General features: G+C 43.6%; 1 protein-coding gene across 1 annotated transcript; it reads left to right on the forward strand.

The window, feature by feature from the left end:
* The first annotated feature begins 23,052 nt into the window (after window positions 1-23,052).
* ERMP1 (endoplasmic reticulum metallopeptidase 1) lies at window positions 23,053-118,474 on the forward strand. The gene is made up of 15 exons (XM_075827345.1): window positions 23,053-23,351; window positions 49,254-49,555; window positions 67,407-67,534; window positions 78,400-78,505; window positions 80,339-80,485; window positions 86,444-86,536; window positions 89,506-89,718; window positions 89,885-90,105; window positions 91,492-91,666; window positions 98,324-98,514; window positions 109,498-109,650; window positions 110,109-110,308; window positions 110,389-110,504; window positions 110,828-110,991; window positions 117,278-118,474. The coding sequence occupies exons 1-15, from the start codon at window positions 23,083-23,085 to the stop codon at window positions 117,440-117,442; spliced, it is 2,643 nt and encodes an 880-aa protein (XP_075683460.1). The 5' UTR covers window positions 23,053-23,082; the 3' UTR covers window positions 117,443-118,474.
* Window positions 118,475-121,896: the final 3,422 nt, after the last annotated feature.

Consider the following 121,896-nt stretch of genomic DNA (forward strand, 5'->3'; position numbering starts at 1 on the left):
GAGACAGACTGGGATAGACTAACAACGCTCAGGCAAGGATCAGAAGGCCTAGGGCCTTCTTATAGACCAGGAAATTAGGGCAGTTGATGATGATGACGATTTCCTGTTTAAGGCCGGGCGCGAGCGTGCGCGCGCACCCTACGGGGCACCGCCGAACGGAGCGGAAGTGAGCGCTGGCGTCTCCTAGGAGGGAGACTGGGACCAGCGCTCACGGATCCATGGCTGCGGGTGTCGGGAGGTGAGTGAACCCGACGACCCGCGGCCATGGACGCTACAGTCAGGTTCTTGTGGTCCGTGAAGACCAGGATAGGATGAGCTGCGCCTTCCAGTAGGTGTCTCCACTCCTGCAGGGTCAGCTTGATGGCCAGTAACCCCCGATCTCCAATCAAGTAGTTGCGCTCTGCGGGAGAAAACAGCTTATAGTAGTAACCACATACCACCGTCTTGCCTTTCGAACCTCTCTGGAACAAAAGTGCACCAGCACCAACAGAGAAGGCGTCCACCTCTAACGAAAACTGTAGGGATACATCAGGATGATGAAGAATAGAGGCTGACGTGAAGGCCTTTTTTAAGGTTTTAAATGCGACTTCCGCCTCTGGAGTCCATACCTTGGCATTCATACCCTTTTTAGTGAGGGTAGAGATGGGGGCTGTCAAAGAAGAGAAGTTGGGAATGAACAGTCTGTTGAAGTTGGCGAATCCCAGGAAGGGTTGTATGGCCCTTAAGCCTTGGGTACGTGGCCACTCCAGAACAGCCTTGAAATACTCAGGGTCCATTTTGAGACCTTGATCAGAGATTATATAGCCCAGGAAGGGTAGAGACTTCTCTTGGAATACGCACTTCTCCAACTTGGCGTAAAGATGATTCTCCCTTAATCGAAGCAACACCTGGCGGACATGTCCCTGATGAGTCACAAGATCTGGAGAAAAAATCAAGATATCATCGAGATACACCACAACACAGACATAGAGGAGATCACGAAAAATGTCATTGACAAATTCTTGAAACATTGCGGGGGCGTCGCACTGGCCGAAGGGCATGACCAAATATTCGTAGTGTCCATCACGTGTGTTAAATGCAGTCCTCCACTCGTCACCCTGACGGATCCGGATTAGATTGTAAGTCCCCCGCAAGCCTAGTTTGGAATTTTTTTTAGCCCCCCCCCCCCCTGTATGCTATCAAAGAGTTCCGAAATCAACGGCAATGGGTACCTGTTCTTCACCGTGATGTAGTTGAGACCTTGGTAGTCAATGCAGGGTCGAAGGGATCCATCCTTCTTTCTAAAAAAGAAAAACCCGGTTCCGGCCGGGGATGAAGACTTTTGTATGAAGCCCCTCTCCAGATTCTCCTTAATGTAGGCCAACATAGACTGGGTCTCTGGCAAGGAGAAAGGTATACTCTACCGCGAGGAGGGGACGAATCAGGAACCAGGTCAATAGGACAATCGTATGCTCGATGTGGTGGCAATGTCTCTGCTTCCTTCTTGTTGAAGACATCATCGAACTGAGAGTAACAAGGAGGCCACCCTGCCAATGACTGATGCGGAGAAGGCTCGGACGGATGGACATGCACCAGACAGCAGTCGAGACACTTGGGGCCCAACTGGAGAACCTCTCCGGAATTCCAATCCAGGACTGGGGCGTGTAGACGGAGCCAAGGCAAACCCAGCAGCACAGGGTTGACGGCCTTGGACAGGACATACAGGGAGATGAGCTCAGAATGAAGAGCTTCCACTTGAAGTCTTAATGGCTTGGTCACAGACAACACTGTGTCAGGCAAAGGCAGTCCATTTACCGAGGCAACGATCAACGGTCCATCCAGCAAAACAGTGGGCAATTGAAGAAGGGAATGCTCGGGCATGCAGTGTGAAGTGGATATGGCATTGATTCAGAAACCCCCTGCACGAACTTGCGTCTCCATGGAACCGAGGTGGCAATATCAGAGAGAACCGAGGGTCCGAACTGGGGCTGCCAGGAGATGTAGCAGGAGGGTCGATCGGAGGAGCTTGAATAGGAGCAGTGGAGAAAATAGCTAGTGCCCCTAGCTGCTGTGCCATGGAGTCTACTGCCCCAAGGAGTTGATCCTGTCGTGCTTGCAGATCTTGCAGGTCCGCCTACATGGCTTGGGAAAATGACAGGCCCTTGACTTGGCAAGCGGGGTCCATGGCCTGAGCATACTGTCACGGCGGGGGGTGTGGACCTACTGGGTCGTACCGCGTGGCGTTGTAGCAGCTAGCCAACAAGGTACAAAAAAATGTCTATAGTTCAGAACGGGTACCTGAGGCAATGTAGACAGTAGCGGGAGCACGACTTGACTTTCACAGCAGGTGACACCGTGGATGCAGCGGAAGACACAAATTGACTTTCACAGCAGGTGGCACCGTGGATGCAGTGGAAGCCACGACTTGACTTTCTCAGCAGGTAGCACCGTGGATGCAGAGGAAGACACGACATGACTTTCACAGCAGGTGGCACCGTGGATGCAGCGGAAGACATGACTTGACTTTCTCAGCAGATACGATAGCACGGGATACAGGGTACAGGCAGCAGGAACGGGTAACACTGGGAATTAGGAAACACTGGGAGACCATTTGCATGACAAACTTAGGTATACAACAACGCTCAGGCGAGGAACAAGTGGGAAGAGCCCCTTTTTATAGTCCAGCAGCCATTTGGGCTGATTATTGGTTGGTGACAGATGGACGTGTACTGGCCCTTTAAGGCCGTGCACGCGCGTGGGCCCTGCGGGAAACTGTCCGTGGACCCGGAAGTGAGTGCCGTCGTCTCCCTGGAGGGAGCTGATGCAGAGAAGACAGATGTCCATGGCCGGGGCCATCAGAGAGTAAGTCTGAACGGCGGCCCCCAGCCACAGACGTTACATTTAGTTACAGTTGAAGCAGTCAGACACCCCTCCCGCTTGCAGTATAATAACTACTGAGGGTGTTATGGGGTAATTATACTGCAAGCGGGGTCTGAGTGTCTGACTCTGATGGGTTTGTGGGGGGAGTTATCCCCCCATAGAGTTCTCAGCAGTGTCAGATGCTCTGGCCCCCTCCCTTAACAGTATAATAACTACTGAGGGCTCTATGGTGGGGATTATACTGCAGGGGCTGAGCTTCTGACTGTGACTAAATGCTGAGGGTTCTGTGGGGGGGGGGGGATAATCCTCCCTATAGAGCCCTCAGTAGCTAATATACTGCAATATCTGACTGACTGCAGTGGGCATTATGGGGGCACCCCCCGTGCTCCCATAATGCCCACTGCAGTCTGTCAGATGCTTAGACCCTCCCTTTCAATATGGTAGCTACTGAGGACTCTCCCTGAGCCTTATGTCCACTCGTGTAGCCAGTAGAATCAGGTCATCCAAGGCAGTTGGGAGATCTCGAGCAGCCAGTTCGTCCTTGATCTCGGACAATAGGCGATCCTGGCTCCGTCCGAAGGGAATGCTCGGGCATGCAGAGTGAAGTGGATATGGCATTGATTCAGAAACCCCCTGCACGAACTTGCGTCTCCATGGAACCGAGGTGGCAATATCAGAGAGAACAGAGGGTCCGAACTGGGGCTGCCAGGAGGTGTAGCAGGAGGGTCGATCGGAGGAGCTTGAATAGGAGCAGTGGAGAAAATAGCTAGCGCCCCTAGCTGCTGTGCCATGGAGTCTACTGCCACAAGGAGTTGATCCTGTCGTGCTTGCAGATCCGCCTGCATGGCTTGGGAAAATGACAGGCCCTTGACTTGGCAAGCGGGGTCCATGAGGTAGCTACAATATGGTAGTTACTGAGGACTCTTTGGAGGGATCATTACCCCCACAGAGCCCTCTGCTGTCAGTAATAGAGTTCCACTATTACTCTTCCAACCTACATGTATTCGGTCTGGTTTTGTTTTAGAAAGTTTTCCGGTTCTATCTATCTATCTATCTATCTATCTATCTATCTATCATCGATCGATCTATCTATCTCATATACACTACCGTTCAAAAGTTTAGGGTTACAATTTTTGAAAGAAAAGCACAGTTTTTTTCAATGAAGATAACATTAAATTAATCAGAAATACACTCTATACATTGTTAATGTGCTAAATGACTATTTTAGCTGCAAACGTCTGGGTTTTAATGCAATATCTACATAGGTGTATAGAGGGCCATTTCCAGCAACCATCACTCCTGTGTTCTAATGGTACATTGTGTTTGCTAACTGTGTTAGAAGGCTAATGGATGATTAGAAAACACTTGAAAACCCTTGTGCAATTATGTTAGCACCGCTGTAAACAGTTTTTCTGTTTAGAGGAGCCATAAAACTGACCTTCCTTTGAGCTAGTTGAAAATCTGGAGCATTACATTTGTGGGTTCGATTAAACTCTCAAAATGGCTAGAAAAAGAGATCTTTCAAGTGAAACTCGATAGTCTATTCTTGTTCTTAGAAATTAAGGCTATTCCATGCGAGAAATTGCCAAGAAACTGAAGATTTCCTACAACGGTGTGTACTACTCCCTTCAGAGGACAGCACACACAGGCTCTAAACAGAGTAGAAAGAGAAGTGGGAGACCCCGCTGCACAACTGAGCAACAAGACAAGTACATTAGAGTCTCAAGTTTGAGAAATAGACGCCTCACAGGTCCTCAACTGGCAGCTTCATTAAATAGTACCCGCAAAACGCCAGTGTCAACGTCTACAGTGAAGAGGCGACTCCGGGATGCTGGCCTTCAGGGCAGAGTGGCAAAGAAAAAGCCATATCTGAGACTGGCTAATAAAAGGAAAAGATTAATATGGGCAAAAGCACACAGACTGTAATGGCAGGAAGGAGGTGAAGGGAAAGTGAGCCCTAATCTACCCACCGCCCTGTCCCTGCCTACTTGCAACGACCCGCCCTAGGCGACGAGGTACAACTGGGCGGCGGTCCCTACGCTGTCTAAGTGCACAGGAAAACAAACAGGGAACACGCAAGGGAAGGGGCAGTAGCCACGGAACGCCACGAGGAAACGGAGCGGCGAACGGACAGTCAGGACCAGGACGAAGTGAGTACACCCAAGCGGGCAAGGAGACAGAAGCAAGCCAGGGGCAAAGCAAGCAGGTCAAGCAGAACTGCAGCAAGGCAGAAGCACGGCAGAAGCAGGCTGGAGCAAGCAGCAGTGGGGCCAGGAATCCAAAAGAATTACAAGCACTGAGGGAGAGAACAGGGCAGGTAATAAAGGACAGGGGGCGGAGCTAACTCCGACAGACCAGGCCGCGATAGGCTCTCCCACTCCTGAGCCTGCCACCCTGGTTGGTGGGAGATGGTGTCAGTCGAACAGGTCTGGCCTCAGGTGTGGATTGATTAATCCCAGGAGTATACCTAGATGAAGTACCTGGCAGATCCCTAACACAGACATTGGACAGAGGAAGATTGGAAAAAAGTGTTATGGACAGACGAATCGAAGTTTGAGGTGTTTGGATCACACAGAAGAACATTTGTGAGACGCAGAACAACTGAAAAGATGCTGGAAGAGTGCCTGACGCCATCTGTCAAGCATGGTGGAGCTAATGTGATGGTCTGGGGTTGCTTTGGTGCTGGTAAAGTGGGAGATTTGTACAAGGTAAAAGGGATTTTGAATAAGGAAGGCTATCACTCCATTTTGCAACGCCATGCCATACCCTGTGGACAGCGCTTGATTGGAGCCAATTTCATCCTACAACAGGACAATGACCCAAAGCACACTTCCAAATTATGCAAGAACTATTTAGGGAAGAAGCAGGCAGCTGGTATTCTATCTGTAATGGAGTGGCCAGCGCAGTCACCAGATCTCAACCCCATAGAGCTGTTGTGTGAGCAGCTTGACCGTATGGTACGCAAAAAGTGCCCATCAAGCCAATCCAACTTGTGGGAGGGGCTTCTGGAAGCATGGGGTGAAATTTCTCCCGATTACCTCAGCAAATTAACAGCTAGAATGCCAAAGGTTTGCAATGCTGTAATTGCTGCAAATGGAGCATTCTTTGACGAAAGCAAAGTTTGAAGGAGAAAATTATTATTTCAAATAAAAATCATTATTTCTAACCTTGTCAATGTCTTGACTATATTTTCTATTCATTTTGCAACTCATTTGATAAATATAAGTGTGAGTTTTCATGGAAAACACAAAATTGTCTGGGTGACCCAAACTTTTGAACGGTAGTGTATATTGATATATAGTATAGTTTTAGGCTGGTGCTACATGGCGACTTTGGCCGCAACATAGGTCGCACAGCCAAAAGTGAATGTGGTAGCAATCATTAACTTGTGATGTAGGCTACTGGACAAAGCGATTTTTGTCCATGGGACCCGTGCGAGCGAGGCTGGGGGAACCAACACACACACACACACTCACAGCGTCTGCCCATTACTTAGTGAGGGCTGGAGGCTGAGCGCAGTAAGTGGCACTCTGCCTCTCTAGTCTTTAACAACGACTCAGCCTCCTGCCCTCACCTCATTACTTACCAGCCGCTCTCTTTTCTTCAGGGGAGAGAGTTCGACCGCTCCTCCAGCAGACTTCCATCTTCTCTATGCTCCTCTCTGGCGGCGCGTGCAGCGTCAGAGAGGGGAAGTGTACTAGCAGATGTGCGCCTGTCGTGCCGAACGTCTGCTAGGTAAAGTACTCTCCCCTGCAATCCCCACGCGTCCCCCTGGCCCTGCTCGTATCCACAAGATGCCGTCCCCTGTTTTTATCTCTGTGATGCGACCTGAGGCGGCAGCCTCACCTCGCCTCATGGCAGGTGCGGCCCTGAATGTAGGCTCCTGCATTAATATTCAAGAGAGAATTAAACCACATACCCTCCCCGGACCACCTGCTGGATTATCAAGTACTAGCATAGGACTCATTTCTGTCCCATGAGATGACTAAGGGGGGACGTGATTAATTTGTATAAATATATATATATATATATATATAGCCCATACAAAAAAAATATGGTAAAAACATGCTCCATGTAAAATCCCCTCAAAAGACAAGGGGGCACTCCCTCTATCTAGAGGAAAAAAAAGTTCAATCTCCAGAGACGGCAAGCCTACCGCAGGAGCTGGTCACAGCAGGATCAGTAGATGGCTTCAAGAAGATTTTTCCCTGCTAGGGCAGAGTGTCTTATGCCTTATGGGCTGTTTTTTTTCTCTTGCTTTCCTCTAGATCAAAAGGGGGAAGAAAAGTAATAAAATGTACCCCTAGCCCTTCCCCTCATGCGCATCCGCTCCCCGCCACACAGCCAGTTATATGTTAAAATTCTGTCTGTCTGCAGCCACCACTAGAGGGAGTATAAGAGCTTATTACATACTCATTTTGGGAGATGTACATGTGCAGTGAGCTCCTCTTAGGGTGTATTCAGACATTGCAGTTGAGATGTGGTTAAAACCGCATCTAAAAATGTTATTAATTTTTACTGTGATTTAATACATTTTTCAATGCGGTTGCATTTTTTTAACCATACCTCAACCACAATGTCTAAATACACCCTTATTGTGTTATATTTAGCTTTATTTTAACACCTTAATGGCAGTCCAGTTTAGGGTTCATGCACACGACGACTGTACAGCAGTACTGTCAGGGATCATTACCATGTATATTGTTTGCAAAAATATTATCCTTACATATATATATATATATATATATATATATATATATATATATATATCAGTATATTCCACAAAGAACTGGAATGTAACAAAATGGACCATGTATCAGGAACACGCCTATGGAAGACACCGCCCCTGGAATGCAAGTGGAGTGTACAGAAGAACTTACAGCTGAGGAGCCATTGGGGCTTAAGCACGTCCCACCTTCCTACAGGGAAGTTTTTTTGTGTTTCTTTGTTCATTAAAAAAAGTTCAGTTCACTTCCTACCTGTCTAACACCATTCGTCTGTTTGGTACATATCTTCCATGCATGCCCTCAGTTCCAATTTACAGAGGTGGCTATTCGGTGTGGAATAACAGGGAGAAGGAAGTTTGCCCTGACAGTACAAGGAGGCCATATCGCTCCCTGGTATAGAGACGCATGGCCTGTCTGTGCTTACATACAGGCCTGGTTGGGTGCTGTACATATGGAGATGTTCATACATACACATGAAGCAGGGGCGTATCTAGAGGGGGGCAGGCGGGACATGTGCCCCGGGTGCAACTTAGAGGGGGGCGCCAGGCCCGCACTATCCATGACGCAGCAGTCTGGAGAGAGGGAGCAGACACACCGGAGCGGAGAACTGCAGAGCAAAATAAGCCACAGGACAGTGGTGAGTACACAGTTTAAACAATCTAGTGCCTTGGAACACTAGCGTTTCTAAAATCATAAAATAAATGACATTATTTTATGATTTTAGAAACTCTTGTGTCTCCAGGCACATTCTTTTTGCGGCTCCAAGTAACCCCCCCCCCCCCCACCCTGTAACTTCTGGCAGGAGAGGGAGAAATAGTAATAGTGGTCATAAAAAAACACATCTATCTATCTATCTATCTATCTATCTATCTATCTATCTATCTATCATCTATCTATCTATCTATCTATCTATCTATCTATCTATCTATCTATCTATCTATCTATCTATCTATCTATCTATCTATCTATCTATCTATCTATCTATCATCATCATCATCTATCTATCTATCTATCTCTCTCTATCTATTCTGAAGCAGGGATCTGATAGTTCCCTGCTTCAGAATTTGTGGCTACTCCTTGAGCGGAATCCCCGTTGCCGATGATCTGGCCGGGGATTCCACTCCTAGAGGAAACCCCTGAGGTCACTGCCCATATATGGACAGTGACATCAGGGCTTCACTCTAGGAACGGAATCCCCGGCCAATGCCCTGGCTGGGGATTCTGCTCCTAGAGGGAGTCCCAATGACGCTATCTACAGGGTGGGGGTAGCGCTATTTACAGGGGGGGTGGCACTATCAACATGGAAACTGTGGCACTATATAGGGGCTCTATCTACATGGGCACTGTGGCACTATTGAGAGGGCATTGGCACTTATATGGGCACTGGCACTACGGGCAGCTTTGGGGGTATTATACTGTATAAGGGCAGCTAGGGGGGGCATTATACTGTATGGTGGCAGCTATGGAGGCATTATACTGTATGGTGGCAGCTAGAGGTCATTATACTTTATCTACAGGGGGGCTTTATCTACGGGGGGTGGTTTTATCTACAGGGAGGGCTTTATCTATGGGGGGCTCTATCTACAGGGGGCTATATACTAGGGTGGGCTATATGTGGAGCATTATTTACACAGGTGGGCTATATGTAGAGCACTATATACAGGGGTGGGCTATATCTATGGGGGCTATATACAAGGGTGGGTTATCTGTGGAGCACTATATACAGGGGTGGGCTATATATGGAGCACTATATACAGGGATGGGCTATATCTACAGGGGGGCTATATACAGGGGTGGGCTATCTGTGGAGCTGTAAAGGATCTGCCAGACACAGCTTCTGTGTCGACGCCCGTGGGTAATTTGTCTGCACCTGCTCCTAAGTCTGAGAGAGTGACTCCATCTTCTACCACTCAGGCTGGCAGGCTTAGGAGTGGGAGAGCCTATCACAGCCTGGCCAGACGGAGCTAGCTCCCGCCCTCTGTCTATTTATACCTGCATTTCCTGCTCCTGCTTTGCCTGTGATTCTCCTGTTTGCTGGCTCTGCTGCTGCTGCTGCTTGAACTATTTGTCCCTGCTTCATATTGACTCTGGCTTACTGACTACTCTCCTGCTCTGTGTTTGGTACCTCGTACACTCCTGGTTTGACTCGGCTCGTTCACTACTCTCCTGTACTGCGTTTGGTACCTCGTACACTCCTGGTTTGACTCAGCTCGTTCACTACTTGTAAAGGATCTGCCAGGCACTATGTCTGGGTATACTCCCAGGATTAATCAGTCGACACCTGAGGCCAGACCTCTGAGACTGACACCTGCTCCCACCAATCAGGGTGGCAGGCTCAGGAGTGGGAGAGCCTATCGCGGCCTGGTCAGTCAGAGTTAGCTCCGCCCCCTGTCCATTTATACCTGCCGTTTTCTCTTCCTCCTTGCTTGTTATTCTCTTGGATTCCTGGACCCACTGCTGCCTTGCTCCAGCCTGCTTCTGCCGTGCTTCTGCCTTGCTTCAGTTCCGTTTATCCTGCGTTGCTCTGACCCTGGCTTGCTTCTGCTCCGTGCTCCCGTTTGTATACTCCACTACTTCCTGATCCTGACTGGCTCTTTCCCGCTCCGTTTCCTCGCGGCGTTCCGTGGGCTACTGTATTCCCTTGCGTGTTCCCTGTTTGTACCCCCTTGCACTTAGACAGCGTAGGGACCGCCGCCCAGTTGTACCCCGTCGCCTAGGGCGGGTCGTTGCAAGTAGGCAGGGACAGGGCGGTGGGTAGATTAGGGCTCACTTGTTCCCTTCACCTCCTTCCGCCATTACATAATAACAAGCCTTTACCTAGTCTACCATTTCTTCTACGCTGACGCTATAATGGACCCCCTTGAGACCCTAACCCAGCAGATGCAGGGCCTCTCCCTACAGGTCCAGGCCCTGGCTCAGAGGGTCAATCAGTCTGACGCTGCCTTTGTAGTACCCCTCACCTCACCTTTAGAACCCAACCTCCAGTTACCTGACCGGTTCTCAGGGGACCGTAAGACTTTTCTCTCCTTCCGGGAGAGTTGCAGACTTTATTTCCGCCTAAGACCTCACTCCTCAGGTTCCGAGAACCAGCGGGTGGGTATCATTATATCCCGACTCCAGGAAGGGCCCCAAGAGTGGGCCTTCTCCTTGGCTCCTGACGCCCCTGAACTTTCCTCCGTTGATCGGTTTTTCTCTGCCCTCGGTCTCATTTACGACGAGACTGACAGGACTGCCTTAGCCGAGAGTCAGCTGGTGACCTTACGTCAGGGTAGGAGACCTGTTGAGGAATACTGTGCTGATTTTAGAAAGTGGTGCGTAGCTTCCCGGTGGAACGACCCGGCCCTAAAGTGCCAGTTTAGGTTAGGATTATCTGACGCCCTGAAGGATCTGCTGGTTAGCTACCCCTCTTCTGACTCCCTAGACCAGATTATGGCCCTAGCAGTACGACTTGACCGACGTCTCAGGGAACGTCAGCTTGAACGTTTCAATGTTTTCCCCTCTGACTGCCCTGCGATTCCCCCCGAGGTCCCGTCTCCTCGCTCTTCCACGGAGGACTCGGAGGTACCTATGCAACTCGGGGCCTCCATGTCCCCTCGACAACGTAGAGAGTTTCGCAGGAAGAATGGTCTCTGCTTCTATTGTGGGGACGACAAGCATCTACTGAACACCTGTCCCAGGCGCAAGAATAAGCAGCCGGAAAACTTCCGCGCCTAAGTGATCATCGGGGAGGTCACTTGGGCGCACAGGTATTTCCCGTTAATACTAAACGCAATAAGATTTTGCTTCCCTTTCAGGTCTCGTTTGCTGGCCGGTCTGCCACTGGCAGTGCCTTCGTGGATTCGGGCTCATCTGCTAATATCATGTCTGTGGAATTTGCTATGTCTCTAGAGATGCCTTTTATTGATTTACCTTATCCTATCCCGGTAGTGGGTATCGACTCCACTCCTCTTGCTAATGGTTATTTTACTCAGCATACTCCTGTTTTTGAACTCCGTGTTGGCTCCATGCATTTGGAGCAGTGCTCTGTACTGGTGATGCAGGGATTATCGTCCGATCTGGTATTAGGTCTTCCCTGGTTGCAGCTGCATAATCCCACGTTTGATTGGAATACTGGGGATCTCACCAAATGGGGTAGTGAATGCCTGATGTCATGTCTTTCGGTTAACTCTATTTCTCCCCGGGAGGAGGTAAACACGCTTCCTGAGTTTGTTCAGGACTTCGCTGATGTGTTTTCTAAGGAGGCCTCCGAGGTGTTGCCCCCTCATAGAGATTACGATTGCGCCATCGATTTGGTGCCTGATGCCAAGCTTCCTAAGGGGAGGATATTTAATCTTTCATGTCCTGAACGTAAAGCTATGAGGGAGTATATCCAAGAATGCCTGGCCAAGGGTTTCATTCGCCCCTCGACTTCTCCTGTAGGTGCTGGCTTCTTCTTCGTGGGGAAGAAGGATGGTGGTCTTAGGCCGTGCATTGATTATCGGAACTTGAATAAGGTCACAGTAAGGAACCAGTATCCCCTGCCTTTGATTCCGGATCTTTTTAATCAGGTTCAGGGGGCCCAATGGTTCTCTAAGTTCGATCTACGGGGGGCGTATAACCTTATCCGCATCAAAGAGGGGGATGAGTGGAAAACTGCGTTCAACACGCCCGAAGGTCATTTCGAATACCTAGTCATGCCCTTTGGGTTGTGTAATGCCCCTGCCGTCTTCCAGAATTTTATTAATGAAATCCTGAGAGATTACCTGGGTAATTTTCTTGTAGTGTACCTTGATGACATACTGGTGTTTTCCAAGGACTGGTCCTCGCACGTGGAGCATGTCAGGAAGGTCCTCCAGGTCCTTCGGGAAAATAATCTGTTTGCGAAGACCGAAAAATGTGTGTTTGGGGTACAGGAAATACCATTTTTAGGTCAAATCCTCACTCCTCATGAATTCCGCATGGACCCTGCCAAGGTTCAGGCTGTGGCGGAATGGGTCCAACCTGCCTCCCTGAAGGCGCTACAGTGTTTTTTGGGATTCGCTAACTATTACAGGAGATTTATTGCCAACTTCTCGGTCGTCGCTAAGCCTCTTACGGACCTCACTCGCAAGGGTGCTGATGTCCTCCATTGGCCCCCTGAGGCCGTCCAGGCTTTTGAGACCCTCAAGAAGTGCTTTATCTCGGCCCCCGTGCTGGTTCAGCCCAACCAAAGGGAGCCATTTATTGTGGAGGTTGACGCGTCCGAGGTGGGAGTGGGTGCCGTCTTGTCCCAGGGTACCAGCTCCCTCACCCATCTCCGCCCCTGTGCTTACTTCTCTAGGAAGTTTTCGTCCACGGAGTGTAACTATGATATTGGCAACCGCGAACTTTTAGCCATTAAATGGGCTTTTGAAGAGTGGCGTCACTTCTTGGAGGGGGCCAGACACCAGGTAACGGTCCTTACTGACCACAAGAATCTGGTTTTCCTAGAATCTGCCCGGAGGCTTAATCCTAGACAAGCTCGTTGGGCACTATTCTTTACCAGATTTAATTTCTTGGTTACCTATAGGGCTGGGTCCAAAAATATTAAGGCTGATGCACTGTCACGTAGTTTCATGGCTAATCCTCCTTCTGAGAAGGATCCTGCTTGTATTTTACCCCCTGGTATAATTGTTTCTGCCACTGATTCTGACTTAGCCTCTGACATCGCGGCTGATCAAGGTTCAGCTCCCGGGAACCTCCCTGGGGACAAACTGTTTGTCCCCCTGCAATACCGGCTAAGGGTGCTCAGGGAAAACCATGACTCCGCTCTATCTGGTCATCCTGGCATCTTGGGTACCAAACTCCTCATTACCAGAAACTATTGGTGGCCTGGGTTGCCTAAAGACGTTAGGGCTTACGTCGCCGCTTGTGAGGTCTGTGCTAGGTCCAAGAGCCCTAGGTCCCGACCTGCGGGCTTACTACGTTCCTTGCCCATTCCCCAGAGACCTTGGACCCATATCTCCATGGATTTTATCACCGATTTGCCTCCATCTCAGGGCAAGTCGGTGGTGTGGGTGGTAGTAGACCGCTTCAGCAAGATGTGCCACTTTGTGCCCCTTAAGAAACTACCTAACGCCAAGACGTTAGCTTCTTTGTTTGTGAAACACATTTTGCGTCTCCATGGGGCCCCAGTCAATATCGTTTCGGACAGAGGGGTACAATTTGTTTCCTTATTTTGGAGAGCTTTTTGTAAAAAATTGGAGATTGATCTGTCCTTCTCCTCCGCCTTCCATCCCGAAACTAATGGCCAAACGGAAAGGACTAACCAATCCCTGGAACAATATTTAAGGTGTTTCATTTCTGACTGTCAATTTGATTGGGTCTCATTCCTTCCCCTCGCCGAATTTTCCCTGAATAACCGGGTCAGTAACTCGTCAGGGGTCTCCCCGTTTTTCTGTAATTTCGGGTTTAATCCTAGGTTCTCCTCCGTTTCCCCTGGTGGTTCCAATAATCCCGAGGTAGAGGACGTTCATCGGGAACTGTGCACAGTCTGGGCCCAGGTTCAGAAGAACCTAGAGGCGTCCCAGAGCGTACAAAAGATTCAGGCTGATTGTAGACGTTCTGCTAACCCCCGGTTTGTCGTCGGGGATCTTGTGTGGTTGTCGTCGAGGAACTTGCGCCTTAAGGTCCCGTCCAGGAAGTTTGCTCCCCGATTTATTGGACCTTATAAGGTCATTGAAGTCCTCAACCCTGTATCCTTCCGTCTGGAGCTGCCCCCATCCTTTCGTATACACGACGTCTTCCATGCCTCCCTCCTGAAACGCTGCTCCCCGTCCTGGTCCCCCTCGAGGAAACCTCCTGTTCCCGTTCTCACCCCTGAGGGGGTGGAATTCGAGGTGGCCAAGATTGTGGACAGTAGGATGATCCAGGGCTCCCTCCAGTACCTGGTCCATTGGAGAGGATACGGGCCGGAGGAGAGGACTTGGGTTCCTGCTCGAGATGTTCACGCTGGGGTATTGATCAGGAGGTTCCACCTTCTCTTCCCCACTAAACCGGGTCCTCTTAGTAAGGGTCCGGTGGCCCCTCATAAAGGGGGGAGTACTGTAAAGGATCTGCCAGGCACTATGTCTGGGTATACTCCCAGGATTAATCAGTCGACACCTGAGGCCAGACCTCTGAGACTGACACCTGCTCCCACCAATCAGGGTGGCAGGCTCAGGAGTGGGAGAGCCTATCGCGGCCTGGTCAGTCAGAGTTAGCTCCGCCCCCTGTCCATTTATACCTGCCGTTTTCTCTTCCTCCTTGCTTGTTATTCTCTTGGATTCCTGGCCCCACTGCTGCCTTGCTCCAGCCTGCTTCTGCCGTGCTTCTGCCTTGCTTCAGTTCCGTTTATCCTGCGTTGCTCTGACCCTGGCTTGCTTCTGCTCCGTGCTCCCGTTTGTATACTCCACTACTTCCTGATCCTGACTGGCTCTTTCCCGCTCCGTTTCCTCGCGGCGTTCCGTGGGCTACTGTATTCCCTTGCGTGTTCCCTGTTTGTACCCCCTTGCACTTAGACAGCGTAGGGACCGCCGCCCAGTTGTACCCCGTCGCCTAGGGCGGGTCGTTGCAAGTAGGCAGGGACAGGGCGGTGGGTAGATTAGGGCTCACTTGTTCCCTTCACCTCCTTCCGCCATTACACTACTCTTGTTGCTCACGGTGTTGCCGTGGGCAACTGCCCCATTTCCCTTAGCTTCTGTGTACCCTTGTCTGTTTGTCTGTCGTGCACTTATTGAGCGTAGGGACCGTCGCCCAGTTGTACGCCGTCGCCTAGGATGGGCCGTTGCAAGTAGGCAGGGACTGAGTGGCGGGTAGATTAGGGCTCACCTGTCTGTCTCCCTTCCCCGTCATTACATAATCACAGGCCCATATACCTTTTCTACCCTGGTCCCTGACACAACTATGGACCCCCTTGAGACCCTGGCTCAGCAAATGCAGGGCCTTTCCCTACAGGTCCAAGCCCTGGCTCATGATGCTACCCTGGTAGTGCCCCCCACCTCACCTCTTGAACCCCACCTCAAGTTGCCTGACCGGTTCTCAGGGGACCGGAAGACCTTTTTCTCCTTTCGGGAGAGTTGTAGGCTCTATTTCCGTTTAAAGCCCCACTCCTCAGGTTCTGAGAGCCAGCGAGTGGGTATAATTATGTCCCGGCTCCAGGACGGGCCCCAAGAATGGGCCTTCTCCTTGGCTCCTGACGCCCCTGAACTTTCCTCTGTTGATCTTTTTTTTTCTGCTCTCGGGCTCATATATGACGAGACTGACAAGACTGCCTTTGCCGCGAGTCAGCTGGTGACCTTACGTCAGGGTAAGAGACCCGTTGAGGAGTACTGTTCTGATTTTAGGAAGTGGTGTGTAGCTTCTCGGTGGAATGACCCTGCCTTGAGGTGCCAGTTTAGATTGGGTCTGTCAAACGACCTGAAAGACCTGTTAGTTAGCTATCCCTCTTCTGACTCCCTAAATCAGGTTATGGCTTTAGCGGTACGTCTTGGCCGACGTCTCAGGGAACGACGACTTGAACGTTTGGTGCCTTCTCCTCTGACCCCCCCATGATGGCTCCCGAGGTTCCGTTGCTTCGTTCTTCCACGGAAAACTCGGATGAACCTATGCAACTCGGGGCCTCCGTGTCTCCCCAACAACGTAGAGAGTTCTGCAGGAAGAATGGTCTCTGCTTCTACTGTGGGGATGACAAGCATCAAGTGAACAACTGTCCTAGGCGTAAGAATAAGCAGCCGGAAAACTTCCGCGCCTAAGTGATCATCATATGTCTGTGGAATTTGCTATGTCTCTAGCTATGCCATTGATTGACTTGCCTAAACCTGTCCCGGTAGTGGGTATCGACTCCACTCCTCTTGCTAATGGTTATTTTACGCAGCATACCCCTGTTTTTGAACTCCTTGTTGGCTCCATGCATTTGTCCGATTTGGTTTTAGGCCTTCCCTGGTTGCAGATGAATAATCCCTCGTTTAATTGGAATACTGGGGATCTTACCAAATGGGGTAATGAATGCATTACATCATGTTTTTCTGTTAATTTAATTTCTCTCCCTGAGGAGGTGAACACTCTACCTGAGTTTATTCAGGACTTCGCTGATGTTTTTTCTAAAAAGGCCTCCGAAGTGTTACCTCCTCATAGAGAATACGATTGCGCAATCGATTTGGTACCAGGAGCTAAGCTCCCTAAAGGTAGGATATTTAATCTCTCTTGTCCCAAACGTGAGGCCATGAGAGAGTATATCCAGGAATGCCTGGCCAAGGGTTACATTCGCCCCTCTACTTCTCATGTAGGTGCTGGCTTCTTCTTCGTAGGGAAGAAGGATGGTGGTCTTAGGCCGTGCATTGACTACCGAAACTTGAATAAGGTCACTGTAAGGAACCAGTATCCCCTTCCTTTGATTCCTGATCTCTTCAATCAGGTTCAGGGGGCCCAATGGTTCTCTAAGTTTGATTTACGGGGGGCTTATAACCTTATCCGCATCAAAGAGGGGGGTGAGTGGAAGACTGCGTTTAACACGCCCGAAGGTCATTTCGAATACCTCGTCATGCCCTTTTGGTTGTGTAATGCTTCCGCGGTCTTCCAGAATTTTATAAATTAGATTTTAAGAGACTACCTGGGGGTATTTCTTGTAGTGTACCTTGATGACATACTTGTGTTTTCCAAGGACTGGTCCTCCCACATTGAGCATGTCAGGAAGGTGCTCCAGGCCCTTCGGGAAAACAAACTGTTTGCTAAAACCGAAAAATGTGTGTTTGGGGTGCAGGAGATACCATTTTTGGGTCAAATCCTCACTCCTCATGAATTCCGCATGCACCCTGCCAAGGTTCAGGCTGTGGCTAAATGGGTCCAACCTGCCTCCCTGAAGGCGTTACAGTGCTTCCTGGGGTTTGCTAATTATTACAGGAGATTTATTGCTAACTTCTCGGTCATCGCTAAGCCTCTTACGGATCTTACTCGCAAAGGTGCTGATCTCCTCCACTGGCCTCCAGAGGCGGTCCAGGCTTTTGAGGTCCTTAAGAAGTGCTTTATCTCAGCCCCAGTGCTGATTCAGCCTAACCAAATGGAGCCATTCATCGTGGAGGTTGATGCCTCCGAGGTGGGAGTGGGGGCTGTCTTGTCCCAGGGTACCAGGTCCCTCACCCATCTCCGTCCCTGTGCCTACTTCTCTAGGAAGTTCTCGCCCACTGAGAGTAACTATGATATTGGCAACCGCGAACTCTTAGCCATTAAATGGGCATTTGAAGAGTGGTGCCACTTCATGGAGGGGGCTAGACACCAGGTAACGGTCCTTACCGACCACAAGAATCTGGTTTTCCTAGAATCTGCCCGGAGGCTTAACCCGAGACAAGCTCGATGGGCGTTATTTTTTACTAGATTCAACTTTTTGGTCACCTATAGGGCTGGGTCTAAACATAGTCGCGTAGCTTCATGGCCAGCCCTCCTTCAGAGAAAGATCCTGCTTGTGTTTTGCCCCCATGTATAATCATTTCCTCTGTTGATTCTGACCTAGTCTCCGAAATTGCGGCTGATCAAGGTTCAGCTCCCGGGAACCTTCCTGAGAACAAGCTGTTTGTTCCCCTGCAATTTCGGCTTAGGGTACTCAGGGAAAATCATGACTCTGCACTATCTGGCCATCCAGGCATCCTGGGTACCAAGCATCTCATTGCCAGAAACTATTGGTGGCCTGGGTTGCTTAGAGACGTTAAGGCCTACGTCGCCGCTTGTGAAATTTGTGCTAGGTCCAAGATTCCCAGGTCCCGACCAGCGGGCTTACTATGTTCTTTGCCCATTCCTCAGAGACCTTGGACCCATATCTCCATGGATTTTATCACCGATTTTCCTCCATCTTAAGGCAAGTCGGTGGTGTGGGTTGTAGTAGACCGCTTCAGTAAGATGTGCCATTTTGTGCCCCTCAAGAAACTACCCAATGCTAAGACGTTAGCTACCTTGTTTGTCAAACACATCCTGCGTCTCCATGGGGTTCCTGTCAATATTGTTTCTGACAGAGGGGTACAATTTGTTTCATTGTTTTGGAGAGCCTTCTGTAAAAAGTTGAAGATTGATCTCTCCTTCTCCTCAGCCTTCCATCCTGAAACTAATGGCCAAACGGAGAGGACTAATCAGTCTCTAGAACAATATTTAAGGTGTTTTATCTCTGACTGTCAATATGATTGGGTCTCCTTCATTTTCGAATTTTACCTTAATAACCGGGTCAGTAACTCGTCAGTGGTCTCCCCCTTTTTCTGCAATTTTGGGTTTAATCCACGGTTCTCCTCCGTTTCACCTGGTGGTTCCAACAATCCCGAGGTAGATGTCGTTCATCGGGAACTGTGCACAGTCTGGGCCCAGGTTCAGAAGAACCTAGAGGCGTCCCAGAGCATACAAAAAACTCAGGCAGATAGAAGACGTTCTGCTAACCTCTTGTTTGTGGTCGGGGATCTGGTGTGGCTATCTTCAAAAAATTTGTGCCTTAAAGTCCCGTCAAAAAAATTTGCTCCCCGGTATATAGGGCCGTACAAGGTCATTGAAGTCCTTAACCCTGTCTCCTTCCATCTGGAGTTACCCCCGTCGTTTTGAATACACAACGTGTTTCATACCTCCCTCCTTAAATGCTGCTCCCCGTCCTTGGCTCCCTCGAGGAAACCTCCGGTCCCTGTTCTCACCCCTGAAGGGGTAGAATTCGAGGTGGCCAAGATTGTTGACAGCAGGATGGTCCAAGGCTCCCTCCAGTACCTGGTCCATTGGAGAGGATACGGGCATGAGGAGAGGACTTGGGTACCCATCCGGGATGTTCACGCTGGGGTATTGCTCAGGAGGTTCCATCTTCGGTTCCCCAATAAGCCAGGTCCACCTAGAAAGGGTCCAGGGGCCCCTCATAAAAGGGGGGGTACTGTAAAGGATCTGCCAGACACAGCTTCTGTGTCGACGCCCGTGGGTAATTTGTCTGCACCTGCTCCTAAGTCTGAGAGAGTGACTCCATCTTCTACCACTCAGGCTGGCAGGCTTAGGAGTGGGAGAGCCTATCACAGCCTGGCCAGACGGAGCTAGCTCCCGCCCTCTGTCTATTTATACCTGCATTTCCTGCTCCTCCTTTGCCTGTGATTCTCCTGTTTCCTGGCTCTGCTGCTGCTGCTTGAACTATTTGTCCCTGCTTCATATTGACCCTGGCTTACTGACTACTCTCCTGCTCTGCGTTTGGTACCTCGTACACTCCTGGTTTGACTCGGCTCATTCACTACTCTCCTGCTCTGCGTTTGATACCTCGTACACTCCTGGTTTGACTCGGCTCGTTTACTACTCTTGTTGCTCACGGTGTTGCCGTGGGCAACTGCCCCATTTCCCTTAGCTTCTGTGTACCCTTGTCTGTTTGTCTGTCGTGCACTTATTGAGCGTAGGGACCGTCGCCCAGTTGTACGCCGTCGCCTAGGACGGGCCGTTGCAAGTAGGCGGGGACAGTGTTGGGTAGATTAGGGCTCACCTGTCTGTCTTCCGTCACCGTCATTACAGGAGCACAATAGGGGGAGCTATATGTGGGACACTATATACAGGGGTGGGCTATATGGGGGGCACTATCTACAGGGGGCTCTATGTGGGCACTATCTACAGGGGGCTCTATGGCAGGCACTATCTACAGGGGGCACGGTGTGTGTGGGACACAGTGTATGGTGCTATTATAATTAGAGGTGCAGTGTATGGTGCTATTATATTTAGGGGCGTAGTGTGTGGTATAATGAGAACTTTATCTTTGTTTATATGTGTAGAAATGTTTGAAAAGTGAGAAGCTGAAGACATCTGAGCGGCAAACTGCAGAAATGGGCTGTGACCGGGGAAGTCATCATAAAGGTCTGGACCAGATGCAGAAAAAGAACTAGAATCTGAGACGTCACCAGTGAGTCACTTAATGTAAATGTTTATTCTGCCTCTAATCAGTACTGTAGTCACTGTATGATCTACAGCGAGATGATGGGTGGTATGATTATGATATGATTTTTTTGTGTGAAAAAGCAACTTCCAGCATATCCTTATCAGTGTTCGGGCCATGTTGGGAGCTGGAAACAATTTAGTGCAAATCTATACGGCAGGGGTTGCACTAAATTGAGCCATATTTGTGCTGGTGTTGTATATATGTAATGAACTGGGTTCTGGTGCTGTATATATGTACTGAGCTTGGTTTTGGTACTATATATATGTACTGAGCCTGGTTCTGGGGCTGTATTTATGTACTGAGCTTGGTTCTGGAGCTTTATTTATGTACTGAGTTTTGTTCTGGTACTGTATATATGTAATGAGCTGGGTTCTGGTGCTGTATATATATAATGAGTTTTGTTCTAGTGCTGTATATATGTACAGAGCTTGGTACTGGAGCTGTATATATGCACTGAGCTTTGTTCTGGGGATGTATATATGTATTGAGCTCGGTTCTGATGCTGTATTTATGTACTGAGCTTTGTTCTGGTGCTGTATATATGTAATGAGCTTTGTTCTGGTGCTGTATATATGTATTGAGCTTGGTTCTGATGCTGTATTTATGTACTGAGCTTGGTTCTGGTGCTGTATATATATGTAATGAGCTTTGTTCTGGTGCTGTATATATGTAATGAGCTTGGTTCTGGTGTTGTGTATAGAACTACACTACCGTTCAAAAGTTTGGGGTCACCCAGACAATTTTGTGTTTTCCATGAAAACTCACACTTATATTTATCAAATGAGTTGCAAAATGACTAGAAAATATAGTCAAGACATTGACAAGGTTAGAAATAATGATTTTTATTTGAAATAATAATTTTCTCCTTCAAACTTTGCTTTCGTCAAAGAATGCTCCATTTGCAGCAATTACAGCATTGCAGACCTTTGGCATTCTAGCTGTTAATTTGCTTAGGTAATCGGGAGAAATTTCACCCCATGCTTCCAGAAGCCCCTCCCACAAGTTGGATTGGCTTGATGGGCACTTCTTGCGTACCATACGGTCAAGCTGCTCCCACAACAGCTCTATGGGGTTGAGATCTGGTGACTGCGCTGGCCACTCCATTACAGATAGAATACCAGCTGCCTGCTTCTTCCCTAAATAGTTCTTGCATAATTTGGAGGTGTGCTTTGGGTCATTGTCCTGTTGTAGGATGAAATTGGCTCCAATCAAGCGCTGTCCACAGGGTATGGCATGGCGTTGCAAAATGGAGTGATAGCCTTCCTTATTCAAAAGCCCTTTTACCTTGTACAAATCTCCCACTTTACCAGTACCAAAGCAACCCCAGACCATCACATTACCTCCACCATGCTTGACAGATGGCGTCAGGCACTCTTCCAGCATCTTTTCAGTTGTTCTGCGTCTCACAAATGTTCTTCTGTGTGATCCAAACACCTCAAACTTCGATTCGTCTGTCCATAACACTTTTTTCCAATCTTTCTCTGTCCAATGTCTGTGTGCTTTTGCCCATATTAATCTTTTCCTTTTATTAGCCAGTCTCAGATATTGCTCTTTCTTTGCCACTCTGCCCTGAAGGCCAGCATCCCGGAGTCGCCTCTTCACTGTAGACGTTGACACTGGCGTTTTGCGGGTACTATTTAATGAAGCTGCCAGTTGAGGACCTGTGAGGCGTCTATTTCTCAAACTAGGGACTCTAATGTACTTGTCTTGTTGCTCAGTTGTGCAGCGGGGCCTCCCACTTCTCTTTCTACTCTGGTTAGAGCCTGTTTGTGCTGTCCTCTGAAGGGAGTAGTACACACCGTTGTAGGAAATCTTCAGTTTCTTGGCAATTTCTCGCATGGAATAGCCTTCATTTCTAAGAACAAGAATAGACTGTCGAGTTTCACATGAAAGCTCTCTTTTTCTAGCCATTTTGAGAGTTTAATCGAACCCACAAATGTAATGCTCCAGATTCTCAACTAGCTCAAAGGAAGGTCAGTTTTATAGCTCCTTTATACAGCAAAACTGTTTACAGCGGTGCTAACATAATTGCACAAGGGTTTTCAAGTGTTTTCTAATCATCCATTAGCCTTCTAACACAGTTAGCAAACACAATGTACCATTAGAACACTGGAGTGATGGTTGCTGGAAATGGGCCTCTATACACCTATGTAGATATTGCATTAAAAACCAGACGTTTGCAGCTAGAATAGTCATTTAGCACATTAAGAATGTATAGAGTGCATTTATGATTAATTTAATGTTATCTTCATTGAAAAAAACAGTGCTTTTCTTGCAAAATCTGACAGAAAAAAATGTATTAATGTCATTGCATGCATGAGCCCTAAAAAGGAAACAGTGGATTTTCTACTTGCACTTTGGCCATAAATGAAGAAAATCTATATTAGTAAAGTATTATAAAAGTCTTAATTTTTTACATAGATTTTAGCAATGTGAAGGCAGTTTGACCCTCTGCGCCCCCTGTTATTTGCCGGCAAGGACAACCTGCCTGTCAGCTGTTTCCCGCTGCACAGTGATTGGACGAATCATTGACAGCGCGTTCTATGATTGGCTGAAGGTTACCATGGCAACGGCAGGTGGAGCTACAGTTTTTCAATAATGGAGAGGACAGCATGTACGGGGCTGCCGGTCCGTAGGTCCCGGCACAATGCGGTCAGCTCAGGGGCAGGATCCGGTCACGGGAACCGGCGGGAAGATAACGGTGGCAATGATCGGAAGTCACGAAGCCGTAGTTTGGTGTTCGGTGCTGGCGTCCCGGCTGTACTGCTGCTCTATGTGCTCGGGATGAGAGGTCTAGTTCACTTGTCGTTGCGGCAACTAGTGACACCTGGTACCCGCAGCACCGGCTTTAATGCCACCACTGCCAGGTAACGGCAATGCAATTGTGTGTGTGTATATTTTATATATAATGTGTCTGGGATCCACTATGTATAGACCTTCCATTGTACCATCTATAGCATTGGAAGTCTACATGATGTATGACCAGCCAGGGGGCATGCGATGACGGTGCGGCATGTGTATATAGTGTCGGCATGTGCGATAATGTGACTGTCATGTGAAGTATAATATCTCAGGAGTCACAGGCTGAATATTCATAGATTTCTGTGTATACTGAAGACTTTTCTAGCCTGTCCTGTGTATACCAGTATAAGCCGTGTTATTACCTAGCCACACACAAACATCTACATAAACTGCTGGAGCGATCTGTGTTTGCCAGAAAAAAAATGTAGCGGTGTGTCAAAGATCGTGCCCACTTTCATATTTCCAGATGTGACATTTTTGACACAACCCCCATAAATGTGGCACTGTGTTTTGAGGGCAAAAGCGACAATTTGGAGGCTCCCCAATCAAAGAGCATTGACTAAATAACACTGATATTATTATTGCTGGTAATGGAAACCTTCACCCGAGCATCCACTTTGTCCACTTTAGGAATTGGGGGAATTAGCAAGTAAATCCCTGCTCATTCTGGGATTAGGTGTCCAGTGGGCGGTCCTACTCAGTGATTGACAGCCGCCTCTGTGTGGGTGTGCATGGAGATTGATGTCAATCACTGATTAGGACCGCCCACTGGACACCTGATCTAAGAATGAGCAGGGATTTTCTCTGAAAATGATATATCCGTCTGCTCCGCTCCTCCTGCTCTATAACATGCTGCCTGCAGATCAGACTTCACATACCACGTGACCGCTTCTGTTTACGCTTCTGATGTTTATGTAGCCGCTAGAGCCGAGTCTGCAACATTTTTTTTTAAAAAAGTCTCCTAACTGAAGGTAACGGTTTCTAAATTCAGGTGACATAATACGGTTTCATTCTGGAGCTGCATATTTAGTGCCAAGAACAGGATTGAATCCAATAGACAGAAAATTTTGGAAAGACTTTTCTGAATGTACATGACGATACAGTGTTGTAATACGGCCATGTGCCTTAGCCCTAAGTCTCTATTCCCATCACCCTCAGGCCGGATTCACACGAGCGTGTGCGTTTTGTGAGCGCAAAAGGCACTTAACAGCTCCGTGTGTCAACCCTGTATGATGCGCGGCTGCGTGCTTTTTGCGCAGCCGCCATCATTATGACACTCTGTTTGGATTTTTGTAAACAGAAAAGCACGTGGTGCTTTTCTGTTTACATTCATAGTTTTACAGCTGTTGCGCGAATCACGCGCGTCCCCCGGAAGTGCTTCCGTGTGGTGTGTGGGATTTTCACGCACCCATTGACTTCAATGGGTGCGTGATGCGCGAAATACGCACAAAGAGCGGACATGTCGTGACTTTTTCGCAGCGGACTCGCGCTGCGTAAAAATCACGCAACAGTCTGCACGGCCCCATAGACTAACATAGGTCTGTGCGACGCGCGTGAAAATCACGCGCGTTGCACGGACGTATATCCCGTGCGTCTGAATAAGCCCTCAGATGTATATGGGAAAAAGATGTATATGGGAAAACCTGATTACAGTACGGGACAGTTGTCCCGCAGCGAGGCAGGGACTCCTAGCGTCGTACATAACTGTGATTCTAGGAGCCCGGCTCCCTGCAGTGTGTTCGGTCCGGGACTTGCGGCCAAAATACGTTCCGTCCATTACGGACGTAACATGCTTGTGTGAACCCAGCCTCAGGCTGAATGCATATTACGTGCAGTTTTGCCTCTTGGATTTGCATGTGGCAAATCCACAGCGTAATACAGTACCAGTATAGTCAATGAGATTCCAGGAAATCTCATGTACACACTGCTGCATTATTTGGGACAGAAAATGACCTGTGGTGTGTTTTTTTTTGTATTTTTATTTTTATTTTTTTTAATCCGCAGCATCTCCATTTATCTTGCGTTTCCGCTTGTGAATTCTATCTTCCTAGCGCTGTGGAAAATCGCACCAAAACCCGCAGCATGGAAACGCGTTGAAAAAGCATGAAAGCTCGAAAAACGCACAATTGTTTGGTTTTTACACGTGAATTTTCTGCAGTTTTGGTGCATGTTTTCCGCAGCAAAATACGCAACGTGGTCACGTAGCCTAATTTGTATAGTTTAGATTGCAGTCGTTTTTACAATGATCGTGCCGCAGACTGCTCTATTCTTGCTGTCCAAAAAAACGGAAGGCCTGCCAGAACCTCCAAAGGAGGAGGAACTGAGCCGAACATTTCCATAGACTTCAATTGATTGTGCAGACTTATGCCATACGTGTCATTTTAGCATGTTTGACAGGTTTGGCTGCACACCGTTTTTTTGGGTACAGGAAAGCATTTTTAGAAAAAAAGTGTTAACATTTAATTTTTTAATTTTAGGGTCCGTTCACACACCGTTCTCTGATGCGGAAATCGCGTTGGAATCGGCGCCAAAAAAGTGCAAAACCGCACCCCATGGATTTCAATGGGAGGCAGAGGCGTTTTTTTTTTCCTCGGTGGCTTTTCGCTGCTCGTGGGGAAAAAGAAGCTGCATGTTCTTTCTTGCGGTTTCCGCCTCTGACCTCCGACCTCCCATTGAAATCAATGAGAGGCAGAAAATACCCGTGATATTCGTTTCTGAGTGTTTTTCGCCCACGGTACTTGCATTAGATTCAATGGCCGTTCAAACTCTGTGTGAACTACCCCTTAGAATGGAAGTCAGTGGCTGATGGATCTAACCATAGGAATATATACTTGAATATGTATACATTTCACAGTATGCATCTGTTACCATTAAAAAAAAAAAATGGATGCTGCATATTCACAGGTGGCAGGTTTTTTGCAGAGAAATCTATGAATTCCCTATTCATCTATATGGGGTTTGCAGGAATCCACATACGCGGATAAGCTGCATAAAAGTACACCGTGTATCCGCCCTGGACGCCGTGTGGAATTCCGGTGCAGTTTTTCGGCCGGAATGTGCGCTGCACAGACCGGCAGGTAAATAATTCTAAAATAAGTCCATACGAAGGCCTTACTAAGATGAGCGTGTCAATTTTGCGTCCGCAAAAAAATGGAGCGTATTTCATGCATTTCAGTTCCGTGTGGCATCAGTGTTCCCGTTTTTTTTTTTTTTCTTTCTTTGCATGAAAAACACACCCATTGACTTTATTGGATGACGTGGTCGTCAAAAACGGACCAAAGAAGGACATGCAGTGAGTTTCATGCAACAGACACATGTTGCGTGAAAAAATACGCATGTGTGAATAGCCCCATTGAATTGCTTAGGTTTGTGTGCTGTCGGTTGTTTAAACGGACAGCACACAGACGTAAAATACGTTTGTCTGAATAAGCCCTTACATGTAGCCATGGCAATACATCCCTCCGACATCCTGCAGTTTCAACAGACCGTGTGAAGTATCTGTTGAAAATAGAACATGTCTTATTTTGTTCCGTTTTTCACTGATTCCTCGATAGACAAGTGAGTGCACTCTCGGGGTATGTTCACACGACAGCGTCCGTAACGGCTGAAATTACGGGGATGTTTTCAAGAGAAAACATCCCCGTAATTTCAGCCGTAACGGCATGTGCAGGCGCTTGAACGGCGCGTCCATTACGGACGTAATTGGCGCTGCTTTTCATTGGAGTCAATGAATAACGGCTCCAATTACGCCCCAAGAAGAGACAGGTCACTTCTTTGACGCGGGCGTCTATTTACGCCTCATGTGAACAGACAAACGTCAGCCCATTGCTTTCAATGGGCAGATGTTTGTCAACGCTATCGAGGCGCATTTTTCGGACGTAATTCGGGGCAAAAACGCCCGAATTACGTCCGTAATTAGTGTGTGTGAACATACCCTTAGGCTGGGTTCACACACCCTATTTACGGACGTAATTCGGGCGTTTTAACCTCGAATTACGTCCGAAAATACGGCTCCAAAGCGCCGGCAAACACCTGCCCATTCATTTGGGTTTTACGATGTACTGTGCCGACGGGCACGGGACTTAATTGGAGCCGTTTTCCATTGACTCCATAGAAAAACAGCTCCAATTACGCCCGTAATGGACGCAGTGAAAAACGCCTGCACATGCCATTACGTCTGAAATTCCGGAGCTGTTTTCTCCTGAAAACAGCTCCGTAATTTCAGCCGTATCGGACGCTGCCGTGTGAACATACCCTTACAGTTTAGGCCTCATGCACACATTCGTGTTCAGTTCGGGACATACGGACCACGTGTCGGCTGCGTTTCCCGGACCAATCACAGTTCAGGGAGTTTGGCTTCTAGCATCGCAGTTCTGTATGGCACTAGGTGTCCCTGCCTCCCCATGGGAATACTGTCCGGTACTGAACGTATATCACGCACCGAACATGGTCGTGTGCATGAGGCCTAACCCTAAAGAAAAAAACATGCTTATCTGAGATAGGACGCCAACATGGTGTGCACCTAGCAGTCTGAACCATGAGCCAGGCAGAAGATAACGGTCATACAGCTGATAACGGCAGACTACTGAGTGGCAAAGTTCAAGCGTGTTTTAGCTGTCATTAAGGCCCTATTCCCATCACGCTATGGCTTTCGGTTTGATGTATACGATGGGAAAAAAAGCTTTAATTTACAAATTTACTGTTGTATGGAATACATACCTTTTTTTTGTGGATACTGGAACAAAGGAGTCCAAAAAGGCACTCTTTTGGCCTTCGTCGGTTAATGGATCTATAGGTTTATGCTTGGCATGTACGCCAGGAGCTTATTCCCGCATACTCGCGAAATGTACGCAGCTAACGTGATGTAAACATGCGTAAGGGTATGTTCGCATGTGGCTGAAAATTACGGAGCTGTTTTCAAGGTTTAAATTTGAGGCTTTTTTTTCAGTGTCACTGGAAACTCTGCTCCAAAAACGCCTCAAGAAGTGACATACTACTTCATTTTACGAGGCGTCTTTTTACGAGGCGTCTTTTGAATTTAGCAGTATAAAAAATAAAAATACGCCTCATGTGAACAGCACAGTGTATTTCTCATTTAAATCAATGGGAAACTGTTTGCAGGCTTGTTCTAAGTTTATTTTGAAGCGTAAGGGTATGTTCACACGCAGTGTTTTCAGGCGTATTTTAGGGCGTAAACGCCTCAAAATACGCCTTTCAAAACGCTAGTGAAACCACTTCCCATTGAGATCAATGGAAAACCAGCGTTTAGTTCAGACAGGGCAGTTTTTATACGCCGATGTTTTAAAAAAAAAAAACGGCACGTAAAAAGCTTGAAAATAATAAGGCTGGTTTCCCTTCAACAGCTCTGTAATTTTCAGCCACGTTTTGTATGTGTGAACATGGCCGCTTTCCTGACCTTACACCAGTGCTAAATGTGCAACATACTGACAAGATCTCTCCCTGTGCCTTTGACTGTATAAACGCGCATGTAGTGATGTGTAGTATATCCGCACAGTCCATCCTAGTTTGCCGCTGCCAGGTTATTTTATATAGTGCCCTGTTTACAGCGTGAGGTGACCTTGTGCTCACACAGTATAGATTTCTGATCACATGAACTGTTCTCGGTTTAGATGTGTGCCGGATAACCACCTCCACCTCATTTCACATGCGTATTCATTTCCTGCTCCCTGGGCTTGTCAAGTTCAGAGTTACATAGTACGGGTGAAAAGACACATGTCCCGCAAGTTCAACCAAGGGATGGGAAAAGGGAAGGTAAAAATTTCTACAGATACGAGCTAATATCTTTTAGTTCCAGGAAATAAGGCCCCATGCACACGAACGTGCTTTCGCGGCCACAATTCCCCCGAAAATGCACGGGAGAATTGCGGCCCCATTCATTCCTATGGGCCAATGCACACAACCGTGGTTTTCACGGTCCGTGCATGGCCAGGAGCCCGGACCGCAGAAAGAACAGACATGTCTTATTACGGCCATGTTCTGCGGTCCAGGCTCATAGCAAATAATGGACGCGGCCATGTGCACGGCCCGCGATTTGCAGGCGGTTCGCTGGTGACACTCCGCTGCCGGCCAACCCGAAAATCACAGCCGTGCACATGGCTACGGTCGTGTGCATGAGGCCTTTTTTAAAGCCATCTACTGTCCCTGCTGTGACCAGCTCCTGCGGTAGACTATTCCATAGATTCACAGTAAAGAAGGCTTGTCACCTCTGCAGGTTGAACCCTTCTTTTCTCTCCAGATGGAGAGAGTGCCCCTTGTTTTTTCAGGGGGTTTTACATGGAACAGGATTTCATCATATATTTTTTGTATGTGCCATTAATATATTTATATAAGTTAATCATGTCCCCCCTTAGTCGTCTTTTTTCAAGGCTAAATAGGTTTAATTCTTTTAATCTTTCCTCATAACTTAGATTCTCCATTCCCCTTATTAGCTTCGTTGCTCTTCTTTGTATTTTTTCCAACTCCAGGGCATCCTTTCTATGAACTGGAGCCCAGAACTGAACTGCATATTCTAGATGATGCCGCACTAATGCTTTGTAAAGTGGCAATATTATATCCCTGTGCCGTGAGTCCATGCCTCTTTTAATACACAACAATATCTTGCTGGCCTTTGAAGCAGCTGATTGACACTGCATGCTGTTTAGTTTATGATTTACAAGTACACCCAGATCCTTCTCAACAAGTGACACCCCCAGTATAGCTCCCCCTAGACCTTAAAGGGGTTGTCCACTACTGGACAACTGATGACCTATCCACCGGATAGGTCATCAGTACATGATCTGTGGGGGTCCGAAGCCTGGACTCCGCCCATTAAGCTGCTCCGGCTGCCTCCGAACATCGGATGTACATGCCGGAAGCAGTTGGCTCCGGCCACTGAATAGTGGCGAGCTGCCGTACTGCAGCTCTGGTCCTTTTCAGGTGAATAGGAGCAGCGCTGCAGCACGGCCACTATTCTATGTACGGAGCCAAATGCTTCCGGCTCCGTACATAGCATAATCGGCCATAACATCCGGTGTCCGGAGATAGCCGGAGCAGTATAACGGTCCGGGTGTCGGACCCGCACCGATGATATACTGATGACCTCTCCGGTGGATAGGTCATCGGTTGTTCAGTAGTGGACACCCCTTTTAATTTGCCCATTAGGCATCTAAAGGGACAGTGTCAAATGCTTTTGCAAAGTCCAAAAATACTATATCCACAGGACAGACTATATCTGTCTAGGCTTCTACTTACCTCTTCTTAAAAACAAATCCGGTTGGTTTCACAATAGTAAAACCGTGCTGGCTGTCACTTATAATACTATTTTTTTTTGTCACATATTCCTGTATATAGTACCTCAATAGCCCCTCAAACATTTTCCCCACGATGGATGTTAAGCTAACTGGTCTATAATTACCCGTGGAAGACCTAGAGCCCTTTTTGAAAATAGGCACCACATTTGCCCTGCGTGAGTCCCTTGGCACTATACCAGTCACTAAAGAATCTCTAAATACTATGAAGAGGGGGACTGAAATAACTGAACTAAGTTCTTTAAGAACTCTAGGGTGTAACCCATCTGGTCCCGGGGCCTTGTGTACGTTTATTTTTATTTAACTTCGCTTCGACCTTATATACATTCAGCCAATTCAGTATATTAATAGATGTATTAACAGCACTGGCACCGGCTACATCAGCTTCTCTTTCTTCTGTTGTATATACAGAGCGAAGGAACCCATTTAGTAACTCTGCCTTCTCTTGATCCCCTGTGACCAACTCCCCATTACCACTGTCTAGGGGTCCCACATGTTCAGACCTTGGCTTTTTTGCATTTATATACTTGAAGAATTTTTTTGGGATTCGTTTTACTATCCTTGGACACCTGCCTTTCATTTTGTATTTTTGCTGATTTTTATTACCATTTTACAGATTTTATTAAGCTCTTTATATTTTACAAAGGCTACAGCTGTACCCTCAGATTTGTATTTTTAAAATGCCCTTTTTTTGTCATGTATTGCCCTTTTACAGAAGGTATAAGCCATGTGGGGTTTAATTTTAGTTGTTCATACTTGTTACCTATAGGAATAAATTTTGCACTATAATAACTCAAAGTAGATTTGAAAATCTCCCATTTATCATTTGTACCATTATTTGACATTAGTTCTTCCCAGTCTATGTCCTGAATTGCAGCCCTTATCCTGGGGAAATTGGCCTTCCTAAAATTAAATGTTTTTGCCCTCCCAGCCTGTGTTTTGTTTTTTACAGTTTATGTAAAATATAACTATATTATGATCACTGTTACCGAGGTTTTCACGAACATTGACGTTCCCAACAAGCTCTGCATTATTAGAAATGACCAGATCCAACAGAGCTTCACCTCTAGTCGGGTCTTCCACAAACTGGCCCATAACATTTTCCTGCAACAGGTTGAGGAAATGTCTCCTACCATTATCACTACAGTACCCCCCTGTGCAGCCTGCTCCATCTGTTTATATAGCTGACATTCCATCGCCTCAGTTATATGGGGGGGGGGGGGGGGGTCTATAGATTACATCAAATATAATATTTTCAGTGTTTACCTCTCTTTATAGTTCCACCCACAAGGTTTCAACCTCCTCACAATCTTCACCCTCTAATGTCTCATTCACACTCACCTTCATATCACTTCTCACATACAGACAAACCACCGCCTTCATATCACTTCTCACATACAGACATACACCACCGCCTTCATATCACTTCTCACATACAGACATACACCACCGCCTTCATATCACTTCTCACATACAGACATACACCACCGCCTTCATATCACTTCTCACATACAGACATACACCACCGCCTTCATATCACTTCTCACATACAGACATACACCAGTAGATTTACAGCCCAGTCATGTAAAGAGTCCGACCATGTTTCAGCAACACCAACTATATCTATATTTTCCTACAGTACCAAGGCCTCCAGCTTCCGCATTTTGCTTGCTAGACTTCTGGCATTTGTGTACATACACTTTAACTTGCATTTCAATGTTTCACTTTCAGTATCAGAAATCTGAGGGGTTAAGTGGGCGGGATCAATGTTGATTTAGGTCCCGCTGGCTCGAGCAGGTCTACTCCCAGCCCTCAGCTACCTCTGAGAGCAGGGAGCTTTTACTTCTCCCGGCCGCTCAGATTTATTCTAATGCAGCGCCGTAAAAAGGCACATGCATCAGAAAACCCGTTAGTGGACGCCATAAAAACACCTATGGGCAGTCACTAACAGGTTATTAAATCGGGCGCACCTTCAGCGTATGAAATGCCAGACCTAATAAGTTCCCCCAATATTCTAGCGTGTGCCATACGATTAAGTCCAAGTGAAAAGTCTAAGATTCTATTTACATCCTCTTTAGAGGCTGCTGTAGAAGCCTCTGTCAAAAAATGCTGAAAAAAAATTGCATACAAAAAATAATTGTGCCTTTTGATGCGTTGATGTCGCTTTACGGCACTTTTCCAAAATGTGGGTGGGGCTCAGCAAAGTGGTGTAGCCTGTCAGTTTGACAAATTTACTATAACTTTAGCCAGAAAGTGCTGGGAATTATAGTGGAAATCTACGCTATCTTGTACCTGGCATAGATTTCCATTTCAGGCGCATAGACAGCCAGCGTGCATGTTAGTTTAAAGTAAGGAAATGAGATTATATTATATTAGTGATCTCCATTTGGCCAGGGATTGATATGAATGGTGATCATCTCTGTACAGCGCTGCTGAATATGTTGGTGCCTTATAAGCAACAGATAATAAATAAGTGTGGTTGGTGGCTCTGTTAGGCTACATGAACACGTTACGTAATTTGATGCTTATAATCTGCATCAAAACCGCAGGTAAACACAGGTAAATCTGCAGGTAAAATCCACACTTAATACTGCGTTTTTTTAAAAATTGTTTTTAGGTGTAGTTTTTACATCTTGATGCGGAAATAGATGTGGTTCTTATGTTGTGGATTTTGGTGTGGTTTTTATAAACTTGTCAGATAAAATTCTGAGACGGAAACGCAAGATAAATTGACATGTTGCAGATTTTAAAATCTGCACCATAGGTCAGTTTTGGTGCTAAAAAATTCCACAACGTGTAGATGAGATTACTTGGAGTCTCATTAACTTTGCTGCAAGCTGCAGACTTGCCATAGGAAAATCTGTGCGGCAAACCCGCATGTAATACGCATCGAGTATTTGTGGCCTTACAGTTCTTGTATCGGGGTCCAGAAGCTTCGTTGAAAATAAGCCTAGTTGACCACGTTTTTCAGTAGAGTCAAACCAAAGGTATACTGACCCGGCGTATTTGAATAGAACGCTCTTTTCTTTTTTCTTATTTTTGGCTAATGATATTCTATGGGCAAGACTGGAGAATTTCCCAGCATACGTCACGAATGTACTGCCCAAACCTAGCCAAATGTAAAACTTTTGTTGTACAAACTAGTACATGATGGAACAACTACTGCGGAGGAACCCTTTCATATTCAGATTCTTCTCATTGATCATTCTACCCAGAGGGTAATAATGTACGTGTGATTAGTTCTAGATCAAAAAAGGCGTGAGAACTCCTTCTCATATTGTAACGTAACATATATATATATATATATATATATAATGTATGTATATATATATATACTTTTTGTGTACTATAATTCAGATTTGTGCTCTATTAGTAGCATTATTGTGCGATTATGTAAGTCAGTATGCTGTAGATTGGTGAGGGTTCTCAAACTGTACCTGGTGTAAAGACATTGGAGGAAATTTATCAACCTTTATACCAGTTTTCTGGTGTAGAAAAAAATCGTAAAAGGCTTTTTTATGCTGCCCTCACCACTTTTGTGAAAGAGGTTGTAGCTTCCCATGGCCCGACAAATTTATTTATAATTTACACCAGAAAACTGGCTTAAATGATAGAGGAAATCGCTGGTGTAGGTTTTGCGGTGTGGGGCGTAAGAAGGTAGAGGCACATGCCAGGCCCTGTACCTTGCCCCCCTGATCAGACTATTCCCCTTATCAAACTTGCTCCTCCCCACCAATCGGGCAATTTAAAAAAAAATAAATAAATTAAATAAAAAAAAGTGTGCTCATCTCACCGCTCCTCTTACCTCCGACTTCCTCGGCAAGCCTCCGCCCATTCTAGGTATTGACGCCGGGATGCATCAAATCGTATGTGACGCAGCACTGATGACATGGAGTTCTGCGTGGCATATAAGGCCATGTAATACCGTAGCAGCAAAGTGGATGAGATAAAACATATCTCATCCACGCTGTGTAAATACTGAGCGGAAAAAACTATTGACAGTCGGTGCAGAGTTTTATTCCGCAGCATGTCAATTGTATTTGTGTAAACGCTAATTGTTTGCTGTGGGTATTCCCCATTGAATTCAATGGGGAGCTAAATCCTGCAACAAATAGCAGTTGTTGCGTATTTTTTGCGGCGGTTTCGCAGCGATCCCGCTGCAAAAAACTCAACTCTGTAAAAAAAAAAAATAAAGTCTGATACTTACCCAGAAGTCTGTGTTCTTCCCTCCAGCACAGCCTCCTGGGATGAGATGAGACCGCTGCAGCCAATCACAGGCTGCAGCGGTCTTCTGGGATGAGATGAGGCCGGCTAATGCGGCAGTTTTCTGTAGCGGACATTTCTGGTGAAAAACTGCACCGTTTTTCGCCTGGAATTTCCTGTAGAGCACAGGACGGATACGCTGCGTGCTTTTACACAGCGTATCCGTCCCTTGTGACCTCAGCCTTATTAAGTGACGTTCGCCTCTCAATAAATGTATTGCATGTTACTCCAGCTTTCTTTGTTAACACTCGTGTATAAAACGCCAGTCTAAATATATTCCCCTCCCCCTATATTTCGCAGAATGCAAACTAGACTCGCTCTCACCTTTGCATGAATTTGAAGTAATACTTGATCTGATTGGCTGCTATGGACAACACTGATCCTTTTGCAGTATTTCTGCCTTTTCACCTAGAATTCACTAGATACTACTAGGTTTCCATGTGTTCTGTGGCTGCTGGCTTCAGGTGAATATCCGAGTTTTACAATAGACACACCCGTCTCGCGTGATAAAACACAACTTTCTGATAACATGCATTTTATTGATGTTGATTCTAGTATTGCCTTGGAAACATTTTATGAATATTCCTTGTTGGGGTATGTGCACACGCAAACTCAAAAACGTCTAAAAATACGGAGCCGTTTTCAAGGGAAAACGGCTCCTTATTTTCAGCCGTTTTTTAAACAAACTGGCGCTTTTCGCTGCGTTTTTCACAACCGTTTTTGGAGCTGTTATAGTCAATGAAAAACGGCTCAAGAAGTGACATGCGCTTCTTTTTTGCAGCCGTTTTTTACACGGCAGTTGATGGGTTCCGATTTTTCGGTCATTTACGGCCCGAAAAATGGCCGAAAATAAGCCGTGTGAACATACCCTTACCGTGTGGCTTTATATTTAAATATTAGTGACTGGATGGTCATTCTAGGCCCTCTGGAGAGGGAGGTAAACGTTGGTGGGTGTTAAAAAAATAAAAAATTAAAAGTAAATAAATTCTACTCACTAAGGCTGCATTCACACGAGCGTTACAGATTTACAAGCCTAAAAAAACGCACGTTAAATCTGGTCGTGTACGTTGTTTCGCATCAGTGTGGCATTTGTTTTTCACGCACTCGCAAGCACTTTTTTTTTTTCTTAATGTAATTGATGTGTAATACACAGACCGCACACGGATGTGCGTCTGTGTGCTGTCCGTGGTTTTCACGCACATATTATCTCCAATGGGCAACTAGGTGCATGAAATACACCAATATAGGACATGCAGTGAGTTTCACGCAACGAACACTCGCTGTGTGTAAACTCATACATGTCTGAATAGCCCCATTGAAATCAATGGGTCCGTGTGCTGTGCGTTGTTTCAGCGCACAGCACACGGACGAGATTCACGCTTGTGTGAATGAGCCTTAAGGCCTATTTTACATCACTTTTAAGTGGCCTACGTTTGACGTATATGCCGGGAAAAGCTCTGATGTATGTTAAACATAGGCTGACACGGATGCGCTAACAGTGGCATCTGTTACATAGACTGTATTGGTGTCTGTTAAGCGGATACATCATGAAATGGGGTCTTGAAAGTTCATGACGTATCCGATAGATTATCATGATATCTGTTTATCGGTAACAGATGCCACTATTTGGCATCCATTTGATGTATCCATCACCCATAGACTATAATGGTACCCTTACATGTATATGTCATAAAAAGCTATTAAGAGGCCCATGACGTATGTTAAATGTACGCCTGTGACGCATGCCATTTAGTGGCATATGTCACCCATAGGCTTCAATGTTAAAAAACAAAACAAAAAACACCACCTTCAACATTGTGGTAAGATTTAAAAAAAAAAAAAGTGTAATGATGTATACCAGCCTGACGGAGATCAAAAGGACGCTTATTGGCCTTAGTTGAGCTAATGGAACCCAGTTTAGGAAAACTGAGTAACCACCAATATGATAACTGTATATATTCACTTGCAACGCATGCGGTTTTCAGTGCGGTTTTCGGTCTCATGGCAAAAACGCAGCAAAACCGCACCGTGTGAATACGCCCTAAGGGAGGCCATATTATCATGCACATTTTTCCCAGACACAGATTTGATGGGGCATTTGAAGGACTTCTATTTATTAGGGCGGATTTACACGAACGTGTAATACGTCTGTGCAACGCGCGTGTTTTTCACGCGCGTCGCACGGACCTATGCTAGTCTATGGGGCAGTGCAGACTGTCAGTGATTTTTGCGCAGTGTGAGTCCGCTGCGTAAAACTCACGACAGGTCCTATATTTCTGCGTTTTTCGCGTATCACGCACCCATTGAAGTCAATGGGTGAGTGAAAATCACGCGAACCACACGGAAGCACTTCCGTGGGACGCGCATTATTTGCGCAACAGCAGTCAAAAGTATGTTTGCAAACAGAAAAGCACCATGTGCTTTTCTGTTTACAAACATCCAAACAGTGTCATAATGATGGCGGCTGCGTGAAAAAAATCACGCAGCTGCGCATCCTATGTAATGACACACGAAGCTGTTAAGTGCCTTTTGCGCATGCAAAACGCCGCGTTTTTTGCGTGCGCAAAACGCACACGCTCGTGTAAATCCGCCCTCAGGGACATTTTGAACTTCGAGGGAAGGTTTGTTAGTGTATGTTCACACAACCTTTTTTCAGCCGTAAATGCCCCGAAAAACGGCTAAAAATGCGGGGGCTGAACGCCTCCAAACATCTGCCCATTGATTTAATTGACTCAATAGAAAAACCGCTCCAAAAACGGCTGTAAACAACGCGAGTTGCTTAAAAATGGCTAAAAATCAGAGGATGTTTTCACTGGAAAACAGCTCCGTATTTTCAGCCTTTTTTGTGAAGCGTGTGCACATAAAGGGGTATTCCCAGAATCAAAAATTATCAACTATCCACAGGATAGGTGGTAATTTTTTGATTGCTGGGGGCCACAGCGCTGAAACCCCCACCAATTGTTAGAACAGGGCTCCCAAACCCCCAGATCCTCCTCACTGCACCCCCCGCAGTGAGGAGGAGCTTGAATGGAGTTTGGGGGCGAGCATGCGGCCAAAAACCACAATGCATTATCGCATGCGCTTTTGCAGTTGGCACAGAAACCACGGTAAAGTCGCGCTAAAAACACACACACTTTTTTACAGCCGTGTGGCAAAACCACACGATGTGAATACCCTCAAAAGTATGCAGTGTATCCGGCCTAGAACTAACAGGGACTTCCGCCCGAAGAGCCCGCACCTAATTGTGGTGCAGATTTTTGGGCGGAAAGCAGTGCTTGAGAAAAAAAAACCTAATGCGCTTATCTAGGGCCATTGTGCAGCCTGGCCTCCTGGGACGACACTGCAGCCCATGTGATCGCTGCAGCCTGTTAACGTCATCCACCAGGAGGTCGGGCTGCACTCCGAACGGTGGAACGTGTCACTTTTTATAATAATAATAATAATAATAATAATAATATAAAAAAATAATGTGTTGGTTTTTTTTTATTTTTCAAAATCACAACATATGCTGTTTGTTGAAGGTTTTACCTCCCATTGAATTCAATGGGGAAAACCTGCAAATAAGAGCAACGTTTCTGCACGTGCTGTGGATTTAAAAACAGGTGAATTTATGAACTTTTTCGCCATGGATCTGTTCAAATCTCACCTACTTTGTGCGGAAATTACGCAGCACTTACAGCAGCAGCAGAGTTCCGTTGCGGACGTTCCGCAGCGTTTACGCTACATGGGAACCCAGTCCTATAAGGCCTGGCTAAGCTGAGACTTTCTGTAGTACTACCGATTGATTTTAACTATTGAGTGACAGCTGCAGTCCAAGATTGCATGCAACTCAATGGACTCATTTGGACTTCAGCTGTAGCTCAATAGTTTGTCAGTCAGTAGCGCTACACAAAGTTTCAGACCAGGGAGCGTGCCATGTTGTGGGTGCAGTAAAGAAGGGTCTGGAAAAACTTGTCTGTCTTTCGTCTGCTCCAGAGAATGGATAAAGTTGTGACCACTCCTAAACTGAGAACCTGCAAGTGGTTTTTGTTATGGTTACAAATTCTGCACGTTACAATAATCTTTAAAAATAAATATATGCAATGTTCGGGGTGTGGTATGCGCAAAATGAAAGTGTATTTGTAACCCTTTCATGTCAGGGAGTGTTTTGGGACTTGATGCCCAGAGCAAAATTTCCCCTTTTGGAATGCAAGCGATTTGTCACCTTTTGGAATTCTAAGGGCTTATTCAGACGAAAGGGAAAGTCGGCCGTGTGACTGACGTATTTTTTAATGGCCGTCACATGGATGCATTAAAATTAATCCATGTCTATGGGGCTATTCACACGCATGTTTTTTTTAACGGGCCGGGAAAAAAAATAGGACGTGTCCTATTTTTGCCCGTTTTCCCGGATCCCTCAATAGACACGTCTATGGCGATCCGTGAAGACTGGTTCCGCACTGATGCAAATCAGACATGAAAAATTGCGCTTTTTCACAGACTATTTGACACCCGTGAATATAGACTTCGGCGTGTTAAACGTCCGTGGGATGGCCGTTAAAACAGCGGCCGTCCCACGGACCTATATAATTCAATGTGGCCATTCACACAGCCGTCGTTTCAACGGACCGTGTGAAGGGTCCATGCGAAAATATGACATGTCCTATCTTTTCACGCATCACGCATCCCTCCATAGACTCATCTATGGGGGATGCGAGACAGCGACAGCGCTGAGCACGGATGCACCTCATGTGAATCAGGCCTTAGGGTAAGTTCACATAGGGCAGATGCGCTGCACAAAGGTACACAGTGTATACGCCCTGACAGCCGCAGGGAATTTGGTCCAAAAAAAAACAAAAACAAATTGTAGTGCAGTTTTTCGACCGGAATGTCCGCTGTGGAAAATAGAAGAGGAAAAAAAAACGCCCATACTTACCTTCTCATGTCCTGCAGACCGGCCTCCTGGGATGACGTTTCATCCCATGTGATTGCTACATCTTGTGATTGGCTGCAGCGGTCACATGGGAGGAAATGTCCTGCCAGGACAAAGCAGCACAGAATTCTCGGTAAGTATAAGATTGTTTTAGTTGCGATTTTTACATTTATTTATTTTTTATTTTTTTACGGCGGCGGCCTTTCCGCCGCAAAAATCACAACACCTGCAATTTCTTGCAGGTTTTACCTCCCATTGAATTCAATGGGGTAAACCCGCAACAAAAAAAAAGCAGCCATTACGCCAATACAATTACATTGTATTTTAGGTCAATGTCTGAGAGTTTTTTTCCGCTCCGCATTTGCGCAGTGTGTGGATGAGATTAAATCTCATCCACTCTGCTGTTACTGTATTATGCAGCAGATTTTCCGCAACCAAATCCGCTGCGAATAATCCGCAGTATTTTTCCTACGTGTGAAACTTAGGGTAACTAAGGCCCCATTGCACACGACCGTGTTTTTCATTCGTAATTACGGACAAATTCATTTCTATGGGCTATGGACACCTTTTTGTATTTTTACGGACGGGTGGCCATTCAGTAGAAATGATCCGTAAAATATAGAACATGTCCTATTCTTGTCTGTAATTATGGCATGGACTCCCCATAGAAGTCTATGGGCGCTTCTGTAACTACGGACTACGGATGTGTAGCCATCCGTAATTACGGAAGCGTTGCTAGGCGACGCCAGGTTTGCAGATTGAAGATGTTGCACATTTGTGGTTTTCTTCTTTTTGCAGATCCGTATATATGGATGCACTACGGACCTTATTTGTGGATACTGTTTCGTATATGCGGATAAGTTGCGGATGACTACGGATCCGTATTTACGGACAGTATCTGCAGATGGATGTTTTGCGGCCCCATTCATTTCAATCTGCCCATGCACACGACACTGGTTTCCACGGTCCGTGTATTGCCCAGGAGCCTGGACTGCAAAAAGATCGGACATGTCTTATTACGGCCGCATCTTGTGGTCCAGGCTCGTTTAAATGCATGCACGCGGCCATGTGCACGACCCGCGATTTGCATGAGGCCTAAAGGTGTATATTTTTTTATTTATTAGCCTACTCTGTTTTTTTTTTGTTTGTTGCAAGGAACAGAAGGATTTGTTAAAATTGTAGCTGAAATTAAATGTGTACATTGTGTTGTTGTCACTATAGTGTAGAAAACAAAGACCTCCGTTTAGTTTTTACATGAATCTCCCTCCAGAGTAACCATCTTTTCAACTTTTTTTTCCATAAATCAATAGTACAAGGTTAGATTAAAACTTAATCTATCCAATTCCAGGAAAATTCCCTTTTCTCCACTAATAAATTGCCTCTTTCAACCTCCCATTCCTCATGCACTGATCACACCCAACTCACTGCTAAAATCTCTGTTCAGTAATTCAGTGATGAAGAGATTATCAGCCTCATTGGGAGATCAGGTTACAGCTGCTGCCCATAAATGTCTATGGGGAGGGGAGGGGAAGTAGGAGGGGAGGAGGGAACAGCTGCAGAGAGTCGCTGCTGCTTCTAGTAAGTGTTCTATTGTCTCGTACGAGTGTTGGATTCACAGTTGCACTGCTCATTGCTGCTGTATATTGTCCTCCATGCTGTTGCTGCTTCTGGGTGTGTGAGAGAGATAAGGGAGAAGGATCTTCTCTTCTGTGTGTCTGCTGTATCGAAGACATCATAGCAGCTAGGCTCCTCTCACTACTCAGATGAGCTCAGGGAAAACTAATGGAGCCTGCAGAGGGGGAAAACTGCTGACTATGCCATATACAAGTTACATAATGATCAAAAATAATGTTATTCCTCATGTATATACACATGGCGGCTTATTCTGAAAATTCACCTGAAACGACACTTGAGGCGCAGCATCTGAACATGAATGATAATAATCTAGTTACACACATTTTTTAGTGAAGCTAAAATGGTCTGTGTAAGGCCTCATGCACGCGACCGTAAGGGTTTTTACTATCCGCAAATACGGATAGACTACTTTAGCCAAGTCTGTACCCAATTCCGGACAATAAGTTGAAATGTTCTATATTTTGCATATCATTTCTACGGTCCGGACACACATCCGTAAATATATAGGAATGAATGGCTCCGCGATTTAATCCATAATTGCATGAGCCGTAATTCCGGATGAAAAACTATGGTCGTGTGCATGAGGCCTAAGGCCTCATGCACACTTCCTTCACCGTTTTATCGGTTGTTTTTGAAGGATCCGTGTGCCCGTTTTGTTATCTGTGTGGTTTCCGTGTGCACGCCGTGTTTCCATTTCCGAGCGTCGAGCATGGTACTGTCCAGGGTGCTGAAAGTGCATGGTTGTTCAGCGCTAGTCACTGTACAGGGTGCTGAAAGAGTTAATGGGCTGCTCTGATCGGCGGTAACTCTTTCAGCACCCTGGACAGCTTTGAAGAATGACCATGCTCGGCGCTCACAAAATACAATTCTAATTAAATTTAAAAAAATCAGTTCATACTTACCCAGAACTCTCTGTTTTTTCCTCCTGTCCGGCCTCCTGGGATGATGTTTCATCCAATGTCACCACTGCAGCCAATCACAGGCTGTAGTGGCGGTCACATGGGATAAAAGTCATAACAGAAGGCCGGACTGGATGACGTCAGAAGGCCGGCCTCCTGGGATGATGCTTCATCCCATGTGACCGCCTCTGCAGCCAATCACAGGCTGCAGCGGCCACATGGACTGCCGCGTCATACAAGAAGGTCGGACTGGAGGAAGAAGAGGGACTCGTCACCAAGACAACGACCGGGGTACGTATGAACTGCTTTTTATTTTTATCAGCAGCCTCTTCTCTCTATCAATGCTGGATAGAGAGAAGTGGCTGCTGATTAGTGTAATATCTCTAATGCTCTTCTGCCCGCCTGGCCGTTGCTAGGCAACGGCTCCGTCACACACAGCCGTCACATGACGCCTTCCGTGGGCCTTCAGTTTTTTTGACTGCCCCATTGACTTGCATGGGCCTCATGGTCACGGAATCTCGGACCAAAGTAGGACATGCTCTACTTTTGTCGGAACAGAGCAACGGGACCGTCAAAAAAAAAAACTGAAGTGTGCATGGCCCCATTGAAATGAATGGGTCAGGGTGCTAGCCGTCAGAAAAACGGCTAGCACCCTGAAGAAAAAGACTGAAATGGGCATGAAGCCTAAAACTGTTACAATAATAATCCCTGGCGACCAATTTTTATGTTTGGCTATGCAAAATGCCGTGCGTGCGTGTGTGTTCACATAGGTGTGCTTTTCTTCACTATATTTATTAATTTATTCCTTACTATGGTAGCACAAGTTATCAGGAAATCTGTGTTCCATGCTGTACCCATACAGATCACTAATAAGAGTGATCTAATGGTAACAGTCCGTTAGATCAGGGCTCCTAAATCTATTTATACTCTGCATCACCAGGCAATCCACGGTGGTGCTGGTTCAAATACTATTGTGCAGTGGCCATATTTCCTCCCTAGTAGCGCCAAATAAATACTACCGTCCAGTGCTTCTATTATCCCCAGCAATGTCAACCAAATACCACCATGCAGCGCACATAATACCCGCTAGCAGCAACAAATATGACAATGCAGCGCAACCTACCTCCCCAGAAGTTCCAAACACCACATTCCAACACAACATACCCCCCCACAGCACCACATACCACAATGCAGCACAAAGTATGCCCTAGCAACGCAAAATATACAAAGTGCAACATAAAGAAAAAAAAAGGTTTTTACCTGATTGACAAGGCTTAGCATCAGGGGAATGTGCTGGTCCCCAGTACTGGCGGCGGAGGTCGCACTATGTCTTTTCCAGCAGCCTGACCGGTCACTTGTGAAGCGGTGCTAACCTACATTGGCTCCTTGGCATGTTTAACTTGTTCCCTGAGCCGTTCTAGAGGTGTGAATGCACACTGACCTCATATGTGACTTCTATGTTATTATTTCTAGGCAGGCTGATTTGCACGTCATTGTCCACCCACATTCCCCTCTGACCTGCTGTTAAGTGTAGATGGGTAGACATTCCCAGGCATATCCTTGGCATAGACATTTCCTGGCTTCAAGAGTCTTGCCTGTACAGGCGTTATTCGACCTCTAACTGGTGCGGACCCACGCAAGTCAAGGAGCCTCATACTTTAAGAATCGCTACATTAGATCACTGTTATCAGTGATCTGTTTACACAGACACTCAGAGAAGACACATCGTGTTATCTCTGCATGTCTCTGAGCCCCCCATGCACAGGGACTCCCTGTGATGTAGTCATGACGTTGTTGGGGTTCCCTTGCAACCGTCCAAATACAGAAGCCAAAAAAGGGGTTTAGATATTTTTGTGACAATGAACTGATTATTTCAGTTCCCTATCGTAGTAAAGGGTCGGGCTGTCAGTGTGACAGCTTGACCCTAACATTGGCACTGCGTGCTGGAGCGTACAATACCATCAAATGCAGCATGTAGATTAATAGGCTTATTGCACTGTGTATAATGTACCACCTACTGTAAGGTATACATTTTGTGTAGAGCTGGCAGAACTAATAAATGCCCCCATGTCTGCCATCTTGTCTCCTATTAAGCTTGGTAAAAATCACTATATACTACGATACATTGTCGCTGGTTGAAGTCTTATAGGGGGACTCAGCGTTATATACAGTTAAATGTTTTCTTAAAGTTTTGAGTGTGGGATTTTTTTTTTTATCTATAAAAACAAATTATTAAAAGTAAAAAAAAAAATCCCATTTTCCCCCAAAAGCTGTTAAAAAAAAAACAAAAAAAAACTTTTTTGCCATGTCCTTAAAAAGTCTGAACTATTTAAATATAACATTATTTAACTCGTATGGTGAATGCAGTAAACAAAAAAAAAAAAATGTAAACACGCTATCTTTGGTCACCTCATCTCTGTGATCAAAAAAGTCTTGTATAGGAAAAAAAACCAATAAATACTATAGGTCGTCCCGCAAAAAACAAGCCCTCATTGCTCAATCGATGGAAAAATAAAAAAAAAGTTATGGCGCTCAGAATAAGATGCAAAACAAATTTTATTATCAATTAGTTTTTTCCTTGTAGAATTAGTAAAACCTGAAAAAACAACATACATTTGGTATAGTCGTAATTGAATTGACCCGCAGAAAAAGTTAGGCCTCATGAAGACGACCGTAAAAACACCCGTTATTACGGGTCGTAATTACGACCCGTAATAACGGGCCCATAGACTTCTATTGGCCACGGGTACCTTCCCGTTTTCTTACGGGAAGGTGACCGTGCCGTTGAAAAAGATAGAACATGTCCTATTTCAGGCCGTAATAACGGCACGGGCAGCCCATAGAAGTCTATGGAGCTCCCGTAATGACGGGTGGCTACATGTGTGCACACGTCATTACGGCAGCGTTGCTAGGCAACGTCAGTAAATAGTCACTGTCCAGGGTGCTGAAAGAGTTAACTGATCGGCAGTAACTTTCAGCACCCTAGACAGTGCATTCTGATCAGAATATAGAGCAACCTGTAAAAAAAAATACGTTCATACTTGCCGAGAACTTCCTGCTTCTTCCTCCAGTCCAGTCTCCCGACCGTTGCCTTGGTGACGCGTCCCTCTCGACATCCGGCCCGACATCCCTGGATGAGGTTTCAGCCCATGTGACCGCTGCAGCCAATCACAGGCCAATCACTGGCTGCAGCGGTCACATGGACTGCCGCGTCATCCAGGGATGTCGGGCTGGATGTAAAGAGAGGGACCAAGGCAACGGCCGGGTAAGTATGACTTTCTTTTACTTTTACCTCGGAAAGGGCTGCCCCTTCTCTCTATCCTGCACTGATAGAGAGAAGGGGCTGCCGATTAGTGCAGTGCAATTTTGCATCGAAAACGTGCCCGTAAATACGGGTGGAATACTGGTGACACCGGAACCGTATTTATGGGCACGGGTCCGTAAATACTGGTGCAAAACTGGTCGAATACGTGTGACACCGGACCCGTATTTACGGGAGGGAAAAAATACGTTCGTGTGCATGAGGCCTTAACATGTAGTTTTTACCACATGGTGAAAACAGTAAACATTAGACCAAAAAACAATGCAGGAATCTTTTTTTTTTTTTTTTCCCTCCCCTCATTCCACCCATAAAAAATATTTTTTTCCCCAGTGCAATAAATGGCGCTAGGAAAATATACAACTAATCCCGCTAAAAACAAGCCCTTATACTGCTATGTTGACTGAAACACGTCTTTCCTGTATAGACCGTGCACCAGGGTGGGTGTACATTATGGCAGTACAATAAATTAGAGTTAATTGACAGAAAAATTTCATAGATTATTATAAGTCTCCAGGAAGTTATGGAGTACAATCAGGGAGTGACCGCGGACACGTAGTCTTGTCTGTGTATATAGTGTTACAATTCTACATTATCTAGACTTCTACCAGTACAATAGAGCTGTCATTAAATCACCCGCCCTCTAATGATGAGATGACTCCGCTCATGCTGTCGAATCTATACAGCAAAGTTGACAAGTAAGCTGCAGAAAACTGTAAATGCCAGACTATTGTGAATGTTCTAGTGGACAGTGTGAAAACTGGAATATTTTAAAGATTTTAGATACCTTTTTAAATGTAAATGTTTATCGAGTTCTCGGCACTGCAGATCAGTGAGATAAAGTAGTGATCAAGGGAACAATGTCCCTTATCCTATTGATCAATATTTTAGTCTGCCTTTTCCTAGCCCAAAAATAGCTGCTCTCAGTAGTAATAACCGCACAGCGCTGTGAATGTATAGTGCGAAGATGGTGCATATGTTACAGCTGACACCTGCTGCTAATTGTGCAGGCTTTGGAGCAGGGGATGTTTGAGCACTTAGGCTCTGAAGACACTTCTGACTGCGGCCTCTAAGTTTTACAGAGAGAGGAAGCGATCGGGAGGTGCCAATGTGTTGCCAATGCAGCCGTGGGCCGATCAAATGTCCCCCGTATGGCATGTATGTGTAACAGACAGGCATAATACATTGCCATACAGAAGCATTGTAATGTATTATGTAAGCGTTTAGACGATCGCATGTTCAATTCCTACAGTGGAACCAAAATAAAAATGTATTTTTGTTGTGCAAAAGTAGTAAAGCATAAAATAACTATGTATATTCGGTATCACCATAATCTTATCAACCAATAGAAAGTTGAACAAAGTTAAAAATAAAGTTACAGTAAGAGCTTGTCCACACACCGCGGAATTGCTGCAGAAAACTTCTGCAGCAATTTCGTTGAAAAACGCAGATATTCTGCTGCAACAAACGCACCATTTCCTGTGGTTTTTACGGCAGAAAATGGTGCGTATTTTGCGGTGTTTTTCACAATGTTAGGAGATGGAGAAATCTCTGAAAAACGCAGCGATTCTGCACACTTTCCGTAGGAGGAATTGACGTGCTTCGGTCCAAAAAATACGCACCGGAAGTGTCGGGATTGTGAATAGACATTGCGTCCTGGCTGGAGGTGATGTCTATTAACTGTCAAGACACTTCAGTAAAGTTAATGTGGATGTATGTGACAGCACAGCATGATCTCGCTAGATCACACTGTGTTGAGTAGAAATGGACATGAATGGAGAGAAGTGTATGCCGCGGATTGGTTAGCGTCGTACACTCCTCCTTACAACGCCCACTTTCTGAAAAGTTTAAAAGACGCCCAGTTGGGCATTAAGAAACCAATTAGCATAAATCTAAAATGATCGTTTTTCAAAATAAAAAAGTTATCTACATTACAGCGCCGATCACATTATGTAGGAGATAGGGCACTTATAATGTGGTGACAGAGCCTCTTTAATGTTATGCAAATTATAAAAACAAAATGGAAGCAAAATATTCCAAACATCTTGATTTATTCAGTATAGAGTATGAACGCCACATGCAGAACTATACGCACTTTCACGCCTTGGCATGCTATCAATGACGTTATTAATGGTTGTCTGAGGAATATTATGCCACACTGAATGCGCTTGTCAAGCAAATCCTCAAGATTGGCTGCTGGCAGCTTCCTTTGCAACTGCCGACCAATAACGTCCCAGATGTGCTCCATTGTAGACCAGTCCGGAGTCTCTGCAGGCCATGGTAGCACGTTTAGGTCACACAAGCTGCACACAGTAGCACAGGCAACATGCGGCCTGGCGTTGTCCTGTTGAAAAACGGCTTCTGGGACACTTTGGAAAAATAACCGTACTACTGGCTCCATGACCAAATCAATGTAACGTCGAGCTGTTAGTGTACCTGAAATGAAGACTAGAGGGGTCTGGCTACTGTACATTATGCCGACCCACACCATAATCCCGGGAGTAGGACTGGTGTGACGTTCCCTTGTGAAGGCCTCTTCATGCTTTTCCCACTTGGTCTTTAGACCAATCTTTGGCTATCATTGCATCCTAGGCAAAAGCAGAACTGATCCCTGAAGAGGATAGGCTTCCATTGCCATCTTGCTGTGCACCATGATAGCCTTTGAGAGTGGTGGCATGTGGTCAATGGAACACCTGTAGCTGGACATCTGGCTCGTAGTCCAAACACCTTCTGATGGCTTGTGTCGACACTGGTTGACGCCCTAGGCTTGGTATGTGATGTCCAATTTCACTTACAGTACAGAATGGATCACCATGCGCCATTCTTCCAATCAGACGATCTGTCCATGCAGATATTCGCCTCCGCACCTTTTCCTATCGTTCTCGTTCGTTGTTGTTTTCCCAACCTACGGGACACGCAACATTTTTCAGTGCTGACATCTTGGCCTAGGCACTTAGCGATCTGCCAGAGTGATAAACCAAGGTCTCTCAGTTCAAGGATTCTGTCCCTCTCAATGTGCGATAAGTGGCGAATACTTGCGTGAAGACTAACGGGAGGTATCACGCAATCATCCCACACCACTTGATCCGATTTTTGAGGTTTTATGTGGCTAAAAAACTTTGCTTTTAATCTGCCTTTTATGCCCCTCCCACATGCCACAGATTGGGGTTAGGTGCTTGAAAATGTGATCATTTTGTAGATCTCAGCGACACCTGCTACTTCCACGATTTGCGTAACCTTACGGCTTGCCCTTCTTGGTGTTGCAATTTCAATGTTGAGGAGTGTATGAAGTCAAATCCTGACACTTGAGTCCTTTTGGCGTCGAATGACCAGGAGGATTGACAGAAGTTTCCTCATCATTACTTTAGGCTGCTCTCTATTCCTCACCCCATTAGCACGTGGTAGTGGGTAATGTTGAGGCATCTAGTGGGCATCATTATGTAATCTATGTATGTAAAAGCTCTCTCTAGTGTAGCTACGTGATAAGTAGACTGGTAAGTTTCCAAATATCTTATACATTTCGTGCATATTATTCCTGCTAATCCCATTATGTTCAGTAACCGTAAAGAACCATTGAAATGTGATCTTTTTGGCTGAAGTTTCTAGTGTTAATCTGTTTGTTCTCGTTACAGGGTTTACTTGGAACATATTGCCGCTATAGACTCCAGGACAGTAGGAAGCCCTGCAAATGAAATCCTTGCAGTTAACTACTTATTGGACAAGATCAAGGATATCGAAAAGAAGAGCAGCAAGGTCCACAAAATCACAATTGATATCCAAAGGCCTACTGGATCGTTCAGCTTAGGCTTCCTTGGAGGTTTCACCAGCTACTATGATAACATAACTAACATTGCTGTGAAATTAGAGCCGGCTCGGGGGGCACAGCATGCTGTACTAGCGAATTGCCACTTTGACTCTGTAGCAAACACACCAGGTAAGAATGGCATTAGTTTATGTGAACAAGGACAAGGGTCATCTCTTGCAGAAAAACTTACAGTGATGATTTACTCTAAAGATCTATGTTTACACAATTTTTTTACATACTCAAACTCTTTTCTTTCACTTATAAGCAATACTAGGGCTTTGTTCACATTTTTGTCTTGCTATAACCATGAATTGATGAAAAACAGAAGAAAAGTATAAATTAAGAATTATTTTTTTGGTCCAATCCCTCTGACACGCAGGATCCACCTGTTATCGATTACATCTAAGTTATGATCTTAGGTGTGATCGGTAACCGCTCAATCCTGCGTGTCTGACCCGCTGACCCTAAACATGTCAATGCCGCTGACCTGACAGATTCAGGTCTCAGCGCAAGATACAGCTGCTCTATATACAGGATACAAAGCAACTGTATCAAAAAGTAAAGATTCATTTTTAATAAGTATCTAGAAAGTTGCACCAAACACACTGATAGACATTTTTATTGAAAAAAAAAAATTGCAAAGGTGTACATAGATTTTAATATGAAGTTAGTTCCCTCCCTTTGCATCTAAAAAAAGCTTCCACTCTTCTGGGATGGCTTTGTACAAGATTTTGGAGTGCATCTGCGGGAATGTTTGCCCATTCATCCAGAAGAGGATTTGTGAGGCCAGACACTGGTGTTGGATATAAGGGTCTGGCTCGTAATCTCCGTTCTACTTCATCCTAAAGGTATTTGATGGGGTTGAAGTCAGGGCTCTGTGCCGGCCAGTCAAGTGCTTCCACACTCACCCAACCATGTCTTTATGGACCTTGCTTCGTGCACTGGGGCACAGTCCTACTGGAACAGAAAAGGGTCTTCCCCAAACTGTACCCACAAAGTTGGAAGCATACAATTGTCCGAAATGTATTGGAATGCTGAAGCATTAAGATTTCCCTTTACTAAAACTAATGGACATAGGCCAACCATTAAAAAACAACCCCCTAGCATTATCCCTCCTCCACCAAACTTTACGGTTGGCACAATGCAGTCAGGCAGGTAACGTTCTCCTGGCATTCACCATACCCAGACTCGTCCATCAGACTGCCAGATAGAGAAGGGTGATTCGTCACTCCACAGAACACATTTCCACTGCTCCAGAGTCCAGTGGCAGCATGCCTTACACCACTCCACGAAGCACAATACCAAGCGTTGGATGATGTAATTCTTGTATGCAGCTGCTTGGTCATGGAAACCCATGCCATGAAGTTCCCTGGGGACAGTTTTTGTGCTGATGTTAATTCCAGAGGGGAGGTTTGGAACTCTGCAGTTATTGAGTCAGCAGAGCGGTGGTGACTTTTTGCAATATGTGCTCATCACTCCGCAATCCCACTCTGCAACTTTACGAGTTTCTGTGGTTACCAATTGCTTCCATTTTGCAATAATACCACTCGCAGTTGATCGTGGAATATCTACGAGGAAAGAAATTTCACAAACTGACTTGTTGCAATGGCCGCATCCTAATACAGTACCACGCTTGAATTCAGTGAGCTCTTTAGAACGACCCATTCTTTCTCAAATGTTTATAAAGGCCGACTGCATGGCTAGGCGCTTAATTTTATGCCCTATGCGCCTCAGCACTCGGTGACCCCACCCTATAACTTAATGTGAGTTGCTGTGGTTCCTAAACGCTTCCACTTTTCAATAATGCCATTCACAGTTGATTGTGGAATATCTAGTTGGTAAGAAATTTCAGAAACTGTTTATTGCAACGGTGGCATCCTGTGACAGTACCATCCTGGAATTCAGTGAGCTCTTTAGAATGACCCATTCTTTCACCGATGTTTATAAAGGGAGACTGAATGACTAGGTGCTTGGTTTTATACCCCTGTGGCAATGGGACTAAATGAAACCACTGAATTCAATGATTAAGAGGTGTGTACCAAAACATTTGTCCAAATAGTGTATGTAACGGTTCATATTCTCACCCCCTGTAGTAGGAATAATAAAGAACCCTTCCTGCAAATGGACGTGACTATGTCCAGATTGCAAGTACTTTACCGCAATCTGGCAGTCACATCCTGGCTTTAAACTGTCACCGTGTTAAGTGACACTATGACAGTGCCCTGACCGCAACTGTCAGTGACAGTTGGCGGGACTCACTGGCACGGGACCAATCGGATTGGTCCCGTGCCGGCAAGTTCTGTGATTGGCCAGTCAGGCCAATCACCGCATAGGAGGCGGGTTTCTCAGGCATCTCCGGCTCTGACAAGCGCGGTGTGTGAGAGCTTGTCAGTCGGTGATGTTAGTGAAGACATCAAGTCATGAGAAGTGGAGAAAAAAGTGATAAAATCATCAGATCTGCCCACTGACCAGTGATAACCTTTTGGTGCCCACTGGTCATCTAATTAATCTGTTCATCCACCTACAGTGCCCTTCGGCCCTGCTGTGACCTGTGCTCAGCCATCACCTGTCACATCACCTGACGCAGTACTCGGTCGTCATCGCTCTGCTGTGTCCCTATATTGCCCACTGCCAGAGTTCCCTGTTGGGTAGCAATGCCACCTGTCATCTAGATTTTCCCCTGTTAGGTAGGGTATCCTCACTCATCAATATAGCAGGGCCGCTGATCGCCGGTCCGTTTGTGTTGCTCACTTGGGAGTAGCGGTTTTTTTTCTTTTGTTTTAAATCCGCGTTGTTTTTGTTGGCTTCTATACTAGTTTCTTGGGACGCCATTGTAAAATCCCCCAATGTAGCCAGAAGGGTTTTCACAGCCTGTAAAGCATATGAAATGCTATGCTCTGATACTGCCAGCGAAGGTGAAGTGCAGTTCGAGCTCTCTTCTTCGTCCATATCAAGCGACTCGGAGTCTGCACCCCCAGTCAGCGCAGAAGAGCTGTATGTCCTGCTCCGCACGAGCTGACATGGGTAGCTGCGGACAATTATACCCCCCAGGTGCCTGAATTTACAGCCCCCTCGGGCATTCAAGCTGATACTACAGGTTGCATCCCCATAGATTATTTGAAACTTTTTTCTCTTTTTTTTTTTTTTTTTTCTGATGTCCTTTTCAATTTTAATGGTCCAGCAGACCAACCTATATGCGGCTCCGTTTCTCCCAGAACCCTGACTCGTTTCATGCGAGAGGCCAAAATTGGACCCCCCCCAGAAACGCTGGGGAATTGCGTACGTTTTGGTACCTATTTTTAAGCTTTGGTCTCGTCAAGAAGCCAAGTGTTAGAGACTAGTGGTCCCCTGATATTTTATATACGACCCCCCCCTTTATCGCACAATTATGAGCAGGACATACGATTTGAAGCCATCCTGAAGTTCCTGCACTATGACAAGTCACTGCCCACCCTTACAGAACCCAAATTCGGATAGGCTGTACAAAATTAGACCATTAGTTGCCCACTACTCACAAAATTTTTCCCAAGTTTATACCCCTCAACAAATCATTGCAGTAGATGAGTCGTTATTCAGCTTCAAAGGTAGACTGCATTTCAAGCAGTATCTACCAAATAAGAGCCTGGTACGGCATTTAAATTTTATAAATTATGTGAATGTGCCACCGGTTAAACCCACTATTTCAGAATTTATGAGGGAAAAGACTCTCCTATAGATCCCCCTTCCTAGGAATTAGTGGAAAGATGGTATGGGATCTTGTTCATCCTTTGCTAGGCAAAGGATATCCTCTATATCTGGACAACTTTTATAACCGTGTCCCGTTACTAAAGGTTCTCTCGTCCAGATCCACATTGGCGTGCGGAACAATTCGCAAAAATCAGTAGAGCCTCCCTAAAACTTCGTTGGGACAGACACTGAAAGTAGGAGAGAGCAAAGCTGTCTGCAGTGACTATCTGCTGCTTCTGAAATATAAAAGGGACATCCTTATACTGACCTGCAGCCTTGTCCCTGTATGTGGATCCTTCACCCAAGTCCCCAAACCATTTTGTGTACAGGAGTAAAATAAATACATGGGTGGTGTTGACCTGTTTGACCAAAACCATACAGCGCCATGCGCAAGATGAAGGTATGGTATAAAAAGCTTTCTGTCCATCTTACACAGATTGCTTTATACAACGCCTTTTGTCTTCTGCAGACATGCTGGCAGTGGGGATACGTTCCTGCAATTTCAGGAAAAAGTAATTGCTGCAAGTTCCTTCTATTTGCTGACCAGGAGGCGGAGGGCAGTGCATCTGGTACTACAGTCAGCAGAATAATTCCCAGCCAGCATTTCCCCACAGAAGCCCCGAAAACTGTGCCGGGTGTGCGCCAAGCGAGGCATTCGGAAGGAAACCACATACCAATGTGAAATGTGTCCCACAAAGCCCGGCCTGTGCAAGGTTTCAAAATATATCCTATCTCCTTGGATTTTTAATTTTATTTATTCTTTATCCACCTTTTCGGTTTCCCTTATTGGCCATGACAATTTTTTTTATTTTTTTTTCGCTGACCAGCACCATTGCTCATTTAAAAATTTGTAAAAAACAAACGCTAAAACAAATCTAAAAATTCTCACTGTACCAAGAACCCAAGGGAGTGTCTTTCTCGCCTAGGTTGCAAAACTGGGTGAGAAGAATAAATCCAAATGAGATTGGTTGTCTCCGCAAATCTTTTTTTGCGGAGGCCTTTGATTTATTTTTTGGGCTGGGTTTTATGAAATGGTGGGTAGGTTGGTATTCGGACCTGCTATTCCCCCTCCCAGCATTGCAGGTTGTAATTTACTGCCCAAATTAAAAAAATGTACTATAGCCCTACATGAATATTTAGAGGGGTGCCACTTCACAAATAAACTTCTCACTATAACATTAGATAAATGCCTTGAAGGGTGTTACTTTTACAATCCAAAAATTTCTCACTATACCTCTAGATTCTTTTAGTTTACAAAATGGGGTCACTTTTCTGGGGTTTCTAATATTTTGGCAATCCAGAGTCTCATGTCCGAGGGCAGTAAATTCAAATGTAGTGGGCCTCAAATTTTTTATGATTTTTACCTTCTGAGCCCTCCCATGTGCTCATACAGCAGTTTATGACCAGATATGGGGTATTGCTGTACTCAGGAGAAATATCACCCCACAATTTGTTACACAATTTCTCCTATTACCCCTAACTAAAATGAAACATGAAACACCTGTGCGGTCAAAAATGGACGCAACACCCTTAGATGAAGTCTTTGAGGGGTGTAGTTTCGAAAATGAATGGGTTACTTTTGGGGGGTTTCCATTGTATTTGTACTTTAAAGGCTCTGCAAATGCATCAGGGCACCTGAAATCTGTTTCGACGAATCCGCATCATCCACTTCTCTTCGTTAACACCCAGCTTCTGGCAGTGCACAGACACACAGCGTGTTCTCGAGAGATCACGCTGTGACGTCACTTCCTGCCCTAGGTCCTGCATCGTGTCGGACGAACGAGGACACATCGGCACCAGGCGACAGAGGCTACATCGACTTACCTGCAAACGCCGATGCTGCTGCAGAATCAACTGTAGCCTCTGGTGCCGATGTGTCCTCGCTCGTCCGACACGATGCAGGACCTGGGGCAGGAAGTGACGTCACAGCGTGATCTCTCGAGAACACGCTGTGTGTCTGTGCACTGCCAGAAGCTGGGTGTTAACGAAGAGAAGTGGATGATGCTGATTGGTCAGCATCATACACTTCTATTCACAACGCCCAGCTAGTAAAAGAAGTAAAAACGTCCAGATGTACATACACAATACACGCCCACTTGTACATAACTTTAAACACGCCCAGTTGTACTTAAAAGAGCCTCATTTGCATAAATATAAAAATGCTCATAACTTGGCCAAAAATGCTCGTTTTTGAAAAAAAACAAAAACGTTACTCTTATCTACATTGCAGCGCCGAACTGCTGCAATAGGAGATAGGGGTTGCAAAATCTGGTGACAGAGCCTCTTTAACCCCTTAAGGAAGCAGCCTAGTTTGGGCCTTAAGGCTCAGAGCCCATTTTTCAAATCTGACATATTTCACTTTATGTGGTAATAACGTCGGAATGCTTAAACCTATCCAAGCGATTCTGAGATTGTTTTCTCGTGACACTTTGGGCTTCATGTTCGTGGTAAAATTTGGTCGATATATTCAGTCTTTATTTGTGAAAAATTTCAAAATTTAGAGAAAATTTACAAAAAATAGCATTTTTCAGAATTTAAATGCATCTGCTTGAAAAACAGACGGTTATACCACCCAAAATAGTTACTAGTTCACATTTCCCATATGTCTACTTTAGATTGGCATCGTTTTTTGAACATTTTATTTTTCTTGGACGTTACAAGGCTTAGAACATAAACAGCAATTTCTCATATTCTTAAGAAAATTTCAAAAGCCTTTTTTTGAAGGTACCAGTTCAGTTCTGAAGTGGCTTTGAGGGGCCTATGTATTAGAAACCCCCATAAAACACCCCATTTTAAAAACTAGACCCCTCAAAGTATTCAAAACGGCATATAGAAAGTTTTTTTTTAACCCTTCAGGCATTTCACAGGAATTAAAGCAATGTGGAAATGAAATTTGCAAATTTCATTTTTTCTGCTGAATTTCAATTTTATTCAATTTTTTTCTGTAACAGAGAAGGTTTTACAAGAGAAATACTACTAAATATGTATTGTCCAGATTCTGCAGTTTTTAGAAATGTCCCACATGTGGCCCTACTGCGCTCGTGGACTAAAACACAAGCCCCAGAAGCAAAGAAGCACCTAGTGCATTTTGAGGCCTCTTTTTTTATTAGAATATATTTTAGGCAGCATGCCAGGTTTGAAGAGGTGTTGAGGTATCAAAACAATGGAAACCCACCAGAAGTGACCCCATTTTGGAAACTACACCCCTCAAGGAATTTAATTTATGGTTTTTGTTATCATTTTGACCGCACAGTTTTTTCACAGCACCTATTTGAATTGGGCTGTGAAATGAAAAAAATGATATTTTTTCCAATAAGATGTCATTTTTGATCAAAATTTCTTATTTTCACAGGGAACAACATACCCCATTTTGTTGCCCAATTTGTCCTTAGTGCGGCAATACCCCATTTGTGGTGATAAACTGCCGTTTGGGCCCATGGGAGGGCTCAGACGGAAAGGACCACCATTTGGCCTACTGGAGCTTTTCTGGTGCTAAGTCATGTATGTAGAAGCCCCTGAGGTACCAGTACAGTTGAAACCCCCGAGAAGTGACCCCATTTTAAAAACTACACCCCTTAAGACATTCATCTAGAGGTGTAGTGAGCATTTTGACCCCACAGGTACTGTGTAAAAGATAATGCGCAGCAGATGGTGGTGTGAGATTTGCAATTTTATATATATATATATGCCATTTCAGTGTCCAATATAGTGTACCCAGCATGCGCCACCGGAGATATACACCCCTTAAATTGTAATGTGGGTTCTCCTGGGTACGGCAATACCCTACATGTGGCTGTTATCAGCTGCCTGGGCATACAGCAGGGCTCAGAAGGGAAAGATGAGGGAGGTAAGCTGTGCGGAGTGCATCAGGGTAAATTAAAAATCAAGGGATGTATGATACATTTTAAAACAATCTTTTATACAGAGCCCTGGTTTTTCGGGACACGTGTCACATTGGTATATTGTGTCCTTCCTTATCCCCCTCTTATAGCAGACTCTGCACCTCTTTTGACTCTTTCCCTTTCCACCGGTTTGGGGAACTTCTCCTGGAAAGTGTTGCCCTGGTACGATGCGTGTGGCCTCGCTTCCAGAAGTACTGGGTGCCCCCCCTTCCTGGTCCCTAAAGATTAGATCTTGAAATTCCAGGAAAGTTCCCCTCTGGCCTGCACATCGACGTAGCACGTACGCTTTGTACAAAGCCATCTGTATGATGTGCCCGGCCAGCTTCTTATACCACACCGCATGGCGCTGTAGGGCTTCAGGACTTGATTTGACAAGTCCACCCCTCCCATGTACCTATTGTAGTCCAGGATGCAGTCTGGTTTGGGGGTGGCCTTTCCTTCATATATCCTAAATCTGTAGGTATACCCTGATGCACTCTCGCAGCTTATACATCTTCACGCCATACCTTGCCCTCTTACCCGGCAGGTACTGGCGGAATTGAACCCTCCCTTTAAAATGTACCAGGGACTCATCAATAGAAATACACTTCTTGGGGGTGTATGCTTGGGAAAACCGGGCACTGAAACGGTCTAATAGGGGTCTCCGTTTATACAAACGGTCAAAACTGGGGTAATCTCGGGGTGGGCACGGCTCATTATCAGTATAATGTAAGAAGCGAAGTATTGCCTCATTTATTTATTTTTTTAGGTTCCAGTTCAGTTCTGAAGTTGCTTTGAGGGGCCCATATATTAGAAACCCCTATGAAATACCCCATTTTAGAAACTAGACCCCTCAAAGTATTCACAACAGCATTTAGAAAGTTTATGAACCCTTTAGGTGTTTCACAGAAATTTAGAGCAAAGTAGAGGTGAAATGTACTTTTTTTTTTTTTTGTCAGAAAATCCTCTTTATACCATTTTTTTTTTTTTATAACACAAGGATTTATCAGAGAAACGCAACTTAATACGTATTGCCCAGATTCTGGAGTTTTGAGAAATATTCCACATGTGGCCCTAGTGCAGTAATGGACTGAAGCACCGGCCTCCGAAGCAAAGGAGCACCTAGTGGATTTTGAGCCCTCCTTTTTATTAGGCACCATGTCCGGTTTGAAGAGGTCTTGTGGTGCCAAAACATTGGAAACCCCCAAAAGTGACCCCATTTTGGAAACTAGACCCCTTGAGGAATTCATTGTAGTTTTCTTGGGGTGCTTGCGGCTTTTTGATCAGTTTTTATTCTATTTTTAGGTGGCGTGGTGACTAATAAACAGCAATTCTACTATTGTTTTGTTATTCTATTTTTTTTACAGCGTTCACCGTGCACTATAAATGACATATTCACTTTATTCTGCGGGGCGATACGATTACGTCGATACCAGATGTTTATAGTTTTTTTTTTATGTCTTATGGCGTTTGCACAATAAAATACGTTTTGTAAACAATCATTCACTTTTTGTGTTACCTTATTCTAAGAGCCAAAACCTTTTTTATTTTTCAATCAATAAAGCCGTGCGAGGACTTATTTTTTGCGTAACGAACTGTAGTTTCGATCAGTACCATTTTTCGGTACATGCGACTTTTTGATCTCTTTTTATTCCATTTTTTTGGGAGGTGAAGTGACCAAACAATTGTTGTTGTGGTACGGTTTATTAATATTTTTTTTTACGGCGTTCACCGTGCGGGATAAATAACAAAATAATTCTGTAGATCAGGCTGTTACGGACGCGGCGATACCAATTATGTATAGTTTATTTGTTTTGTTTATATATTTTATTAATAATAAAGGACTGATAAGGGAAAAAGTGGGACTTTTACTTTTATTACTTTTAAAACTTTTATTTTCTTATTTTTACATAACTTTTTTTAAACTTTTTTTTTACTGTATTACTTTGTCCCACTAGGGGACATGAGGGCAGGAGGCCCTGATCGCTATTCTAATACACTGCACTACATGCGTAGTGCAGTGTATTAGAACTGTCAGCTACTCACTGACAGCAAGCATAGTGGGTCCTGACGTAGTCAGGACCCACTAGGCTTCCGTCTATGGCATAGCTGGACACCATTGTTTGGTGTCCGGTTGCCATAGTCACCATCGCCGGCCGCTATTGTGTAGCAGGCCGGCGATGGCGGATTAACCCCTAAGAAGCCGCGATCGCTATTGAACGCGGCTTCTGAGGGGTTAATCGCCGGGGGAGCTCCGCGATCGGTCCCGGCACATTGAGCAGTGATAGTCTGCTGTCGGAAACAGCAGCTATCACAGCTCATGAACGCGCCCCGCGCGAACGGCGCCGTGTTTACTCCATGACCTACTATTAGGTAACTGAGCGCGAACGCTACAGTTAGCATGACCTAATAGTAGGTCATGGAGCGTTAAGGGGTTAAAGGTCATCTAAAATAAAAAGGCCATAAAGATCACTCGGTGCTCATGAACAGTCTAGAATTTTTAGGCTAGGTTAATTTTACCAGTGAGAGATGGATTATCTAAAAAAAAATAAAAAATAAAAAAATAAATCACATAGTCGAAATTATATTTATTTGCATTGTGCACAGAGAAATAAGTATTTGATCCCCTGCCAACCATTAAGAGTTCAGCCTCCTCCAGACCAGTTACACGCTCCAAATCAACTTGGTGATTGCATTAAAGACCGCTGTCTTACATGGTTACCTGTATAAGAGACTCCTGTCCACAGACTCAATTAATCAGTCTGACTCTAACCTCTACAACATGGGCAAGACCAAAGAGCTTTCTAAGGATGTCAGGGACAAGATCATAGACCAGCACAAGGCTGGAATGGGCTACAAAACCATAAGTAAGACGCTGAGTGAGAAGGAGACAACTGTTGGTGCAATAGTAAGAAAATGGAAGACCTACAAAATGACTGTCAATCGACATCGATCTGGGGCTCCATGCAAAATCTCACCTCGTGGGGTATCCTCGATCCTGAGGAAGGTGAGAGCTCAGCCGAAAACTACACGGGGGGAACTTGTTAATGATCTCAAGGCAGCTGGGACCACAGTCACCAAGAAAACCATTGGTAACACATTACGCCGTAATGGATTAAAATCCTGAGGTGCCCGCAAGTTCCTTCTGCTCAAGAAGGCACATGTACAGGCACGTCTGAAGTTTGCAAATGAACATCTGGATGATTCTGAGAGTGATTGGGAGAAGGTGCTGTGGTCAGATGAGACTAAAATTTAGCTTTTTGGCATTAACTCAACTCGCCGTGTTTGGAGGAAGAGAAATGCTGCCTATGACCCAAAGAACACTGTCCCCACTATCAAGCATGGAGGTGGAAACATTATGTTTTGGGGGTGTTTCTCTACTAAGGGCACAGGACTACTTCACCGCATCAATGGGAGAATGGATGGAGCTATGTACCGTCAAATCGTGAGTGACAACCTCCTTCCCTCCACCAGGACATTAAAAATGGCTCGTGGCTGAGTCTTCCAGCACGACAATGACCCGAAACATACAGCCAAGGCAACAAAGGAGTGGCTCAAAAAGAAGCACATTAATGTCATGGAGTGGCCTAGCCAGTCTCCAGACCTTAATCCCATCGAAAACTTATGGAGGGAGCTGAAGATCCGAGTTGCCAAGCGACCGCCTCGTAATCTTAATTATTTACAGATGATCTGAAAAGAGGAGTGGGCCAAAATTCCATCTAACATGTGTGCAAACCTCATCATCAACTACAAAAAACGTCTGACTGCTGTGCTTGCCAACAAGGGTTTTGCCACCAAGTATTAAGTCTTGTTTGCCAAAGGGATCAAATACTTATTTCTCTGTGCACAATGCAAATAAATATATATAATTTTGACAATGTGATTTTCAGTTTTTTTTTTATTTTTAATCTATCTCTCACTGGTAAAATTAACCTAGCCTAAAAATTCTAGACTGTTCATGTCTTTGACAGTGGGCAAACTTACAAAATCAGCAAGGGATCAAATACTTATTTCCTTCACTGTACATGTAAATTTAGTCAAATGCTAATTTTTGCACCTTTTCTCAAAAATGTTGTTGTTTTTTCACAAATAAGCAATGAATTTATCGACCAAACTTTATCCCTGACATAAAGTACAATGTGCCACGAGAAAACAATCTCTGAGTCGCTTGGATTGGGTAAAGCATTCCAAAGTTATTACTAGATAAATTAACACGTCAGATTTTTAAAAATGGGGCTTTGTTATTTAGTTTAAAAGTGGCTACGGCAGGAAGGGATTTAATGTGACAATCAGAGAGCACATATTCTCCCTCATTGGTAATAGGGTTGATAACATGAAGAAAGGTTCCTGATTCCCCCCACGAGGTCACTAGAGGCTGAACAGTTGGAGAGATAACAGTAACAGGCTGTGATCTTTCTTCTTGCTCCCACTTGCAACTTCCCGCTCCCACTTGCAACTTCCCGCTCCCATTCCTTTACTTACACAGACACAAAACCAGAAAGCAAAACTTTTTTGTTTCTGCTCCCAGACTTCAAATGAGTGTTGCACTCTGAATATGGAGCTTTTAATTTGAAAGCTTTTATCACTTGTGCTTTTGTATAAAACCAAGCTCTGGGCTCTAGTCCTTGGCAGTGAAAGGGTTAAGGCTCTTATACTTTTTATAAGTAGAATGTGGAATAAATCCTGCACGTGTGTCAAGAGACTTCAGCATGATCAAAGGGTTTCCGGTGACCCAATCGTGAACTGTGGAATCCCTATACAGTCAGCCCTGAAGACCTAGTAAGAACCCAGCTCTATCTTTACACACACTGTTTTTTTAGGGCACACTAAGTGTTGCCCTACTAACATCCTGTTTCATAATGACATCGGGCATAATATATTGGCATACAGAAGTTTACTAATATGTTATAAATTCAAAATAAACAAGCAAGTTGGTAATCCCATATTGGGATAAATATGTAGTAAAAAAACAAAACCTAATTAAATAAAAAAATAAAAAAATGTACCCATACATTACAGAAAAGCCAAAATACTGCACTTATTTGGTATTCCCAGGATCGTAAGAAACTGAACTTGGATCTGTCCGCAGAATGTGCATCTATAGGTGAGGGCAGCATGTTATAAGGGCCTATTAGTCAAAACTTTTCTTTCCACAATAGCCTGTGACTTTTTTTTTTAAACCCTCTTCTCCTTTCTATTTACATTCTGACACCGATAGTCTGTGTGATTTCCCTTTCTGCTCTCCTCCCTGTTTTTTTACTGTTGGGCTTCGTTCACATCTGCGTCAGGGCTCCGTTCTGGCGCCCCGTCGGACTGAAATAAATGGTTTCCGTTTGACGGAATGAATACCGTAGCTGACTGACAGCATGTGACTCCCTCTCTGCTCACCTCACTATCTACGCTCTCATACTGACAGCCTGTGTGATTCCCTCTCTGCTCTCCTCACTATCTACGCTCTCATACTGACAGCCTGTGTGATTCCTCTCTCTTCTCCTCATGATCTACATTCTAAGGCTTGGTTCACACAAGCATGTTACGTCCGTAATGGACAGAACGTATTTCGGCCGCAAGTTCCGGACCGAACACACTGCAGGGAGCCGGGCTCCTAGCATCATAGTTATGTACGACGCTAGGAGTCTCTTCCTCTCCGTGGAACTACTATCCCGTACTGAAAACATGATTACAGTACGGGACAGTTGTCCTGCAGCGAGGCAGGGACTCCTAGCGTCGTACATAACTATGATGCTAGGAGCCCAGCTCCCTGCAGTGTGTTCGGTCCGGGACTTGCGGCCGAAATACGTTCCGTCCATTACGGACGTAATGTGCTCGTGTGAACCCAGCCTTAGGCCCCATGCACACGACCGTAAAAACACCCGTAATTACGGGCCCATGGACTTCTATTGGCCACGGGTACCTCCCCGTATGCTTACGGGAAGGTGCCCGTGCCGTTGAAAAATATAGAACATGTCCTATTTCAGACCGTAATTATGGCACGGGCAGGCCCATAGAAGTCTATGGGGCTCCCGTAATTACGGGTGACTACGTGTGTGCACACGTAATTACGGGAGCGTTGCTAGGCGACGTCAGTGTATAGTCACTGTCCAGGGTGCTGAAAGAGTTAAACGATCGGCAGTAACTGTTTCAGCACCCAGGACAGAAACTACCGATCACAATATAGATAAAGCTGTAAAAAAAAAAAGACGTTCATACTTACCCAGAACTCCCTGCTTCTTCCTCCAGTCCGGCCTCCTGGGATGACGTTACAGCCCATGTGACCGCTGCAGCCAATCACAGGCCAATCACTGGCTGCAGCGGTCACATGGACTGCGCGTCATCCAGGGAGGTTGGACTGGATGTCAAGAGAGGGACGCGTCACCAAGACAACGGCCGGGTAAGTATGAATTTCCTTTACTTTTATTACGGAAAGGGCTGCCCCTTCTCTCTATCCTGCACTGATAGAGAGAAGGGCTGCCGATTACTGCAGTGTAATTTTGCAGAGAAAACGTGCCCATAAATACGGGTGACACTGGACCCGTATTTACGGGCACGGGTCTGTAAATACTGGCACAATACGGGTCGAATACGTGTGACCAAGGACCCTTTATTTACGGGTGGCCAAAAATACGGTCGTGTGCATGGGGCCTAATACTGACAGCCTGTGTGATTCCCTTTCTGCTTTCCTCACTATCTACAATCTGATACAGCCTGTGTGATTTGCCCCCCCCCCCCCCCAGTGGGATATTGAGTTCAGACCAGTTACACCTGTATTTTCTGTTTTCTAGAGGAGTTTGGCGTTAAGTATGTTAATTGTCAAGTGGAACCGAGGAAGAGATTAATGTATTCTTTGCATTAGTCACCGTGTATTTCTGTTTTCTCTGTTAGATTGATTACAAACTAACCTTTCCCTTTTTGTACTTTGACCATTTTTATCAGTACATACCACATTTGTGGTGATGCACCTGCCAGTTTTATATTGTTACGTATGCGGCCTTTGCAATTTAGTATATTGGCATATTTCCTCCATTACGTTCTGTAAGGCCATATTTACATCTGCATTGGAGACTCCGTTCCGCGCTATTTATCTTGTAAACACGATAGACAACTCGGTGGAACCGGACGGACCCATTGTAAGTCAATGGGGTCCATCGGGCACCGCTGGTATCCGTCATGTGGCGAATTAGGCACTGCGCTTTGACTGATATTATAAACTGAAGGAGCAAAGCAGATGTGAAACAAGTCTAACTGGAAGACCTGATGTGTATTAAAACTGCCAATGTGTATTTGTAGGCTATGAGATAGATTACCTATTGTTTGTCCAGTAATACCGTTGGTTGATCCTGCATTGTCAGATGCAAAAATGAAACACATGTAGGAGATCTTTCATAATGTACGATCAGCTGCAAATCAGGCATTTTTTAACACTAACTTCACACAGGGCAACACAGCAGATCATTTCTATGAAGGATCGAGGGTCGATTTTATTGGTGGAAATAATGTAACCAATTTTATGACTGATTAGCAAAAAGCAGTCAATTTTACTTTTCGGCCAACAAATATCTAAATTCTATAGCCAGCTGAAGCTATTGAATATGCTTTACATATATTTATGTGGCAGACCATTTCAAAATCTTTTGATCGCCCACCTTCAACCTTCTTGCTAATTGTAATATTGTCAGAACCGTACTGCCCATCAAATGGCTTTCTGAAGGTTGGTGATGAAAACGTAGCATGCTGCATTTCTGATCCAACAAAAATATCCTGGCCTTGTAGTCTAGCCCATAGAGAATATGATTAGTCTGCAGACAACTGTCTGATGCTGCTTACTGAGTAGCTTATTACTTTACATCAAATGCATGTGTTGAGACCATATACAGTGCATTCGGAAAGTCTTCAGACCCTTTCATATTTTTCACATTGTGTTATGTTTGGACCTTGTGCTAAAATAAAAAAAAATTCAAGCCCGGAGGCAGGGCTTAATAGGTGTACAAAGATGACGGACCTCCTTCATTAGGCCCCCGGACAGCCATAGCAACCATCGCCTCCCCGCAATTACGTTGCGGGGGGCGCGATGAGCTGTTAGAGGGGGTCGCCCCCCTCTTTCTAACGATTTAAATGCTGCGGTCGCTATTGACCGTAGCATTTAACAAGTTAAACGAGCGATGCCGCTCGTTACTCTGAAGTGTCGGCTGTAACATACAGCCGACACCCGCATCGTATGGAGCGGGTTCACTCCGTGAGCCCGCTCCATACTTCCCCCTACCCGGGTATGACGTAACTGTCATGTCGGGAAGGGGTTAAAATGTTTCTACACCGGTATTGGAGTCCACCTGTGGTAAACACATTTGATTGGACATGATTTGGAAAGACACACCCCTGTCTATATAAGGTCTCACAGCTGACAATGCATATCAGAGCAAAAACTAAGCCATGAGAAGGAAAGAAGTGCTTGTAGAGCTTAGACAGGATTGTGTGGAGGCACAGATATTGAGAAGGGTACAAATAACCTTCTGCACTGAAAGTTCCCAAGAGCACTGTGGCCTCCATAATTCTTAAATGGAAGAAGTTTGGAACAATCAGGACTCTTCCTAGAGCTGGCCACCCAACCAAACTATATAACTGTGGGAGAAGGGCCTTGGTAAGAGAGGTGGCCAAGAACCCAATGGTCACTCTGGCTGAGCTCTAGAACTCCTGTGTGCAGATGGAAGAAACTTCTAGAAGGTTGACAATCACCGCAACACTCCACCAACCTGGACTTTATGGCAGAGTGGCTATAAAGAAGCCTCTCCTCAGTAAAAGACACATAAAAGCGCACCTGGAGTTTGCAAAAAAGCACCTAAAAACTCTCAGGCTGTGAGAAACAAGTTTCTGTGGTCTGATGAGACTAAGATTGAACTTTTTGGCCTTCATTCTAAGTGTCCTGTCTGGAGGAAACTGGTAACTGCTCATCACCTGCCCATTACCATGCATACAGTGAAGCATGGTGGTGGCAGCATCATGCTGTGGGGGTGTTTTTCATTGGCTGGGACAGGGAGACTGCTCAATTTTAATCTTTCCCTCAATCCTGACCAAAGTACAGAGATATTCTTAATGAAAACCTGATCCAGAGTGCTCTGGGCCGAAGGTTGACCTTCCAACAAGACAATGACTATAAGCACACAGCCAAGACAACACAGGAGTGGCTTAGGGACAACTCTGTGAATGTTCTTGAGTGGCCCAGCCAGAGCCCTGACTTGAAACCAATTGAATATCTCTGGAGAGACCTGAAAATGTCTGTCCACCGACGGTCCCCATCCAACCTGACAGAGATTAAGAGGATCTGTAGAGAAGAATGGCAGAAAATCCCTAAATCCAGGTATGCAAACCTTGTGGCATTATACCCGAGAAGACTGGAGGCTTCAACGAAGTACTGAGAAAAGGGTCTGAAAACTTATGTCAATGCAATATTTTAGATTTTCCTTTTTTCAATAAATTAGCAAAGGTTACTGACATTCTGTTTTCACTTCATTATTGAGTACAGAATGATTGGGAAAACTTTATTTTTTTTGTATTTTAGCACAAGGCCTTAACCTAACAAAATGTGGAAAAAGTGAAAGGGTCTGAAGACTTTCCGAATGCATTGGATATAAGGTCATATAATAGCAAATGAGAAATCTAAAAATTGCCATTAATTTGTAAGAAGTGAGGAAATTGTCACTTTTATTGACATTCAGCGAATGTGACTTGCCAATACAACAGAATAAAAAACAAATGGTAAACTTTGTATGTAAATTAAATGTTTGACTGTATACAATGAAGCGGTTCTGTTCTGAGCTATTGGAGAAGAAGTTAAGGCTGTCCGTCTATGTTCATGTTTAGGGTTTGTCATCCAATATGGAATTTTCAAATCTGCAACATAAATCCAAAACTGACACTCGGATTTCTGCCATGGACGTGCCAGCAATCCACTTGTTGATTCGCCCCATCGTAATAATGTGCAGATTCCGCACAAGTGGTGAACATCTGCGGATTCTGAATTCTGCAGTGCGTTCATTTGTTCTGCACTGTTTTTTTGTTTTTTTTTGCTGCATCTGATTAGGGTTCAGAAAACAGAATGTGGAATGTCAAGGGATTAGGGGGGAAATTAAATGCAGAATCCGCATTAATCCTTTTATAAAATTCTGAACGCATAAACGTAGCCTTGGTCCGATTCTTATGCAAGCAGTACTTGTAAACACATGTGGTACCTACAGATCCTCATTGATACCCTTGTCACCAGAAGCTTTGCTGTAACTATGCCCTACTGTACTTGAGGCTTTTAATTCTATGCAGAGCCGCGCTCCTTTGTTGTATGACACTGATTTGTTCTCATTATAAATGTTGTAATATTATTGCAGGTGCCAGTGATGATGCTGTAAGCTGTGCCGTTATGCTTGAAATCCTGAGTTCTTTGTCAAGTGCATCTATTCCTCTGAAACATGCAATCATATTCCTTTTCAATGGCGCAGAAGAGAATATTTTGCAGGTGACCTCCATCTTCCATTTGTAAACTCCATGTTAAAAGTATTGTTGCTGCAGTATTTCTTCGTATTGGATTAGTTTGCTAATTTCGTTTTACAGCTTAATGTATATGTACTTATAATTATACTCCGATTTGAGTCTTTCAATTCATGCTGTATACTGCTACCTACTGTACATTACTTATTGTTGTCAGACTTGTGCTCTGTTCACATCATGATAAAGGCCTCTGTCTGATGTATGCAAATCTCCCAAAGTATACATCCTACAACTATAGGTTGGTGTCTTTTTTTTTTTTTTAAACCCCTTAATGACCGGGCCATTTTGCACGTTAATGACCAAGGATTATTTTTTGTTTTTTCATGGTCGCATTCCAAGAGTCGTAACTCTTTTTTTTTTTTTTTTATTCCGTCGACATAGCCGTATAAGGGCTTGTTTTTTGCGGGACGAGTTGTATTTTGTAATTGCACCATTTTTAGATGCTTATAACATATTGATTAACTTTTATTAAATTTATTTTAGGAGAGAATTGAAAATAAGCAGCTATTCCATCATTAATTTTCACGTTATAAATTTACGCCGTTTACTATGCAGCGTAAATAACATGTTACCTTTATTCTATGGGTCGGCACGATTACAGGGATACCAAATATGTAAAGGTTTTATATGTTTTTTCTACGTTTGCACAATAAAAAGCCTTTTAGAAAAAAATTACTTGTTTTTGCATCGCCGCGTTCCAAGAGGCGTAACGTTTTTATTTTTCCGTCGATGTGGCCGTACGTGGGCTTGATTTTTGCGGGACAATGTGTAGTTTTTATTAGTACTATATTGGGGTACATAGGACTTATAGATTAACTTTTATTTTATTTTTTATGGGGGGAATGGGAGAAAAGAGAGAATTTTGACGTGGTTTTTTGAGTTTTCTTTGGACGCCGTTCATCCGGCGGTTTAATTAATATGTTCATTTTATTGGTCAAGTTGTTACGAACGCGGGGATACCATATATGTGTATGTGTGATTTGTTTTGACCGTTTTACTAAATAAAACCACTTTTTGGGCCAAAAAAGTAGTTTTATTTGACTTTGACTGTAATTATTTATTTATTTTTTTCACAAACTTTATTTAACTGTTTTACATTTATTTTTTTTTAGTCCCACCAGGGGACTTCACTATGCGATGTGCCGATCGCATATATAATGCTTTGGTATACTTCGTATACCAAAGCATTATTGCCTGTCAGTGTAAAACTGACAGGCAACCTGTTAGGTCATGCCTCCGGCATTGCCTAACAGGCAGATGCTGAAGGCAGACCTGGGGGTCTTTGTTAGACCCCCGGCTGTCATGGAAACCCGACGGCGACCCGCGATTTGTTTGCGGGGGCGCCGATCGGGTGACAGAGGGAGCTCCCCCCTCTGTCAAACACCTTAAATGCCGCTGTCACTATTGACAGCGGCATTTAATGGGTTAAACTGCCGGAATCGGCGCGCGCTTCGATTCCGGCAGGAGCCAGGCTGAGTATAACAGCCGTGCTCCTGCCGCTGATCGCGTGGGTACAGTCTCAGTACCCGCGCCATCACAGGACGGATATATCCGTCGTCCTGCGCGAACTAGCAGCTGCTGAGGACGGATATATCCGTCCTTCGGCGTTAAGGAGTTAATTTTACAATCCGAAAGTCCTCAGTGGCCCTCAGTCCTCCATGTCTGAATTCCCGGGTGCAAGCCTTCTCCGTGGTTGGGCGCTAAGTAGAAAGTGCAGAAGGAAGAGGGCGCAGAGGAGCCCAGTTAGGGTCAGGAGGCAGAGGGTTATGACCAAGAAGGGGAACCTCCAAATCCTGGTTCACTCTGCAGCACACTGAATGATGGGAAGGGGGGGCTGAACATAGGCGTAAACTCCAGAGAAGAGGAGAAACCCTAAGGAGTCCAGAGGATTAGGACGCCCGATATTCTCATCATTCATCATCATCATCATCATCATCCATTCTTCATCATCTCTACCCTGCTGCAAGTGTGTGTGATGTGACGTGACGTGACGTGACGTGGATGGTGATGCTGGGCTGGCTTGGATAATTGAAGATGGTCTTGAAATGTCAAATCCATATCTGGCTCTGTGTACACACCGTGACCCCCCCCACACACCATCCGAGTAGCCTTTCCTCTGAGCCAGGCTAATCTAGCTTTTTACTGCTTTTCTCTTCATCTCCTTGCCATTTGCTTAGCCCCTTTTCCGAGTCTTCTTCCTGCCATTGGCCCAGCAGCTTGTTGTTGAGACTTCTCTTTTTGTGTGTGAGATCTTATGTAGGGTGGTTGTGAAGGATGAAGCCCAGAGTGGGGGGATAATGGGAGCAAATCTAAGGAAAAGATGACCGAAAGGCCACCCATTCCTGAGACTTCCACCGTTCTCTGCATACCACTCACACTGTCGGGAAAGCTCCTGACGTATACGTTAAAAAGGCCTATGATGGATTCCATACGTAAAATTATTTTTTTACAGGGTTCCATTGCATGGAATAGTGTAGTCTACTAAGCTATACCATACTTTATTTTTAACAGTATACCAACGTATTCCACCCTGATGCAGACTAAAAGGACAAAATGTTGGCCTCCGTCCGGCTAATGTAGCTCTATGGATATGTTCTGCTGGGAGCTTTCATGGTGTACACGCTAAAAGTACATTGCAAACGTGATGTGAACAGGGCCTTAGACCTTGTTCGTATAGGCATATTACAGATCCATGTAGGAGTTTGATATACAGTGCCTTGCGAAAGTATTTACCCCCTGTTTTCCCGTTTTTTTTCTTGTATTACAACCAAGAATTTAAAATGTATTTTTAGTTTCATTTTATGTAATGCACCTAACAAAATAGTTCAAATTGTTACAGTGGAATGGAAAAAAAAATACCTGGTTTAAAAAAAAGTTGAGTACATATGTATTCACCCTCTTTTCTAAGAAACCACTGAATAAGGTCTGGTCCAACCAATTAACCCCAGAAGTCACATAATTTGTTTAATAAAGTCCTCGGCGTGCAAAGTGTCACATGTCAGTATAAATATACCCGGTCTGAAAGGCCCCCAAGTCTGTAACACCACTGAGCAAAACATGAAGACCAAGGAGTTCTCCAAATAGGTCAGAGGCAAAGATTTAGAGAAGAATAGACCAGGATTGGGTTTAAATAAAAAAAATATAATATATATAGATGATTTAGCCATCTTTATCTTGACTTTTAATGCATTAAATACAGTGTCCAACTTTAACCTGACTTTTTATTAGTGGCGTTTCTTGTGATATCACGCTGCAATAAGTTATCAGAGTCGAGATAAGGATGGCTACATCTATATATAATATAGGGTTGCACGATGCATTGAAATTTCAATACGGTTTAGATACCGTGCACCCTCAAACGGTTCAATACCGTTAATTCATGTATTTCGATACTAAGCTCTGCGGCCGCACAGCTAAGTATAGTAACACATGAATGTAGTTAGAGCGGGGCTGTGGCTGTGTAATACAGCGATTGCCCCGCTCCTGAGTCCTGACAAGCGTGCGAGCGGTAAGCATGATGTGATGCGACCAGCGCTGCACTAATGACGTCCGACACTGAAGACAGAACCTGGCGGGCGCACTACAAAACACCAGGCCGATTATAGCTTTTTTTTGCTGCCTGAGGTGAAAATTTACATGTCGCCCCACAGATTTTGATTGACATACCTCTGGCTGTTCTACATCACTATCAGCCACCTCCAACTCTTTTGGATGTGCCGTTGCCTTGTACTCCCCTGACATGCACGTTTGCAGCCTGGCCGAGTACACCTAACTGCATGGTGTGTGCCCAAGTAGTACAAGGCAATGGCGCATGCGAGAAAGTTGGAGGAGACTTGTAGTGATGTATAACAGCCAGGGGGATGTCAATTACGAATGGAAAGGTGGGTTTGGAGGCAGGACTATGTGACTTCAGGATAGCGGCACTGCCCCATGACACTTTAATGCGTAATTAGCATTATTGTGTGTGCCGTTTTAAATGTTGCTTTGATAGATTTTGCTGCATCTGAAAAAAACATATAGGGGAATGTTTGCAAATATCGTCGGGTGATGTATTGCCACATGGTGGTGGTTCAAGGGGTTAAAACTCTGACTGGTTCCCATTAAATATACAATGAACTGAAAACAACTCCATCTGCCCTGCAATTTTGTTATTCTAAAAATATCCTACATAACTACAGCTTCAGAACCGAGCTCTGACATATATGGCACCAGAACAAAGCTCAGTACGTATATACAGCACCAGAACAAAGCTCAGTACATACATACAGCACCCGAACAAGACTCGGTACATAATTACAGCCCCAGAACCAAGCTCTGTACATACTAGTCTTTCTCAATTAATTAGAATATCATCAAAAAGTTAATTTATTTCAGTAATTCAATTCAAAATCTATATAATAACACCGTGGACCAACACTGTTGCTCAGTGGTCCAAAGTCCTGTTTTCAGATGAAAGTAAATTTCGCATTTCATTGGGAAATCTCGGTCCCAGAGTCTGGAGGAAGAGTGGGGAGGCATCAATCGAAGTTGCTTGCGGTCCAGTGTGAAGTTTCCACAGACAGCTATGGTTTGGGGAGCCATGTCATCTGCTGGTGTTGATCCTCTGTTATATCAAGGCCAGAGTCGACGCAGCCGTCTACCAGGAAATTTTAGAGCACTTCATGATTCCCTCTGCTGACAAGCTTTATGGAGATGCTGATTTCATTTTCCAGCAGGACTTGGCACCTGCCCACACTGCCAAAAGTACCAATACCAGGTTTACTAACCTCCGTATCACTGTGCTTGATTGGCCAGCAAACTCGCCTGACCTAAACGCCATAGAGAATCTATGGGGTATTGTCAAGACGAAGATAGGAGACAGCAGACCCAACGATGCAGACGAGCTGAAGGCAGCTATCCAAGCAACCTGGGCTTCCATAACACCTCAGCAGTGCCACAGGCTGATCGCCTCCATGCCACGTAGCATTGATGCAGTAATTCATGCAGTGTCAGAGCCCCCACCAAGTATTGAGGGCAGATACTGGACATTTCAGATGGCCTACATTTAGAAATCGTTTTTTAAATTGGGTTTATAATATTCTAATTTTCTAAGACACTAAATTTTGGGTTTTCATTAACTGGTCTCCATAATCATCAATGTTAAGAGAAAAAATGCTGGAAATTGATCACTCTGAGTAATGAAATCTATAGAATTAGTGTTTTGACTTTTTTAATTTAATTTAGCTTTCTGATATTCGAATTCATTGAAAAGGACTATTATACAGCACCAGCACAAATACAGCTAAATTTAGTGCAACCCCTGCTGTATAGGTTTGTACGGCATAAATCTAGATTTCCCAGCACGGCCCGAACAATGGTAAGGATATGCTGGGAGTTGCTGTTTCACAAAAAAATAAAAAAATCATACCGCCCGTCATCTCGCTGCAGATCATACAGTGACTACAGTGCTGATTAGAGGCAGAATAAACATTTACATTAAGTGACTCACTGGTGACGTCTCAGATTCTAGTTCTTTTTCTCTTTTCTCCATCCGGTCCAGATCTATTTGATGACTTCTGCCGACCACAGTTCATTTCTGCAGTTTGCCGCTCAGATTTCTACAGCTTCTTACTTTTCAAACTGTTCTGCACCCATAAACGAAGATCAAATTCTCATGGTGCCACACACTAAGCTACGAAATATAATAGCGCCATATACTGCACCACTAATTATATTAGCGCCATACACTGTGTCCACGATTTTATACTAGCAATAGCCCCACATATAGCCCACCCCTGTATGTAGTGTCCCTCATATAGCCCATATATATATATGTGTGTGTGTGTGTGTTCTCCAATTATTGCTCGCTCTGTAGATAACGCCACTCACATTTTTATTAGAAAAAAACTAACATGTCGGTCTGTCTGTTTTGTGTGTTCATTGGATTTGTTCCAAGGGTGCCCAGGAGGCTAATCCATGCCCTCGTATTGTCTTGGTTTACGGGGAAATTGCTAGTGGCCCTATATACCACGGCAGTTACACACTGTTTATTTCAATTTTAACTTCCTAAATACCGAACAGATAAACTGGTAGGAAATGGAGTCCTAAGACTGTGACAGAGCCTGTTGATTAACAACATTAGCAGTTTTATTACCAATTGGTCATAGATTATGGTTGCATCATATTTGAAAACCGACTCATTGGCACGCTGAACATGATGCGCTCGATCAGCTGGCTTTCTGGCCTGGGTTCGGGCAGGAGTCTCTGCGCTTCTGAGAGCCACCTGCCTGATCTGTTGTTGAGAGAGCCCGAGTTTGCTGAGGAGTTTCAGCAGCTCGAGCAGCAGCAGTATGACGCATTTGATCAGCTTGCAGTTGGGCAAGAGGAGTCTCTGCAGCTAGTAATGAAGCTTTCCTCCTGGCCATCAGTAATCTGGTTTCTATGGGTAACCACTCCCCTGTACCTTCCCATATAGGATTATCTTGTAAAGTGCACAACCTGCTACTGCCAGATAAAAACAACTTTACTATAAAAGTGAATGTCTGTATTCGCTTTTATAGTATTGGATCGTGATAATGGCTGATCAGAGAAAACCGCAAGGTCAGGACCTTTACGAAAATCTTCCTGAACACCCGATGTATGTACCTGCCAAATTTGGGGTCAAATAGTTTCGGTGTTTGGATGTCTATAGAAGACAGACAAACACATTCACTTTTATAATATAGATAGCAGTTACCTGGCTTCACACTGGCCTATTTGTTTGTTTTTGTGTGTGTGGTTAAAAACTTAATTTCCTTCTGATATGAAGCCAACATATCCAATAAATTCCAAGCGCAGGGTTCCTTTTTGGAGGCATGACTGGTCTGAAAGGGCTTCAATTTATGAGCATACAGAAATCCACAGACATGGTTCTTTTGAGAGATTTCAGCAGCTCGGGCATCAGCCATGCCCTTTGCCACTGGAGTCTTTCATCTAAGTGCAGGGTTTCAATTTATGAGTGCTCAAATCCAGCATAGGTACAGTTCGTTTACGGCGAGTAACACATAGAGTAAAGAAAAATGGCTTGGTTGTTATGGAAACCTGGTCTAAAACTGTGTGTATATGAGTGAGGCTAAGGTCTTTGATGTGGAAGCCAGTTGTCATATTTGACTTTTGTGAATATGTCGAACGGTAGGTCCTAGAGAGCTGAAACCCGGTCTAAAACCTTCGGAAGTGCGTGATTTACTTATGTGGCAAATTTGGTGCAGATTAGTCCAGTCGCTTGGCAGTGCATAAAGAACTTTCAACAGACAACAGAAATTCCTTTTATATATAGATCGATAGATAGAGCTATATCTATCCATCCCACGGAGCACCTTAAATCTGTTCTAACAAAATGGGAAGTATATGTCACAACTACAAACTAGACAAAACAAGGTCGCCTGCCAAAACTCCAGATATCAGACAAATCTGCGATTCAACAAAGACACCAATGATAACACTGAAGGAGCTTCAAAGAACCACAGCAGAGATGGAAGTATCTGTTCATAGGACCACTATAAGCTTGCGCTAAAACCCAAACCCGTCAGGTCAGCGTGTCCGGCTGCTTCGGTGACAGCAGGTCCTGCGTTTCTCTGACACGCAGGATCCACCTGTTATCGATCACATTGAACTTTATCCACTGGTTTTGGATCACATCTCAGTTTATAACTTGTGATCGATAGGTGGATCTGTCAAGAGACACGCAGGACCCACTGTCACCGACGCAGTCTGTCCGGCTGACCTGACGGGTTTGGGTTTTAGCACAAGATAGAGCTTCTGATGTCTCCCAGGATGCATCGATGCGGTAGCTCAAGAAGAGATATAATATATTATATTTTTATTTTTTTTATAAAAACCAATTCAAAAGTTATATTAAACATCAAAATACATACAGAAAAAAAGTGTTCAAAGGTTACATAGTACGGTTGAAAAAAGACACATGTCAATGTTCAACTGAGGGATGGGAACACATGTTGACATAGGAGCTGATATTTTTTTTTGTTCTAGGAAATTGTCTAAGCCTTTTTTAAAGCCATCTACTGTTCCTGCTGTGACCAGCTCCTGCGGTATTCCATAAATTCCAATTCCATATTTCCAATTCCATAAATTCACCGCTCTCACAGTAAAGAAGGTTGTCGCCTCTGCCGATTTGAACCGTTTTTTTTTTTCTCCAGACGGAGGGAGTGCCCCCTTGTTTTATGAGGGGTTTTACATGGAACAGGATATGATGCATGCAGGTTGTTCGTACCCAGGTGCATAACTTTACATTTATCTACATTAAACCTCATTTGCCAAGTGGATGCCCAAACGCTTAGTGTGTCCAAATCCGCTTGCAATTTACCCTCCATCTTCCATAGACTGAACAATACTACATAGCTTGGTGTCATCTGCAAAAATAGAAATCGTGCCATTAATCCCATCCTCTATATCATTAATAAATAAGTTGAATAATAGTGGTCCCAGCACTGAACCCTGGGGTACCCCACTTATAACCGGGGACCATTCAGAGTAGGAATCATTGACCACAACTCTGGATACGGTCCTTGAGACAATTCTGAATCCAATTACAAACTATACTTTCTAAACCTATAGTCCTTAATTTACCCATTAGACGTCTGAGGGACTGTCAAATACCTTTGCAAAGTCCAAAAACACTATATCCACAGCGGCCCCTCTGTCTAGGCTTCTGCTCACCTCTTCATAAAAACAAATCAGGTTGGTTTCATAACTTCTGTTCTTCGTAAAACCGTGCTGGCTGTCACTTATAATTTTATTTTTTGTCACATAATCCTGTATATTGTCCCTCAATAGCCCCTCAAACATTTTTCCCAAGATTGATATTAAACTGGTCTATAATTACCCGGGGAAGATATAGAGCCCTTTTCGAAAATAGTCACCACATTTGCCCTGCGCCAGTCCCTTGGCACTACATCAGTCACTAAAGATTCTCTAAATATTTTGAAGAGGGGGACAGAAATAACTGAACTAAGCTCTTTAAGAACTCTAGGGTGTAACCCATCTGTTCCCGAGGGCCTTGTGCACATTTATTTTATTTAACTTCGCTTGGACCATATTTACATTCATCCAATTCAGTATATCAACTGATATATTAACAGCACTGGCACCGGCTACATCCGCTGCTCTTTCTTCTGTTGTGTATATACAGAGCGAAGGAACCCATTTAGTAACTCTGCCTTCTCTTGATCCCCTGTGACCAACTCCCCATTACCACTATTTAGGGGTCCTACATGTTCAGACCTTGGCTTTTTTACCATTTACATACTTGAGGAATTTTTTGGGATTTGTATTTACTATCTTTGGCCACCTGCCTTTCGTTTTTGTATTTTTGCAGATTTTATTAAGCTCTTTATAATTTTCAAAGGCTACAGCTGTACTCTCAGATTTGTATTTTTCAAATGTCCTTTTTTTTGTCATAGATTGCCCTTTTTACAGAAGGTGAAAGCCATGTGGGGTTTAATTTTTAGTCGTTTATACTTATAGAAATACATTTTGCACTATAATTATACAAAGTGTATTTTAGGATTTATAGTTTGTCCCATTATTTGACATTAGTTCTTCCACGCCTATATCCTGAATTGCAGCCCTCATCCTGGGGAAATTGGCCTTCTTAGAATTAAGTGTTTTTGCCCTCCCAGCCTGGTTTGTTTTTTACAGTATAGGTAAAACATAACTATATTGTGATCACTGTTACCGAGGTTTTCATGAACATTGACGTTCCCAACAAGCTCTGCATTATTAGAAATGACCAGATCCAACAGAACTTCACCTCTAGTCGGGTCTTCCATAAACTGGCCCATAAAATTTTCCTGCAACAGGTTGAGGAAATTTCTCCCCTTCGCAGTTGAAGCAGAAACATGACACCAATTAATGTCTGGCTAAATAAAATCTCCCATTATTACTACAGTACCCGCCTGTGCAGCCCGCTCCATTTGTTTATATAGCTGACATTCCATCTCCTCAGTTATATTGGGGGTTTACATGCCCTTTGAAAGACTGCTATACACCAAGGCAACCCATCTAACTTGAAAAAGTTGGAGCAGTTTTGCCTGGAACAATGGTCAAAACTCCCAGTGTCTAGATGTGCAGAGCTAATCGAGAAATACCCCAAGAGACTTGTATATGTAATTGCAGCAAAAGGTGGCTCCATAAAGTATTGACCTTCAGGGGGTGAATACTTACGCACAATACAGTTCTGTTTTTTTTTTCTCAATTATTGTTTGTGTCACAGTAGAAAATATATTTTACACTTTGAATGTGCTAAGCAAGTTGTGGTAAATCAAATGCTACAAAGTCCACAAAAGATCGATTGTGTTTTTCCTGTTTTGTTGCATTACAACCACTAAATTACAAAGGGTGGTGGTGAATACTTTTACAAGGCACTGTAAATGGGATTAGATCCTGTCATGGGAATGAGTTAAACCTATTCCAAAACATAACTGGGAAAGGTTGTTCTTGATTCTCATTTAGGTGCTAAATATATGGCTGCCACAAGAAGTTGAAGCCGTGACGTCTGAACAAGGCCATGGACATAGGCATAAAAAAAAACACATTAAATAGGAATAGTATGCTCTTCTTGATAAGCTGAGAGCGCCTTGTTTCTATGGACCCTGCTATAGAGACACTAAATAAAGGGAATTTGGGAAAAATGTACTGTCCTAGGACATTTCCTTGTCTCCGTAGAGGCAGCACTGTTGATTTACAATATCAACTCTTGTTGGCACTGGCTTGTTGTATTAGACAAGAGAATGGCACTAAACATGGAACGAAGGTCATGTAAAACATGCAACAAATTATTTGGTTCTTTTTGGACAGGGCAGTCATGGATTCATCACTCAGCATCAATGGGCAAAGCTGGTCCGTGCTTTCATCAACCTGGAGGCTGCAGGAGTAGGCGGAAAAGAGCTGGTATTTCAGACTGGTATGGAACATACTCGTATAAATGACTTGTGTGATGTTACATAATTTCCCAATGCAGTCCCTGAGCGGAGATCTCCGGTACCATGGCTGTATTGACATGGATATTTCTTACACACATAAACCCAAACAACACTATATGGATATTCTGCATTCATTAATGTCTGTTAATTTAGAAGTGTATGTGAATATTCATCCAGGCTGCCTGCTTACTTTGACCTTCTAGAATAATGCAACTAACTTGTTCAGTTTCTAGAGGGCTAGGTATATACTGAGGAGCAATGGCTGTTATGCTACACTTTATACTATTGCTTCAGGATACAGGACTATAACTGAATCTTGGGTTATGTTGACACTACAGATTTTGCCCGAGGCTGACCCTTGGATTTCTGGCATGGTTTTGCAGTAAAACCAGCCGCGATTAGCCCCATTAAATGGGGGATCATCTGCATGTGGCTAGCCTATGCTGTTTTAGCGGTGGACTCATTACTTTCGTTTAACAGTGTGGTTTCCCATTGAAGATTATAGGAGGTTTTTTTTACAAGCGTTCTTCATGCAGGTCCTCATTGGTATATGCACTCGTCCTATAAGCAGTGTTATAGAAGGCAGCTCCATTGACCTGTTAAGGCTATCGATACCTTTTGACATTGGTAAAAATGATTTTTCCATATGTTAGTAGTTATCTGGCGTTAAAAAAGTTACCTGGATGCTGTTGCCTTCACTAGATCTCTTGGACTTTCACCGCTTCATTCCTGTACTGCTTTCTCCTTCTACAGCCTATGAGGGAGTTCTTCTCCCTTGTGCTGACAAAGATGGATTCTGAGGAGTGTGTGGTTGCTACCTCTGCAGAGAGTCTGTGTGTAAAGGTGGGGACCCAAAGGTGGTGTATGGCCCCTGCAGGTTTGTTGCGGAAGAGATGGAGTAGATACCTGGAGCTCATGGCAACAGAAGCTTTTACTAGACCGGTGTTGATGGCAAAACGGGCCACAGTAGGCAAGATAACACTTCTCACAATTAAGAGGCACAGTCTCTTACAAGTGCGGTTTCGGTTGGCGGTTTATGGCTGGCTGGCTTATTTTTTCTTTATCAGACAGAGTGGAGGGAGTGGAGGGAAAGTCTGGTAAATACATTCCTACTAGTCCACAACTGGCTTTACCATCTCACGTAGGCTCCTGCCCATCGACCACAGCTACAAACATATATGGGGAGGCTCCGGCCCATCACACGCAATCTACTCCAGGACCCAGCAGCTTACTCGTCACACCAAGTTCCTCTACTTCCACCAGCTCACTGGACACGGTTTGCAAAAATAGTACAGTGTCCGGATGCGGCATAGCCACACTGTGTCGTCCTGGTGCTGTTATGGCGCGGCAAAACAAGCAGTGTGCTGTAGGCTTTACGTGAGAATTTGCAGGACAACCAGCTATGTGAAGTAGTTACATAAACTCTTCAGCAGCAAAACGGATAAAGTTTTGAATGAAGAATATTTAGAAAGTTTCTTAATTTTGCATTTAGAAAGCAAATGAGCAATAAAATAAATTTCAGTGCAAAAGTGTACATAACACCCCCCCCCCCCCCCCCCCACACACACACACACACACACACACACACACACGTCAGTTAAGTTACATACCGCTACATATCCACAGCATAGGTTATTTAAAGAAACTTATTTAGCACTTCTATACATACATTTGAGATGTTTTAGAAAATAAAAATGTTTAGGTTAAAGAGAAACTGCATTTCCAAATTACCTAGCAATACTTGCCATGGCCTTCTGCAGGACATGCTGTATAGGAAGCTAATGTATGTTTTCAGCTTCTCACTATTGTTGCAGGTCCTGAAAATCCATGGCTTGTACAAGCCTATTCTGCAGCTGCAGTTCACCCGTTTGCATCTGTGGTGGCGCAAGAAGTATTCCAAAGCGGCATTATTCCCTCAGATACAGATTTCCGTATTTACAGGGATTTTGGCAATATACCAGGTTTGTTCTGATGTTTTTTTTAAATATTTTTTATTAGTGACTTCTCATAATAAAACTCTCCTTTAATATACACTATTGGGGATCACGGTCGCTAGGGCTGGAGATTTTATGCCAACAAAATGTATGTGCATTTTAAATGCACAGACATTAATTTTAAGATCATATACAATTAGAAGATTTATGAATGAAATGTAGAAGTCCCCTAATGGGACCCAAAAAAATATTCAAAATGCAAAAAAACAATAATGACGAAATGAGAAAAAAAATATTTTTTTTTCTAAACTGCAAAAAATTTACAGATTAGGTATACCTTTACTAGTAGTAATCATGCAATAAATTTATATAAAATGTCATATATTATATAAAATTTAATATATTAAAATAAAATGAAGAATTGAATTTTTATGCATTCTGCCATAATACAAAAAATCATATAAATTGTATATTAACTTATATGTACCCCAATAAAATGTTTAAAAATTCTACAACTCTTCTTGCAAAAAAATCAATCAAGTTATGGCTGATGGAACGCAGGGAACTAAAAATTCCCTTGACCTTTTTAAAGTATACCTTTACTTGTAATCTCCCACCCAACCTGACATTGGGCATGGAGAGATTTAGAATTGGACGAGTGCATTATACTCTTCTGGTGTTGTACAGTTGCCACTGCAGTTGTACCTCCCAACGTGCACAGGTGTCTCTTCGGGCCCAATGTCATGTCGGAGGAAATATCACAAGTGGAGGTACAATAAAGGACCAAGTCAATATCCTCATCTTAGACCAGGGGTCTCAAGCACGCGGCCCGCGGGCCGCATGCGGCCCCTGGGGCTGTCATCTGCGGCCCGCGGGACACACAGCCGCTAGTGTCTGGAATTCCCTGACATCGCTGTCCACATATGAACAGCCATGTCTGGGGCTTCCCCAGAACCGGAGTCCCGAGCAGAGCGCTGGTGTCGGCTCTGCTCCGGGACTCTGTGGAATTCCCTGACATCGCTGTCCACATATGAACAGCCATGTCTGGGGCTTCCCCAGAACCGGAGTCCCGAGCAGAGCGCTGGTGTCGGCTCTGCTCCGGGACTCTGTGGAATTCCCTGACATCGCTGTCCACATATGAACAGCCATGTCTGGGGCTTCCCCAGAGCTGGAGTCCCGAGCAGAGCGCTGGTGTCGGCTCTGCTCCGGGACTCTGTGGAATTCCCTGACATCGCTGCCCATATATGGACAGTGTGTCAGGGTCTTGCCCAGAGCGGAGCAGAGCGCTGGTGTCGGCTCTGCTCCTTGGACTCTGTGGAATTCCCTGACATCGCTGTCCACATATGAACAGCGATGTCTGGGGCTTCCCCAGAGCCGGAGTCCCGAGCAGAGCGCTGGTGTCGGCTCTGCTCCGGGACTCTGTGGAATTCCCTGACATCGCTGCCCATATATGGACAGTGTGTCAGGGTCTTCCCCAGAGCGGAGTCCCGGGCAGAGCGCTATTATCGGCTCTGCTCCGGGACTCTGGGGAAGCCTCTGACATCGCTGTCCATACATCGACAATGATGTCAGGGGCTTCCCCAGAGCAGGAGTCCCAGTGATGTCAGGAGCACAGCTGGAGTCCCAGGAAGAGCCTACTAGCGCTCTGCCTGGGACTCCAGCTCTGGGGTTGCCCCTGACATCTCTGTCCATATATGGACAGTGATGTCAGGAGCAGAGCTGGAATCCCAGGCAGTGTGCCAGAAGCGGCTCTGCTCCGGGACTCCAGCTCTGGGCAAGCCCCTGACATCACTGGGGCAGCCTCTACAGAGGGCACTGTGGCAGTATCTGAAGAGGACACTGGCATTATCTAGGGGTGTGTTGATTTATCTACAGAGGGCACCGCGGCAGCATCCACAGAGGGCACTGCAGCACTATCTAAAAAGGGGCTGCCCAATCTTGACATGTGTGCTTACTGAGCCGCCGGACTGCATTTAGCGACACTTAAACTGGAAAGCTGGATTGTTGAAATAAGCACGTGGAGAAATATCTCACATTTTAAACCTAGCGCTATTATTCTAGTAATATAGTGTTATAGTAGTTCAAATAACTAATTGATTAACAATAATTTTGTATTGTATCAAATTTGAAAGTAATGCGGCCCGTAAACTTCCCATTTTTTCTACATGCGGCCCACTTACCCGGCCGAGTTTGAGACCCCTGTCTTAGACATTTATGAAATATGCCATAAATGTCTGATCGGTACTGGTACCCACATCTATCTGGAGAATAGGGGTCACCTGATCCCCCGTCCCACCTGGTGAGGTGACCACTGCATTGAAGCAGGTAAAGAATGGAAAGAGGAATCCCATTCTCGAGATAGATGCAAGTCCCTCATCTGGGACCCGCACCTATCAAACATTTATAGCATTTCCTGTGGAAATAACCCTTCAAGGGTTCAATGAATTATAGAATAAACCAAACTATACCCCCTGATAAAATGTTTGTTCTCATATGTTCTACTAAAAGGGAAACGTTCATTTTTAAAATAAGACCAATGTGCATCTTATAGAGCAGGAGGTGCTGAGCAGATTAAAAATAGTTTTGTGGGAAAAGATTCAGTATAATAACATTGTAAGTCATTTATTTTAACCTCCTACTCATTCTGGGCATAGGAGTCCAGTGGGCGGTTTTACTTAGTGATTGACAGTTAGGGTATGTTCACACGATAGCAGGCATTTACGGCTGAAATGACAGACTGTTTTCAGAAGAAAACAGCTGCCTCGTTTCAGCCGTAAATGCTCCTCCTCGTAATATACGAGGCGTCTGTGACGCTCGTATATCTTGAGCTGCTCTTCATTGAGTTCAATGAAGAACAGCTCAAATTACGTTGCAAAGAAGTGCACTGCACTTCTTTGCCGAGGCAGTCAATTTACGCGTCGTCGTTTGACAGCTGTCAAACGACGACGCGTAAATTACAGGTTGTCTGCACAATACGTCGGCAAACCCATTCAAATGAATGGGCAGATGTTTGCCGACGTATTGCAGCCCTATTTTCAGACGTAAAACGAGGCATAATACGCCTCGTTTACGTCTGAAAATAGGTCGTGTGAACCCAGCCTTATCTCTGTATTCACACACCTGTATTCACACTCCTACAAAGAAGACTGCCAATCACTGATTAGGACCACCCAATGGACTCCTAAGCCCAGAACGAGCAGAGGCATAAATAAATAAATTACAAGTTAGGCCCTGTTCACACGTATTTTGGCCAATCAAGCACAGTGATACTGTGGTTATTAAACCAGATATTGGTACTTTTGGCAGTGTGGGCAGGTGCCAAGTCCTGCTGCAAAATGATATCATCATCTCCATAAAGCTTGTCAGTAGAGGGAAGCATGAAGTGCTCGAAAATTTCCTGGTAGATGGCAGTGTTGACCCTAGACTTGATATAACACAGTGGACCAACACCAGCAAATGACATGGCTCCCAAACCATCACTGACTGTGGAAACTTCACACTGGACCGCAGGCAACTTGGATTGATGCCTCACCACTCTTCCTCCAGACTCTGGAACCGAGATTTCCAAATGAAATGCAAAATTTACTTTCATCTGAAAACAGGACTTTGAACCACTGAGCAGCAGTGTTGGTCCACTGTGTCCTATCAAGTCCAGAGTCAACGCAGTAGTCTACCAGGAAATTTTAGAGCACTTACTGCTTCTCTCTGCTGACAAGCTTTATGGAGATGCTGATTTCATTTTCCAGCAGGACTTGGCACCTGCCCACATTGCCAAAAGTACCAATACCTGGTTTAATAACCACAGTATCACTGCGCTTGATTGGCCAGCAAACTCGCCTGACCCAAAACCCCATAGAGAATCTATGGTGTATGGTAAAGAGGAAGATGAGACACCAGCCCCAACAATGCAGACGAGCTGAAGGCCGCTATCAAAGCAACCTGGGCTTCCATAACACCTCAGCAGTGCCACAGGCTGATCGCCTCCATGCCACGCCGCATTACATAGTTACATAGTACATAGTTACATAGTTAGTACGGCTGAAAAAAGACACATGTCCATCAAGTTCAACCAAGGGAAGGGAAAAGGGAAGGAAAAATTTCTACACATAGGAGCTAATATTTTTTTGTTCTAGGAAATTATCTAACCCTTTTTTAAAGCCATCTACTGTCCCTGCTGTGACCAGCTCCTGCGGTAGGCTATTCCATAGATTCACAGTTCTCACTGTAAAGAAGCCTTGTCGCCTCTGCAGCTTGAACCTTTTTTTCTCCAGACGGAGGGAGTGCCCCCTTGTTTTTTGAGGGGGTTTTACAAGGAACAGGATTTCACCATATTTTTTGTATGTGCCATTAATATATTTATATAAGTTAATCATGTCCCCCCTTAGTCGTCTTTTTTCAAGGCTAAATAGGTTTAATTCTTTCAATCTTTCCTCATAACTTAAATTCTCCATGCCCCTAATTAGCTTCGTTGCTCTTCTTTGTATTTTTTCCAACTCCAGGGCATCCTTTCTATGAACTGGAGCCCAGAACTGAACTGCATATTCTAGATGAGGCCTAACTAATGCTTTGTAAAGTGGTAATATTACATCCCTGTCCCGCGAGTCCATGCCTCTTTTAATACACAACAATATCCTGCTGGCCTTTGAAGCAGCTGATTGACACTGCATGCTGTTATTGAGTTTATGATTTACAAGTACACCCAGATCCTTCTCAACAAGTGAATCCGCCAGTGTAGCTCCCCCTAGGACATATGATGCATGCAGGTTGTTGGTACCCAGATGCATAACTTTACATTTATCTACATTAAACTTCATCTGCCAAGTGGACGCCCAAACACTTAGTTTGTTTAAATCTGCCTGTAATTCATGAACATCTTCCATAGTCTGAACTATATTACATAGCTTGGTGTCATCTGCAAAAATAGAAATAGTGCTATTAATCCCTTCCTCTATATCATTAATAAATACGGCATTGATGCCGTAATTCATGCAGAGTCGTAGCCCCGACCAAGTATTGAGGGCATATACTGGACATACTTTTCAGTAGGCCAACATTTCAGTATTAAAACTCATTTTTGAAATTGGGCTTATATAATAATCTAATTTTCTGAGACTCCAAATTTGGGGTTTTCATTAGTGTTAATCATCAACATTAAGAGAAACAAATGCTGGAAATAGATCACTCTGTGTGTAAGGAACCTACAATATATGCGTTTCACTCTTTGAATTGAACTACTGAACTAAATTAAGTTTTTGATGATATTCTAATTAATTGAGTGACTAGTGTGTGTGTGTGTGTGTGTGTGTGTGTGTGTGTGTATGTGTATATATGTGTGTGTATATGTATGTGTGTGTATATATATATATATATATATATATATATACACACACACACTTTTTATGCTGTAACGCAAGGAGTTGACACAATGGGAGAGCTTTATTAATACCACTCTCTCCCCAGTGCATCGTGCAACTGTTGTTTTTAAGAACTTTCTAAGTAGAAAAGTGTCAAATCTTTTATAAATGCGTTGCACTAAGCACACTACTAAAGCCCTACCCACTTTTCCCAACACATTTTTTTTGTGTGTCAAAAAGCTGTGCAGGGGCTTCATAAATATGGAGTTTGACCCAGACACCATCTGTTTTTTTTTACATGTATTTACGAATGAGAACGGCATCGTAAATACATTTAATAAATCTGCCCCAGTGGGCTTTATTTCTCAAAACTGATAGAAAAACTGGCCTTGTTGTCCATAGCAACCAATCACAGTGCAGCTTTAATTTTTCCACAGCAGTTTAAGAAATGAAAGCGGTTGCCATGTACAATAAGGTCTGTTTTTTTCTTTTAGAACACTTTTGAGAAATAATGCCGACGTTTTTTTTTTATTTTACATATTTGATCTGTTTTGGTTGGTGTGCCCACATACTGGAGTTTGAATTTACCATTTATGAACTGTAAATCCCATGTTTCATGTATTCCATGTAGGCATTGACCTGGCTTTCATTGAAAATGGCTACATTTACCACACAAAATATGACACGGCTGACCGGATTCACACGGACTCTATCCAGAGGGCAGGTAAATGATGCTTTTCAGTCATTCTCTGTATTTCTTTAAGCCTGTCCTTCCACTTTTCACGTTCTTGTCAACCTCTGGTGGCCAGACCTGTTAGCAATGTTTAAAATCGCTGAAAGTCCTTTTTCAGTGACTTTTAAATATAGTTCCTTTTTCGGTGATCTGTTATTAATGTGTTAAAATGAACTATGGATATAGTAAAAAAAAAAAAAAAAAAAAATGTAGAGGGCACGGTATCAATGGGACTACCAGATCTTGCTACAACACCCATATCTCTTTAATAATACAGGAAAACTCATTGATGGCTCTGGGTTTTTCTGTTTCTTTCGGCTCCGCGCTTTGAGCATTGAGGACCTTTCCCTTTCGTTTTTGTTTTTTTTAGCCGAACTGACAGCTGCTCAATAGTCATCAGTTAGAAAATGACAATGTCCGCTTTTTATGGCCAGCTATTTTACCAGCCAGGAACAAGTGTTCCCGGTATGCCGTACCGCTTATGTCTTTTGGCAGGTAAACCTTTATTTGTTGATTTGACAACTGTAATATGTTCTATCAGTTTTGGCTCCTGGTGCTCATTGAAAAGCTGTCACAATTTGCATCCCTGCCGATTTTTTTTTTTTTTGATTTTTTTTTTTTTATATATATTTTTTTTTTTCAGTGCTTTTTTTTTTTTTTTTCTCCTAGTCCTCGGTATCTGTCTGTTAGTCAGGTGCCCTGTCACTCGTGTCCAGTAGGTTGGTACTTTTTGTCCCGGGAGTCCTTTGATCATTAGCCTTACAACTTGCCCTCACTTCTCAGACCCTACCTCTATAGACAGGACACATGGCTGAGAGCAGATTGTCATGGCATGGAATCATTTTTGAACAAACTAAGGGTTCCATATCACTGCTTCATTATGGACAGGACTTTGTTGAACCTTTCGATTTTAATTGAGAGTTTAGTTTCACGTAAAGTCAGGACCAAGGCCAGTGTAAGGCGGAGTAGGCACCTGCCTAGGGCATTATTAAACCTCAGACATGGAGGGGTGCAAGTTAACAAAGACTATCTTTTTAAGTTTTGCATGTGTCTGAGCAGCTGAGGCACTTTTTTCCCTTGTTTCTGCACCTTTAGGATGCCCCCCATTTCCACACTCTTCTCTCATTGTCTCCATTGCTCACCTTTTTTCCTCTGACCTGAAGGCTCCTCCTCTGCTTTGCCTTTACTCCTCCAAAGCCACTGATCCAGTGGTGAGTAAATTTGAATCCTTTTTGCTGGCATCTGCCACTTGGGGGAGCTTCTTGCTCATGAATTCATACAGCTAGTATTAAAGGGGTTTTCCCATCAGACATTTATAACATATCCATAGGATATGTCAGATAGATGCAAGTCGCACCTCTAGGACCTGCACCTTTCTCTAGAACGGGGCTCCCTAAACCCCATTCTAGCTTTTTGTGCTCATGCTTCCTCCCAGCCACTTACTGATTACATGGTCGGGGTTAACGTAAATGAGCGTAGCTCAGCAAGCTATTCCCATAGAACTGAATAGTAGTTACGGAAGACGCGTAGCTCGATGCTACGTTCCTTCCTTAACTGCCATTCACTACCATGAATGCTGGTTCCGTAACTCCCGACCATGTAATCAGTAAGTGGCCAGGAGGCAGCGTGAGCACAAAAAGCTAGAACAGGGTTTAGAGGGCCCCGTTCTGGATATAGGTTCGGGTCCCACATCTATCTGAAATTGATGACCTATCCTGTGAATATGTCATAAATGTCCCTCATGGGAAAACCCCTTTAAGTTCTGACGGCTATATAAATCCATATGCAGTGAGCTCCCCTAGTGGTAAACATGTGGTTGCATGGTGACAACAATAGAGAAAAAGTCAACTAAGCCACAACGCTGTGCTGGATTTGTCATATGGTGGATACCAACACGCCCTATTGACTTATAGTGGGGGTTTGCCAATGGCTTGAAAATGTATGTGTAAAGTTCACTCCGTCTCCTGGGCCACAGGGTAATATATAATCTGCCATGCGTGTCGTACCTTTTTTCTACTTTTTATTTTATTTTTTTCAGGCCACTGGGATTCGTTTCTGTATCTTGTGATTATTTAATTGATTCATATGCTGTATGTCTGATCGTTATAACTTTTAGGAGTTTGTCCACGATCTATCCTGTACTTTTAATTAACTTGGTGTTCTTCTTTAATTTTCTGTGTTTTTAATATATTAATAAAGATTAGATATATTTTTCTAAAAGTTTTTGTTTGGGTTCGTTTGGATGTTTATAATCTTTGTAGGTTAGTTATAATGCCATTTTGTTTGGGGTTCCATTGTGGTTTCCATCATTGCGCTGCATGCTGCACTATTCTCGCTGTCAAATCCCCTCCAGCCATGTGTACATCCTACAATAAATATGATGATAAAAAAAAAAAATTGTTGCAAATTTGGTCCTCAAGCATTGATCTCGGGGAGGGGTAATGTGAACATATGGCCGAATATTGTGCCATGTATGGGCTTATCTAGAGACCCTGTGTCAGCAGGGTAGAAGCCTAGCACAAGTGTCAGGTAAACCATTGTCATTCTGAGAGCTATTACACTGAATTTCAGAAAAGTTGTCGGGAGGGAGCGTATCTTGAAGAGCGCTTGTCCCGGCCCTGTCTAGAGTATTTTGCACTTCCTCACCTCTAAGTATTTCAGTACCAGAGTTCCCTATTCCCTCTATTTCAGGAGGTCTGGAGCTTGTAATGTGTCTGACGGGAAGCTGAGCATGAACTTGTCTGATGAGCGATATTCGGGGGCGTTGGGGGGGGGGGGGGGGTGCTTGGGCGTGTGGCTTCTGCTCACCATAGACATGAGAGCACTTTTGATATTATGTTAAATTGTACCTCTAGAAATGTACCTCCCTTCCCTTGTCCCAGTTGTTCAGTGATTTTGTTAATACTTAAATTCAATAAATCCTACACATTATAATAACGTGTCATTTTTTTTTTCCCAAGGTGACAATATACTGAGTGTCTTACGATATTTGGCGTCCTCTCCTCTACTTGCTGACTCCTCAGAGTTCCGCCATGGCAATTTGATCTTCTTTGATTTCAGTGGCATGTTTGTGGTGTCTTATCCAGCTCGCATTGGAACCATTGTAAACTACGTAATAGCAGCTGTCACGTTATTTTATCTAAGCAAAAAGACCATTAAATACAGAAGAAAAGGTAAAATTTACAAATGTACATTGTCTAGAAAGACCATAATGCTGTTGTTTTTCATGGGGTTTTAATCTCCCATTTGATTCAAATACAAATGGATCTGCTTACCAGTATGTATTTGCTATTACATCCCCATATACTGACTCTGTTTTGTTTCGTCATATGTATTTAGGCACATACTATCCCCGGGACCTCATAACTGGACTGTTCATCAACGTGATAAGCTGGATTTCTGCGCTTGTAACGGTCCTGATTCTAGCGGTACTGGTGACTCTCACTGGCAATGCCTTGTCCTGGTATACACACTTTTATGTTGCAGTGAGTCTGTATGGGGCTGCTGCTGTGGCCAAGCTCATATTCATGCACACAATGGCTAAAACCTTCTTCTTTGCTGTAAGTTTATTGCATTCATTTTTAATCGAATGTAAATGTTTGATGGGTCGGAGTTGTGCCATAAGGAAAAATTTCGATCAAAAGAACCAGTTCCTTTTGAAATGACTTTCGACATTAACATTTGGAAACCATTTCCATTCTCAAAAATTCACATGGATGTATCGGAGGGGGGGGGGGGGAATATGTTGCTACAGTCCAATTATTAAAGACCTCAAATGTTCCTGTGGTCTTACAAAAAGTTATAAACCCCAGCATAACTTATCAGTTTGATATAGAGGGCAAAGACTATGTATTTTATGTACATATATTTTGTACATTATTATCCTTCATTGTGGTATAATTATGCAGATTTTGAAGGCATTAATATTTTAGGGCCCTTCAGTATTTTGCTATGGGGCCCATTTATGTCCCCCTTTTCTTTCCTAATATTCTTTGCAGTTAACCTTGTAACTGGTCGATCTTTCCATTAATGTAATAGGCATCACTACCATACGGCAGGTTAACAGGGGTTAACTCTTTTCATTAGCTCATTTACATGTTTACCTAATGAGATGTACCAATGGAATCTCCTGTCATCCGCTAAATCTGAGCGCCATATATAAAGGGAACTTGTCGGGTGGTTTATGCTGCCCTATATGAGAGCAGCATATGTTAGAGGTAGGGAAGCTAAGCTCTGATATATAGGTTTATATGATCTGAAGCAAGATTTCTGAGTAAAAAGCAGAGTAAATCCGGACAGGAGTCCGAGGAGAAACGGTTAGTTCTACTAACCCCTCCCACACAGGCTGATTGACAGCCTTCTCTGTGCACACACTGATACAGGGAAATCTGTTAATCACTGTGTGTGGGCGGAGTAAGCCGGACTCTCACTTTCTGTCCTAGGAGTCCAAGAATAGTCACTTTTACAGTATTACATCAAGCTGATCGCCACATTTGAAAACGCACTCTGCAAAGGGATAGGTAAAGCAGTCCACAATTGTCAAACATTCCAGCATGATGTTCTGGCTGTGTGCCCCCCCCCCCCGCCCCCCCACCAAAGTTTTTGGAGGTAGGGATAGGAGTAGAGGTTCCCCAGCTTGTGAGGAAAATTTTGATGGGTTTTCTCTTGGTGTAAAGGGTCAGGAATCCCTGTTCTGCAGTGAAGTTTACCCATGCTGGTGATAATGCAGATGGTTGATACTTTAATGTCAATGCGTAGAAGTAGATGTTTTTTTTTTTTTTCAGAACATGCAACATGAGCCCAATTGTCACGGCAGCCAGCTATTGCCAGACAATGTAAATAACACACATTCTACACCTCCACAATGTCTTCGATGTAATGTATACTCTTGTGTCCTTATAGTGGATGTTGCTTTGTTTTGACCGTACACTTTTTCTCTTCCTCAGAATACAAGCAGACAGTATTTGGGAGACCTGTTCTTCGATGTTTCCTTGTTGTCATGGGGCATTCCAATGATGATTCTTACCCAGAAAGGCCTCTGCTCGGCCTACTTCTTCGCTATGTGGGTGATTTTCCCGTTGGTCACAAAACTGATTGCTGAACGAGAATCTGTTCATCAAGGTACTGAACTCCACTGTACAAGCACTATTGGTTTGGGCTAAAATTCTAAATATCTGTGCTGCTCTAATGTTTCAGGTATAATTTAGTATACATCCTTAAAATACAGAAATCTATCCAGCAGCAACGAGGCAAGCTAGTACTGTATTATCAAACATTCTGGATTATCAGATAGAGAATGGTAATTGTAGTCATTTGTGTAGGGCTACAAAGCATTCCAATTGTCTGATCTTTTATGTTCAATGGGGATTATTGTGCCAGAAACCAGAGCTTCTAATATTCATACTTATGTATGTAAATGTATCTGAAGGTTCCGAAAACCGTAGTAGTGATCGTGGGACAGACGACGTTCTTTTCTTTCTGACCGTAATCGTATTGACATCATTATGGATACCCTTCTCTCCCCAGATTGTGTCCTACTTCCCAGTAAATAATAATAATTATCTCTCTATTAAAAATTAAATTAAAAAAAATGCAAATTACAAATGGTAAAAATTACCAGATTTAAAAGTTACCTGCGCAAAAATTTGGCAATCTGTTCAGAAAACCAAATTTTTCATTCAAATATTCACTGGGGGACACAGTACCATGGGTATAGGGCGCTGACACTAGGTAAATATAAAAAAAAATCTGTGGCTCCGCCCAGTGTGCTAATCCCTCTGCTGAGCACTCCGCTCCTCCAGGTTTAGCCTAGCGTCCGTAGGTTGCAGACATGTCCTGCACTGCTGGCAATTCTGCTATATTTATTTTTTTAGTTTTATTTATTTCCAATTCTTTCTCCGGTTCAGGGTGAAAGTCCCTCATGTGTTCCACTTGGTGACTCCGCTGCAGGCACTGGGTGGAAGGAATTCCCACTGTTTCAGTGGATACCTGCCATTTGGAAGGATGTTTCCCGCCTTGGTCTTCCAGTCCCCTATTATTACAACATCGGTGGTTGGGGATGCTTGACAGCCACACTATGTGTATGTGTTTTCCGAAAGGGCGACAGGCTGCGCCTGAAGACGACCAACAGGTAAGTTCTCTAACCCCACTCCCCATGCCATTGGGAGCTACTGTGGTGGTGAAGCAAATTCAGACTGTCAGCGGTCTTGTGGGGGGGGGGGGGAATAGATATATATATATATATATATCTATTACAGTGAAGGAAATAAGTATTTGATCCCTTGCTGATTTTGTAAGTTTGCCCACTGTCAAAGACATGAACAGTCCAGAATTTTTAGGCTAGGTTAATTTTACCAGTGAGAGATAGATTATATTAAAAAAAACAAACAGAAAATCACATTGACAAAATTATATATATTTATTTGCATTGTGCACAGCGAAATAAGTATTTGATCCCCTACCAACCATTAAGAGTTCAGCCTCCTCCAGACCAGTTACACGCTCCAAATCAACTTGGTGCCTGCATTAAATACAGCTGTCTTACATGGTCACCTGTATAAAAGACTCCTGTCCACAGAAGCAACTAATCAGTCTGATTCTAACCTCTACAACATGGGCAAGACCAAAGAGCTTTCTAAGGATGTCAGGGACAAGATCATAGACCTGCACAAGGCTGGAATGGGCTACAAAACCATAAGTAAGACGCTGGGTGAGAAGGAGACCACTGTTGGTGCAATAGTAAGAAAATGGAAGACATACAAAATGACTGTCAATTGACATCGATCTGGGGCTCCATGCAAAATCTCACCTCATGGGGTATCCTTGATCCTGAGGAAGGTGAGAGCTCAGCCGAAAACTACATGGGGGGAACTTGTTAATGATCTCAAGGCAGCTGGGACCACAGTCACCAAGAAAACCATTGGTAACACATTACGCCGTAATGGATTAAAATCCTGCAGTGCCCGCAAGGTCCCCCTGCGCAAGAAGGCACATGTACAGGCCCGTCTGAAGTTTGCAAATGAACATCTGGATGATTCTGAGAGTGATTGGGAGAAGATGCTGTGGTCAGATGAGACTAAAATTTAGCTCTTTGGCATTAACTCAACTCGCCGTGTTTGGAGGAAGAGAAATGCTGCCTATGACCCAAAGAACACCGTCCCCACTGTCAAGCATGGAGGTGGAAACATTATGTTTTGGGGGTGTTTCTCTGCTAAGGGCACAGGACTACTTCACCGCATCAATGGGAGAATGGATGGAGCCATGTACCGTCAAATCCTGAGTGACAACCTCCTTCCCTCCACCAGGACATTAAAAATGGCTCGTGGCTGGGTCTTCCAGCACGATAATGACCCAAAACATACAGCCAAGGCAAGAAAGGAGTGGCTCAAAAAGAAGCACATTAAGGTCATGGAGTGGCCTAGCCAGTCTCCAGACCTTAATCCCATCGAAAACTTATGGAGGGAGCTGAAGATCCGAGTTGCCAAGCGACGGCCTCGAAATCTTACTGATTTACAGATGATCTGCAAAGAGGAGTGGGCCAAAATTCCATCTAACATGTGTGCAAACCTCATCAACTACAAAAAACGGGAATGGTTGGTGATATTAACTTCCTGTTTGTGGCACATTAGTATATGGGAGGGGGGAAACTTTTCAAGCTGGGTGTTGACCATGGCGGCCATTTTGAAGTTGGCCATTTTGTATCCAACTTTAGTTTTTTCAATGGGAAGAGGGTCATGTGACATCAAACTTATCGAGAATTTCACAAGAAAAACAATGGTGTGCTTGGTTTTAACGTTACTTTATTCTTTCATGAGTTATTTACACGTTTCTGACCACTTATAAAATGTGTTCAAAGTTCTGCCCATTGTGTTGGATTGTCAATGCAACCCTCTTCTCCCACTCTTCACACACTGATAGCAACACCACAGAAGAAATGCTAGCACAGGCTTCCAGTATCCGTAGTTTCAGTTGCTGCACATCTCGCATCTTCACAGCATAGACAATTGCCTTCAGATGACCCCAAAGAGAAAAGTCTAAGGGGGTCAGATAGGGAGTCCTAGGGGGTCAGATCGGGAGACCTAGGGGGCCATTCAACTGGCCCACGACTACCAATCCACTTTCCAGGAAACTGTTCATCTAGGAATGCTCGGACCTGACACCCATAATGTGGTGGTGCACCATCTTGCTGGAAAAACTCAAGGAGATGATATCCTTCCTCGGATTCCTCATTAGACCAAAATTATGCAGGCGTCCTTCATTCTTTTCATTCAAGAGCTATTTCTGAACCAGCTTCTTCGGGGGAGGTCTCTCTCAGATGTGAATGATCTCATTCAGGCAGTGAGATATACTTAGGATTTCGGCTGATCCTGTCCCCTCAGAACGAGTTATTATAACATCGCCACAGACAAACCCCACTCCCCCTTTCCAGATCATAAGGGTTCTGACAAATTGTTTTTGATGCATGGAAACACCCCTGACTGATCTATGCATGTGCCAAGGGTATGGACTATGTTTCCTTTCTCTGAGTGTATTGCCAAATGGTCAGCTCACCCTAAGGTAGATGCTCCCATGGCCCGGCTTTATGAAAATACTACCTTACTGGTTGCAGATGCTTCTGCCTTAAAGGATCCTGTTGATGCCTAAGTGGAATCCATGGAAAAGCCACGTTCAGTGTGGATTCAGTCAGACCCTCTTTTGCAGCATATTGGTTTAGCTTTGCTAGTATTGAACTAGCTACTCAACTACAGGAAGCAATTGATTCAGGGGACTCAAGTGGATACTTCCCTGCTAGCTACACAGCATTTGCACATGTCTAAATGTATCTGACATCTCTGTCCAATCTGCCCAAAGGTCGGCTAAGGCCATGGCTAATGCGGTAGCTGTCCATAGGGCCATTTGGACTAGGAACTGGGATACTGATCGTGCCTCCTAGGAAGGTTTTCACCCTTCTATTTGCCCTAGGATCTCCTATATGGACCTGACCTGGTCTAACAAATTTCTTAGGCTACAGGAAGGCGCTTTTCACTTCCACAACGTCGTGAAAGATGCCGTCCAGTTCCTTTAGTCAGAAGAGAAAGATGGTTTCGTTCATTTCGGTACTCGGCTCGACGTCTGAGGCAGAACTCACGTGACTCCCGTCCCTTCTGAGTGCAGAGACCTTCTTGGAAACTCATTACTGCGGGAGGTTGCATCGACAGGCTACAAAATAGTTTACTTCTCGCCCCACAAAGCGGGGTGATTTTTTTTTTTTTCCGGTCACCGACCACTCGGTGTCCCTCCAGGGCCCAAGCTTTTCCTCAAGCCATTCAAAGCCTCCATCAAGGAGTAATTGTCCCTGTACCAACTTCACAGCTATTCAAAGGGTTTTATTCAAATCTTTTCACATTACAAAGGGACCCTTTTTGGATCTAAAGCCTCTAAATCGACATGTGAAAATTCGAAGGTTTCGCATGGAGTCTCGGTGGTCGATTCCTTGGAGGTCAACGAGTTCCTGTCCTCAAGACATCAAGGTTGCTTTGGGAGTGACAGTACTCCGCAAGAATGCTTCTTGCTCCATCCGCTTCTGCATGAAAGTCTTGGACGATTATCTCAACCTTCGATGCCGAGGCAGTCCCATTTGCTCAATTTCACTCCTTGATCTCTGCAGCTGGCGATTCTATCTCGTTAGAACAAGTCTCCAGACTCCTTGGATCTGATTATCTGTCTGAACCCTTCAGTCAAGAAGGAACATATGTGGTGATGTCTTTCCCCAACATCTCTCGGGGAAAACCCTTCACAACTCTCCACTGGCAAGCCATCACATCAGACGCAAGTATGTCTGGCTGAGGGGTGGATTTCGGCTGCCTCACTGTCCAGGGCACATGGTCCGACCTGGAAGCTCCGCTACGGATCGACATCTTGAAGCTGCGGGCCATCTTCCTGGCCCTGTCTTACTGAGCGTCTTGTCACCAGGGTCTTCCAGTGCAGATACAATTCTACAGCAGTCGCATACCTCAGTCATCAGGGAGGTACAAGAAGCAGGGCTGTTTGGAAGGAATCAGCCAGGATCCTTCGAACTAAATGTCCCAGCAATATCCGCAGTGCACATCCCAGGAGTAGACGTCTAGGAGGCGGATTACCTGAGCAAGGAACGCCTGGATCCCGAGGAATGGTCTCTTCGTCCCGAGATTTTTCACCGCATTTGCATTCGGTCCGGCTTCCCGGATGTGGATCTCTTCACCTCTCACCTCAATCACAAGTGCCCGGACTAAGTCACCAGAACCAGGGACCAAGGCCATAGGAGCCGATGCTCTGGCTCTCCCCTAGTCGTCTTTCAACCTGCTTTTATCATTTTCCGCTCCTTCCACTTCTGTCTCGAGTGCTGAAAAGGGTCAAGGACGCAGGAATCCCAGCCACTCTGGTGGCCCCAGTCTGGCCTCGCAGAGCTTTGTACGTGGATCTCATGCTCCTGTTAGCAGACGTCCCATTGGCGCTTCCGCTCCAGCACGACATCCTTTCCCAAGGTCCAATGTTCCACTCTGCTTTACTTCGGCTGCGTTTGACAGCTTGGCTTTTGAAACTGCGGTATTGAAGTTCAAAAGTTTCTCTGATCCGGTCATTCAGACCATGATTAAGGCCCGGAAGACTCCATCCCAAAGGATTTACCATCCTACTTCGTTGACTTATTTTAGGTGCTGTAAATCCCTTCCTTTCCACCCCCACCGTTTTTCCATCACGCAAATTCTGGCTTTCCTCCAGGTGGTTTTGGATCTGGGAATCAGATTGGCTACAAGTAGAAAGGATGCAATCCAGCGCTGGTATGTTTAAAAGGAAATGGTATTCCAACTTTATTTCAGATAATCATAAAATCCAATACGTATGGGGGTGGTTGCCTCAGCAATCGGCCTACGTGTTTTTTGTTTAGATCGCCTGTCCTTAGTCATGGCACGTTATGAAAGCTGCAAACAAAACGACCTGCATTTATATCCGGTCAGTTCTCCATTGACATTTTTCCCGTTTCATGCTGTGTTCAATCAATGTAACAAACACAAGGAAGTCCAACATCACCTCTGCAAAAGAACAGCTGACCAGCTGGAACTCCCACCTGAGTTTGCAGGAACTAGACTGTGCATCTGACTAATGCAAGCTTCGTCCGAAATAAGTATAAATACAAAAGGATGTTGGGTGATAACTGTTAAAACAATGATCCTTGCAGTGAGCAAAGATATAGAAGCGTAAAATAAAAACCAAAGAATAAGAGAAATGCTATTAGTCACAATGATAAAAATGTCAAACATATACAATATATTTGATAAACTGAAAACCTTTTTGGTAGAACAAAAATTTATTACATTGATAATAAACCGTGTATTTATTAAAGCTTCTCTGCTCTCCTACTGCTCTTGGTACAAACTGAGGAGCTGAGTGCTCAACATAGGGTGTAAGCCCAATAGGCAGAGCCACACTTTTTTTTAAAATATATTTACCTAGTGACAGCGGCCTATAACCATGGTACGGTGACCGCCAGTGAATTCAACGAGAAAGGGATTTTACTGGTAACTACAACAATTTTTAGGTAATAACCAGGTTTTATTTTTCTTTATTGGGGAAAAAAAATTCTGTTAAAAAAAAAAAAATAATCTTCTTCTAGTAAAATATAACAGTGTGTAAATGACAAGCTCAGACCATTGTCTTGATCATAATAACTTATGGGGATGTTGGTATCACTGGGACCAAATATTAAACCGATATTTTTTAAGCAGCAATTTTAAGAGAAAGTTATCTCCTTCTTGTTCACAGGTTCTTCTTATAGATACATAGCAGTGTATCTGCTGGGATTATTTTTCCCTTATTTGCACACAACCTATCACGTGTGGGCAGTTTTTGAGATGTTTACCCCTATATTTGGCCGCAGCGGTACGGAAATTCCACCAGACGTTGTGATGGCTTCCTTTCTTATTTTTAGCGCTATCGTTTTGGTGACTTGTTTTGTAAGTATGTGTTAGTGTATTTCTGTGAGAAGTCTATCTGCAAATTACCCAGTAGTAAAAGGAGTATTGGAGTACCTGTCGCTTCATGATTTATTTAGTATAAATCATTAAAGAGACTCTGTCACCACATTATAAGTGCCCTATCTCCTATATAAGGAGTAATGTAGGTGACAGTAATGCTTTTTATTTAAAAAAACGATCTATTTTCACAACGTTAGGAGCGATTTTGGTTTATGCTAATGAGCTTTCTTAATGCCCAAGTGGGCGTACTTTTACTTTGGTCAGCGTCATGCACTCCTGTACAACGCCCACTTGGTCGAAAGTAAAAGTACGCCCACTTGGGCATTAAGAAAGCTCATTAGTATAAACCAAAATCGCTCCTAACGTTGTGAAAATAGATCGTTTTTTTAAATAAAAAGCATTACTGTCACCTACATTACAGCGCCGATCTCCTTATGTAGGAGATAGGGCACTTATAATGTGGTGACAGAGCCTCTTTAATGTATGTAAATTGTCTCTTTTTTTTTGGGTGATGGCCTACGTCTTTGTTAGGAAATTTGGAGGTTTAAGTGCAGTAATTGGTTAAATAACTTAACCCCTTCCCTGTTTAGCCACTTTTGACCTTCCTGACAGAGCCTCCTTTTTCAAATCTGACATGTTTCACTTTATGTGGAAATAACTTCGGAATGCTTTAACCTATCCAAGCGATTCTGAGATTGTTTTCTCGTGACACATTGGACTTTTAATGGCAAAATTTGCTCAATACATTCAGTATTTAAATGTGAAAAACACCTACATTTCTCTAAATTTAAATGTATCTGCTTGTGAGACAGGCAGTTATACCGCACAAAATAGTCGCTAATTAACATCCCCCACATGTCTACATTAGATTGACATCGCTTTTTGGACATCCTTTTATTTTTCTAGGACGTTACAAGGCTTAGAACTTTAGCATCAATTTCTCACATTTTCAAGAAAATTTCAAAAGGCTATTTTTACAGGGGCCAGTTCAGTTGTGAAGTGGCTTTTAGGGCCTTTATATATTAGAAACCTCAAAGTCACCCTATTTTAAAAACTTCACCCCTCAAAGTATTCAAAACAGCATTTAGAAAGTTTCTTAACCCTTTAGACGTTTGACAGGAATTAAACCAAAGTAGAGGTGAAATTTACAAATTTCATTTTTTTGTTGCAGAAATTGATTTTTAATCCATTTTTTTTTGTAACACAAAGTTTTACCACAGAAACGCAACTCCATATTTATTGCCCAGGTTCTGCAGTTTTAGGAAATATCCCACATGTGGCCCTAGAGTGTTTATGGACTGGAGCACCTAGTGGATTTTGGGCCTCCTTTTTATTAGATAATTTAGGCACCATATCCGGTTTGAAGGGCTCTTTTGGTGCCAAAACAGTGGAAATCCCCCAAAAGTGACCCCATTTGGGAAACTACACCCGTTAAGGAAATTATCTAGGGGTATAGTGAGCATTTTGAGGTTTATTGCAGAAATTATTGGAAATAGGCCGTGAAAATGGAAATCTACATTCTTTCAAAGAAAATGATGGTTTTGCTAAAAAAAATTTCTCATTTCCACAAGGACTAAAGGAGAAAAAGCACCGCAAAATTTGTAAAGCAATTTCTCCCGAGTAAAACAGTACCCCATATGTGGTAATAAACGGCTGTTTGGATACACGGCAGGGCTTAGAAGGGAAAGAGCACTATTTGGCTTTTGGAGCTCAAATTTAGCAGGAATGGTTTGCGGAGGCCATGTCGCATTTGCAAAGCACCTGAGGGACCAAAACAGTGAAAACGCCCAAAAAGTGACTCCATTTAGGAAACTACACCCCTTGAGCAATTCATCTATGGGTGTAGTGATCATTTTGACCTCACAGGTGTTTCATAGAATTTATTAGAATTGGGCAGTGAAAATAAAAACAATCCTTTTTTTTCAATAAGATGTAGCTTTAGCTAAATTTTTCATTTTCTCAACAAATAAAGGAAAAATGGAACCCCAACATTTGTAAAGCAACTTCTCTGGAGTACGGCAATACCCCATATGTGGTTATAAACTGCTGTTTGGGCACACAGTAGGGCTCAGAAGGGAAGGAGCGGCTTTTGGAGCACAGATTTTGCTGTATTTGTTTCTTGACACCATGTCGCTTTTGCAAAGCCCCTAAGGTACCAGTACAGTGGAAACTACCCAAAAGGGACTCAATTTGTGATACTACACCCCTTGAGGAATTAATCTAGGGGTGTAGTGAGCATTTTGACCCCACAGTTTCATAGATTGTATTTGAATTGGGCAGTGAAAATAAAAATTACATTTTTTTTCCAATTTTTAGAGCAAAGTTTTTCATTTTCTCAAAAAATAAAGCAGAAATAGAACCCCAACATTTGTTAAGCAATTTCTCCCGAGTATGGCAATACCCCATATGTGGTTATAAACTCATTTTTGGGCACACGGCAGGGCTCAGAAGGGAAGGAGTGCCATTTGGCTTTCGGAGTACAGATTTTGCTGGATTGGTTTCTGGTCGCTATGTAGCATTTGCAAAAGCCCTGTGGGATGAAAACCGTGGAAACCCCCCAAAAGTGACCCCCATTTTGGAAACTACACCCCTCAAGGTATTCACCTAGGGGTGTAGTGAGCATGTTAACCCTGCAGGTCTTTTGTATAAATTAGTGTGCACTTGATATTGCAGAGTGAAAATGGGATTTTTCAACAGATATGCCAATATGTGGTGCCCAGCTAGTGCCACCATAACAAGACAGCTCTCTAATTATTATGCTGTGTTTTTCCCAGTTTTAGGAATACCCTACATGAGGCCCTAATCTTTTGCCTGGACATTTGACAGGGCTCAGGAGTGAGAGAGTACCAAGCGAAATTGAGGCCTAATTTGGCGATTTACACAGAATTGGTTCGCCATTGCAGAGGCTCAGATGGGAAATAATAAAAGAAACCCCCAGAAGTGACCCCATTTTAGAAACTACACCCCTCAAGGCATTTATGAAGGGGTGTAGTGAGCATTTTCACCCCACAGGTCTTTTCCATTAATGAATGCATTGCGGATGGTGCACAGTAAAAATAAAAAAAATTCCCAGACTTGCCACTGAATTGGCATATATGTCATGCCCAGCTAATGCCACTGTAGAGAGACACCCCAAAAATTGTTAAAAGCGTTCTCCCGGGTATAGCGGTGTCATATATGTGGAAGTAAACTGCTGTTTTGGCACACTGTAGGGCTCAGATGGGTGGGAGCGCCATTTGGCTTTTGAAGCGTAGATTTTGCTTGGTAGTAGTTTTTGTTTGAGTATTGCTGGTGTTTTCGGTTATAATGTGGCGGGTACATGTAAGCTGGGCAGAGTATATCAGGGGCATAGTCGGGGGGTATAATAATGGGGTAAACCATAAAATAATCCCATAGATTTGTGTTACGCTGTGAAGCAATCCTTTCTGCACAAGCCAGTGTCGCACGGATATGTCCTTTCTTATCCCCCTTTTGGTCCACATTCCGTACCTTCGCAGTTTGGGGAATTTTGCTAGGAAGTGTTGTCCTGGTATAATATGGGCACCCTTGCTTCTATGTTCTATGTTCCTGGTTCCCTAATTTTAGGGCCCCGATAAATCGCCTCTTGAAACAGGCCAAATGTGCCCCTCTGACCTGCACAACTGCATATTTTTTATTTCCTGACTTATGGAAGCCTTAACTAATTTTATTTTTTCATAGACTTAGTGGTATGAGGGTTGTTTTTTTGCAGGACGAGCTGTAGTTATTATTAGTGCCATTTTGGGGTACATGCGAGTTTTTGATCACTTTTTATCCTACTTTTCGAGAGGCAAAGTGACCAAAAAACAGCAATTCTGGCATAGTTTTTTTTAGGGTTTTTTTATACAGCGTTCACCATGCGTTATAAATTACATGTTAACTTTATTCTGCGGGTCAGTACGATTCCGGCGATACCTAATTTATAGCACTTTTTTATGTTTTACAACTTTTTGCACAATAAAATTACTTTTGTAAAAAGAATGTCTCTTTTCTGTCACTATGTTGAGAACCATAACTTTTTAATTTTTTCGTCGATGGAACTGTATCAGGGCTTGTTTTTTGCAAGATGAGCTATAGTTTTCATAGGCATCATTTTTGGATACATGCGACTTTTTGATCGCTTTTTATTTCTATTTTTGTAGGGCAAAGTGACCAAATAAGAGATTCTGGCATTACTTTTTAATTATTTATTTTTTTTACGCCGTTCAAATAACATAATTTTATGCCGGTTAAATAAAAGATTTTTATTGTTTAGGCCGTTATGGTCGCGGCGATACCAAATATGTATGGTTTATTTTATTTTTTTTCAATAATAATGGACTTGATCAGGGAAAAAGGGCGATTTGTGTTTTATTTTATTACTTAAAACTTTTATTATTTTTTACAACTTATTTTTTTTTTTCACTTTTTTACACTTTACTTTAGGCCCACTAGGGGACTTGAAGTCATTCACTGACAGCAAGCCGATTAGGTTTCGCCTCAGGGCGGGGGCTGGAAGTGTTCCATGCTAGGCACACCGGGAGGCCAGTATTAGGCCTACGGTTGCCATTACAGCCACCGACACCCCAGCGATTTCATTGCTGGGGTGTCGATGAGTTGCAAACACCTTAAATTCAGCGATCGCTTTTGACGGCTGCATTTAAGGGGTTAATGGCGGGGATCAAAGCTAACTTCAGTCCCCGCCGTTACAGCAGGCTGTCAGATACAGCTGACATCCGGGGATGATGGAACGGACTCCGCTTCTGAGCAGGTGCCATGCATTTGTCGTAAGTAAACGACATTTTGCAGGAAGCACTGGCTTTCCATGTCGTATACTTACGACAAATGTCGGGAAGGGGTTAATCATTGGTAAAAATCTATTGTAATTAATGATTGATTTTTTTTGTTTACCAATGATTTAAAATGTACATCTCCTTTTTTGAGGAAAGTATTTTTCCTTTGAAGGATTTCAGGCTCAAGTATCAAAAAACTCTACGTATTTAAATTTAAAAGGAGTTAATTGAAAATAATTTTTGTGGAACTTGTATCTAGTATATACACCGTTCAGCCATAACATTACAACCACTGACCGGTGAAGTGAATAACATTGATTATCTCATTACAATGGCGCATGACAAGGGGTAGGATATATCAGGCAGCAAGTGCTTGAAGTTGCGGTGTTGGAAAAAGGCAAGCGTTAGGATGTGAGCAACTTTGAGAATTGCCGCTTGCTGTGTAAGGGGCTGCGTAGTCACAGACCATTCATAGGGTCCGAGCTGACTCCTATCCACTGCCGAAAGACTACAATGGGCACGTAAGCATCAGAACTAGAGCAATGGAGCATGGAGCAATGAAACAAAGTGGTCTGTTCTGATGATTTACGTTTTCTTATTACATCATGTGAAGGGCCGGTTGTGTGTGCATCGCTTATCTGGTGTAGAGATGGCACCAGGATACACTATGGCAAGAGGGCAAGCTGGAGGGGGCAGTGTGATGCCCTGGACGATGTTCTGCTGGGAAACCTTGGGTCCAGGCATTCGACTGGATGTTACTTTGACACGTACCTCCTACCCAAACCTTGTTGCTGACCAAGTACACCCCTTCGAGGCAATGATATTCCCTAATGGCAGTGGCCTTTTACGGGGGGGAGATAATGCGCTCTGCCACACTGCAAAATTTGTTCAGGGATGGTTTGAGGAATATGACCGTGTTCATGGTGTTGACTTGGCCTCCAAATACCCCCAAATCTCAATTCGATCGACCATCCGTGGGATGTGCTGGAAAAACAAGTCCGATCAATGGAGGCAGCACCACGAAACTTACAGGACTTGAAGGCTCTGCTGCTAACATCTTGGTTCCAGATATCACAGGACACTTTCAGAGGTCTTGCGGAGTCCTTGCCTCAATGGTTCAGAGCTGTTTTGGTGGCATGAGTGGGACCTACACAATATTAGGCAGGTGGTTTTAACTCCTTGGAGACACAGCCAGTTTTGGCCTTGGGGACACAGCCTATTTTTTTATATCTGACGTGTCAATTTATGTGTTAATCACTTGGGAATGCTTTTACTTATCCAAGCCATTCTGAGATTTTCTCGTGACCTATTGTACTTTGTTAGTGAAAAAATTTGATCGATAAATTCAATATTTATTTCTGAAAAACACCAAAATTTAGGGAAAATTTGGAAAAATTAGCACTTTTCTAAATTTAAATGTATCTGCTTGTAAGACAGATAGTAATACCACACAAAATAGTTACTAGTTAACATTCCTCATATGTCTACACTGTTTGCATCATTTTTTGAACGTGTTCTTATTTTTCTAGGATGTTACAAGGCTTAGAACTTTAGAAGAAATTTTCTCACATCTTCAGGAAAATTTCAAAAGGCTATTTTTTAGGGACCAGTTCAGTTCTGAAGTGGCTTTGAGGGCCTTAGATATTAGAAAGTCCCCATAACTCACCCCATTTTAAAAACTGCACCCCTCAAAGTATTAAACATTAAGAAAGTGTCTTAACCCTTTAGGTGTTTCACAGGAATTAAAGCAAAGTAGAGGTGAAATTTACAAATTTCATTTTTTTTTTTTTGCCAAAATTCATTTGTAATACATTTTTTTTTCTGTACCACAGAAGGTTTTACCCGAGAAACGCAACTCAATATTTATTGCCCAGATTCTAGTTTTTACAAAATATCTCACATGTGGTCCTAGTGTGCTACTGGACAGAAACACAGGCCTCCGAAGCAAAGGAGCACCTAGTGGGTTTTGGGGCCTCTTTTTTTTTTTTTTGAATAGATTTTAGGCATCATGTCAGGTTTGAAGAGGTCTGGTGGTGCCAAAACCATAAAGACCCCCAAAAGTTACGCCATTTTGCAAACTACACCTCTCAAGGAATTTATCTAGGGGTATAGTTAGCATTTTGATACCACTGTTTTTTTGCTAAATTTATTTGAATTTGTATGTGAAGATAGAGATCTACTTTTTTTTTTCTGAAAAAAATGTAATTTTTTTTTACATTTTACAAGGAATAAAGGAGAAAAAACACCCTAACATATGTAAAGGAATTTCTCCCGATTTATAGCAATACCCCATATGTGGTAATAAACTGCTGTTTGGACCCACAGCTGGGCTCAGAAGAGAAGGAGCACCATTTGGATTTCTGATTTTGCTGGAATAGTTTTTAGTGCCGTGTCACGTTTGCAATGCACTGGAGGGACCAAAACAGTGGAAACCCCCCAAAAGTGACCCTATTTTGGAGTTTTTCCTAGGGGTAAAGTTAGCATTTTGACTCCACAGTTGTTTTGCTGAATTCATTGGAATTAGTCTGTAAAGGTAAAAATATACTTTTCTTCTGAAAAAAGTAGACATTTTTAATTTTTACAAGGAATAAAGGAGAAAAAGCACCCCAACATATGTAAAACAATTTCTCCCGATTTACGTAAATATGCCATATGTGGTAATAAACTGCTGTTTGGACCCACAGTGGGGTCCATGTTCACACGCAGTAGCAAAATACGTCTGAAATTAATGGAAATTACGGAGCTGGTTTTCGCCTGAAAACAGCTCCTGATTTTCAGACTTTTTTTTAACAACTCACGTTTTTCGCACCTTATTGGAGCTGTTTTTCAATGGAGTCAATGAAAAATGGCTCCAAAAACGTCCCAAGAAGTGACCTGCACTTCTTTGACGCGGGCGTCTTTTTACGCGCCGTCTTTTGAGAGCGATGCGTAACATTACACCTCGTGGGAACAGAATATCATAAAACCCATTGAAAGCAATGGGCAGATGTTTGTAGGCGTAATGGAGCAGTTTTTTCAGGCGTAATTCGAGGCGTAAAATGCCCGAATTACATCTGGAAACAGTGCGTGTGAACATACCCTTAGGCCTTATTCACACGGACATGTCCGTTTTGCTCGCGCAAAAAACGCTGCATTTTGCACGCGCAAAAGGTCCGTGTGTCATGAGCATATCGGTGCCATGTCGCATTTGCAAAGCCCCTGAGGGACAAAAACAGTGGAAACCCCCCAAAAGTCACACCATTTTGGAAACTACACTCTTTATGGAATTTATCTAGGGGTATAGTGAGCATTTTGACCCCCCCCCCCCCCCACAGATTTTTTGCAGAATTAATTGGAAATAGGCTTTGAAAATAAAAATCTAAATTTTTTCCCCAAAAATGTAGTTTTAGCTTAGATTTTTTTCGTTTTCACAAGGGCTAAATGAGAAAAAGCACCCCAATATTTGCAAAGCAATTTCTCCTGAGCACGGCAATACCCCATATGTGGACAGAAATTGCTGTTCGTACCCACGGCATGGCTTAGAAGGAAAGGAGCATTATTTGGCTTTTGGAGCACAAATTTTGCTGGAGTGGTTTGCGGCGCCGTGCCACATTTGCAAAGCCCCTGCGGGACCAAATTAGTGGAAACCCCCCATTTGGGAAACTACAACCCTGAAGGAATTTGAGGGGCACAATGAGCATTTTGACCCCTCAGGTTTTTTTTGCAGAATTTAGTGTAATTATGCTGTAAAATTAAAAAAACATTTTTGTAATTTTTTTTTTTTTTTTAATAAAACGTGAATATTTTCAATTTTTACAAGGCGTAAATGAGAAAATGCTCCAAACATTTGAAAACCAATTTTTCCAGATTACGGCAATATCCCATATGTGGCAATAAACTGCTTTTTGGACTCAAGGCAGGGTTCAGAAGGGAAGGAGCACCATTTGGCTTTTGAAGCTCAAGTTTTGCTGGAATCATTTTTGGGTGTCCTGTCACATTTGCAAAGCCCCTGAGGGACCAAAACAGTGGAAACCACCCAAAAGTGACCCCATTTTGTAAACTAAAGCCCTCAAGGAATTTATCGAGTGGTATAGTGAGCATTTAGACCCCATGTTTTTTTTGCTGAACTTGGTGGATTTAGGCCATGAAAATGAATATCAAAATTTTTTTACACTAAAATGTTGCATTTTTTAAAATTGTTACAAGGGATAAAGGAGAAAAAGCACCCAGCATTCGTAAAGCTATTTCTCCCGAGTACGGCAATACCCCACATGTGGTCATAAACTGCTGTTTGGACACACAGCAGGGCTCAAAGGCAGGAGTGCTATTTGGCATGCAGATTTTGCGTATTTAATTTTTGGGCGCCATGTCGCATTTGCAAAACCCTGAGGTACCAGAGTACAGTGGAAGCCCACAAGAAGTGACCCCATTTTCGAAACTACACCCCCTCAAGGCATTTATCATTTGCCTGGACATATGACAGGGCTCAAAAGTGAAGAGCAATATGCGCATTTGAGGCCTATTTTGGTGATTTTTACAGCATTGACCCACAATTGCAGGGCTCTGAGGTCAAATAGTAAAAACAAACAAGTAGTGACCCCGATCTTGGAAACTACTAAAGTAGGGCATATTAAGGAGTGTAGTGAGCATTTTGACCCAACGTGTTTTTTCATTAGAAATTCATGCATAGTGGATGGTGCAAAGTAAAACTTACAATTTTCTGATGATATGCCATTTTATTGCACAATATGTTGTGCCACTGAAGACAAATACCCCATAATATGTTAAGCGGATTCTCCCAAGTATGGCGATGCCATATATGTGGATGTAAACTGCTGTTTGGGCAAGCTGTAGGGTTCACAAGGGAGGAAGCGCCATCTGGCTTTTGAAGCGCAGATTTTGCTTGGTAGTTTTTCTGTTTGTGGTATTCCTGGTATTTCAGTTTATAATGTGGGGGTACATGTAAGCTGTGCGGAGTACATCAGGGCATCATAAGAGGGTATTATAATCTGGTTAGTAATTAATAGATATGTGGCCTGTGTCGCACTGATAATTGGTGCCCAATCGTATCTGCTTTTGGAACACTCTGCACATTTTACATCGCCGTATTCCGAGAGCCAGAACTTTATTTTTTTCTCCACCGGAGCTGTGTGAGTGCTTATTTGTTGGGGGACAATCTAGATTTCATTGGTACCATTTTGAGGTACATGCGTTTTTTTTGTTTTTTCTTTTGGATCACTTTTTCTTACATTTTTTGTGGCAAGCGTAGACTAACATAGGTCATGTAGGTTTTACCGCTCTCGCGTAAAAACCGCCTCCGATTGAAATCAATGGGAGGCGTTTTCGGACGTGGTTTCCGCGTCAAACGCATAAAAAAACCTGTGTGAACAGGGCCTAATACATTGCACTACCCACGTAGTGCAATGCATTAGAGCTGTCCATTATTCACTGACAGCAAGCCTATTAGACCGTGCCTCCGGCCGGTGCCTAATTGGCTTCCATACATGGCAGACCAGGAGGCCGTTGTTAGGCCTCTGGATGCCATAGCAACGATTGGCAACGCTGCACATCGCAGCGATGCTGATCGGCTAAAAACCACTAAGATGCCACTAAGATGATCGCGGCATCTAAGGGGTTAATGGCAGGGATCGGAGCTAGCTCCGTTCCCTGCCATTACAGCACGGTTTCAGCTGTAACATACAGCTGATGTCGCAGGCTCGGCTTCTGAGCCTGCGCCATTTTTTTTCTGAGGACGGAAGCCTTTTAGACCCCGCCTCCGAGCGGGACCGAACAGGCTTCCGTACTTTGCAGACAGGAGGCCATTCTTAGGCCTCAGGACTGCCGGAGCAGTCATCGGAACCTCTCTCTTACATCGCTGGGTTCCGATCTGAGCGCTGCATTTTAGGGGTTAATCGTCCGGATCGGAGACTAGCTCCGGTCCTGGCCATGTAGCAGGGTGTCAGCTGCAATATACAGCCGACACCCGCTGGAGATGGTGCGGTCTCTGCTTCTGAGCCCGCACCATCATCGCGTACTATTACGTTGCTTTGCCTTAAGACCTTGGCGACAGCAACGTAATCGTACGAGATATGTCACCAAGGGGTTAATGTTATGGTTGATCAGTGTATACTGATGTTGTTGTTAAATTTGTGATTTTCATATTTTACCTTTTGTTTGTTTTTGGTTTTTTTAGGTCAAGTTTGTTTACCTAGTCAAGAGCACCAAAAGAATAATTCTGTTGTTGGCTGTTGTGTCTGGTGTGACATTTATCCTTGTGTGTTCTGGGGTGTTCTTCCCCTACAGTGCCAATATAGACAGCCCAAAGCCAAAGAGAATTTTCCTACAGGTAATATACATCATACATTGTACATGCTCTGCTATTCGAGAGCTACTCAAATTATATTCCATTCGACTATGTGCAAAGACTTGTCTGGAGAACTTTAATATATTGCCAAGAACTTATTTTCCAATTTAGAACATCTGCTGACGTTTCAATATGTTAGAAGATTACATCAGTGGAGGTCTTTGAGCTTGGCCCTACTATTGATGCCTGGAACCAAGGGTCTATAATCTCAAGCCATTACTCTCCATCATATTCAGTAAAGCCATTGATCAACGTGCGTAATAAGGCGATATGAAAACCAAAGTGCCATTGGAATAGGGTTCCAGCATCCAGACCCCCACGGATGTGATCTTCTAACATACTCTACCTGGATGAGATTGGGGAAGTTGTTTTAAAACCTTTAAGTATATTATTTGTGCGTTTAGAATCTCTCTCAATGTTTTTTCTCTCTACTGCTTCAGCACACAACCCGAATGTTCCACAACTTAAATGGAGATGTGGTAAAGCGAGATTCTGGGATATGGGTAAATGGCTTTGATTACAATGGAATATCACATATCACACCTCATGTTCCTGAATTAAATGATACAGTAAGAGCCCCATGTGGTGATGGTCCATTCTGCGGGTTCCCTTGGTATTTCCCTGTGCACCTCTTAATCAGGTTAGTATTTTTTTTGTTTAAAAGAAAAGTGACCCTTCTAATAGATCCACTTAAACTTTTTTTTCCTTCCTCATCAACAGAAAAAATTGGTACATTCCTGCTCCTCCTCCTCCAGTCTCGGTGGATATGGATTTTAAACTGGAATCCAGAGAAGAGATGCCCTGGGGTGTTACACGCCTGAACTTTAAAGTTAAAGGTGAGTATCTTGCTGCATTTAGAAATCATAACTATTTTCAAGAAATGATAACAATTTAGAAGAAATCTTAGAAATCAATCTAAAAATAAAATCGAACTGAATTGTAAACACAATTTACTGCTGCTTTTTGTTCTGTTAGAAAGTATCCTGTTATTTCATAAGGTACAATCAATCTTCAGGAATTTATTTTGAATATAAACTTTTTACACTTGTATCCTAGTATACATAGAGTATGATGTAGTGAATTCTTTACGGAAATATTTATTTTGGATATAAAAAATAAGGGACATGGATAAACTCTGCATTGTTTCCCCACATGGCAGGACCCAGTCATATAACCGTGTATATCCGTCCACATGAAACTTGCGTGCTGTCCAGCTTGTCCTTGGGTGACGGAATACCTGTATCCGGCAGTGGTGGGGAACATTTTATATATTATTCTCATGGCCTGCAAGCTCCTGCATGGAAATTCTGGATTGAAGTTAAGGTAGGCAGATGGGTCTGTTCTGTTTCTGTTATAGAAATCCATCTTTAGGAAAGGTTTTCCTGCAAACCCCTGACCGAATGCAATCCTAATGTCTAGGCTTAATATGCAGCTTTCACATATAGCTGTAGTATTCCAATGTATAAACTCTCACTTTGTAGAGTCATTTTTTTATTAAATGCAGATCAGAACAAGATAAATTAAATTAATGTCATATCTACTACTCCATTCACAGCTAAACCAGTCAGCTATGTGTATTTGGCACCCCTATAAACATTGCAAATCCTTCAAAGCAAAGAGAAGCCACAAACCATACGTGAGGTGGTGCAGCAGGTACTTGCTTCGATATGATAGCAAGCCTAGCTAATATTTGTGGCTTCTCTTTACTAACCATCTGTACATACTCCCCTAAAGGATCCAAAATTACCCTGTATAGGGTTGCCCATTTCAAGGCGGCTTACCTAGGAACTTCTAGGTATTCCGTAAGGACTCATTAGGACAGATATACAATGCATTCGGAAAGTCTTCAGACCCTTAACAAAATTTGAAAAAATGTAATGTTGAGGCCTTGTGCGAAAATAAAAAAATACAAGCATTTCCCCGTCATTCTGCACTCAATACCCCATAATGACAAAGTGAAAACAGAATGTTCGTAATCTTGGCTAATTTATTGAAAAGGAAAAACTAAAATATTGCATTGACAGAAGTATTCAGACCCTTTACTCAGTACTTCGTTGAAGCCTCCAGTCTTCTCGGGTATAATGCCACAAGGTTTGCACACCTGTATATAGGGATTTTCTGCCATTCTTCTCTGCAGATCCTCTTAAAGGGGTTGTCCCAAGTTGATAAATGGAGCTATAAAGCTCCCCCATGTAAAAATAAGAAGAATTCTAATTACCTGTCCGTCGTCCAGCGATGTCGTTTTCTTGATATCGTTGATTGAAGTTGCGGTCGGTCCCTCTTTGTATTCTGCTCGTTGCCTAGGTTCCCGGCCACCGCTATTTACCTTTAGCGGTGGCCGCGCATGCGTAATGACATCCTCTGCGTCCCGAGCCGAGGATGTCATTTACTCATGAACGCGCATCTCGGCGCAGGAGATGCAGTGGAAGGCACCCGTCGCGGGAAGTCTGCGCTCCGCTAAAGGTAAGTGTGTGTGTCTGTGTATATATGGGTGTGTTTGTGTATATGTGGGTGTATTTGTGTGTATATGTTTGTGTATGTGTGTGTTTTTGTATATGTGTGGATTTGTGTGTGTTTGTGTATATATGGGTGTGTTTGTGTACATATGGGTGTGTTTGTGTACATATGTTTGTGTGTATATGTGTGTGTGTTTTTTTGGTGTTTTGTGTGTGTGTGTTTGTGTATAAGTGTGTGTGTGTTTGTGTATGTGTGTGTGTGTTTGTGTATATATGGGTGTTTGTATATGTTTGTGTGTATGTGTGTGTGTGTATATGGGTGTGTTTGTGTAATGGGTGTGTGTTTATGTGTTTTTGTATATGTTTGTGTGTGGTTGTTTGTGTGTGTGTAGGTGAGTATAAGTATCCGTATTGTTCACATTGCTAACTTTTTTTTAATGTTGCAGATTTTGATGTACCAATTGGACTACGTCTTCGATACGTTGGACTACTGCGTAGATCTACGTTTTTTGAAAATGTTAATAAAATGGTTAACGAGGGTTTTGTTGGGGATTTCTTATTTCAATAAAAAAAAATTGTCTGTTTTTTTTTCAAACTTTATTAGTGCCTAGATAATGGTAGTTGGCTGATTGACAGCGTCCATTATTAAGGCGGTACTTAGTGTTAGCCGGTGCAGAGGCTAGCACTAACCACCCATTATTACCCCGGTACCCACCACCACCAGGGGTGCCGGGAAGAGCTTGGTACGATCCAGTACCCGACCATCTGTTGTGATGGTCGGGTACTGGGGCGGCCGTAGGCTGGTATTATGAGGCTGGGAAGGGCCAAAAACAGTGGACCTTCCCACCCTTGTAATGCTAGGCTGCTGCTGCTGTGTTGTATCGGGCTGGTTATAAAAATGTGGGGGACCCCCACGTCGTTTTAAAAAAAAAAAAAAATTAACAATAGACATTGGGTCCCCCACATTTTTAATAACAAGCCATGTACAAGGCCGCAGCAGCCTGGAATTACACGGGTGGGAGGGGCCACTGGTTTAGTACATTCCCAGGCTAATAACACTGTTTGTGGCTGGTTATGATAAATTGGGTGGAACCCCATGTCTTTTTAATAAAAATAATTTAAAAAAATGACGTGGGGTCCCCCCCATTTTTATAACCAGCCAGATACAACACCGCAGCAGCAGCCTAGCATTACAAGGGTGGGAAGGTCCACTGTTTTTGTCCCTTCCCAGCCTCATAATACCAGCCTGCGGCCACCCCAGAGCCCGACCATCACTACAGATGGTCGGGTACTGGATCGTACCCAGCTCTTCCCGGCACCCCTGGTGGTGGTGGGTACCGGGTAATAATGGTGTTTAGTGTTAGCCTCTGTACCGGCTAACACTAAGTCTCCCCTTAGTAATGGACCTTGTCACTCAGACAGCGGCCATGACTAAAGTGATAGTAATAAAACTTGAAAAGAAAAGACAAAGATATAGATAAAATATTTTATTGAAATAAAGCACCCCCAACACAACCCTCATTAACCATTTTATTGATGAAAAAAAAAGCGTCATCTAAGTAGTCCTCGAAACCGACGTAGTCCAAACACCAAACCTGTAAAAAATCAAAAATATATTTAAAAAAAATGAAATCAAACATGTCGTAGGCTTAGTTTCACTTTCATGTGTGATACTGACTGTTATACCATGTATAGAAGCCTGCGGCAAAGTTGGCTGAGATACAGGGAGCCAGCAGACAGTATCATACATGGCCATACAGAGATTTATACAAACATACATACATACATACATACATACATGCAAACATACATGCACATATACACATACAAACATGACAACATACATACAAGCAGACATACATACATACAAGCAAACATACATACATACAAGCAAACATACATACATACAAGTAAACATACATACATGCAAGCAAGCATACATGCAAGCAAGCAAACATACATGCAAGCAAACATACATGCAAGCAAACATACATGCAAGCAAACATACATGCAAGCAAACATACATGCAAGCAAACATACATGCAAGCAAACATACATGCAAGCAAACATACATACATGCAAGCAAACATACATGCAAGCAAACATACATACATGCAAGCATACATACAAGCAAACATACATACAAGCAAACATACATACATACATACATACAAGCAAACATACATACAAGCAAACATACATACATGCAAACATACATACATGCAAACATACATGCACATATACACATACATGCACATATACACATACATGCACATATACACATACATGCACATATACACATACATGCACATATACACATACATGCACATATACACATACATGCACATATACACATACATGCACATATACACATACATGCACATACATACATGCACATACATACAAGAAAACATACATACATGCATGCAAACATACATGCACATATACACATACATGCACATATACACATACAAACATGACAACATACATACAAGCAAACATACATACAAGCAAACATACATACAAGCAAACATACATACATGCAAACATACATAAATGCAAACATACATAAATGCAAACAAACATACATACATACATACATACATACATACAAAAATAAACTCACCTAAGACGTTCCCACGAAGAGCTGAACGGTCCCGTCACTTTTCTTCTCCCATTCACAATAACAGAGCGATGGGCGCAGGTGACGTAATCACGTGGGCCTGATATGAATACGTCATCTGCGCCACAACGCATTGTTACTATGAATGCGAGCGGCGCCAAGAAGAAGGAAGATGGCAAGTGACGGGACCGTTCAGAGCGCCGTTAGAACGTCTTAGGTGAGTTTATTTTTTTTAAAATATATTTTTACTTGTTCGCCGGGTGCTGATGCAGCACCGATGCGGCGGGTACAAAAAACAAAAATGTAGTGACAGGGAGGGGGGGGGAGGGAAAAGTGGCTTGCCGAAACGGGGTGAATGTAGTGTAGTGTAGTGTACAGTACATTCACGGTAAGTTCGTCTCAATCGGGCTTACCATGCCCGCTTGAGACGAACATTCTCCCGATGCTGCTAGAACTACAGTATCTAGCAACATCGGGAGCGCGCAGACTGCAGAGCGGAGTGGCTTGATTGACATTGAGCCGCTCACGCCCCTTTTTAGAAAAGATAACCAGCACTTGCTGAGTTATCAAGTGTAAAAAAAAGGCACTTAGGAAATGAATTTGTAAAAAATTTTAACACCAAATGTTTTAAAATTCATTTCCTGCTTAGAATGTATAAAAAAAAAAATTTGAGTCCACTTGGGACAACCCCTTTAAGCTCTGTAAGGTTGGATGGGGACCGTCGGTGGACAGACATTTTCAGATCTCTCCGGAGAGGTTTGATTGGGTTCAAGTCAGGGCTCTGGCTGAGCCACTCAATGACATTCACAGAGTTGTCCCTAAGCCACTCCTGTGTTGTCTTGGCTGTGTGCTTAGGGTCATTGTCTCGTTGGAAGGTGAACCTTCTGCCCAGTCTGAGGTCCAGAGCACTCTGGATCAGGTTTTCATTAGGAATACCTCCTGTACTTTGCTCCATTCATCTTTCCCTCAACCCTGACCAGTCTCCCTGACCCAGCCGCTGAAAAACACCCCCACAGCATGATGCTGCCGCCACCATGCTTCACTGTAGGGATCATATTGGGCAGGTGATGAAGAGGAAGGTTGAAAAGTGTGTGGAAAAATTGCAATTTTTCCACACACTTTTCCACCTTTCCCTATATTATACGATCGATCTATTGTCAGCTGTGAGATCTTATATAGACAGGGCTGTGTCTTTCCAAATCCTGTCCAATCGAATGAATTTACCACAGGTGGACTCCAATCAAGGTGTAGAAACATTTCAAAGATGATCTGCCCCAGCGCTAAATTCCATGTGTCCTAGCAAAGGGTCTGAATATATATGTCCATGTGAAATTTACATTTTTCATTTTTAAATTCTGTTCTAATTTTGTCATCATGGGGTATTGAGTGCAGAATCATGGGAAAAACTAGTGTTTTTTTATTTTGGCACAAGGCCTCATCATAACAAAATGTGAAAGGGTCTAGAGACTTTTCAAATGCATTGTATATGTGGGCCAGTTACATCTGCCTATTACTAAACCGATATGAGACCACCAGGAGTCCAGCCTAAACAACAAAACACTTACCCTATGTGATGGTAAGATTGTTCTTTATATTCCTTTTTAAAGGATCAGAGCCGCTTTACATTGACCATTGTTTGTTGGTAGTTTAATTTAATTTGATCTTCTCTACCATTGGATAAATTATGTTTATTTTCGGATTTATTAAGTAATGTTTTATTAATCTAGTACATGCCATTGACTTTTTGGTACAGGTTTGACCTGCAGAGGGCTGCAGTAAAACTGCACAATCGTCCAACTGAGTGCCGAGATGTCAATGATTTAGAATAAATAAGTAAATCCGCAAAGACCGGAGATGGTTGACTTGAATACAAATATTAGAGATTTTAATATTTGTGATAAATTAGTACGATAAATGTATTTTTTTTTGTTCCTAATTGTCCATTCGCCTGTGGTGTGGTTAGAACCACATTGAAAAACCGCACGCGTTGTTAGGTTATGTTCACACGGCCTATTTTCAGCCGTTTTTCGGGCCGTAAACGCACCGAAAAACGGCTAAAAATGCAGGGGCTGAACTACTCCAAACACCTGCCCGTTGATTATAATGGGAAAATCGGCGTTCCGTTCCAACGGGGTGTTTTTTACGCGGCTGTTTTTAAAAACGGCCCGCTAAAAATAAAACTTGGAAAAAGAAGTGCATGTCACTTCTTGAGCCGTTTTTGGAGCTGATTTTCATTGACTCAATAGAAAAACAGCTCCACAAACATCCATAAAAAAGCCGCAAAAAATGCAAGTTGCTGTTCCCTTGAAAACCGCTCCCTATTATCAGCCGTCTTTTGTTAAGCGTGTGAACATAGCCTTACCGTGATTTAGTGCATTTTTCGATGCGCTTGTGTTTCTTACCACATCGAAAAATGCACCAAATCACTGTAAAATGCATGCGTTTTTTTGCTGCGGTTCTTACCACAACGTGTGAATGGACCCTTACTGTGTATATCACCCAGCCACTGACTTTGATTGTTCTTTTACAGGGTTCAGATGGACACCTCGATGAAATAGTCACAATTGCAGCTGCTTCACATTATTTCATTGGGGAGAATAAACACTCACCTGAGCTTGACTCTTTACTGCGGAGGTTCCCAGACTGGAGCTTTCCATCCAGCTGGGTCAGTTCATATAAGCAGTATGTGTATTGATGTCTTTCTATGCCGGCATCCCCATAGTGCTGTAAGTGCATGTACCATAGCAACGAGGTTAAGGTGAACGAATTCTGGGAAATGCATTGCATTAACAGTACGAATTCAATGATAAATGGACCACTACAATTGCGTACTCTGATGCTTAGGGAAATGGGTGAGTTCATGATCGTGAAAACTGCACTGAATTTTCTAGTGGGACATGGAAAATAAAAATTCCTGTATATGCTGTGTATTATGAACTACGATCATGCAAAGAAGAACATTCTATATGGACTTATAAAATTTTTCACACTGGATTATCCCTGTTTACAAAACATCAATGTGGTCTAAACGAATGTTACTTGTACGATCTGTTTTTATCACATTTACTCTGGGACAGCTAGTCTTAATGGTATATGTGCAATGTCTCACAGGCTGCATTATAAATGTGCTCTTTTACATGGAAAGTAGGAGTTTGCATATCCTGAAAGAGACTCATCTGTTCATAATAAAGATTCCAAATCCGTCCTGGAGGGAGCACCCTAGAATTGCGTGAGACCTTGTACTTCGCTGTATGTTGACAGGAATTACACTGCAGCCACAATTCAAGACGATTATCATCTTTCCTGATATTTGGGATTTAGTAAATACTTTTTCTTTTGTTTTTACCATGAAATTACAATTCTGGAGCATATTTTCTTTTGCCATTCCTCTGTTATTCCTCCTTGAAATATATGCTTTAGTTGGCAACTGAAAGTGACCCTTTCCCTTGTCGATGGACTGTGTCCATACACACCAACACTGTTCAATCGGTGTCTACATAGTCTGACTATGTCAGCACTCACACCCTATTGACAAAAGGAATAGTAACCACCATTTATTAATATATTTCTAGGAGAAATAACAGAGGAACACCACAACACATTTGTTTAAAAAAAAAAGATTCTCCAGAATTGTTATTTTATGGGTAATGCAAGTATTTACATGACACCTAAAATGTTGTTCTAACAAATCTACTAATTCATGGAAATAAAAGGTTTGTTAACTTCCCCCCTATGTTCTGATTTTATCAACTTTATAAAAGTCGCAGATGACTTAAAAGCCGCAATTAGCGTGAAAAATTGTGACTTTTAGACTGTTTACGGCACTCTTGTTCAGAAAAAAATAGGCGGGGCCGCCCTCGGCCCAACAGATTTCTTAGAGTTTGTACCAGAAACTACCATAAATTATAGCGGAAGTCTGCGCACCTCAGCGCTCCGCTTCCCCGGAACATACAAGGTTCTGATGCTGGGCAATGTCAGGGCCTTATTTGTGATGCAGCAAACAATATCCATATGCTGAACGTTGTGTGCTGCATGCCTACATCACATATAACATCCTGCCGCTGCTTGGCGTCAGGACCTTGTACACCATGTTCCAAATTATTATGCACATTGGATTTAAGTGTCAAACATTTAATTATTAGTTTTTCAATTAAACTCATGGATGGTATTGTGTCTTAGGCTGGGTTCACACGACCATGTTACGTCCGTAATGTATGGAACGTATTTCGGCCGGAAGACCCGGACCGAACACACTGCAGGGAGCCGGGTTCCTAGCATCATAGTGATGTACGATGCTAGGAGTCCCTGCCTCGCTGCAGGACAACTGTCCCGTACTGTAATCATGATTACAGTACGGGACAGTAGTTCCACGCAGAGGCAGGGACTCCTAGCGTCGTACATCACTATGATGCTAGGAGCCCGGCCCCCTGCTGTGTGTTCGGTGCGGGTCTTCCGGCCAAAATACGTTCCGTACAGTACGGACGTAAACTGGTCGTGTGAACCCAGCCTCAGGGCTCTTTGGATCATTGTAATCAATCTCAGACACCTGTGATAATTAGTTTGCCAGGTGTGCCCAATCAAAGGAAAACTACTTAAGAAGGACGTTCCACATTATTAACCCCTTGAGTACCCAGCTCATTTTGGCCTTGAGGACCAGACCCATTTTTTCAAATCTGACATGTGTCACTTTATGTGGTAATAACTCCGGAATGCTTTTACCTATCCAATTGATTCTGAGATTGTTTTCTCGTGACATATTGTACTTTAGGTTAGTGAAAAAAATTTGTCGATAAATTTATTGCTTATTTGTGAAAAACACCAAAATTTAGAGAAAATATGAAGAAATTATGATTTTTCACATTTTAAATCTATCTGCTTGTAAAACAGATAGTAATACCACACAAAATAGTTACTATTTCACATTTCCCATATGTCTACTTTATGTTTGCATCGTTTTTTTAACATCCTTTTATTTTTCTACGACGTTACAAGGCTTAGAACTTTAGCAGCAATTTCTCAAATTTTCAATAAAATTTCAAAAGGCTATTTTTACAGGGGCCAGTTCAGTTCTGAAGTGGTTTTGAGTGCCCTATATATTAGAAACCCCCATAAAACACCCCATTTTGAAAACTGCACCCCTCAAAGTATTCAAAACAGCATTCAGAAAGTGTTTCAACCCTTTAGGCGTCTTACAGGAATTGAAGTAAAGTAGAGCTGAAATTTGAAAATTTCATTTTTTTTTACAAAATTCATTTGTAATACATTTTTTTCTGTACCACAGAAGGTTTTACCTGAGAAACGCAACTCAATATTTATTGCCCAGATTCTGCAGTTTTTAGAAATATCCCACATGTGGCCCTAGTGTGATAATGGACTGAAACACAGGCCTCAGAAGCAAAGGAGCACCTAGTGGATTTTGGGGCCTGCTTTTTTTAGAATATATTTTAGGCACTATGTCAGGTTTGAAAAGGTCTTGTGGTGTCAAAACAGTGGAAAACCCAAAAGTGACCCTATTTTTTAAACTACACCCCTCAGGGAATTTATCTAGGGGTATAGTTAGCATTTTGACCCCACAGGTATTTTGCTATGTTTATTGGAGTTAGTCTGTGAAAATGAAAATCTACTTTTTTTCTGGAAAAACGTAGAAATTTCGAATTTTTGCAAGGAATAAAGGACAAAAAGCACCCTAACATTTGTAAAGCAATGTCTCCCGATTACGGCAATACCCAATATGTGGTAATAAACTGTTGTTTGGACCCACAGCAGGGCTCAGAAGGGAAGGAACGCCATTTGGATTTTGGAGTGCTGATTTTACTGGAATGGTTTTCGGTGCCGTGTTATGTTTGCAATGCCCTGGAGGGACCTAAACAGTGGAAACCCCCCAAAAATGACCCCATTTTGGAAACTATACCCCTCAAGGAATTTTTCTAGTGGTATAGTTAGCATTTTGACCCCACAGGTTTTTCGCTGCATTTATTGCAATTAGTCTGTGAAGATGAAAATATACTTTTTTTTCTGAAAAACGTAGAAATTTCGAATTTTTGCAAGGAATAAAGGACAAAAAGCACCCCAACATTTGTAAAGCAATTTCTCCCGATTACGGCAATACCCCATATGTGGTCATAAACTGTTGTTTGGACCCACAGCAGGGCTCAGAAGGGAAGGAACGCCATTTGGATTTTGGAGTGCTGATTTTACTGGAATGGTTTTCGGTGCCGTGTTATGTTTGCAATGCCCTGGAGGGACCTAAACAGTGGAAACCCCCCAAAAGTGACCCCATTTTGGAAACTATACTCCTCAAGGAATTTTTCTAGCGGTATAGTTAGCATTTTGACCCCACAGGTTTTTCGCTGCATTTATTGAAATTAGTCTGTGAAGATGAAAATATACTTTTTTTCTGAAAAAACATAGAATTTTCACATTTTTACAAGGAAAAAGGGAGAAAAAGCACCCCAACATTTGTAAAGCAATTTCTCCTGATTACGGAAATACCCCATATGTGGTCATAAACTTCTGCTCAGAAGGGAAGGAGCACCATTTGGATTTTGGAGCGCAGATTTGGTTGAAATGGTTTTCAGGCGCCATGTTGCATTTGAAGAGCCCCTGAGGTATTAGTACAGTGGAAACCCCCAAGAAGTGACCCCATTTTGGAAACTACACCCATTGAGGATTTTGTTTTAGGGGTGTAGTGAGCATTTGGACTCCACAGATGTTTCATAGAAGTCATAAACATTGGGCAGTGAAAGTGAAAATTTGCATTTTTTCCAATAAAAAGTTGATTAAGCCCCAAACTTTTCATTTATACAAGGGGCAATAGGAGAAAGAGCACTGCTCAATTTGTTACCCATTTTCTCTTGATTACAGCAATACCCCATATGTGGCTGTAAACTGCTATATGTGCACATGGCAAGGGTCAGAAAGGAGGGAGCACCATTTGGTTTTTGATCACAGATTCTGCTGGAATATTTTTCAGGCATCATATTGTGTTTTCAGAGCCCATGAGGTACCAATATAGAGGAAACTCACAAGATGTGACCCAATTAAGAAAACGACACCGCTCAAGGTATTCATCTAGTGGTATAGTGAGAAATTTTACTTTTCAGATTAGGAATTAAAACAAAATTGGTAGAATTTTAATTTTAATTTATT

The sequence above is a fragment of the Rhinoderma darwinii genome, chromosome 1, assembly GCF_050947455.1.
Source record: "Rhinoderma darwinii isolate aRhiDar2 chromosome 1, aRhiDar2.hap1, whole genome shotgun sequence".
NCBI lineage: Eukaryota > Metazoa > Chordata > Amphibia > Anura > Rhinodermatidae > Rhinoderma > Rhinoderma darwinii.

Coding starts and splice junctions, on each gene's coding strand:
- ERMP1 (XM_075827345.1), top strand. CDS start 23,083: ATGGAGAGGACAGCATGTACGGGGCTGCCGGTCCGTAGGTCCCGGCAC. Junction 67,535..78,399: donor CAGAAGAGAATATTTTGCAG/GTGACCTCCATC, acceptor CTTTTTGGACAG/GGCAGTCATGGATTCATCAC. Junction 78,506..80,338: donor AGAGCTGGTATTTCAGACTG/GTATGGAACATA, acceptor CTATTGTTGCAG/GTCCTGAAAATCCATGGCTT.